Consider the following 144179-nt stretch of genomic DNA (forward strand, 5'->3'; position numbering starts at 1 on the left):
CTAAAAGATGCTTACTCCTTGGAAAGAAAGTTATGACCAACCTAGACAGCATATTAAAAAGCAGAGACATGGAGAAGGAAATGGAAACCCACTCCAATACTCTTGCCTGGAAAATCCCATGGACAGAGGAGCCTGGTGGGTTACAGTCCACGGGGTCGCAAAGAGTCGGACATAACTGAGAGACATCACTTTCTTTCTTTCACTGATGATCTATGTATGGCCAGGTATTGGAGAAATTCATTTTCATAGTATTAAAACCAACAAATATTAATAAAAAAGGACAAAAAAAAAAAAGCAGAGACATTACTTTGTCAACAAAGGTCCGTCTAGTCAAGGCTTTGATTTTTCCAGTGGTCATGTATGGATGTTAGAGTTGGACTGTGAAGAAAGCTGAGCGCCGAAGAATTGATGCTTTTTAACTGTGGTGGAGAAGACTCTTGAGAGTCCCTTGGACTGCAAGGAGATCCAACCAGTCCATCCTAAAGGAGATCAGTCCTGGGTTTCATTGGTAGGGCTGATGTTGAAGCTGAAGCTCCAATACTTTGGCCACCTGATGCGAAGAGCTGACTCGTTTGAAAAGACCCTGATGCTGGGAAAGATTGAAGGCGGGAGGAGAAGGGGACGACAGAGGATGAGATGGTTGGATGGCATCACCAACTTGACGGACATGAGTTTGGGTGGATTTCGGGAGTTGGTGGTAGACAGGGAGGCCTGGCGTGCTGTGGTTCATGGGGTCACAAAGAGTCGGACAAGACTGAGAGACTGAACTGAACTGAATTGAAAAAAGAATAGCTTTATTGCTTTGCTGGGCAAAGGGAGCCACAGCAGGCTAATGCCTTCATAACTGTGTGTCTCAGCCTGGAGAGGGTGGTGAGGAGTTCCCTGTAATGGTTCAAAGAGGGTGTGATAAGCTCGTGGACATTCTTCTGATTGGTTAGCTGTGAGTTAAGTAGGAATCAGCATCAGCAACATTCTGGTTCCAACCAGTCTGGAGTCTGTGCTTGTGGGCAGCATACCTTAATTTAACTAGTCCCACCTGGTGGGGGTTTTATTATCTGCAAATTAGCTCAAAGACCTTGTTATGTGTATCCCTTGAGGGGGAGCCAGGACTCAGCCCCAGGACTGCGCTGTGTTTCTTAACCATTCCTCCCTTTTTTCTGCATCCCCTCCCTTCACTGATTAGTATCTGTTCCAGCTTGCTCTTGGAACTCTGCGAAGGTCCTTGAGACCGAAATGAAGCCTATTTCCTGTAATCGAGAAATAGGGACACAGAAAGGCTTTTGTGCCCAGGAGACCCAGAGAGTCCTGCTCGGGTATCAGCCTCATAGTGCTTGTCTTCTGCTGGAGGAAAGTGAAAGGGTTAGTTGCTCAGTAGTGCCCAACTCTTTCTGACCCCATGGGCTGTAACCCACCAGGCTCCTCTCTCTATGGGATTCTGCAGGCAAGAATACTGGAATGGATTGCCATTCCCTTCTCCAGGGGATCTTCCTGACCCAGGAATGGAACTTTGGTTTCCTGCATTGCAGGCAGATTTACCATCTAAGCCACCAGGGAAGCCAGACAATAATTAATAAACGTGAGAATTTCAGATAGTGCCATGCTGTACAGAAAATAAAGCGAGGGTAAGAGAGGGTTTATATGGGGGAAGAAAATTTTAACTACAGGAGCTAAGGAACTGTTCCTGAGAAGGCAATATTGGAGCAGAGGCTTAATTGGTGAGATGTCAGCTGGTGGAGATGCGGGGACAAGTGAGGACTTCATAAGAGGAGAGCAGCCGATACAAAAGCCCTGAGGTAGAGAGGGCTCAGCAAAACATTAGCAAGACAAGTGTGAGTACAACTGAGTGAAGAAGTAGGGAGTTAATTTTTTAGGACTGATAAAAATCGGCTTCTACATAGTTTCTCGGGTTTAGCGAAGTTTTCTCACGGCAGACTAAAGAGAGAAAATGAGACCCTCTAGTGTTCTTTGTCCTTTGTATGGTGCACATCCATCACAGCTTAAACGAGAAATCCTCTTTCTGGGGGTTGCAATTCTTTTCATGATTATTCTAGGCAGATCATGTCTGATCTCTAACTCGTCACAGGTGTTAGGGAGTACTATCGCTCTACTAGATGAATTTAAAAGCTGTCTTTTGGGGACAGCTTTTTTAAAAAAAATGTAAGCAGAGCTAACCCTGCATCAGTTTGTAACTTATTTTAATAGCAGCCTTACTGACATATAGTTCCTATTATTGTTTGCTGTTTTTAGACGCTAAGTCGTGTCCGACTCTTCCGACCCCATGAACTGTAGCCTGCCAGGCTCTTCTGTCCGTGGGATTTCCCAGGAAAGAACACTGGAGCAGGTTGCCATTTACTCCAGGAAATCTTCCCAACACAGGAATCGAACCTGCATCTCCTGCATTGGCAGGTGGATTCTTTACCACTGAGCTACCGGGAAGCCATAGTTCCTATACCATATGATTAGTCTATTTAAAATGTACAATTCAATGATTTTTTTAGTATATTTATAGAGCCGTGCAACTCTTAACACAATCAATTTTGGAAAAATTTTATTACCCTAAAAAAAACCCTCATACCTATTAGTCCCCATGAGCAAGCAGTTACTTCCTATTTTCCCTCAACCTAACTTCCCCCCAACCATCTCTGCTGCTGGCCCTAGGCAATACTAATATACTTTTTTTCTTTATCGATTCACCAGTTCTGGGCATTTCATACAAAAAGAGTCGTACAATATATAGCCTTTTATGCCTGTCTTCTTTATGGCCAAGTAATATCCCATTGTATGCATATACCACATTTCATTTATCTATTGATCAGTGGATAGGTATCTGCCTTGTTTTTATTTTTATCAACTATGAATAAAGCTGCTATGAAAACTCATGTACTGATTTTTTCTAGGGCATACGTTTTCATTTCTCTTGGGTATACATCAATATGTGAAATTATTGCGTCAGACTGAACTGGACAGAACGGTGGTAACTCTTCCTTTAACCTTTTCAGAAACTGCCAGACTATTTTACAAAGCAGATGCCTCACAACTATAATCTTTGAGAAGTTTGTCTCCCAATCTCTAAAGGAAAGAGAACATTTTTGTCATCCTGATAATCCTCAGGATTTCAAATATTAAACAGGTAGGTTATGAAATAAAGGCTAAAGATGAAAGTATTTACTCTTTTCCTCTTCATTACAGTTTTAAAACCTTCATTGATTTTCTTTAAATCTCTATTTTATGCTGTCTACCTATCAGAACTCTTTATTTGATCTCCTTAATTACCCATTCCATATCAAAGAGTTCATTACATAAGAAATTTATCACATTTCTTTCAAGTACCGTAGGTCAGATAATAAAGACCCAAGTTAATGTGAGTTAATTTTTAATTGATGAAGATTAGATTTATTCAATTAATTTTCACTGGATACCTACTCTAAGCCAGGTATGTTTGAGGTGCTGGATATTTTCTGTGCTGTTTTCAATTCTAGGAGGTTCAACTTCATTCAGTTCAGTTCAGTCACTCAGTTGTGTCCAACTCTTTGCAACCCCGTGGACTGAAGCACGCCAGGTTTCCCTGTCCATCACCAACTCTCAGAGCTTACTCAAACTCATGTCCATCAAATCAGTGATGCCATCCAATCATCTCAACCTCTGTCATCCCCTTCTCCTCCTGCCTTCAATCTTTCCCAGCATCAGGGTCTTTTCCAGTGAGTCTGTTCTTTGCCTCATGTGGCCAAAGTATTGGAGTTTCAGCTTTAGCATAAGTCCTTCCAATGAATGTTCAGGACTTATTTCCTTTAGGATCGACTGGTTTGAGAGTCCAAGGGACTCTCAAGAACCTTCTCCAATACTACAGTTCAAAAGCATTAATTCTTTGGCACTCAGCCGAAGAATTGGACTTCTTTATAGTCCAACTCTCATATCCATACATGAATACTGGAAAAACCATAGCTTTGACTAGACCGACAGACCTTTGTTAGCAAAGCAATATCTTTGCTTTTTAGTATGCTGTCTAGGTTGGTCATAGCTTTTCTTCCAAGGAGCAAGTGTCTTTTATTGCATGGCTGCAGTCAGCCATCTGCAATGATGAAATCAACTTCATTAGTCATATGGTTATGGTGCAAATGACTCTTAAATGTCATTTTCCATAAACAGTCTTTTTGCCAGTTGAGTTTTTACCCTTTGATATCTATGCTGCAAACTTCTTATAAAATATGCTCTTTGGCCACACTCAGTGAATCAAACATGTTGTAGATTATAATTATTAGCATGACAGGAGTTTCATTCTGTATTTCTTTTTCCACCCACAGCAATATTCATTTTTTGATTTCTTTGGAGCTATACTGTAACACTGTCCGCTAAAGAATCTGTTGAAAAATAATCTTGACCAGCCAAAGAAAAGTTGAACTAAGAGTCTTGCCAAAAACGGCATCTGAGTCAAACATCTTCAGTTCATTAAGACCATAGTTGACAGAAGATGGACCCAAGTTGTACAAATATTCATGTGATGTGGAGTGAGGCTAACACTTGAGGAGCAATTAGGATCTACTTCTTAAAAAGGATCATTTTCACACTTTGTTGGTCACTGGACTTAATTGATTTCCTGGGTTGGTTATCTTACCTGCCTGTCTCTATAGGAGCTCTTCTTGAGTGAATTTTAAGAACTCAAATGTGGGTTTTGATAAGACATCCTTAAAGGATATTATATATGACAACTATCTGTAATCATTGTAAATTTGCCAGTAGGTAAAAATTTCTCCTTTTAACTATGTGTAGGAAAGGTAGGATCAGTTTCCCAGTTGAAATGGGGCTCATGAATATAAGCATTTATATGACACTTCTCATGTGTCAGGAACACTTTATGTGGTTTAATGCACTGATTCTTCTTAACTATCATATGAGATAGGTATCATGCTCCGCACAGGGAGAAGGAACCTCGTCAAGGTTACAGAGCTAGTCAGAAGTCTGGCTTCAGGTTGTGTGCTCATATCCTCTACACTTTCCACCTCTTATCATTCAACCTCTTGGGGCCTCTGTTTCTTCATCTGAAAAATTATTAGATTAAATGCTACAGCGAGTATGATGTTCTACCTGCTAATCTTCAAGACCTCTTCCAGTTCTCAGACTCTGATTCAAATTCAGCTGTCTCTAAAGAAGCATTCATGACTGTGTGTAACTAAGAGAAACAATGAAGACACAAACTATGTTGTTGAAATACCCAGAAGCAGCCTCTTTGGCTCTCCAACAGGGTCAGGAGGACCAGGTTCAATGGAAAGAAATGCCTGCAATTATTCTTGTCCGTGATATTGAGAGTTAATTCAGCTTCCACTTGGTGAGTGCTAGGGTCTGTTTGATCAATCCAAGCATTTATACTGTGGGTCATGCCACACCAGATTTAGAAATGTAGAAATTTCTTTACGTACAGACTGATGGATTTAGTTGTGGATATCTTATTTGTTGATATTAGTGTTGTTGGCCTGTCTCCAAGTCAGCTGTACATCTGGTATATTTTATCGATGTTTGCTTGTTGCTGCCAAAGGATCTGGCCCCTTCCTTCTAAGGTCTCTTTAACCTGATAATCAACCCAGATTCTTCTCAGTTAGGATAAGCCTTCTTCTGTAAAACCCTAGCATATACCTTGCAGGCACCACTACTCATTGCGTGCGTGTGTGTGTGTTAGTCACTCAGTTGTGCCTGTCTCTTTGCAACCCCATGGACTGTATAGCCCACCAGGCTCCTCTATCTATGGGGTTTCCCAGACAAGAGTACTGGAGAAGGTAGCCATTCCCTTCTCCAGGGGATCTTCCCACCCCAGGGATCAAACCCGGGTCTCCCACAGTGCAGTCCGATTCTTTACTGTCTGGGCCACCAGTGAAGCCCACTGCTCACGATACTGATACTGAATGTTTCCTCCGTTTTGTTTCTGTTGCGTATATTCACTCGTCTATGATCACATTATCCATGCCAGAAGTCAGGAGAGTCAGACCCAAGAACTTTGAACCATACCCAGCTGCAAAAGGAATGTTAGAGATGTATTTTGACTTGAGGTTTCTTTTTAAAATATTTTTAATGTTTTATTGGAACAATGAGATACAGTGTTTGAAACTTGGACTATCCTAGAGGATTATGGTTTTTCCAGTGCTCATGTATGGATGTGAGAGTTGGACTATAAAGAAGGCTGAGTGCCAAAGAATTGGTGCTTTTGAACTGTAGTGTTGGAGAGGCCTTTTGAGAGTCCCTTGGACTGCAAGGAGACACAACCATGCCATCCTAAAGGAAATCAGTCCTGAATATTCATTGGAAGGACTGATGCTGAAGCTGAAACTCCAATACTTTGGCCACCTGATGTGACGAACTGACTCATTTGAAAAGACCCTGGTGCTGGGAAAGATTGAAGGTGGAAGGAGAAGGGGATGACAGAGGATGAGATGGCTGGATGGCATCACTGACTCGAACATGAGTTTGGGTAGACTCCGGGAGTTGATGATGGACAGGGAGACCTGGTGTGCTGCGGTCCATGGGGTCGCAAAGAGTTGGACACAACTGAGCAACTGAACTGAACTAAGAGGATCCTGCAGTGTGAGGCATACTTCCCTAATTTTACAGCAATTCTTTACGAGCTCTTATGGGAAACCTGGAAGCCATTCCCAACCTTTCTTTCTACTCATCCCTGTATCCATCAGTTATATGGCACTTAATTTCATAAGTGCATTAAGAATTTCACTTTGAATTCTTAATCTCTCAAATTGGTCCCCTTATTTTGAAATTTTCTAGGTATTAAATTTTCAAAGATGTATTTCTGCCTCAGCTATTAAAGCAGACTCTGACTACTTCTCTCCCAATCCATCTTTTAACATGGTTTCTAAGAGTGATGGTTTTGAAACACAAAGCCAACCATACTATTCCAGTGTTTGGAATCTTTCAGTGTTTCCTCTTTGCTTCCTGGAGAACCCCTTGATAATAGAGACACAGGGTCTAACCCACTGAAGAGGACATTTACCGTGTTTAGGCTAGGTTGGCATTCCAATTTGCTTTTGGAGAGTCCTCTCAAAGTGCCTCCTCTTCCTCTGAGTGATGGTTATATTGCCCACACCAGGCCAGTCACACTCCTTCTTCTTTTAACAAAATCCTATAAGGCTGGAGAAAGCAGACAGAACTCATTCATTTCCTGTTGAGGCAATGTAGCTCCTGCCCTGTAGATCTCCAAGTACACCAGAGTTCTCCCCAGTTCTCTATTTATGTTTTCCTGCCAAGAGATAGGAGCTGTTGCTGATGATCAAAAGGCCTCTTCCTGTTTACCTCCCACTTCCCATAAGTACTCTGACCTTGAATCACTTGTAATTATCCATTGTATTTTCATAGTCCAGGAGCATTTTACACCATTAAGACTTTGTAAATGTTCTTCCCTCAGTCCTGGAATGTCCCCTTCCCAACTCAAGCAGTGTTTCCTCCTCTCTGCTCTCTTAACAGAGCCTAAGTACCTCGACTGAGGTACTTAGCACATTCTAGTGATTCTTCACCTGACGCTCTTCCCCCGCTAGATTCCAAGACTCTTTGTTTTCATATACTGCCTGGCACAGCTTAAATGATTAAGAATTATTTGGATGAATGAACAAAGAAGAATTGACTGTCTAGTTTGGAGTCCCTATGTAAAGATGTATGTTACAAGCAACAAGTGAGGCACATTTCCAGAATTCAAGAAATGGCTTGTAAGTTGCCGTTCATAGAATCAACATAAAATGCATGAAACTCCCGGTAATCTAAATTGCTGACAAGATTAAGGCAAACTGATCAGAGTAGCAATGATAAGGTCAGTCTTGTGGTAGGTGCAGAGCTCAGTTAAGTGCCTGGTGGTCCTGGTCATTCTCCCTCTGCCACTCTCCCCAGCCCAACCCAATGTCTACCTTCTTTGCTCTGCTCTGTGCACCAAACCCTGGGTGGGCAGCATTTTCTGGACTCCCTCAGTGCCTGGCTTCTGCCTGGCTTTGGCCAATGGTAGATGCCACCAAGAAATCTGAAAGCAAAGAGGGAGGTGGGAGTATTCTCTCCACATGCACCTGGACTCTCTGTCTCTGGCAATAAAACAAAATCTCTTCAAAATTCCAGCTCCCACCAGGTGATCCCTGCTTTGCAGGTTCTGCTCTCCTAGGTATTGGTAACACTAGATCTTCCTTTTATTACTTAAAGCCCAGAATCAATAATCACTGCCCACTGTCCAGTCTGGGTGCCTCTTGTTTATTTGTAGGATACACGATTTCATGAGTGAATTTAAATGTGGAAAAGGGTCTTAAACCGTTATGGAAACATGAGGGAATTTCTTCCTTTTCTTTGTTAATACCTTTATGGAGAGTCAACTATGTCCCAAGCACCATACTTGATCCTGGGGTACAGTAAGCTATGAACCAGCAGAGTAAGGGGCCACGGCCTAGCCTGAGAAGCATGCATCCTGGACTTATCTACCTGTGTTTACCTCCTGTCTCTGCCTCTGCTTTGGTGCCTCACTTCGGGCAGCTCAATTAATCTCAGGGGGCCTTCGTTACCCAACTATAAAAGGAGTAAAAAGTAGTTGTTGCCCTATGAGAGTCAATGAAATGATTGTAATAATTACTTAGAATAGAGCTTGGCAGAGTAAGGCAACGGAAGAATTTCAATTATCTGCTATAGCAAAAATACTGCCGATACCTTGAGCACACACTTATTCCTCTGCTTGTTCGATCCTTCCTTCCTTCAACAAAAGCTCATTAAGTGAAGTTCTGTTCTGCTGCCGCCACTGTGTTCTAGGGAACAGTGACGGACAGGACACATCTGGTACCTGCTCTCAGGAGGTTATAGTTTTGCTACGCAAACAGACAGTGAGGACATTACAGATGCTGTCAGTCCAACACCTGCAGATAAACTGAGGGTTTTGGAAATGGTATGCATAAAGTTGTAGGTTCCTTTTCGTTATGGCCTTGAAACCATGCAACACAGGGCAGAAGGATGTAAAGTGGATATATATGTACACACACAGAAGGCATGTACATTCTATATAATGTTACATTTCTGATTTCCATTTTCATGAAACAGGGTGGGGGTTCAGAACTTGGATGCCTGGATTTGAACCCCAGCCTACCCATCATTCAGCTTCCCAGTGGTAAAGGATCCACCTGCAATGCACGAGCTGCAGGAGACGTGGGTTTGATCCCTGGGCGCGAAGATCCCCTGGTGGAGGGGATGGTAACCCGCTCCAGTATTCTTGCCTGGAGAATCCCAAGGACAGAGGAGCCTGGTGGGCTACAGTCCATAGTGTCACAAAGAGTCAGACAGGACTGAAGCGACTGAGGACTCACACATGTACTACCCATCATTAACTGTGTGACTGGGGGCAAGTTATTTAACTGCTCTCTAGTTCATTTTTATCATTGACAAACTGTGTGGGTAATAATAAGAGCACTTCCTTTTTAGGTTTATTGTGAGCCTTAGATGAGTTATCACCATTGAGAAGGCAGTCCTCCATTAGCTCATCCAAGCCTTGATACATTTTTCTAAGGTAGACTGGGGAGAGCACAGGCTTAGCCATCAGCCAGACCAGGGCTTGAATCCGACTCCATCACTTACCTACTGAGTGACTCAGCAAGTAACTTAACAGCTCTGAATTCCAGTTTCCTCATCTACAAAGTGAAGATAACGATTCAAGACTACAATAGATTACTTTGAGGAGTCAATGAGATAGCATAGTTCTTGACAATTACCAGGCACTTAATTGATGCGTTTGAACTGTGGTGTTGGAGAAGACTCTTGAGAGTCCCTTGGACTGCAAGGAGATCCAACCAGTCCATTCTGAAGGAGATCAGCCCTAGGATTTCTTTGGAAGGAATGATGCTAAAGCTGAAACTCCAGTACTTTGGCCACCTCATGCGAAGAGTTGACTCATTGAAAAAGACTCTGATGCTGGGAGGGGTTGGGGGCAGGAGGAGAAGGGGACGACAGAGGATGAGATGGCTGGATGGCATCACGGACTCGATGGACGGGAGTCTGAGTGAACTCTGGGAGTTGGTGATGGACAGGGAGGCCTGGCGTGCTGCGATTCATGGGGTCGCAAAGAGTCGGCCACGACTGAGCGACTGAACTGAACTGAACTAAAGAACAGTATTCACCTCTCTTTCTTCCTTCCTCTGAGATTAAAAATTGTTTAAGCCAGATAAAATGATAAAACAAAAGGCAAGAAAAAGATGAAACAGTACTCTGGAGGATTGCAAGAGAAAAGTGATATAGTATGTTCTTCAGGTAATTTTTGACATTCGAAATGGTGTCCTTTTCAGTAAAAGCTCTATAAGCATGAGGGGAAGGATTTATCCACTTCTATCTACTCTTTTCTGATCTTTTATCAGTTAGAGCATCAGTCCTCAACCTTTTTGGCACCAGGGACCAGTTTCGTGGAAGACATTTTGTCTACAGACCCTGGGGTGTGGGGATGGTTTCAGGATCTGGCTTCCCAGATCATCAAGCATTAGATTAGATCCTGTTAGAGGGTGAGTGAGTGAAAGGGAATGAATAGAATGATCTTAGATCTCTGAGCTATAAAAACGCTAAAGTCTATTTGTGTGTGTGTGTGTTATTTTTATGTCAAAGTGTAGTGTCTGTGTAGCTGTGCTAAGTTGCTCTGTCGTGTCTGACTCTTTGTGACCCTATGGACTGTAGCCTGCCAGGCTCCTCTGTCCATGGGATTCTCCAAGCAAGGATGCTGAAGGGGGTTGCCATGCCCTCCTCCAGGGGATCTTCCCGACTCAAGTATTGAGCCCGTGTCCCTTGTGTCTCTTACGTCTCCTGCTCTGGCATGCAGGTTCTCTACTGCTAGCACCACCTGGGGAGTCCTGTGTAGCTGTGCTGTCATTCATAAACAGGGGACGAACAAGACTTACAAAAGAGAAGAAACCTGCCCTGATGTTCTAACATAAATCGGGAACGGAAGTCCGGTCAGCCAGGCAGGCGATGGACCTGCATCTCACGGGCTACGCTTGTCCCAACCCTTCCCTACCCACTGATGCCTGCCTCTGCCCTTTGTATTTCTGGCTTCCTTGCTGGGCTAATTTTAGGTTAATTTCTCTATCTTGCCCTCCAAAAGCTTAAGGTAACAGATAGTCTAAGAACTGGGGAGCTTAGAATATTACACCAACCGAATATTACACAGACTTCTTAACAAATGCTCCATAAGGACAACCCAAGACAACAAATGTCTTCCTTCAGGGTACCACCTCTGTATCATTTTTCCTTAAATGCTTTCCCTTAGGTCCCTTTCTTCCCAAGGGAGGCTCATTTAAATCCAATTTATTTCATGATCCGCCTTTTTCTCTCACTCCATCATGTTGAAAGTACATCAGCTTCTAAGCCCAAGAGAGACTCAAAGGGCAGGGGCTGCACAGAGCTGTGCAATATTGAACTTGTCTGATCCTTGCCTCTCAAGCAGATCTTGCATCTTTACTTCATGGGAATAAAAACTCTGGGTGGTCAGGAGGTCATTTTGGTCTTTACCGACTGAAAGTTTTAGCAAGTAACATCATCCGTAAAATGGAGCTAACATTCTTGACCACTTGAGATTGCTTTGAGGAGCAAAGGCAATAGCACCGTCTCTGTCTGCCAGACCTGTTCCCCACCCACTCTAACCTGGGGTTGATCAGGAACTCATCCTTGGCTTCTCTGGGTCAAATTCCATTCATAGGTAAAGCATCAGGTTTGGACTAGATTTTTGAGTTCTCCAGTATGTCTAAATGCTCTGCTGAGGTATGAATGAATAATAAACCTTCATCAGTGGCAATTTTCACATTCCAGCCAGGCAATAATCCCTTAAACCAGGTGGCTCCTCGCCACCACCCCCCACCCCTATCCCCTGGAGCCAGCTTCCATGCTCCCAGTCTGCATTCTGCCCACTTCATGCACAACATCATGAGTCTGGACCCTCAGCCATTTGAGTTTTTGACTCCTGGGATTCGGTTTTACACCAAAGTTGGAACCATGCTGCGTGTAAGAATGAGCTAATTTTTGGTTCTTAGGTGATAGGTGTGGACTGGCTGAGCAGATAGGAGAACGCTGATTACATCCTCTCTTTAAAAGAAATCTGGGAACTTGGTGAAGATGAGAACAAGGACGGCAACTTCAGAAGCCAGCTGGTGAACAAAGAAATATTTTTCAAGCGGGGTCTCCTTGTCCCCCAAATATAATTTCATACACATTGATTGGGCTTCCCTGGTAGCTTAACAACAACAAAATGCATTGATTTGTTCAACCAACTGTCAAGATGACATTTGCTCTAGTGGTTAGGGGGTATTTGAATCAAAGAAAAAACTTTCTAAAAATACCTTTTATTGAAATGTATAGAGAAAAGTACAAAAATTACCAGTGTACAGGTCAACACATTATTACAAATGAGTGCAGTTGAGTGTGGTTGCAAACCAGGTCAAAAATAGAAGAGGATGAGAAGTCCCTATTGGATCCCCTCTCCTCAGAAATAAATTTTTGATGGTGTTGACACACCACCTCTCCATTTTTCCTTCCAGAAACTTTCTGGGACCACCTTCCTATTATTCTTATTGTTACTCGCCCACTCCCCCCGCTTAATCTTTCTTCATCTTTAAAGTGAAAGTGAAAGTCGCTCAGTCATGTCTGACTCATGGTGACCCCATAGACTGTAGCCCACCAGGCTCCTCTGTCCATGGAATTCTCCAGGCAAGAATGCCGGTGTGGGTAGCTGTTCCCTTCTCCAGGGGATCTTCCCCACCCAGAAATCAAACCCAGGCCTCCCACACTGCAGGTGGCTTCTTTACCATCTGAGCCACCAGGGAAGCCCAAGAATACTAGAGTGGGTAGCCTATCCCTTTTCCAGGGGATCTTTCCGACCCAGGAATCAAACCAGAATCTGCAAGCAGATGCTTTAACAGCTGACCTACCAAGGAGGACAAAACAAAGTAATTATTAACCATTACCTAATAACTGGTCATTCTCTTCCCCACTGGGGCTTCCATTGGTAGCTCGGCTGATAAAGAATCTGCCTGCAATGAATGAGACACAGAAGACATGGATTCAATTCCTGGGTTGGGAAGATCCTCTGGAGGAGGCCATGGCAACCCACTCCAGCATTCCTGCCTGGAGAGTCCCATGGACAGAAGTACCTGGTGGCCTACCGTCTACGGGGTCACAAAGACTAGGACAGGACCGAAGCAGCTTAGCCCGCAGGCATGCACTCTTCCCCATGACCTGAATGGAAGTCAGTAAACTGCAGGGAAACGAAAGGTGTGAGGCGAACAGATGAAACACTATTTTCCTGGGGGGAGGTGGGAGGGGGGTTTGGGATTGGGAACACGCGTACACCCGTGGCGGATTCATGTTGATGTGTGGCAAACCAATACAATATTGTAAAGTAAACAAACAAACAAACAAACAAACAAATAAAAATAAATTAAAAATAAAATAAATAAAATAACCCCCCCCCCCCAAAAAAAGAAAGAAATACTATTTTCCTATCTGTAAGAACACTCACCAATGTGGCCAGGGTCCACAGGTTTTTTTGTTGGAACTTTCATCTCATATAGACTCCTTGATGCAGAAAAGATGAAACAGGGAGGCTAAGGAAGTTTATGCAGCTTCATTTGGACTTCAGAAACCATCCCTTGGCAAGGTGTAGAGTCTTTGTCTAGGTCAGAACTAGAGGAGGTTCAGTGTATAAAGGAAATTTGCATCTCAGTGGTGGATGGTCACAGCCCTCTTTGAGAAGCTAGTAGAATGTATGGTGTCCCTTCTCAGAAATACCCATATATACAGGAACACAAAAGTTGCACATCGCTTTAGGAGGTTGCCATAGCTGGTAACCTACCTGTGGACTGGCCCCAGTGGAAATCTCAGCGCCATGACTGCTACCTTTAAACTAAGGACAGGAGTGTATCTTTAGTGCAGCGCACCTGCCTTGTAGACAGAACGTGCTCAGACGCAGCCTCTGCTTCCGCACACTTTGTGCACTGCAGGGGCGCCCCCCCCCCTTTCCTTGGAACTGTCACAAAGGACAGCACTTGGCATCCTCACTCCGCACTGCCCAGGAGCACCGACTCCTCAAAGTTCTGGTGCCCGTTTCTCTGGGATCGCTGCCAGCTCCGGCTAGGAGGGCGCCCAGGAGCCTGGGAGACCCGGGGGGCACTCGCACTCATCTCCACAGTCGGGCTCGCTCCAAGTGCGCACGGTCCTGGACCGGCCGGCGCGAGCACGCGGTGGGCGGCGGGGGCGCAGCGGCGCCGGGGGACGCGCGAGTGTGCGCCCCGAGAGGGCGCCTGGCCGGCGGTGCCCAGCTCTCCCGCGGCCTCCGTGGCTCCGGGCCGGGCCGGGGCCGCGGCCCCCACCGTGCCCTCCCTCCGCCCGGCCGCACTGGCCGGGCTGGGAGCCGCGAGAGCAAGAGCAGCGCCCCTATCGCCCGCTTTTCCACCTCCATCTCTTCTGCCTCCTCCTCCTTCCCCCAGCCACCCGCTCAGTCACAACCGGTTCAGACTGGCCAGGGTGCCCCGCAAAAGAGAGAGACCGGGGGGAAAAACACGGGAAATAACTTCCCAGGGAGAAGGAGGGCGAGAAGGTGGAGCCCACCGGAGGGGCCGGCTCCCTCCCTCCATGTGGCCGCCGCCGCCGCTGCCGCGGGGCTCGGCGGGGGCAGAGGGCGGCGGCTCCCGGGGCAGCCTGTAGCGGGACGAATTGCCCAATACTGCGGCAGGGGCCGGGGCCGGGGCCGAGCCCCCGGATAAATAGCCGCCCCGCAGGCCCGAAGCTGCCGGGGAGAGCGGCGGCCGCGGTTCTCCCCGCACCACGCGCCCGGGCAGTGCGCCCTGTGCTGCGCCCCGGAGACGCCGCTCACTGCGGCCGGTACCCAGGTAAAAAGCTGGAGCTCGCGGGGAGGGTCCGGGGGTCGGCGGTCCCCCGTCTGCCTCCCGGAGCTAGGAGAAACTCCTCGGTCTCCGAGCGGCCGGAGGCGGCGGGGGCGACGCTGTCATCTGCGGCCAAGCAGTTCGGAGCCGGTTTCTTGTTTGGAGTGTGCGGGGGAGCTGAGAGCGTCTTCGGGGTGTTCGCGCCCACCGCGTGACAGCTCCCAACCCTTTGGTAGGGTGCTGCCCTGCAGCGGGCCAGTTTTCCCAGCGCTCTGAGGGCGGTATTGTGCACGGAGTTGGACGGGAGAGAGGGAGAAAGGAGGTCCTGGAGAGAGGTCTGTGCCCTCGGATTGAGCTCGGGTTAGAGATCTGCGCCGGGACGGCCGGTGGCAGAGCAGAGTGGGGGTTGGGGGGTAAGCGACTCAGGTGAGCCCCTGTTTCCCAGGAGGCGCGAGGCCTCCAAGTGCCCCGGTTGGGAGCTGGTGCACGCAGGTGACCCCGGGAGGGTCGCACTGGGGCGCCCAAGGGTTCCAGGCGCGGCGCCAGCTTCAGCACCGCGGGGTCAGCTCGGGCGAGCGCAGGAGCAGGGGCGCCTCGGCCGCCTGGACACAGAGCCGGAACTTGCGAGGACTTGGTCCCTCACGCTCCATCTGTGGCTCACTCTAGGTAACCACCTCTAGCTGCTCCTAGAGGGTTCGGAAAGAAAGAATAAACGCTTAAAAACTTGGTCATCAGAAGTAGATCAATGCTTCTTAGGTTGCCATGTCTAATCCAGCCCAAAGCAATCAATATATCCTGGAGGTTAGGTAGGATTTACACTGAATAGACATACTACTTACGCAGTAAGTTATTTAATACCTTGTGTTTTTGGATCAGTGTCTTGGGTCACAGTTAGTTTGGGTGTATTTTTTAAATCTTGAATTACCTGGATAGTAGCCCAGGTTGCAGGTGAGTTCCTCCCCTTCCCCGCCGAGTTGGATTTTCAGTCGTTCCAGCAAATCCTGTTAATTTGGTATGTCCTAACAGTTTCTCAGATTTGAGTTGGTTTCAGCTGTGAGAAATTGTTCTGGCTGGTTCAGGCAGAGGACTGAGGAAGCTAGACAAGATTCTGAAGTGAAAGCACCAATTATTCCTTTATAGGATTACACCTTCTTTTAAATACCTTGTGGATCATGACAGGGTTATCCATGTCATTGCTAGAAATAAATTTATTTCTTTTCAGGCTCGAGAAGTGGAAATTACATAATAAAATAGCTTAACCTGCAATTTTGCAATAACCCATGCTTGTAGCAGCACTGATTGCCCAAGAACACACTTCTCTGTTTCTTCCCTTTTGTGTGTAGGCAAGAGAGGGTAACACGGACCCTTTTTCTCTGTGGGATGCCTACAGGAAAAGAGAAAAGATATGCAGAGGTGGATCAGGACACTGGGAAGTCTTCTCTAATTTCTGACTGACTCTGAAAAGGTGGTGGTGATATGTGCATTGATTGGTGTCTGAATCTGTATCAAGGCAGATCTGGGTGCTTTGGGTGTGGTTCTGGTCATAAAACTAGAGCAAGAAAATGACAATTAGATGTAGTTAGCTTTTCAAGCTTTCTCACCTGATCTTTTGAGCCTGCATTTTTTTTTAGTCTTTCTCTTGAGCGAGTCATTACTTGAACTTACTTCATACAATGCAATTGAGTAAAGCCCGTGGGTAGGTACAAAAGAAACAATGTCTTGCTTGTTTAATAATTGCTTTACAAGAAAGTATCACCTAATGACTTTAATTTTAATTAAAGTTGGCAAGAAAGCATATATTTTGAGCTAGCTGGCCTTTTCTTTGAGAGGTTCTTTGTAGACCTCCGAGTATTCCCTGCAGATAATGAGATTGAAGTGTGACTTAAAACTGAGTTCAAGGAAAGAACACATGACCCCTGCCTTCAAAGCGTTTGGTCTGGTGGGAAAGATAGGCATGTTTATAAATATCTGTAATACAGGATAGTAAAAATGTAATCATACGGCAGTGACATCAATCGTGTACGACTGAATGGCAGAGAGGTTCATTCAAGGTTAAGAAATGAGAAACGTTATGTGGTGGGTGTAGCATCTGAGCTAAGACTTGAAGAAGGAAGAGGATTTCCTTGATGCAAAGGAGGGCTGCTGGAACAAGCATGTTGCATGGAGGTGTGCAAGTCTGGTGTGTTCAAGGGTAGCAGAGCAGTTTGGAGTGGCTGGAGTCTGGAATTTAAGATAGAAAAGACTGGGAGGTGGGACGGGGCTAGATTATGGAGATGATAAGCCATGGTAAGAAATTAAAGTGTGATTGAACATTATTATTGTATTTATACCAACAGTGTTAACATCCTTCACTGTAGTTTCTTCCTTGAAGTTCAATTTTGTGAGCTTCCCCTAATAAGTAAATGAATAAGATCTTAATAGCATTTGCTTTCTATAAATGTGAAAGAGTAATGTGTTTTCAAGTAGATTTCAATGCTTTATTCAAATCCAACAATTATTTCCCCTGAACTTGCAATCTTGTGATACAAACGTTTAGTTTGATTAAAACTTTGGATAGGAAAATACCCCCACTTTCCTGGGTCAATATGCAGAGTAAAGTCACTTTCTGTTCACTGTTTCAATTATTGGCAGTAATAATGATTATTATTAATCTTTATTAAACATGACATATTAAGTGAGCTACATATCTTCTTTTATCTAGGGAGGCATAATTTTAAACTTATTCTGAGAATTTCTTTTTGGCCTCATTGCGCAGCGTGTGGGATCTTAGTTCCCTGACCAGTAATCAGTCTGAAGCCCCTAGCATTGGAAGTGTAGAGTCTTAACCACTGGACCACCAGAGAAGTCACCTTGATCTCTCGATCTTGAGAATTTTAATAGGATCACTCAACTAAGTAAATGATAGAACCAGGTATTGAACCCAGGAAGTTTGTCTCGATAGCCCATTCTTTGGGCAGGGGCATAATATATGATAACTGCTACTCACAGTAATTAGAAATTGGGCCTGCTACCTGTAGGAGAAGTTTTTCTCTGTTTTTCCTTTGCATCCTCATTTCTACCATTTTAATTTTTTTTAATTTATATAATTGCCATATAAAATATTACTTTCAGGTGTACAACATGATATTCTAAATATATATATATATACTGCAAAATGGTGACACAGTAAGTTTAATTAACATGCACCATTTTTCATGTGTCGATGAGAACTTTAGGATTTCCCTGTAGCTCAAATGGTAAAGAATCTGCCTGCAAAGCAGGAGACCACGGTTTGATCCCCGGGTCAGAAACATCCTCCGGAGAAGGGAACGGCAATCCACTCCAGTCTTCTTGCCTGGAGAATCCCATGGACAGAGAAGCCTGGCGGTCTACAGCCCGTGGGGTTGCAAAGAGTCGGACATTAACACACACAACACAATGAGAACTTTTAAAATCTACTCTTTTAGCGACTTTCAAATATATATCACAGTATGTTACAGTCACTGTACTGTACATTATCTGATTATTTTTACTTTATAGGTTCCATGATGACCCGTATTTCAGTGTTGTAACACATCTTCAAATTGTTTCTTAAATTAATCAGTCTATTTTTGGCTGTGCTGGGTCTTCATTGCTGAGTGGGCTTTCTCTAGTTGCAGCAAGCAGGGGCTACTCTCTTGCAGTGTGCAGGCTTCTCATTGTCGTGGCTTTTTTTTTTTTTTTTTCCTTATTGCAGAGAAATGGGCAACAGGGGCTTTAGTAGTTTCAGCTTCCCAGGCTCTAGGGTACAGGCTCAATAGTTGTGGCCCATGGGCTTAGTTGCTCCGAAGCATGTGAGATCTTCCAGGATCAGGGATCAAACCTGTGTCTCCTGCATTGGCAGGCAGATTCTTTACCTCTGAGCCACCAAGGAAGCCTCATCTTCAAACTATTATATGATCTTGTGCTTTTATGACCCACTCAAAAGAAACTCTTAATCTCTTTGAGAAGAGATGGGATATGAGATGAGAAAAACTTTAGTGAATCTCACAGCCTTAAATACAAAGACTAGACCTCCCAGATTCCATGGAAGAGCATCAGTTTCATGTATTCTTTTCACTCTTCCCAGCAAATCCCCCACATGCACCAGATATTTTGATATTTCAGTATCCCGTATATATTACCATGTGTCTTCAGAGTTTTTACTCTGAAAACTGTATAGGAGATCTACTAGTTTGTAGATGACCTGCTGAAGTAGGTATTCATTCAGGCAAAAGACTGGATTCTACATAATCGTGTACAAGTTATACAAAGCACGTACTGAGCAAAATGACACACCATTGGAGACAGCGTCATCAGAGATTTCTTCACCAGAACTTCACTGCTGCTGTTAACACTTGGACCCAGTTTTATGGGATATGGGTTGTATGGAATCAAGATCAGCTGAAACAGAAGCCTGGCAGCACAGGGAGCATGCTAAATGCCTGTGATAAATGAAATGATGGTACCAGCTCACGTCTAAGTCTCTCCCTCACTCGGCCTATATTGACTCTGTTAAATCTCTGGATCTATCTTTTTGTTTCTTCTCAGACTCTGAATGATTTATGAACTCTGCTATTTCCTCTTCTGTTTCTGAGAGTAGGACTGGAAACAGGTGGCTTTTCGCTGGATGACGGGTCAGTAAGGGGTCTTGAGATGCATCTTTTCTGTAACAAAATATCTGTAAACCTCAGTTTCCTCGTCCTGTGCTGTGCTTAGTCGCTCAGTCGTGTCCAACTCTTTGCGACTCCATGGACAGAGGAGCCTGGCTCCTGGATGCTCCAGGCAAGAATACTGGAGTGGGTTGCCATGCCCTCCTCCAGAGGATCTCCCCAACCCAGGGGTCAGACCCAGGTCTCTTGCATTGCAGACGGATTCTTTACCTGCTGAGCTATCAGAGAAGCCCCAGTTTCCTCATACAGAGGAGGAAATTGAGGAATTGTTAAGATTGGGGGCAGTAAGTTCTCTAGGTTCACCCAGGGGTGACTGGCCTCGTAGAGCAACAGACCGGGGTGGGAGGTGGGGAGAGCACAGGTGAAACTCCAAGGCAAGTCAGCCTTGGTCCTGCGAAAGGGAGAGAAGGGAGTGGAAGGAGCTGGGGAGAGCATGCCCATTCACGAGGGCCAGAGCTCCTCAGTTCCAGCCAATTATTACGTAAGAACAAGAGCCCAGTGTTGCCAGATCTTCAAGAGAATCTGGAAATTCAGATTTTGATGGGAAAACATTGGCAGTTCATTCAACATGGCTAAAAATAAAGGAAAATAAGAATTGGGCAGGCCAAACAAAACACCTCTAGAGATCAGATTTGGCTTTTTTGCCGCTAATTTGCTAGATGACTTCCAAGCTTTCTTCTGGCTTCAGACTTCCATGATCCTGCACTCAGTCCATCTGATCTCTAACCCACTTCTTCTTTACTGACACATATTCCAGTACGCACTGGATCTAAAGCATGATAGCTTTGGAAGATCTCTTTGGTGAGTGTTGGACCATGATAGATTTATAAGGCCTTTAAGATCAAAGAATGCCCTTTTTCGATGGCCATGCTGTTGACATAATTCAGAGGCCCCGGCAGTTAATTGCTTGTGTTAATTATCCCTTTCAGGGACAGTTGGTTCGGTTTAATTCCAGGACCCAGAGCTGTTTCTCTAAATATTTTCCTTCCTGTTCTTTCTTCTCACTCAAATGTAAGAAGATAATGACAGCTGGAAAATAGATACTGGTTGTCACTTGGACAAGGTGTATTTATAAGCTTAGTTTTTTCTTTGCTTTATTTATTTTTTGCCATGCTACTCAGCATGCAGAATCTTAGTTCCCTGATTAGGGATGGAACCCAGACCCCTGGCCTTGGAAGCTTGAAGTCCAAACCACTGGATCTCCAGGGAATTCCCAATAGGCTTTTCTTACAGTGCTTAGACAAATCTTCATCATCTTTACCTGAGCAAGATTTTGCCCTGTAGTCTGTCTCTCTTCTTAATCTGGGGATTTCTTCAATTGCAACAAGGTAATAAGTTAAGAGTTTGGCTCTTATGTGTTAATATGGAAGTTTAGTTTTTTTTTTAAAGCATATTTATATGGATCCCCCCCCCCAAAAAAATGTAGCAGACTTGCACGTGATTCCAATCTTCAGTTCTTTTGAATAACTCGTTCCTGGGGGAACAGTACAGTTAAATTCTGTAATATAGTATTTTTAAAGCAGAGTTTCGTGAATGTGACGAGCTAAGATGTGTTCTTTGCTTTATGCTAATAAGCTATGTTACAAACAAGTGGGCCTGCCTCTACCCGAAAAGCTCAGGGCAGACGTTGACGACAGGAAGGAAGCATCTGAGTAAATGAAAGAAGCATGGCGTTTTCAGAGAAATCACAGACCTTACTGTGGCTGAGCTGACAGAGAGGACCAGTGAAGGCTGTCAGTGACAGTTCTGAGCCACACTTTGTCCTTGTCCCTGCTCCAGTGGTGAGTTGACCCTCCCTTGCACTTACCGGAGTTTGTCAGCCAACCCTGGATGTTTATCATTTAAAACAAACCTGAAAGAATCAGGTAATTGTGTGATCATTAAAGACACACCATCTGATCTCATACTGGTAACAACTTTGAATTTAAAAAGTCAACTCTATGTTTACCCATGTATTTGGCTAGCCTTTCAGGTTTAATGATGGAGGCAGGCTCTAAGCCCTTTGGAGGAAGGAACCACATCCACCTTTGGTCCACAGCACCTTCCAAATACATTCATTTTCTTCCAAATACATTCATTTTCTTCCAGATACACAAATACCTCCCAAATGTACTCAATTCTTTCTGTTGATGAAAGCTGTATGGTTAATCATTTTTATATACAGGAGATTTAGGTCGGTAGGCTTTCTATGCATTCATTTACTCACTCATTTCATAAAGACCTGTTGAGCCTTTACTATGTGCCAAGCACAATTCTTAGTGCTAGGGATGCAGGATAATCTTGTTGGTTACATACCTTAATGAGTAATAACATATTGTGATAAATGTTGTAAGAACAAGATTGCCCAAATTATTGTGAGAACTTCGAGAAGGAATGACTAACTGTTGAAGGGTTTGGATGGCATCAAATGAGAGGAGACATTTAGGCTAAGTCAAGAATTGATGCTTTCGAACCATGGTATTGGAGAAGACTCTCGAGAGTCCCTTGGACTGCAAGGAGATCCAACCAGTCAATAAAGGAAATCAGTCCTGAATATTCATTGGAAGGACTGATGCTGAAACTGAAGCTCCAATACTTCGGCCACCTGATGTGAAGAGCTGACTCATTGGAAAAGACCCTGATGCTGGGAAAGATTAAAGGCAGGAGGAGAAGGGGACGACAGAGGACGAGATGGTTGGATGGCATCACTGACTCAATGGACATGAGTTTGAGCAAACTCTGGGAGGTGGTGAAGGGCAGGGAAGCCTGATGTGGTGCAGTCCATGGGGTCACAAAGAGTTGGACACGCCTGAGCAACTGAACAACAACTTGAAGCAGGAGTTTCAGAAAGGATTACAGCCTCTCCAGCAGCTGGTGGGGAGTGAAGGGTCTAAGGCGTGCAGGAGGAGAGGAGCATGGCTTAAGGGATGAATTGTGGCAGTGGTCTGGAGAGCCCAGGTTTTGGTAATCCTACAGAGGTAGTTGGGGCTGAATTGTTGCAAATCTTTAGAGAAAATAGAAAGAATCAGGTAGCTAGCTGGGTATTGAAAGATCTAAATACCAAATGTCATATGAACAAAATACAGATTCGTAAAACCAGTTTTTTTTTATAATTTTTATAATTAAAAAATTTATTTATGTATTTTTGGTTGTGCTGAGTCTTTGTTGCTGCACGGGCTTTTCTCTGCAACTGTGCTTTGAGCAGGGGCTACTTTCTAGTGGAGATGTTTGGGCTTCTCGTTGTGGTGGCTTCTCTCGTTGCAGAGCGCAAGCTATAGGGCCCATGGGCTTCAGTAGCTCCGGCTCCCAGGCTCTAGAGCACAGGCTCAGTAGTTATGGCACGCAGGATTAGTTGCTCCACGGCATCTGAGATCTTCCCAGATCAGGAATTGAACCTGTGTCTCCTGCATTGGCAGGTGGCTTCTTTACCACTGAGCCACCTGGGAAACCCTATTTATAACTTTTGGATCATACTGTTCATTGATGCCCAGCTTGAATCTCCATAAGGGCAGGAATAATCATCTTAGATTTTCTTTTACACTTAAAAGTTAAACAAAAATCACAGTAAGGACATTTTTCTTGTCTGGATGCATAGAAGCCAGAAAACATTGAGTTGAGGAATGATTAGGAAATGAGAAAGTGGAGGGGGAGGGAGGTACTCATTCAGGTTTTTCTAGGAAAACCTTTAGAACATGCCACAACAATAACAGTATTGGTAAACATTTGCTCTGTGCCAGGTATCAACACCTAGTACTTCATAGAGATTATTTCGTATGTTCCTCATGAAATTCTATGACGAAGGAGTTCTTCCTATCCTATTTTCATTTTATAGATGAAGAAACTGAGGTTTTTTAACTTGCTTAAATTCACGTGGCTAATGCTCTGCTATTAATTGTGGTCTAACCTCAACGAGGTACCCAGGTTGAACACGGACCCTTCTGGACTAGGGGCTTTCATTGTTTTTGACTGTGACCTATAGTGAGATTTATTTTTCAGCCTGACCCTGCCAGCAAACACAAGCGCACATGTCAACACTGAAGCCAAGTCTCTCAAAGTAGTGCTCAACCCTTAGCAGTGTGCAGGAGGGCTTATATTTGCTACTTTAATTGATTTTATCCTAGTCTAAATTTCAGTGTTTTAAACATTGCTGCTCACAATGTGTGATTGATTTGACGACCAACGATGTACTGCACAGTTTGGACCACACCCCTCTAGCCTGCTAGCAATTTTACCTTGCTCCCTGAACTACAGCTTAATATCTTTTTCTATTAATGTCAGCAAACATTTATTCAGTGCCTACTATATGCAGAGATGTGGAAGGAACATAACATATCGTATGCCTTGACCCCAAGGAATTTTCAGTATAGTGAAGGGAAAGACAAGCTAATTATAATGCAGACCAGCAAAAAAAAAAAAAAAAAAAAGAAGAAGAAGGAGAGAGGCACAAGCCACATAGAATGGCTTGTGAAACATAGGAACATAGGAATGGAACATGGGAACAGTGATGGATACTGGTGGTGTTTAGTAGTGGTGTGTGTGTTGCAAGAATGTTAAAAGACTTTTATGAAATAAATAGAAATGTCTTTGGTAAAGACTATTAGGACTTAGGGCCAATGGAGATCTGAAGACCGCAGTATTCTGTGTATTATTCTCAAAGGTCCTTGAAATGGTCAAGCTGTCATTACGTAGACATTAGTTTGTCCACTATAAGCCCTTAGAAGGATGCTAGCATGTCCAGTTATGTTAAAAAGTATCCATTAAAAAAAAGTTTAAGATAACTTCCCAAAGTAAAAGAATGCAAACTTACGAACCATTTATGAACCTCCATTAGGTCATCAATCCTACGGTTAAATGGAGAGAGAGAGCCTTAAGTAGAATCTAGCAAAAATTCTGTGGACATTGGAGGTAGAAGGAAGGTTATTAATACTTTCCTAATTTATCTTATGTAGATTAAAAAGATAACACCTGAAAATCCTGGCACTGTGTCTGATATAGTTCAGTTCAGTTCAGTTCAGTCACTCAGTCATGTCCGACTCTTTGCGACCCCATGAATCACAGCACGCCAGGCCTCCCTATCCATCACCAACTCCCAGAGTTCACTCAGACTCACGTCCATCGAGTCAGTGATGCCATCCAGCCATCTCATCCTCTGTTGTCCCCTTCTCCTCCTGCCCCAATCCCTCCCAGCATCAGGGTCTTTTCCAATGAGTCAACTCTTCGCATGAGGTGGCCAAAGTACTGGAGTTTCAGCTTTAGCATCATTCCTTCCAATGAACACCCAGGACCGATCTCCTTTAGGATGGACTGGTTGGACCTCCTTGCAGTCCAAGGGACTCTCACGAGTCTTCTCCAACACCACAGTTCAAAAGCATCAATTCTTCGGCACTCAGCTTTCTTCACAGTCCAACTCTCACACCTGTACATGACCACTGGAAAAACCATAGCCTTGACTAGATGGACCTTTGTTGGCAAAGTAATGTCTCTGCTTTTTAATATGCTCTCTGCTACTGCTGCTGCTGCTGCTAAGTCGCTTCAGTTGTGTCCAACTCTGTGCGACCCCATAGATGGCAGCCCACCAGGCTCCCCCGTCCCTGGGATTCTCCAGGCAAGAACACTGAAGTGGGTTGCCATTTCCTTCTCCAATGCATGAAAATGAAAAGTGAAAGTGAAGTCGCTCAGTCGTGTCTGACTCGTAGCAACCCCATGGACTGCAGCCTACCAGGCTCCTCTGTCCATGGGATTTGCCAGGCAAGAGTACTGGAGTGGGGTGCCATTGCCTTCTCATAACTTTCCTTCCAAGGAGTAAGTGTCTTTTAATTTCATGGCTGCAGTCACCATCTGCAGTGATTTTGGAGCCCCCAAAATAAAGTCTGACATTGTTTCCACTGTTTCCCCATCTATTTCCCATGAAGTGATGGGACCAGATGCCATGATCTTCGTTTTCTGAATGTTGAGCTTTAAGCCAACTTTTAATTCTCCTCTTTCACTTTCATCAAGAGGTTCTTGAGTTCCTCTTCACTTTCTGCCATAAGGGTGGTGTCATCTGCATATCTGAGGTTATTGATGTTTCTCCCGGCAATCTTGATTCCAGCTTGTGCTTCTTCCAGTCCAGCGTTTCTCATGATGTCCTCTGCATAGAAGTTAAATAAGCAGGGTGACAATATATAGCCTTGACATACTCCTTTTCCTATTTGGAACCAGTCTGTTGTTCCATGTCCAGTTCTAACTGTTGCTTCCTGACCTGCATATAGGTTTCTCAAGAGGCAGGTCAGGTGGTCTGGTATTCCCATCTCTTTCAGAATTTTCCACAGTTTATTGTGATTCACACAGTCAAAGGCTTTGGCATAGTCAATAAAGTGGAAATAGATGTTAGATTGGTTTAAATAACTAAAATCAGTCAAGTCTTTCAATTTAGCCTTGTCCTGCAAGAGGAGCAATTATGTAAGCTAGTGCAATGGTCCACTCCTTTCTGTTAGAAGCTTCACACTGAGATCACCTGGAGCCCTTTAGCAATCTGGCCTCAAGCCCAGAGATCCTGTTTCCACGTGTCTAGAGAAGTCTCAGACATTGGTCATTTTTAAGCCCCTAAGGTACAGCCAGGTTTGAAATGAAAAGTGTTAGTTGCTCAGTTGTGTCCGACTCTTTGCGACCCCACGGACTGTAGCCCACTAGGCTTCTCTGTTCTTGAGATTTTCCAGGCAAGAATACTGGAGTGGGTAGCCATTCCCTTCTCCAGGGGATCCTCCCAACCCAGGAATCAAACCCTGGTCTTCTGCATTGCAAGCAGATTCTTTACTGTCTGAGCCACAGCCAGGTTTGAAATCCCCTGAAAAAGTATATGCTTTAATGATTAGAAACATGCTTCTGTGGAGGTACAACCTTAAAATTGGGTTCTTTGTTTGCTTTTTTAATGCCCACAGAGTCATCACCTTTTCTTAAGAACTAGTTTTAGAAAACAAGATCTTAGGTATCTTTATGGTCACACCTCACGGCTTTCGGGATGTTAGTTCCCTGACTAGGAACTGAACCCTCACCCTTGCAGTGAAAGTATGGAATCCTCACCACTGAACAATCAGGGTATCCTCAAGATCTTTGGTATATTTGAAGTCAGGAAGGGGTATCTTTGAACTGGGGAAGAGTAGAAAATGGGTAAGAAGACTGTCAAGGGGAACTTGACTTCCTGCGGTGCTCAGGAGACAAAGGAATTGATTTTGCCCTGTTATCTTTGAGGATTCATCTTCACCTCTATTCTACCAACAAGCACCCTGGTAACTGTGGAATATCATGTGGCAAAGAGGTGTGCATAAGTTACATAGCTCCCTGAGTTGAGAGGTAAAGGAAGGAAGGAAATGAAAGTAAGCCTCTCTTGGGCTTCAGCGCCTCTTTGTTTTGTCTTCTTTGGGCTGTGGGTGATCTGATGGCTCTTTGGGACCTAAGAGCAGACCGTCATTGTCACTGGGGTCTTTCCTCACTGAGACTTCTCTCTTCCCTTTTTTTTTAAAAAGTTTACTTTATTGAAGTATTGGTGATATAGAGTGTTCTGTTCCTTTCTGTTGTACAGCAGAGTGATTCAATTATACATACATATCTATTTTAATTTTTATTTTTGTATTGGTCCATGGGGTCACAAAGAGTTGTACATGACTGAGCAGGCGCGCGTGCACACACACACTTATTTTTGGCCGCACTGGATCTTTGTTGCGGTGCTCGAGCTTCTCACTGTCGTGGCTTCTCTTGTTGCAGAGCGTGGGCTCTAGGCACATGGGCTTCAACGGCTGGGGCACAGAGGCTCAGTAGTTACAGCTTCCAGGCTCTAGAGCACAGGCTCAATAGTTGCGACGCATGGGCTTAGTTGCTGCTTGGCACATGGGAGCTTCCCGGATCAGGGATTGAAGCCGTGTCTCCTGCATTGGCAGGTGGATTCTTTACCACTGAGCCACCAGGGAAGCCCCTGCCTGGAGATTCTTGAAGCTGCTCCTCCCAGGTCTTTACCTGCACTGCTCTGCAGCAGCAGGATGGCATTACAGGTGGTGAAGTGATGCTCTAGAGGCTGTGCACCCAGACTTGGCCATCTGGGACAGTGGGAGAGAAGGGAAAAGATTCTTCCCTCTTCCATCTGGCAGTGTGTGTGTTTGCCCTCTCTGGAGCCATCAGGGTGAAATTGCTCCTTCTCTGGCCAGAAACCAGCCAACAGATTTTGGGCACTTGCCACATCAAAGGGTGGGGTTAACAGCGTTGCCACCACCAGTGGGGACAGTGCCAGATGTCACAAGTGAAGATGGAGCAGGCAACCATCCATTCCTTTTTTTTCCTTCTTCTGTACTCCAGGAGGCTTTAGGAAAATGAAAGTCATGCTGTCCGGAGATGGTCCAATTATTTTGCTCTCTTGTTTGGTAAACTTTTGATTCTTTGGAGAGAGATGCTGACTTTTCTATAACCTTCAAGTCACTTAGGTGCATTAGCATGGTAGAGGTGTTTATTTATTTTTTGCATTGTTTGATACACTTTCTTATACCACTTTCTCCTCTTTTCGTTAAAAAAGCAGATAAATGGATGTAATCATCTTTTAAATTTTGTATTATAGACTGATCCTCTTCTGCATCTTTTCTGCAGGCATTTATAGAAAATCAAGAAACTAGCTTTTGCCATGGTTATCACTGCTGTAAGAATTTCTGCTTTTGTTTCTATTTGAAACCAACGATGACGTGATGATCAGTAGAGATTTAGGTGTGGGGCTGAGTAAGCTTTGTCTTTGACAGGGTAAATGACAGGGTAGAGTCAAAGGACAGCCAAGTGCTGGCTGCTGCACTGGGGTGGTGGGCTCCAGGCATAAGTTTGCACTTGCTCAGTTCACTGTCGCCAACTGCTTATCTTCTTCTCTGTCTTCCTCACCTGTGTCCTTCCTCCACTGGGGTGGAAGATGGGTTGGTTGGTCAGAAGGTGCTGTATCCTCTAGGGCAGTGATGCTCAGCCTAGCTACACATTAGATTGGCTGGAAATGTTAGGCTCTACCCCAGAGCAGGCTGATGGTGGGACCTGGCATCGGGGATATTTAAAAGCTTCCCAGATGATTTTAGTGCAGTCATGGTCCAGAATCACTGTGGCTGGGCAGCAGTTTTCAGAGTGTATCTGTGGATGACCTGTATCAGAATCATTGGGTGATTTTTTTTTTTTTTCGGCTGCACTGTGAGACTTGCCGGATCTTGGTTCCCTGTCCAGGAATTGAATCTGGGGCCATGGCATTGAAAGCTCTGAGTCCTAACCACTGGACTGCCTGGGAGTTCCCCATAGGGTGACTTTTTAAAAATGCAAATTTTGGAATTCCTAAATTTGAAACCAAATCAAGTTTTAACAGTAGTAAACACGGTTTTGAATCATTCCAAGTGCAACCTGCCGGTATCCAGATCTTGATTTAAATGTCCTTAGTATTAAGAAATAACTAAAGAACAAAAAATCTTAGAAGCCCTAGAGTGAGAAATGATTCAGTAACTAGTTGATCTTGAATTCTGGTGTGAGTAACTAGGAACTACTTCTGAGAAAGTGGCTATCAAGTCCCCAGAAATCCTTTATAGGTATAAAATCATAGCTAATGTTTAGTAAAATGTTTTATTGTGTGCCAGGCACTGAGATTTGAACTGAACATTTTTTTTTATTGGAGTATAGTTGATTTTCAATGTTGTGTTAGTTTCAGGTGTTCAGCAAGGTGAATCAGTTTTACATACAGCTACTCTTTTTTTAGATACTGTTCCCATATCGGCTATTACAGAGTACTGAGTGGAGTTCCCTGTGCTATATAATAGGTCCTCATTTTTTATCTATTTTATATATAATATTGTCTATATGTCAATCCCAGTTGCCTAATTCATCCCTTCCCCTCTTCTCCCCGGTAACCTTAAGTTTATTTTCTACATCTGTAGCTCTATTTCTGTTTTGTGGATAAGTTCATTTGTACTCTTTTTTGACATTCCGCATATAAATGAACTTTGTACTATAAACTCATTATTTACCATTTTCCGTTCAGTCACTCAGTCGTGTCCGACTCTTTGCGATCCCATGGACTGCAGCACGCCAGGCCTCCCTGTCCATCACCAACTCCCGGAGTCTACCCAAACTCATGTCCATTGAGTCAGTGATGCCATCCAACCATCCCATCCTCTGTCATCCCCTTTTCCTCCTGCCTTCAGTTTTTCCCACCATCAGGGTCTTTAAAAATGAGTCAGTTCTTCGCATCAGGTGGCCAAAGTATTGGAGCTTCAGCTTCAGCATTTTACAGATGGGGAAAACTGAGGCTCACAGACATTAAGGACTTAGATCGAAAACATATGGTAAGTAGTGTAGACTGGATCAGAACCAGATATACATGTGATAACAAAGCTCACGGATGGCAGCATGGATGACATCACCGATTCGAAGGACTTGAGTTTGAGCAGGCTCCAGGAGTTGGTGATGGACAGGGAAGCCTGGCGTGCTGCAGTCCATGGGGTCGCAAAGAGTTGAACACGACTGAGTGACTGAACTGAACTGAATAAAGCTCATGACCTTAACCATTCCTCAGTTCCTTCTGCTGTGCAACCAGATACTGGCAAAACCTCTCTTCCTCTCTACCCCGTCTTTATGGTGAAATCAAGAGGAAAAAAAGGAAGCTATCAAACCACTGAAAGTATTAACTTGCTCCTTACCATTTTCCGTGCATTCTTCTATACGTACAGAAAGCAGCCAGGGATCACTGACGTTTACTTTGGAAGCCCTGAACTTGCATTTTATTTTCATTGCTTAGATTCTTCTTTTATGATGTGTAGCCATTCCTGCGCTTGAATTGGAGCTTTGTTACTGCTTTATGTGAGGAGCTACAATGCAAACAGAATAAGCAAAGCATAATCTCCTGATTTTATTGCCCTTGTTTAAACCTGTTCCTAGGTTAGAAATGTGGGTGTGATCAGGAGTGAACTTGATGCTCTGACTTAGGAAGTGACTGTGTCTGTATTAGTTAAGTTACATGAAAGAATGATGAACTGGAGGGGTCATTATAGAAAAAGGAAATCTGGGTGTGTGTGTGTTGGGAGATGTGTGGGAGGGGAGGGAACCTCACATTTATGAAAGACCTTAAACAGATATTGTTGATTTTATCTCCAAATCAGGTCATAGAGCAGTCATTGGAACCATATGTGTGTTTATAGCATTAATAATTTTTCTTTATAAAGTCAACTTTACTGAGGTATACTTTATATACAACAAAATCTAACAGGTCTAAGTATACAATATGATGAATTTTGATAAATATATTCAGTTGGGGTTTGCATTAATTTTTGACAGCTTTATTAAAACATAATTCACAAACCTTATGATTCACCTATTTAAAGTGTACAATTTGATGGTTTTCAGTGTATTCACAGACATGTACAACTATCACTGTAATCAATTCTAAAATATTTTCATCGACCCCCAAAAGAAACCTTATATCTGTCAGCAGTCATTTCTTTTTTTCTCCCAATTCTTTTAGTCCCAGGCAATGACTCACCTACTTTCTGTAGACTTGCCTGTTCTGGAAGATTCATAGAAATGGGAACCATGTAATATGTAGTCTTTGGTGATTGGCTGCTTTCCCTTAGTACTTAATACAGTGTTTTTAAGGTTCATACATGTTGTAACATGTGTAGTACTTCATTCATTGCTGAATAATATCATTGTGTATGGAAATAGACTCACAGAAGTGGAGAACTTGTGTTGCCAAGGGTAAGGGTGGGGAAGGGATGGACTGGGAGTTTGGGACTATCTAATGCAAACTGTTACACGCAGGATGGTAAGCAACAAGGTCCTATTGTATAGCATAGGGGACTATATTCAATACCCTGTAATAACAATAACGGCAAAGAGTGTGAAAAAGAATTACATATATACAGAAATGCTTCATTGTAAAACACTTCATTGTACAACAGAAACACTTCATTGTAAACCAACAATACTTCAATAAAATGATTTTTTTTAAAAAAATGGAAGAATAAAACAACCTACCTCCTCAGTTAACTTGGAGACCGAAAGCTAAATACAATTTATAGTATAAAAAAAATTCCATTGTGTAGATATACCACGTTTTATTTATTATCAGTTGTTGGATATCCGGGTTGTTTCTACTTTTTTGGCTGGTAGCATTGATTTCTTTTAAGATTTTTTTTATAAGGACCATTTTTAAAGTCTGTTGAATTTGTTACGATATTCTTCTGCTTTATGTTTTGTTTTTTCGGCTGCAAAGCATGTGGAATCTTAGCTCCTGACCAGGAATTGAACTCAGATCGTCTGCATTGGAAGACGAAGTCTGAATTACTAGACCATCAGGGAAGTCCCCTAGCACTGATTTTTAAAGAGTAAACTTTTAATAGATACCTTGATTTTTAAATCCTCATTTAGGCTTTTTTTTTTTTCTTCACTAATATGCCAGGAGTATAAAGTAGCTTGGACTTCCCAGGTGGTCCTTGTGTTGGAGAACCTGTCTGCCTGTGCAGGAGACACAAGAGACCTGGGTTCGATCCCTGGGTTGGGAAAATCCCCCATGGCAACTCACTCCCGTATTCTTGTTTGGAGAATTCATGGATAGAGGAGCCCTGGGGGGCTACAGTCCATAGGGTCACAAAAAGTCAGATACAACTGAAGTGCCTGAGCATGCGTGCGTGAAGTGTCTTAGTCCTCCCCTGACTACTGGGACAGTCTGATTAAGGTCACAACAACTGGATTTACAGTTGTACTAAAATTCTTGTTTGTAGTGTATTCTCTTTTATCGCTATTTAATATTGTGGGAAATGCCTATAGAACTGTAGATATAGAAATATATGTACATATACATGTGTATGTATATGCATGTGCGTGCTCAGGCTCTCAGTTGTGTCTGACTCTGTGACCCTATGGATTGCAGCCCGCCAGACTCCTCTGTCCATGGGATTCTCCAGGCAAGAATGCTAGAGTGAGTTTCCATTTCCTCCTCCAGGGGATTTTTCTACCCAGGTATCGAACCCATGTCTCCTTCGTCTTTTGCACTGCAGGCAGATTCTTTACTGCTGGGCCATCAAGAAAGCCCTAATATATATGTGCGTGTATATGTATAAAATAAGGATAACTCATATGGTTTTACAAGGAGTTTTAAAGTTAACTTACAAAGACAACATGCAGTTTCTTTTTCTTTTTAAAAATAATATTGATATATAACAAATTATTTTACTTTAGAAATCATAAACTATGCTGATTATGAAATGTCATTGGTAAGTGTCAAAATTGACACAATAACTGTTACTTTTGAAGGACTAACATTGGTATTCAGTTCAGTTCAGTTCAGTCGCTCAGTCGTGTCCAACTCTTTGCAACCCCATGAATTGCAGCACGCCAGGCCTCCCTGTCCATCACCATCTCCTGGAGTTCACTCAGACTCACGTCCATCAAGTCCGTGATGCCATCCAGCCATCTCATCCTCTGTCATCGTCTTCTCCTCCTGCCCCCAATCCCTCCCAGCATCAGAGTCTTTTCCTTTGAGTCAACTCTTCGCATCAGGTGGCCAAAGTACTGGAGTTTCAGCTTTAGCATCATTCCTTCCAAAGAAATCCCAGGGCTGATCTCCTTCAGAATGGACTGGTTGGATCTCCTTGCAGTCCAAGGGACTCTCAAGAGTCTTCTCCAACACCACAGTTCAAAAGCATCAATTCTTCAGCACTCAGCCTTCTTCACAGTCCAACTCTGACGTCCATACATGACCACAGGAAAAACCATAGCCTTGACTAGACGGACCTTAGTCGGCAAAGTAATGTCTCTGCTTTTGAATATGCTATCTAGGTTGGTCATAACTTTTCTTCCAAGGAGTAAGCGTCTTTTAATTTCATGGCTGCAGTCACCATCTGCAGTGATTTTGGAGCCCAGAAAAATAAAGTCTGACACTGTTTCCACTGTTTCCCCATCTATTTCCCATGAAGTGATGGGACCGGATCCCATGATCTTCGTTTTCTGAATGTTGAGCTTTAAGCCAACTTTTTCACTCTCCTCTTTCACTTTCATCAAGAGGCTTTTTAGTTGCTCTTCACTTTCTGCCATAAGGGTGGTGTCATCTGCATATCTGAGGTTATTGATATTTCTCCTGGCAATCTTGATTCCAGCTTGTGTTTCTTCCAGTCCAGCGTTTCTCATGATGTACTCTGCATCTAAGTTAAATAAGCAGGGTGACAATATACAGCCTTGACATACTCCTTTTCCTATTTGGAACCAGTGGTTATTCTATTTGAAAATATATAAATCGATAGTTTACGTTTTTGACCCAGAAGAAACTTACATTATTTTAAAGCTTTATGCTACTCATAAATTATCAAAAATCAGTCATAATAGTTTTGACACTCTTGTAACTGCAGATGTTACACTTCTCACCCCTAAAACACATCATAGAACTAAAGTGCTTGAGAAATAGGAAAGTGAAAGTAGATGTGAAATGATAGGAGAAGTCAAGAACTAGGTACAGGCATCATTACTTATACATCTTTTTTTAAATTTTTAAATAATAAGACTTTTAAAAATGGAGACAGGGCAGAGATGATGAAGGACAGGGGAGCCTGGCATGCTGCGGTCCATGGGATTGCAAAGAGTCGGACACAACTGAACAACTGAACTACAACAAACAGTTGATTTACAATGTTGTATTGGTTTCTTTGTACAGAAAAGTGATTCAGTTTTATACTGTGTATATAATATATATGTATAAAATGTATATATACACACATATAGATGTATATGGAGCAGTCATAGTCAACAAGAGAGTCTGAAATGCAGTGCTTGAGTACAATCTCAAAAACAACAGAATGATCTGGGTTCCTTTCCAAGGCACACCATTCATCATCATAGTAATCCAAGTCTATGCTCCAACCAGTAACGCTGAAGAAGCTGAAGTTGAACATCCCTATGAAGACCTACAACACTTTCACGAACTAACACCAAGAAACAGATGCCCATTTCATCATAGGGGATTAGAATGCAAAAGTAGGAAGTCAAGAGATACCTGGAGTAATAGGCAAGTTTGGCCTTGGAGCACAAAGTGAAGCAAGACAAAGGCTAACAGAGTTTTGTCAAGAGAACACACTGGTCATAGCAAACACTCTCTCCCAACAACACAAGAAACGAGTCTGCACATGGACATCACCAGATGGTCAATACCGAAATCAGATTGATTATATTTTTGCATCCAAAGATGGAGAAACTCTATACAGTCAGCAAAACACAAGACCCAAAACTGACTGTAACTCTGATCTTGTGCTCCTTAGCAAAATTCAGGCTTAAACTGAAAAAAGGAGAGAAAGCCACTAGGCCATTCAGGTATGACCTAAATCAGATCCCTTATGATTATACAGTGAAAGTGGCAAATAGATTTAGGGGATTAGATCTTGTAGACAGAGTGCCTGAAGAAGTAGTCAGGAGGCAGTGACAAAAACCACCCCAAGGAAAAAGAAATGCAACAAGGCAAAGTGGTTGTGTGAGGAGGCTTTACAAATAGCTGAGGAAAGAAAATAAGTGGAAGGCAAGGGGGAAGGGGAAAGATATACCCAACTGAATGCAGAGTTCCAGAGAATAGCAAGGAGAGATAAGAAGGCCTTCTTAAAGGAACAATGAAAAGAAATAGAGGAAAATAATAGAATGGAAAGACTAGAGATCTCTTCAAGAAAATTGGCGATATCAAGGAAACATTTCATGTGAGGATGGTCATGATAAAGGACAGAAATGGTAAAGACTTAACAGAAGCCGAAGAGATTAAGAAGTGGCAGGAATACACTGAAGAACTATACAAGAAAGGTCTTAACGACCCCAATGACCATGATGGTGTGGTCACTCACCTACAGCTGGATATCCTGGAGTGTGAAGTCAGGTGGGTCTTAGGAAACATTACTATAAACAAAGCTAGTGGAAGTGATGGAATTCCAGCTCAGCTATTCAGGTCCTTAAAAATGATGTGTTGACGTGCTGCACTCAATATGCCAGCAAATTTGGAAAACTTAGCAGTGGCCATGGGACTGTAAAAGGTCAGTTTTCATTCCAGTCCTAAAGAAGGGCAATGCCAGAGAATGTTCCAACTGTTGTACAATTGTGCTCATTTCACATGCTAGCAAGATTATGCTCAAAATCCTTCAAGCTAGGCTTCAGCAGTATGTGAATTGAAAATTTCCAGAAGTACAAGCTGGGTTTAGAAAAGGCAGAGAAGCCAGAAATCAAATTGCCAACATTGATTGGATCATGGAGAAAGCAAGGGAGTTCCAGAAAAACATTTACTTCTTCTTCATTGACTATGTGAAAGCCTTTGACTGTGTAGATCATAGCAAACTGGAAAATTCTTAAAGAGACTGAAGTAAAACCAGACCACCTTACCTGTCTCCTGAGAAACCTGTATTCAGGTCAAGAAGCAGTGGTTAGAACCCCACATTGAACAATGGACTGGTTCAAAACTGGGAAAGGAGTATACATCAAGGCTGTATGTTGTCACCCTGCTTAGTTAACTTATATGCAGAGTACATCATGCGAAATGCCAGGCAGAATGAATCCCAAGCTGGAATCAAGATTGCCAGGAGAAATATCAACAACATCAGGTATGCAGACATCTCTCTGATGTCTAAAAGTGAAAAGGAACTAAAGATCCTCTTGATGAAAGTGAAAAAGGAGATTGAAAAAGCTGGCTTAAAAGTCAACATTCAAAAAATTAAGATGATGGCATCCAGTCCCATCGCTTCATGGCAAATTGATGGGGGAAAAGTGGAAGCAGTGACAAATTTTATTTTCTTGGCTCGAAAATCACTTTGGATGATGACTGCAGCCATGAAATTAAAAGACACTTGCTCTGTGGAAGGAAAACTATGACAAACCTAGATAGCATGTGACAAAGCAGAGACATCACTTTGCTGACAAATGTCCATCTAGTCAAAGCTATTTTTTTCCAGTAGTTATGCATGGATGGAAAGTTGGGCCATGAAGAAGGCTGAGCAAAAAAAAAAAAAAAAAAGGAAGGCTGAGCATGGAGGAATGGACGCTTTAGAACTGTGGTGCTGGAGAAGACTCTTGAGAATCCCTTGGACAGCAAGGCGATCAAACCTGTCAATCCTAAAGGAAATCAACCCTGAATATTCATTGGAAGGAGTGATACTGAAGCTGAAGCTCCAATAGTTTGCCCAGCTGATGGGAACAGCCAACGCATTGGAAAAGACCCTGTTGTTGGGAAAGATTGAAGACAAAAGGAGGAAGATGAGATGTTTAGATAGCTTCACTGACTCTGTGGACATGAATTTGAGCAAACTCTGAGAGAGAGTGAAGGACAGGGTATCCTGATGTACTGTGAGTCACAAAGAGTCGAACATGACTTAGTGACAACAATGAACTTTAGTATGTATTAGTATATATTTCTTTATCTATAATAAGCTTAATTCACAATAATTCACAAAGAATTATTTGCTTACCTTCTTTTTTATCACAGCACCCAAAGGCTGATTTGTTTACCTACAATTTTATTAGAATTCCCAGTTCTCAGAATCCCTTTCTCCCAAACTGTGGTAGCAGGCAATGAATGATGTATGTTTGGAGGGGCAAAGGCACCACGGGGAAAGAGCAATGCTAACCCTAGAAGAGCTCTGCTTTTTAGTTTATGAGACTTGTTACCTGTACTGGAGTCAGAACTAAAACAGAATTTCTAGGAACTTCTGAAATTTAATTCTTATTGGAGTATGGTTGCTTTACAATGTTGTGTTAATTTCTGCTGTGCAGCAAAATGAATCAGTTATACTCTAGGAGCTTTTGAATGTGTTTTCTTTTGACAGATAAGATTCACATGTGATAAAATTCACCCACCTACTGTGTACTGTTGAGTGGATCTTAGTCAAGAGTTGTGCATACTATACCAGAATCTAATTTCAAAACATTTAAAAAATAATTGTTGGACTACGCTGGTGGTTCGGTGGTTAAGACCCTGAGCCCCCACTGTAGGGGATGTGGGTTTGATCCCCGGTCAGGGAAGTTCCACATGCCAAAAGGTTCAGCCAGTGAATAAATAAAAATAGTTGTAAAATATTTTCATCACTCCAAAGAAACCTTGTCCCTTTAACAGTCATTCCCCACTTCCACTCCTCAAACTTTTCCAAAGTGGCCACTGCCTCTGCATCCCCACCAGCAACACGGGAGGCTGTCTGTGGTCTACCTCCCTGCCCATACTTTAGACCTGCCCACATGACTGTGGCATTAATGTGACTGAGGAAAGGTCATGAAACCCAGGCTAGTTCAGACTTCGGACATTCCTCACAGTTGGATGCCTAGATCAAGATAAAATCAACCTGGAATAAACTGTTTCCCCCCGAGATGTAGCCCATGATTGTAGGCTCTCAATTAAAGTAATAATTCAGCACCACATAATTTGGTAGTGATTGAGATTCAAATAAAAATTTGCTGTTTTTGCCTACTTTTGTTCAAGAAGAAAATGTGTCTAGGAATCCTTAGAGAGATATTTAATGGTAACATTCAAAAAGGAGTTAGTAGAGAAAAATGACTGAGGCAGCTGTGACTGAAAATAAGACCAAAGAGCTGTAAATCACTCTGTGTTTGACAAAAGATAGTGTAGAACATTCCTATACATTTCAGGGACAGGAAGCTTCTGTGTCAACATTAAATGTTCGTAAATGTCAAATGCGCAATTCTGACATCCCATCCTATATCCGGGAGAATAGAAATTTTCAGCCAGCGTAGAGTTGAGGAAATAACAAAGACTTGGCATCACTTGAACAGAACTGAATGCCATCTAAGATGTTAGAGCTTAAAAGTTTTCCGTGAGTGTAATGTAGTCTTTCATCAACAGTCCTTTTCATTTTCTGAAGGAAATGTCTTGAAATTTACCTAACTCTCCTTTTCCTTTAACAGAACAAATGCTAGCTTTAGGAGTACGTGCTATCTTTTATACTAATGATAATCTAATTTTGTTGAATGGTGTGATTTTATTATGGTTCGTTTTATTTATTGTTCTTCTTTCTTGTCCAAGGGAGGTTTATAATAATACGTGGGATAGATCTATTTTTAAAGGCCAACATTTTTTACTTCATCAGGCATTTTAAATTTTAAAAAAATTTCATATAATTTTAAAGGATGCTTTCCATTTACAGTTAATACAAAATATTGGTTATATTCCTGTGGTGTTCAGTACATCCTTGAGCCTATCTTACACCCAGTTGTTCGTACCTCCTCTCCCCCACCCCTGTATTGCCCTTCCTCCCCACTGGTAACCGCTATTAATAGTTGTCTATAAGTCTGCTTATTTTTGTTGTATTCACTAGGTGAATTTTTCAGATTCCACATGTAGGTGGTATCATATAGTATTTGTCTTTCTCTGTCTGACTTATTTCACTAAAACATAACACCCTCCAAGTCTATTCATGTCACTGCAAATGGTAAAATTTGGCAGTTTTTTGTGGCTGGATAGTATCTCATTGTATACGTACTCCACATCTTCTTTATCCAATTATCTGTTGATGAAATCTTCATTAGATTACTTCCATACCTTGGCAATTGTGAGTAATGCTGCTCTGAACATTGGGATGCATGTATCTTTTCAAATTAGTGTTTTTATCTTTTTTGGTATATACCCAATAGTAAAATGCTGGCTCACATGCTAATCTTATTTTTATTTTTTTGAGAAACCTCAATACTGTTTTCCACAGTGACGGCACCAATTTATGTTCCCACCAACAATGTACAAGGTTTCCTTTTCTCTACATCCTTGTCAACATTGTTATTTGTGTTCTTTTTGATGACAGCTATTCTGACTTCCCTGGTGGCTCAGATGGTAAAGCATCTGTCTACAATGCAGGAGACCCAGGTTCGATCCCTGGTTTGGGAAGATCCACTGGAGAAGGAAATGGCAATCCACTCCAGTACTGTTGCCTGGAAAATCCCACGGACAGAGGAGCCTGATAGGCTACAGTCCATGGGGTCGCAAAGAGTCGGATACGACTGAGTGACTTCATTCATTTTTTATTCTGACATAAGTGAGGTGATGTTTAATTATGATTTTGATTTGCATGTCCCTGATGATTAGCAATATTGAGCACCCCTTCATGTGTCTGTTGGCCGTCTGTATTTCCTCTTTGGAAAAATATTTATTTAGTCCTTCTGTCTATTTTTTGATTGGGTTATTGTGTATTTTTTTTTGATGTTGAATTGTATGAGCTGTTTGTATGTGTTGAATACTAATCCCCAATCTGTCATATCATTTGTAGGTATCTTCTCCCATTCAGTAGGTTGATGACTATCTTTAGTGTTATGTTTGAATTCCTTTTTCTTTTTTGTGCGTTTATCTATTACAGATTTTTGGTTTGTGGTCACCATGAAGTTTTTAATATAGAAGTCTGTATTTATATGTGCTGGTTTTAAGTTACTGATCTTTTCATTTCAAATTCATTGCTCCTGCTCCTGCCTTGATTGCCTGCATTTCCCTGTGACTCCTAAACATTTATTTTCCACCCAACCTCTGTGGCACTTCACGATATACTCTTGTGCATGCATCTTACCTTCCTAATGGGGTTATAAGCTCCTAGGTGGCAAGGGCTATGCCTTATATTTCTTCTGAGGTCCCTTGGTATCTATTGCAATATAATTTAAATTGTAAGTGATCAAAAAATTTCTGGAATGAGGATCCCATTTGTATAACACAGCATTTCTGTAAATATTAGGATAAACAGGCCTAGTGGAAATTTCAATTAGTTTTTGATTTCCTTTTATTGGGATATAGTTGCTTTACAATGTTGTGATAGTTTCTACTGTACATCAAAGTTAATCCACCATATGTATACATAGATTCCCTCCTTTTTGGATTTTTTTCTCATTTAGTTGCTCCCAGAAAGCACTGAGTAGAGTTCCCTGAGCTATACCATGGGTTCTGATTAGTAATCTATTTTGTGCATAGTAAAAATAGTGTATATATGACAATCTCAATCTCCCAATTCGTCCCACCTCCCCTTTCCCTCTCTTGGTGTCCATATGTTTGTTCTGTACATCCATGTCTCTGTTTCTGTTTTGCAAATAAAGTTCATCTATACCATTTTTCTAGGTTCCATATGTATGTGTTGATATATAATATTTCAATTCATTTAAGCTCAATCTGTTCTGAAGGAGATCAGCCCTGGGATTTCTTTGGAAGGAATGATGTTAAAGCTGAAACTCCAGTACTTTGGCCCCCTCATGCGAAGAGTTGACTCATTGGAAAAGACTCTGATGCTGGGAGGGATTGGGGGAAGGAGGAGAAGGGGACGACAGAGGATGAGATGGCTGGATGGCATCACGGACTCGATGGACGAGAGTCTGAGTGAACTCCGGGAGTTGGTGATGGACAGGGAGGCCTGACATGCTGTGATTCATGGGGTCACAAAGAGTTGGACATGACTGATTGATTGAACTGAACTGAACTGAAGCTCTTTATTCATAAGAACACCAGGAAAGACATTTTATCGTATTGGATCATAAGCTATGAAGAAGGAGAATGAGTAAGATGAACTTTTCAGAAAAAAATGGTAACTCATATCTATATTTCCTTATTTTGTGGTCATAGACTGTACACCTAAGTTTAACCTTTGACCCAAACCAGATCAAGCTGGGTGTGGATAGTTAAAATAATCAACTTGAAATTACTGTACACTCACAACATGTTTATTCTGTTGCACTTAAACAAATGCCAGCTAACTTAAAATAATTTACTAGGTTAGCTCTAAGGATGAAATGGAAGGCTGGAGGAACCAGGCCTGGATATCCCTTGGGAGCCAAGGTAGTAGGATTTGACAGAGTGTTTCTTTAATGCACTGCCACTGAGATCAATAAATCCCAAATATTTTTCTTTTATTAGAACATTGCACTCAAGTTCAGGATCCTGGGGAAGAGGTCCTACTGGCCTTGCTTGGTTCAGGTTCTATTTTATAGGTCAAGATCAAAGACCTCTTGGTTAACAGTCCCACCAACCATCTATATATGAGGAAAGACCCAAGTGCTCCAAAGAAAACTGGCTACCATTACAACAAGGAGGAAAGGCTAGTCTAGTTGTGAAGTCACCTTATGGAATATAGAAAATCAGAAAAAGCAGGTGAGAGACATCTAAAGGATAGCAGATTACAGGAGAAAGATGTTGCCCTGGCAGAAAATAAGAAATAACTAAATGGTATTTTTCACCATGTTCCGTTCAGACTACCTGTGTCTCAAATTCTGAGACAATGAAAGGTCAGAAGCTCTTAGCCAACTCTTTAAGAAACTTGTCATTCTAGTCCCAGTTGATACATATGGGAGCTTTGTATTTCAAAGATTTGCTCTCCCAAACATTTACTGTGAGAAGAATTTCTCTGGCTCCTGTCCTGTGTGTTGAAATGTCACTCAAGGCAAGACAAAGCAAAGCAAGGTGTGGCCACAGGTATCTGGTATATAAAGGCATTTCTGTCTACTTCAGTTTGAAAACTTGCAAGGGAGATACTCCTTACCTTTTCACTCCCCTTTCCTTTCCCTCCAGAAAACTCTGACTTTTTTAAAGATCATGGTGCTTTGCCTTTGTAAATGTGTACTTTTCCTGGACAGCTGTACCTTGAAGATTTAAATGAAGGGCAATCTCTTATACATTAAAAAATGTTAATTAATTAATTAATTTATGACTGTGTGGCTCAGGGGGTAAAGCGTCTGCCTGCAATGCAGGAGACTTGGGTTAGATCCCTGGGTCAGGAAGATCCCCTGGAGAAGGAAATAGCAACCCACTCCAGTACTCTTGCCTGGAAAATCCCATGGACAGAGAAGCCTGGTAGACTACAGTGCATGGGATCGCAGAGAGTCGGACACGACTGAGCGATTGCTTGCTTGCTTGTGCTGGGTCTTCGCGGCTGCACGGGCTTTTCTCTAGTTGCAGCAAGTGAGGACTGCTCTGAAGTTGTAGTGTGCTGGCTTCTCCCTGCAGCGGCTTTTCTCGTTTTGGAGCAGGGTCTCTAGGGTGCGTGGGCTTCGGTAGTTGTGGCTCCCAGGCTCAAGAGCGCAGGCTCAGTGCTTTCGGCCCACAGGTTTAGTTGCTCCTTGGCACGTGAAATCTTCCAGGATCAGGGATCAAACCTGTGCCTCCAGCATTGGCAGGCGGACTACTTACCACTAAGCCGCCAGGGAAGCCCTGCATTTGGTTTTTTATACAACCTTTTGGCCTCCTTAGGCATTTGGTTATTGAAGTCATACATTGTCTAGTTTAGGGAATTAAGACTATCTTTTCTTTAAAAGGTATTCTAAATAGGAATTGCAGAGTACCACTGTGTTGTCTCTAGAAGGAACAGAATTTATTATTTACTTTTACAATAGAGTAGGTACTGGAGAGAATAGACTTCTCAGGAAGGGTATATCTGCATACTTCAAAGGATTTTTATATTTGCAAGTATTCTGTCTGCTAACACAGTCATGCGGTCTGAGAGACTAAATTTTAGACTCTACAGTTTTGTGCACAAGTTGTAATATTTTTTGGTTTTCAGTTATGAAATATTGAAAGTTAATTTGTACAAAAAGCTGTGGCAGGTGGTGACATGATTTTTGCCCAGTACTTTGAATGTCAAAGTGAAGAAATTCACCGAGTCGCAGGTAAATTGATGGGTATAGCTATGGCTCTTTTGAAAAAGTGAAAGTGAAGTCTCTTAGTTGCGTCTGACTCTTTGTGACCCCATGGATTACAGCCTACCAGGCTCCTCTGTCCATAAGATTTTCCAGGCAAGAGTACTGGAGTGGGTTGCCATTTCCTTCTCCAGGGGATCTTCCTGACTCAGGGATCGAACCCAGTTCTCCTGCATTGTAGGCAGAGGCTTTATTGTCTGAGCCACCAGGGAAGTCTCTCCTAAGGTGGCTAAATTCCTCAGCATCTAATTAGAGACATGCATGAATGGAAGAATGGTATTCCTACTCTCTTCACCTATTTTCTGATGAAACTACAGCCAAGAGAATGGTTTGGCAAAGTCTGTGGATGAAGAGAACTCTGTTGAACCTGATGATGAAGCTGGCATGGTAAAGGGAGACAGAAAGTAAAGAAGACTGGGAGGCCCTGTCGAGGGCAGGAAGTTCAGGCCTTGGGCCTCCAAATCCATTACCATATAGACTACTTCAGGATTTATAAAGAATGAATGTTTTCAAATTCTTTTAAAGTATAATTTTGATACCAAAACCCAGTCAAAATTAAAAACAAAAGAGATAAATCTCACTTATGACTTTAACCCTCCCCCAAAGAGACTGACATAATCAAAACAGAGCCTGAACCAGGGAAGTTTTAGTCTGCTAATTCAAGGATGATTCAATAGTAGAAATTAGAGATTTTATTACAGTTAAAAGAAAAAAAATCACAATCATCTCCATATGCACTGGAAATGCATTTGAGAAAAACATAATATACATTCTTTATCATAACACTTGAAAGTAGAAACTTTGGTCCTTAAGTTTGTGGAATATATCTATCTGAGCCTCAGAAGCAATACCATGGCACGTGAAGGCTTTTCCATTAAAGTTAGAAAATAGACAAAGATATATACTCTGATTATTTAACATTATTCTGTATGCCTTGTCTCACACAAAGGCAAAAAAAAATTAGACATATGAGAATCCAAAGTAAGGGGTTTGTAGATGGCTATATGACTGTATTGTATTATCAGTTGTATATACCCAAGAAAATCATCGAAGAATCTAATTCAAATAAGAGATTTTATAATAAGGTAGTAGAATCCAAATTAACATACAGTAGTAACAGCTTTTATAGATACAAACAGAGGTAAAGAAATAAGACTAATTATAATGCTAGCAAAAAGAAAAACTATATAAAAATAAAAAGAAACTGAGGAAAACTTTAAACACTAGAACACAAAATAGACTGAACAAATGCAAAGATATGAAATGGAAAGTAGATTCAACATCATAAAAGGAATTTTCCCCCTGAAATCAATTTATAATTTAACTCAGTCATAATGAAAGCACTATCAGATTTTAGAATCAAATGGATTCATAAGTTCATATAAAAAAGTAAACAAACAAGTGAAAATCACTCAGTCGTGTCCAGCTCTTTGCAACTCCATGGACTATACAGTCCATGGAATTCTCCAGGCTGGAATACTGGAGTGGGTAGCCTTTCCCTTCTCCAGGGGATCTTCCCAACTCAGGGATCAAACCCAGGTCTCCCACATTGCAGGGAGATTCTTTACCAACTGAGCCACAAGGAAAGCCCAAGAATACTGGAGTGGGTAGCCTATCCCTTCTTTAAGAGCTCTTCCTGACCCAGGAATCAAACTGGGGTCTCTTGCATTGCAGGCGGATTCTTTACCAACCGAGCTTTCAGGGAAACACAAACAAACAAGAAGAGCCAAGAAAATATTGAAAAGGTATGCAGTGATAGAGAGGAAAGAAAGTATTTGCACTGAAACTTGAAATATATTAAAAATGCTTCAGGACTAATTCTCTGGTGGTCAAGTGGTTAATTCTTTGTACTGTCACTGCTGTGGCTGCAGGTTCAAGCCCTGGTCAGGGAACTAAGATCCCACAAGCCACAAGGATTGGCCAAAAGAAATAGAAAGACTTAATTGTTAAACAAATTTGGTAATGGTGGGTGACTAGACAGATCATTGGAACAGAAAGGAAAATCCAGAAACACCCATATATACCCAAGAATTAGATACGAATTACAAATGACTTTTCACCTATGAAACAACACATATCATTCAGAGAATGCTGAGAAATTCACGTTAAAGCCAACAAATTGGCAAAAATCCAGAAGTTTCGCAGCATACCCAAAGTTGCTGGGGCTCAGATAAATTGGTTTAATCCCTTGAAGTCAATTTGCTAATACTAGTTACAATTACAAATCTATATTTGTAGTTGACTCAGCAATTCTTTTCAGATATGTATAAAGATATATGTGAATGTGAGGTTATTCATTACAGCATTGTTTTTCACTGGGAGCAGTGGTTAAAGAATTAAGAATTACTGGGACACAACGTAGCCAAAAGAAAGGAGTGAGGATGGTTATTACGCGTTGATGTGAAAGATCTTCAAGGTATTTTTCAAGTGAGAAAAAGCAAGACACATACCAACATATATATAGCATGCTATTTTTTTGTGTCTTAAAAAAAATTAGAGGGAATCTGTATTTGAGTTTGCTTATGTATTTATAAGGTAATTCTGTGTGAGTGTGTGCTAAGTTGCTTCAGTTCTAGAAACAAGAGAAACGAGAAGTGTTGGTTACCTTTGAAGGGTATGGAAATTAGACAGGAACTAGGTAGTGGGAGACAGTGTATCTTCTGTCATTTTTTTTCCATTTTGAACCAGATGAATGTTTTGTTGAAAAAAGGATGTCTAAGACTATTTGCTCATTTTTGCTTGTGATATTCATAAAGAAACTCTTGAAGGGGACTTCCCTGGTAGTCCAGTGGTTAAGAATCCACCTGCCAATGCGGGGAACATGGATTCCATCCCTGATCTGGGAAGATCCCCCATGCCGTGGTGCAACTAAGCCCGTGTGCCGTAACTACCAAGCCTGTGCCCTAGAGCGCGGGAGCAGGAGCCACGGTTACTGCACCCCAAGTCTAGAGCCTGTACTCTGCAGCAAGAGAAGCCCTGCAGTGAGAAGCCTGCACGTAGCACAAGGAAGACCCAGTGCAAAAAAATAAATCAATATGTTCTTTTGAAAAAAAGAAACTCAGGAGGGATACTTGAGTTGGTGAACATTGTGACGTGCTGCCTACCCTCCCTCCAGACCTCCTTTAGGAATGAAAGATTTCTTGCCCCTGAAACTGAAACTGAAGGGCTGCTGACAGATGGCTTCAGGTAGCACCCCCCCAGGGGTAATGGTTGCCCCTTTTGAATAGTCACCTCACCCGAGGTCACGTCCCCTTCCCAGGTGGCCTGCAACTGGTGAGTTATCAACATGGGGCTGTGAAGGGCCAGCTCCTCTTGCCCCACTCAGGGCAACTCTGAGAGGTCAGCTGGCTTTGGAAATCTCCTTAGCCCTTAACTCTGTGTGGTGGCTTGCCTTCTCTTGCTGCTGTCTGTTCTCTTCCAATGAGAACACTTTTAGTAAACCTGCTCTTGCTAAGATCTTCTTCATGGGGAACTCAACATGCAACAAGAATCCAAAACAGTCATTTCCTGTGGTTGGCTTGGGCTGGGAACCTGGTGAATGGGGATAAATTTGGGAAGGAGGCTTTTCACTCTATGCCTTTTTAAAAAATTTTGAAGTGTAGTTGATTTACAGTGTCATGTTAGTTATAGGTGTACAGCTCCGTGGTTGAGTTGTACATATATTATGTGTGTGTGTATATATATGTATGTATATATACAACTATATATATATACACACACACACACACACACACATATATGTTTTCTTTTTAGATTCTTTCCCTTATAGGTTATTACAAAATATTGATTATAGTTCTCCATGCTATACAGTAGGTGCCTGTTGGTTATCTAGTTTATATATGCTGCGGCTAAGTCGCTTCAGTCATGTCCAACTCTGTGCGACCCCATAGATGGCAGCCCACCAGGCTCCCATGTCCCCAGGATTCTCCAGGCAAGGAAACTGGAGTGGGTTGCCATTTCCTTCTCCAATGCATGAAAGAGAAAAGTGAAAGTGAAGTCGCTCAGTTGTGTCCGACTCTTAACAACCCCATGAACTGCAGCCTACCAGGCTCCTCCGTCCATGTGATTTTCCAGGCAAGTGTACTGGAGCGGGGTGCCTATATAGTAGTGCATATATGTTTATTCCAAACTCCTAATGTATCCTTTTTATAATATAAAAACATTTTTTGGAAACATGTGGATATAGTACTTATTCAAATCAGAAATAAAGATTTTAAAGTTAACTTGATATGTCAGTTATCTCTTATCCTTTTCCTTGTGTATTTTTAGGGAACTTTTAATATTTTAATTTAGGAGGAGCTGTTTTAAATCTAGAATACCATGCCTTACCATACTCTAAATATGCTTTTTCTTTTTTTCGCTTAGGACCCACTGAGAGACGCCCGCTTGACCTCACGTCACAATGGAATTGAAAAAGTCGCCTGACGGTGGCTGGGGCTGGGTGATTGTAGCTGTCTCCTTCTTCACTCAGTTTTTGTGTTATGGATCGCCATTAGCTGTTGGTGTCTTGTACATAGAATGGCTGGACGCCTTTGGTGAAGGAAAAGGAAAAACGGCCTGGATTGGATCCCTTGCAAGTGGAGTTGGCTTGCTTGCGAGTAAGTGGATTACTTTGTGCTTCTCCTCACTCATTAATCGTTTAATTACATAATTGTTTCCTGCCTCATTAACACTGTACAAGGCATAGGAGGCTACACGTTTTTTTTTTTTTAAGTATAATACCTACTTTTCTGCCATCACTGAGATTATAAACCTCTCCTTCACTGTAATAGTGTGTCTGACACACAGTTGTGTCTGACTTTTTGCGACTCTATGGACTGTAGCCCACCAGGCTCCTCTGTCCATGGGAATTTCCAGGCCAGAATAGTACAGTGGGTTGCCATTCCCTTCTCCAGGAGATCTTCCTCACCCAGGGACCAAACCGAAGTCTCTCGCATTGCAGACAGATTCTTTACTGTCTGAGCTACCAGGGAAGCCCTCACTGTACTAAATCGTGGGAAAGTACAGAAATTCCATAAGATATTGAAGAATTCATATCTTTATTCATTTATTTGCTGCTGTGTACTAGGCCTTGATGCAGGATATGAAAGGATGAATGGCTAACACATCATTTATTTCTGCCTTAAAGAGGTTCAGTCTAGTGAGACACAAATACTTCCACAAGTAAGAAAGATACGAGGGCGTGAGGACAGTGATCCACGTATGTCAGATGAATGCTGGTGACCAAACGGCCAAGTGTTTTGCATTAAGTCCTGGAAACAGTTCCTCTGTGATTCATAGTTACTCCTCTCTGATTCAGATACACTGTGATCAAATTGCACGTCCTACATTTGTGTCACCTTCTTAAGAAAAATTTGACATGGCAGAGGGTAGTCCCATCTCACAATGATGATGCCACTAAGGATTTAAATGTAGTGTTATGTATGTGATGCATTTTGTGTGACGTTTATATAATGTATCCAGAAGTAATATTCTTAATTAGCACTTATCAAGTATGATACAATAGTGATTCTTAACATCTTTAGAGAGCATAGTGGAGGGTTTTTGTTTTTTTTTAAGGATTATATGCACTTCAATTTCTAGAGCTGTAGTTTGAACTCTGCAGTGTATTTAGTGATTGTCAGTCTAACTTACTTGGAACTGGTTAAGAACAGACATGCTAAAACGTAGCCCTGGAGTCTCTTTCTGTGCTTTGAACTTGACATGATGATTCATTGAGCAAATCACAATCTCTGTTCTTATGGGAAAATAAGGACAACGCATGTGGTGATTTATAGGATCTTTTTGCAGCTCTAAAATGATTTCCAAAGAAAATGCAATGGCTATTCCTTCTTTTAAATTTGTTGTCTTTCCTGATCACTAAAGGGGACTTCTTAGAACAAAATAAAACAAACAGTTGCTTCCAATGGATGCATTACCTTGTTAAATTAAAAACAAGACTTGAAAAACAATGCTGGATCATCTGGCCATGTCAGATAAGATAGCTAAGCATAACTAAACAAATGAAAATAACACTGTCATAAGCTTAAGAAAAACAGGAAACATTTGCCAAGATTTGTTTGCAAGAATTTTTCAAAATGTGGGCTGTTTGTAAAGCTGTCAGGGTACAAGTGAATAGTGGTTGATATGTTTGAAAGTATAATTTTTAGAGAATGATCTGGTGAGAAGAGAATTTTTAAATGTTTTCCAATTAGTCATCATTTCTATTAGCAAATTCAAAGTTAAATAGAAAGCAATTACTTGCCTTCCAGCAAGAGTCAAAGGGTAATTGAAATACTATCTCCATTAGCACATACCTGGAGAACAGAGCTCTTTTCCATGAAGTTTGTCCAGGTAGGACTTGAGGGTTTGAGGGTTCAGAGAAGCTAAGATCATCTTAGGGATGGGTAGGGTGGTCAGAGCTGACGTTGAGATTTTGAACTGTGGCTCTCCACTTTCTGCAGGTTCCCAGGTGAATGATTAGTTTGTCTCAGGGCCACGAGCAGCCCTCTTCACTTATAGGCAGGACCAGATACGTAATTTGCAAGCCCATGTGCGAAATGAAAATTCAGGACCTTCTGTTTAAAAAGTTAAGAATTTCCAGATAGCAAGAGCAGGGCAGCAGACCAAGTGCATGGCCCTTTTTAAAGTCAAGTTCTGTCCCGCTGGTTGGGCTGGAGAGAGAGCATCCCACTGAATGTCCAGGGAGTGAACAAGTACTGAGGGAAATGTTGGGCTGAAGTCAGAGTTAGTCTGAGCCCTGGCTCCACTACCCTCTAGCTGAGGGACCACACGCAAGTCACTTAGCTTCAGTGTCTACAGCTAGATGAGGAGACACTTAGGCCAGCTAACCAAAACTTTTGAAGATAAACATAGACTGTGGAGACCAGAGGGTTCCAGAATGAGGAAGCAGTGAGAAGAAAATGCTGACAGGAGACCTAAGACTTACGGGGGTGTGTGTGTGTGTGTGTGTGTGTGTGCAAACGTGCCTGTGCGCACTTTAGTTAGTGGCCACTGAATATCCGTGTTGTTGGCCTCTCTTGGCTCTTCATAGCATAAATTAGGGGACAAATCCTGAGAGCTACGGTAATATAATATTAGCGAGAGGTGTTGAGCAGTGTTTGAGCCACATCCAGCTTCTACTTGGTCTACCACTTTGTCCGATGCAGAAATAAACAGATCTGTACTACCTTGGAAACAGGAAAAGTACACCTCCCGATATTTATCAGTGATTCTTTTTCTTCTAACTCTATTAACTTACTTACTCTTGGCTGTGTCGCGTCTTTGCTGCTGCACATGAGCTTTCTCTAGTTGGTGGAGAGTGGAGACTACTTTCCGACTTCTCATTGCAGTAGCTTCTCTTGTTGCGGAGCTCGGGTTCATAGTTGTGGGGCACAGGCTTAGTTGTCCCGTGGAATGTGAGATCTTCCTGAAACAGGGATAGAACCTATGTCCCTTGCCTTGGCAGATGGATTCTGGACTAGTGGACCACCAGGGAAGTCCTATCAGTGATTCTAAAATAGGGAGATAATCAGAATCATTTGCAGAAAATTTCAGCATATAAATGCCTAGATTAGATCTTAGGTATTCTAATTCAGTTTATAAATGGGGCCCACATACATGATTTTTTTTTTCAAGAAGCTTCCAAAGTGATTTTCAAGTTGAAACTGCCACTGGCTTAAGCCCTCTCTACTTAGATTTCATTCTGGCACTTTTTGGTATTTTTCAAATGTATGATTGCTGTTGACTTATTTAGAAGGATAAACACTGTAGGTTTCTGCTTGAATGTGTCACTGTGCTCATTCTGTCTAAATCATGACAAATAAATTGTGTCCAGAGGCTCCAGTCTGGTGTTTGCATCCTTTTTGATAAAAATTAATATAATTTGTACATATATAGGTGTGTGTGTGTGTGTATGTATTTATATAAGTACATCTTTGATAGTTGTTCTTCAATTTAGGAGTATATATGAATTACTTGAGCTTTAAAAAGCCCATTTCTTACTCATCAGTGCTGTGAGGGTGGGGATGGTCCCAAGAATCTTCATTTTTTATTATTAAAAAAGTATATATATGTATTTATTTATTTATTTGGCTGCTCAGGTCTTAGCTGTGGCATGCTGGATCTCTGATCTTTGTTGCTACATATGAGATCTGGTTCCCTGACCAGGAATCAGGCCCGGGCTCCCTGCATTGGGAGTGCAGAGTCTTAGCCACTAGACCACTAGGGAAGTCCTAGGAATCTTCATTTTAACTAGCTCCCCAGACGATTCTTCTGCAGCAAGCTATATCATAGCCGAGAAACATGAGTTGTTTTCTTTACCCAGTTTTGTCCAGAGAAGGTCTGGTAGGTGTCATCCTTACCAATTTTGTGATCCAACCTCTGGAGATGATAGCTGAACAAGTATATCTACATAGGGATATCACCAGATGGCCAACACCAAAATCAGATTGATTATATTTTTTGCAGCCAAAGATGGAGAAGCTCTATACAGTCAGCAAAAACAAGACCAGGAGCTGACTGTGGCTCAGATCATGAACTCCTTATTGCCAGATTCAGACTTAAATTGAAGAAAGTGGGGAAAACCACTAGACCATTCAGGTATGGCCTAAATCAAATTCCTTATGACTACACAGTGGAAGTGAGAAAGAGATTTAAGGGACTAGATCTGATAGAGTGCCTGATGAACTATGGACGGAGGTCCGTGACATTGTACAGGAGACAGGGATCAAGACCATCCCCAAGAAAAAGAAATGCAAAAAAGCAAAATGGCTGTCTGAGGAGGCCATACAAATAGCTGTGAAAAGAAGAGAAGCGAAAAGCAAAGGAGAAAAGGAAAGATATAAGCATCTGAATGCAGAGTTACATAGAATAGCAAGATAAGACAGCCTTCCTCAGCGATCACTGCAAAAAAATAGAGGAAAACAGTAGAATGGGAAACACTAGAAATCTCTAAGAAAATTAGAGATACATTTTCATACAAAGGAACATTTCATGCAAAGATGGTCTCAATAAAGGACAGAAATGGTATGGACCTAACAGAAGCCAAGGATATTAAGAAGAGGTGGTAAGAATACACAGAAGAACTGTACAAAAAAGATCTTTATGACTCAGATAATCACGGTGGTATGATCACTCACCTAGAGCCAGACATCCTGGAATGTGAAGTCAAGTGGGCCTTAAGAAGCATCACTACAAATAAAGCTAGTGGAGGTGATGGAATTCCAGTTGAGCTATTTCAAATCCTGAAAGATGACACTGTGAAAGTGCTGCACTCAATATGCCAGCAAATTTGGAAAACTCAGCAGTGGCCACAGGACTGGAAAAGGTCAGTTTTCATTCCAATCCCAAAGAAAGGCAATGCCAAGGAATGCTCAAACTACCACACAATTGCACTCATCTCACATGCTAGTAAAGTGATGCTCAAAATTCTCCAAGCCAGGCTTCAGGAATACATGAACTGTGAAATTCCAGATATTCAAGCTGGTTTTAGAAAAGGCAGAGAAACCAGAGATTAAATTGCTAAAATCCTCTGGATCATTGAAAAAGCAAGAGAGTTCCAGAAAAACATCTATTGCTGCTTTATTGACTATGCCAAAGCCTTTGACTGTGTGGATCACAATAAACTGTGAAAAATTCTGAAAGAGATGGGAATACCAGACTGCCTGACCTGACTCTTGAGAAACCTGTATGCAGGTCAGGAAGCAACAGTTAGAACTTGACATGGACCAACAGACTGGTTCCAAATAGGAAAAGGAGTATGTTAAGGCTGTATATTGTCACACTGCTTATTTAACTTATATGCAGAGTGTGTCATGAGAAATGCTGGGGTGGAAGAAGCACAGCTGGAAACAAGATTGCCGGGAGAAATATCAATAACCTCAGATATGCAGATGACACCACCCTTATGGCAGACAGTGAAGAAGAACTAAAGAGCTTCTTAATGAAAGTGAAAGAGGAGAGTGAAAAAATTGGCTTAAAGCTCAACATTCAGAAAACGAAGATCATGGCATCTAGTCCCATCACTTCATAGCAAATAGATGGGGAAACAGTGGAAACAGTGTCAGACTTTATTTTGGGGGGCTCCAAAATTACAGCTGATGGTGATTGCAGCCATGAAATTAAAAGATGCTTACTCCTTGAAAGGGAAGTTACGACCAACCTAGACAGCGTATTAAAAAGCAAAGACGTTACTTTGTCAAGAAAGGTCTGTCTAGTCAAGGCGATGGTTTTTCCAGTAGTCATGTATGGATGTGAGAGTTGGACTGTGAAGAAGGCTGAGCACCGAAGAACTGATGCTTTTGAACTGTGGTGTTGGAGAAGGCCCTTGAGAGTCCCTTGGATTGCAAGGACCAGTCAATCCTAAAGGAGACCAGTCCTGGGTGTTCATTGGAAGAACTGATGTTGAAGCTGACACTCCAATACTTTGGCCACTTGATGCAAAGAGCTGACTCATTTGAAGAGACCCTGATGCTGGGAAAGATTGAGGGCAGGAGGAGAAGGGGATGACAGAGGGTGAGATGGTTGGATGGCATCACTGACTCAATGGACCTGGATTTGGGTGGACTCTGGGAGTTGGTGATGGACAGGGAGGCCTGGCGTGCTGCGGTTCATGGGGTCACAAAGAGTCGGACATGACTGATCGACTGGACTGAACTGAACTGAACTGAAGTATAGCAGGAGTACTTTGCCAAGCAACATACAAATTCTCCTTTTTAAAAAATATTTGTTTCACTGTATTTATCTGGCTGCACCGAGTCTTAGCTGTGGCACGTGGGATCTTTAGCTGTAGCATATGAACTCTTAGCTGTGGCATGTGGGATCTAGTTCTGTCACCAAGGATCGAACCTTGGCCCCCCTGAATTGGGAGCATGGAGTCTTGGCCACTGAACCACCAGGGAAGTCCCACAAATTCTGTTTTTCATCTGTTTGTCCCTTTAGTTTGTAAAGTACCCCTTGTGTGTCTGGCAGTCACCTTTGCTTACTTGATCCTTATAACAATACACTCTGTGTGTGTGTGTGTGTGTGTGTGTGTGTGTGTGTGTGTGTGTGTGAGAGAGAGAGAGAGAGAGAGAGAGAGAGAGAGAGAGAGGGAGAAAGTTGCTCAGTCATGTCTGACTCTTTGTGACCCCATGGACTGTACAGTCCATGGAATTCTCTAGGCCAGAATACTGGAGTGGGTAGCCTTCCCCTTCGCCAGGGGATCTTCCCAACCCAGGGATCGAACCCAGGTACAATACAGTGAAGTAGGCGTTATTGTCCTTAGGGTTTTGTGACCTGCCCAAGATGAAGTACACCGTCTAAGGGTTTTTTCTGACCTGTTAAGTCTGTTTCTTCATCTTTAAATGGGAGATAATGAAAGCACCAACTTCATAGGATTGCTTTGTAGAAAAACAGAGATGGTGCTTGGCATATGGGAAGTACTCAACAAATATTAGTAAGTAGAGAACAGCAGTTCCCCACAAATAAAATTACTCTCCCAGGTAGTTCCAACCATGCTGTAGAATCTGCAAAAGACCATTCAGTATGAAAGATGAAGACGCTTCTCGGGCGACGGGCTGGCGGGGGAGCTGCCAAGATTGTACCTGTCTGTGTGCTAAGCTGTTTCAGTTGTGTCTGACTCTTTCTGACCCCGAGGACTGTTAGCCCACCAGGCTCCTCTGTCCATGGGATTCTCCAGGCAAGAATACTGGAGTGGGTTGCCGTTTCATTCTCCAGGGAATCTTCCCGACCCAAGGATCAAACCTGTGTCTTTTATGTCTCCTGCATTAACAGGCGGGTTCTTTACCACTAGCACCACCTGGGAAGCCCGAAGATTGTGCCTAAGCATATGGAATTTAAAGCACATCAATTTTCTTGAACAAATCTAGAGTAGTGAAAAGACATGCAATTCTTATCTTTACACTCTTTATAATCTTAATGCTTTTCCTTTGAAACTTGAGTAACTGAGAAATACTAAGAAGTAGGCCTCGCATCTGAGTTGTTTTCCCAGATGATCTTTGGGATGAATAAAGCTGAATATTAAGGATTTGGTCTCCTTAGGTTATACATCGTCATTACAGACACTTAGAGAGCCTGGTCTCTATGTTAGGGATGCCCAGACAGAAGACATCTTCTCTGCTATGAGTCGTTTATAATCTCAGGAAAGAGACAGGGAAAAAGGGTCATGATCCTTTGAGACATCACCACAAATACCAAGAATAGCAAGAACAAGACAGTCTGTATGGGCTGGGCAAGGCAGATGGGCAGGGAGAGGGCGGTCCAAGGAGAGTCCATGTATGCGGAGCGCTGGTGTCCACACTGCACGTGACGTGGTCTGGTAGAGTAAATTTGGCTGGAGAAGGAGAGATTGTGTGAGGTGTGACACAGGTGTGTTAGGTATATAACACTGTGTTAGGTATAGCCAACAGGTGTGACAGTTGGTGTCAACTTGGCTAGGCTACATTCTGTGGTTGTTGAAACCCCCATGGAGGTGTGGCTGTGAAGGTGTTTTATAGATGTGCTCCAAGTCCATAGTCAGTTGACTCTAAGTCAGAGAGATTATCCTGAATAAACTAGATGGATCTGATTCAATTTGTTGAAAGACTTTACGAGCATAAGAGAGCTTTTCAGAAGAAGAAATTCTGCCTGCGGGCTGTGGGAGAGAGTTCCAACTTGCCCTTACTGATGCCTGTCCTGAGGACACCATACCTGCCTCACCAAGCCCCACAACCGCATAAGCCACTTCCTTGCAATAAATCTCCTAACGTACGTCTACTTCTGGTTCGGTTTCTCTGCTCAGAGTCTGGAGGATACAGAAGGAGTGGAAGGTCACGGAACCAAAGGGCAATCATGGCCTTATATATACGTATTTTGTTGTTATTGTTGTTGCACTGGATCTTCATTGCTGCACACAGGCTTTCTCTAGTTGCGGAGACTGGGGGCTACTCTCTAGTTGCCGCGCACGGGCTTCTCACCGCAGTGATTTCTCTTGCTGTGGAGCAAAGGCTGTAGGCGTGCAGGCTTCGATAGTTGTGGTTGGTGGGCTCTAGAGCTCAAGGGCTCCAGTAGTTGTGGCACGTGGACTTAGTTGCTGCACCGTGTCTGGAATGTTCCCGGAGCAGGGATCAACCGTGTGTCCGCTGCATTGGCAGGCTAATTCTTATCCACTGTACCACTGGGGAGGAAGCCCCTTTATTAACTTTTATTGGAGTATATTTGTGTTACAATACTGTGTTAATTTCTGCTCTACATATATACAGTGGAATATTATTCAGTCTTTTATTAAATTGAGAGAAAGCACTCTTTGGTAATTCTTCAAATTCAAGGAAAAGGGTGGGGCCATTTTTCCAACAACAGAGATGCTGATGGAACAGAGGGATCTTTTGTTCTGCAGTTTTGTACTCCAGATAGCTTGAGTAGTCCCTTCCCTCTCATTTTTTGCCCTTAGTTCTTTTAAAGGTCTTCAAATTGCTAAGGAGTCAGTACATCTATCCCTGGGTTAATATGAGTCAGTATAGCCAGCAGATTTGCTGCCTGAGTTGCAAGTGTTGGCAGAGCTGAGTCTGAGTGTATCCATACAATTTTACCCCCAAGTACTGAAGACTCCTTTGTCTAGGGCTGAATTTCTGCCTCCTGTTACACTGGCCCGCTCCCAGGGTGCTAGGCAGGTCTACGGTTGATTGGTGCGAATCGTGTAGGTTTTGCTGACTTGAAAAAAGCAAATGTGCGTAATATGCCAAACCAGCCCACAAGCAAAGGTGATCAGTATACTTGAGAGCAAGGATTTGAATGGGTGTGGCTCCGTAGTGCCTTTCTCTTCCTCAGGAAGATAAACTTAAAATTTCTGGTGTCAGCAAGAGTGAGGAATGAGGAACCAGCATTGTTGGGGTCCCTGCATTGTAAGTGGAGGGATGGGAGTCCTGAACCCAAGCAGTCTACTCTGTTAGGGAATCTTTACAGCACTGTGAGCACACAGCCTGGTTATAATTTCATTACACAGACACACAGACACACAGACACACACACACAGACACAGACACACACAGAATGTATGTTCTCAGCTGCTTCAGTCGTGTTCCACTCTTTGGGACCCCATGGACTGTAGCCTGCCAGGCTCCTTTGCCCATGGTATTTTCCTGGCAAGAATACTGGAGTGGATTGCCATGCCTTCCTCCAGGATCTTCCCAACCTAGGAATTGAATCCACACCTCCTACATTGTAGGCGGATTCTTTATTGCTGAGCCACCAAGGAAGCCCCATATATATACATATATATATATATATATGTCACATTTCAACCTGCTATAATTTCATTCTTTTTTTTAAGATTTTTTTTGATGTGGATCATTTTAAAAGACTGTGTTGAATTTGTTTCTGTTGTTTGTTGAAGCAAGAATAAAATTGCTTCTGTTGTTCATGTTCTGGATTTTCAGCCTGGAGGCCTGCGGAGCTTAGCTCTCCAACCAGGGATCAAACCTGCACCCCCTGCATTGGAAGCACAGAGCCTTAACCACTGGGCCACCAGGGAATTCCCTATAATTTATTTCTCATTCTAATATGAATAGAGTGAGATATTTCTACGCCCTGTGGCAGGCCAGGCCATCCTACCACTCTGGGGACTCTCTGAATCTTTTTGGGAGAGAGAAGTTCGTGGAAGTTGATTTATTTTTCAAAGGAGATAATTTCTTTTCCCAAAGCTTTCTTACAAAATTTATAAGCTGGAAAACTGCATTATGGTTCTGTTGCCTCCACTGAGAATATTTTTCATTCCCTTTGTCAATATAACCATACTTCACAGCCCACTTCAAGACTCAGTTCGTTGGCCTATGATGATCTCCCTTTTCTGAAATTCCCAAACACATGATCTGAACCTTTCTTTTGGGACCTGGTCCCCCATGGCCTTAGGTTTGGACCTTAGTCTGTTTTGCCTTTTGGCCTAGCTTGGAAACTGTGTGTGTTCTTCTCTGTGTCCTTTTCTACCATGATACGAGACCGGTGCCGTGAGACTGCACACAAGGGCTGTGTGGTCCAGAGCAGTAACTAGCCATATGTGGCCGCTGGGTACTTAAAATGTGGTTATTTCAAGATGAGATGTGATGTAAGTGTCACAAACACATACTGGATTTCAAAGACTTAGTACAAAATAAAGGAGTGTAAAATATCTCTAATGATATTGAAATGTTGAAGTGATAATGTTTTCGATACAGTCAGTTAGGTAAAATATATTATTGACATCAATTTTACCTCTTTTTCTTTTTCTCATGGAGCTACTAGAAACTTTAACCTTCCATGTGTGGCTTCTTATTTTTCTGTTTTGCTACAGTGCTCCTCTAACGGATGCTTGGTAAATAGTGGGGGAATGGTAATGGCCAAATATTTACTTTTTTGTTTGCTTAATGCAGACTTAAATTTATGTTACTATTCATAGCAAATTTTAAAATTTTAATCAGTGTATTCTTTCTCCTTGCTAATCTCAACCACCAGCAAAAATTTAACACTGTTTCTTCCCACATCACCCTGAAGGGCTAAAGGAAACAATTTCATCCCTTACTAGTAGTTCATTCTGACTTCCTTAAACCAACTCATCCTTCTCATTTTCTAATTCACCCTTGGTTTTAACAAAACACTTTTTCCATTGGAGTTTTCATTTTCATTTCCCTCATTGACTGAGAATAATATCAATCAGTCTGATCTTCAGATGGCAATGAACACATGGTTTTATATTTTTGTTTCATTTTGTATTTAAGAGGTTGTAGGGCTTCCCTTCAGAGAAGGCAGTGGCACCCCACTCCAGTACTCTTGTCTGGAAAATCCCATGGATGGAGGAGCCTGGTAGGCTGCAGTCTATGCAGTCACTAAGAGTCAGACACGACTGAGCGACTTCACTTTCACTTTTTACTTTCATGCATTGGAGAAGGAAATGGCAACCCACTCCAGTGTTCTTGCCTGGAGAATCCCAGGGACGGGGGAGCCTGGTGGGCTGCCGTCTGTGGGTCGCACAGGGCTGGAAACGACTGAAGCGACTTAGCAGCAGCAGCAACAGGGCTTGCCTGGTGGCTTAGATGGTAAAGAATCTGCCCACAATGCAGGAGACCTGGGTTTGATTCCTGGGTTGGGAAGATCCCCTGGAGGAGGTCATGGCAACCCACTCCAGTATTCTTGCTTGGAGAATCCCATGGACAGAGGCGCCTGGCGGGCTACAGTCCATGGGGTCACAAAGAGTTGGACATGACTGAGTGACTAAGCACAGCTGTCTTAAAACTCATCTGTATCCTCCTTTCATTCTTCATTGCTCACTTTGGTTTATAGGGTTACTCCCTAATATGCAAGTTCTTACCTCTTTTGAAAAATTTATTTATTTTTAATTAGAGGATAATCGCTTTACCATATTGTGTTGGTTTCTGCCATACATCAGCATGAATCAACCATAGGTATACATACGTCCTCTTCCTTTTGAACCTTTCCCCCACCTGCCACCCCTCTAGGTAGTCACAGAGCCCTAGTTTTGAGCTCCCTCTGTCATACAGCAAATTCTTACCTTTTTTAGAGGGAAAGTGTCAGCATTGTGCCAAAGATGTTGCCAGACCACTATGCAGAAGAGTGGAATATCTTTTAGGACCCTGCCTACCTCTTACCAAGGAGGGCATGGCAACCCACTCCAGTATTCTTGCTTGGAGAATCTCATGGACAGAGGAGCCTGGAGGGCTACAGTCCACGGGGTTGCGAAGAGTTGGCCATGACTGAACAACCGGACATGCATACACGCTACCTCTTACCGCTCCCCCGTCACCTGCTTATCTTGAAACCATTCTTCTGTGCTGACTGCCAGCCCTGCTACTGAGCATTTTCAGTTCATCTAAGCAATCAAGATTAATTACCCAAACAGAAGGTAGTAATAGTAATAATGGCTCCTAAACCCCAATACGTATAAAATTATGAGTTCAAGAAAACTTTTCATGGGGTCTTCCATAGTGGTCCAGTGGTAAGACTCTGAGCTTCCAATGCAAGAGGCATGGGTTTGATCGTTGGTAGGGAAACTAAGATCCCATATGCTGCACAGTATGGCCAAAAACGAAAAACAATACCAAAAAGAGAAAACTTTTCACAAAGGACGAAATGAATATGAAGACAGTGATACATTGTATGTGTGTCTGTTTCCCACTATGGTACTGGCTTCCAGTTTACTCTGAAATTATATCCTCCTCACTATTTCCTTACTAAAATATTCCTTCTTCTGCCTTAAGGCAATGAAGGCAATGAAAATAGATGGTTATTACATTTAAAAAATGTTTTTATTTGTCAAAGTAAAAAAGTCGGCAACCCAATGCTGATGCTCCTCCCTCTCTTTTTTTCTAAAATTTTACAGATCCCAAGCAGTGAAATCACTGGTTCACATTACAAGTTAACCGACTTTTGTTCCAAAGGTTCCTTCTGCAGAGTAAAACACCTGAAGCCTCATCAGTCTCCCCTGAGAGTAGTATTTGATTTATTTAGTCTCTTGAATAGAAACAAGTCCAATGCTGAGGAGTAATCTATGGTTTACCATCTTGGAGAACTTGCCTGTTACTGTAAAGAGCTAACCACATAAATGTGTCAGGTTTTGTGGATGTGACTTACTGGTCACTTCCAGTTGTACTTTGCCCTAATTGTTATTGATGAAACCTGGGACTGTTGTGGTTTAAAGCTGTGTAAATCAAGTCTAGAAATACCCTGGTTCTGAGGATAAGAATAAAATAATTTGTTCTAAACCTTTAAGCACCAAAATGAGCATAAATGTCATGTTTTCATCTTCCATAAATTCATTAAGCTACTTAGACTGTGAGATAATACCAAAGTATGTAGGTGTTTTTTAAACATATTTCTAGAAAAACATTAAGGTGCCAATGGAAACACTTATGAGTTGGGAAGAATGTTGGGCTGACTTTGGCCTTAGCTCTGTCATTGATTAGCTATGGATTCTTGGGTAAAATCACATGATCCTTCTAGGCTCCAGTTTCATCATTTTACCTTTAGACCCTTTCCAAGGCCTCTTTCAGCTCTAAAATTCTTTGTCTTTAACCTCTGACATCAAGATTTTTTTTCATTTCAGTTAGCAGCAGTAGATGGTGTGAAAGTAGATAATTTTTTTTCTTCTAGTTTCATTCAGGAATAATTGACATAAAGTGTTGTATAAGTTTAAGGTGCATAGCATGATTTAACATATTTATCATGAAATGATTACTACAGTAAGTTTAGTGAACATCCATCATTTCGTATATGCGCAGCATTAAAGAGATAGAAAACTTTTTTTTCCCTATCATTATGTTTTAGTTTACTGAACATCTAACATTTTATATATGGACAGCTTTAAAGAAGTAAAAAAAAAAATATTTTCCTTGCAATGAGAACTGTGAGGATTTACTCTCTTAACAACTTTCATATATAAACACACCAGTGTTAATTATATTTATTATGTTGTACATTTCAACCCTAGTGCTTATTTATCTTATAACTGAAAGTTTGGACCTTTTGACCACTGACCTCCAGTTCTTCCTCCCTCTACCCTCTACCTCTGGTAACCACATACTTGATTTTTCTTCCTATGAGCTTTTTTGTTGGCTTGTTTTTGAAGTATAACTGACTTACAGCACCATGTCAGTTCAAATACATAGCATAGTGATTTGATATTTCGATGTGTTTTTAAGTGAGCTTCCCTGGTGGCTTAGATGGTAAAGAATCAACCTGCAATGCAGGAGACCTGGGTTTGATCCCTGGGTTGGGGCGATCCCCTGGAGGAGGGCATGGCAACCTCCAGTATTCTTGCCTGGAGAATTCCCATGGACAGAGGAGCCTGGTGGGCTACAATGCATGAGGTCGCAAAGAGTCGGACACAGCTGAGCGACTAAGCACAGCATAGCACATGTTTTTAAATGATCACCATAACAAGCGTAATTACACTATGTTACCATACTAAGACACTCTATAATTATTGACTGTATTCCCCACGCTCTACATTTCAGACCTGTGACTCGTTTAGTTTGTAACTGGAAGTTTGCACCTCTTAATTTCCCTGATCTATTTTTCTCTCCCCCTAGGCCACTCCCCTCTGGCAACCACCAGTTTGTTCTCTGTATCCATGACTGTTTCTGTTTAGATTTGTTTGTTCATTTTACTTCTTTAGGTTACACATATAAGTGAAATCATACAGTATTTGTCTTTGTCTGACTTATTTCACTTAGTGTAATACTCTCTAGGTCCATCCATACTGTCACAAATAGCCAGATTTCATTCTTTTTGATGGCTGAGTAACATTCCATTGTGTGTGTGTATATATATACAATATATATACACACACACACCACATCCATTTATCTATTAATGAGCACTTAAGTTGGTTTCATATCTTGGCTATTATAAATAATGCTGCACTTAACATGGGGATGCATATATCTTTTCGAATTAGTGTTTTTGTTTTCTTTAAATAAAGACCCAGGAATGGAATTGCTGGATGTTATGGTAGTTCTATTTTTAAGTTTGTGAGGAATCTCCATATTGTTTTCCATTGTGGCTACACCAATTTACATTCTCACCAACAGTGTATGAGGGTTCCCTTTTCTACACATTGTAACCAGCACTTATTTGTTATCGTTTTGATAAAGTCAGTCAGGTGTGAAGTGAGAATTTCTTTAAAAACAGTTCCAATTTGCTTTTCATTTGTTAAAGAATCTCTGCTTGCTTCTTCCTTAAGCTTAAGTTTTTTCAAAGAATCAATTATTAGACAGCATGATAAAAGAATTTATCACAAAATTGATAATAATATCACATATTTTATAAAGTAGTGATTTTGACTGTACATGCTATGAAATTTATTACCCTTCATCCCACTCCCAGCTTCTGAAACTCTGGGTTTCCTTGTAGAATGCGCATGCATTAAGGAGAATAAATTTAAAGACCTACTCTGAGGGTGAAACTTGAAACTTTTCAAGTATGCCAGTTACAATCTCTGTTTCAATTCCATGTGACTGTTGAATTTGTAAACACTGACTCTCAATGTCAGTACATTTTGGTAAACAGCAGAAAAGGGTCATGACTTTATCCATTTATGAAATTTGACTCTTAAAATCGTTTCTATTTTTGAAGTATCTAAGTGTTTCTTTTTGGGTATTCACATAGCTCAATAGCTCAACTGTCAGATAAAAAGTATGGTCTTTCAAATGGCTTCTCCTCCTAAAACACTGGGGTATAATATTTTCCTCTGTCATGTAAATATATCAGTTTTCTTCTCTGTACTGGTTCACAGAAGAGGGCCTGAAATGACCAGGGAGGAATGTGGGATGTCTGTAGGCTTTAAAAGCTGGTAGTATCTCAGTGGAGAAGGCAATGGCAACCCACTCCAGTACTCTTGCCTGGAAACTCCCATGGACGGAGGAGCCTGGTGGGCTGCAGTCCATGGGGTCGCTGAGGGTCATACATGACTGAGCGACTTCTCTTTCACTTTTCATTTTCATGCATTGGAGAAGGAAATGGCAACCCACTCCAGTGTTCTTACCTGGAGAATCCCAGGGATGGGGGAGCCTGATGGGCTGCCATCTCTGGGGTTGCACAGAGTTGGACATGACTGAAGCGACTTAGCAGCAGCAGCAGTATCTCAGTGATCATAACCTAGTCTTAAATATGTGCTTAGCACATTGTTGACTGGGGGATTTTTGCAGAAACTAATCCCTGTGGCCATAATACACTATATGTATGTCTCCAGTTAATAACGTGTTGAATAAGAATGGGCCTGGTATTGGTAACCATGGGCCTGGGATTGTCAGATCCTGGTTCCACCACGTACAAGACTGTGGATGGATGATACCGTTTCTCCATTTGCATTTTCTTAAAAACTTTTAAGATATGTACAGAAAAGTGTACGTGTCATGAGAGGATAGCTCTGTGATTTTCTTTCTTTCTTTCTTTTTTTTTTTTTTTACAAACCAGACACACTCATGTAATGAGCACATTCACATCCAGAAACAGGATGTTAGAGCACCTAGAAGTTGGGCAGCGTTCCCTTCTGGATACAGCTCCCTAACCCCTACCAAAGATAACTGCTGTCCCGACTTCTGGCTAGATTAGTTTTGCCTCTTTTTGTACTGAGAAGGACTCAGTACTGGGACTTCCCTGGCAGGTCCAGTGGTTAAGACTTTGCCTTCTAATGTAGTGAGTGTGGATTCAATCCCTGGTTGGGGAGCTAAGATGCCACGTGCCTTGTGGCCAAAAAAACACAAAAAAACAAAAAAGGTAAAACAGAACAATATTGTAACAAATTCAATAAAGACTTTAAAAATGATTCACATCAGAAAAAATCTTAAAAAGTGCTGAAAATAATTGACATTACCCAACGTGTACTGTTTTCACGGTGGGTCTTCCACTCCGCCTTCATTTGTGAGATTACTCCTGCATTGCTGTTGTGTGTGCAGCTGTAGATCACTCATTCTCCTGGCTTTATCATAGTCCGTTGTTTGAACCTGCTCATACCTTCTGACAAACTCCTGCCTGGGTGAGTAGGGTTGAAGCATTACCACTGCACCCGCCCCCCCACCCCAAACCTCTGCCAGAATATTCTCTAGGAGAGGAGTAACCTCACTCCTCACTCCGTCCCTCTATAGGGTTGCTATTGACTGCATTGAGTCAATCATCAAGTTCATTTTTGTCATCAATTATATGACTGGTCTTGTGCTGGATAGGAGCTTAAAATCCTCAGAAGAGTGTGACGGTTAAGATGGTGGGCTCAAGGGACTTTCCTGGTGGTCCAGTGGTTAAGACTCTGTGCTCCCAGTGAGGGGGCGCAGGTTGGATCCCTGGTCAGGGAACCAAGATCTCACATGCTATATGGCATGCTACCAAAAAAAAAAAAAAAACCACCAAAACTGGTGAACTCAGAGTCAGACAGTCTGGGTTTTAATTTCTTTATTGCTACTCTGTGGCTGCTGCTGTTACCCTCATTGAGAATTTAATAAAGTCTGACTCCAGAACCCCAATTTCTTAACTATGTAACCTTACTGTTCCGCAAGTTTAATTTCCTTATCAAAAAAAAAAAAAAACGAGGATAACAAAAGCACCTAGCTCCCAGGAATGTGGTGAAGTGAGATTGCTTATGTGAAGTAGCAGGGTGTCCAACCCATAGTGAATGTGCAGTGGCTTATTGTTATTTTGTTGTTTTATGATGGAAAGAATCATTTTAAACTTCCCATGGGATGGATAATAGGATTGTGGAGAGGAGGTTGCTGTTAAATAAGTGAAGGTTTCATTTATGATTTTAGGTCCTGTCTGCAGCGTCTGTGTCTCGTCTTTTGGAGCGAGAGCCGTGACAATCTTCAGTGGCTTCCTGGTGGCAGGAGGCCTGATGTTGAGCAGTTTTGCCCCCAATATCTACTTTCTGTTTTTTTCCTATGGCATTGTTGTAGGTAAGAAATCTGGTCACTATGACACTTTTCTAAGCTTTGAGAGTTAAATGTCGTCTTAATGAATGACATTAATGTAAGGAGTGAAAATGCTCAGGAATAATTTACTTTCAACCACCACTTTGCCAAAAATTGTTGCCTTAATGAAATGCCCGCCCAGTGAATTACGGTATTCAAGGGATAAGTGTTTTAACAACGCACATTATGTTTTCTTGCAAGGCATGGGAAGGGTTTTTTTTTTTTTAATTTTAGCACTTGTCTCTCTAGCACAACAAAGGAAAAGAGAGAGGGAAGGGTGAAACTTAGATGTCACTGACACCTGCCACTTCTCACTGATGTAGGAAGTGGTCCCTTTCATATCGGTTGGTTGAACAGGGCTGTGTTGAACCATTTGTGTTCTAAACATCCTGCTGTTCCGCAGTAGCTGTCACCAGGGCCTCAATCACAAGGTCATAGCAGAAGTAAAAAGTAGATTTTAAAGTACATCGTAATAATGATTGTTTTTGTGAAATATAAGGCATGAGCAGACAAAACCGACTGGTTAATGATGATCTTGGTTATAGGAGAGGAAAGGGTACAGGACTTGGGGCCTGAGAACATTGACAGTTTTGGGGGAAATACTTTTGTGATGTATTGTACTTGTCTTCTGTGTTAAACATCACCAGACTCATGATTCCTAGGAGCTGTTGGCAGGGAAGTTTTTAAAAACACCAGCTTTCAAAGTTTCTTCTGAATGTCTGAAAGACTTAATTATTTTTCCTTCTAAATATTAAAAATGTATTTTGTAAATCAGATAGTCACTTTCAAATATACCATCTCTGTAAATCCAAATGTTCAGCTATTAGATTTTTTAAAAAACAACACACCAGTGTTATATAAATTGGAGGGGAATCAGTTGAAATAAAGTGTAGGCAGAAGTTGTTCTAGTTTTTCATATTCAGTTTGAACAAATACAAATGTGTATTAGTAACGTAGAAATATTTTATTATTCATTTATTTCGTATTTTTGGCCACGCCGCACAGCCTGTAGGTTCTTAATCGCCTGACCAGGGATGGAACCTGGGTTCTTACCAGTGAAAGCACAGTCCCAACCCCTGGACCACCAGGGAATTCCTTAAATATTATATTTAGATTGTAAAAATGTTATGCCCACTCTTATTATCTGCTGCTGCTGCTAAGTCACTTCAATCATGTCCGACTCTGTGCGACCCCAAAGACTGCAGCCCACCAGGCTCCTCCGCCCCTGGGATTCTCCAGGCAAGAACACTGGAGTGGGTTGCCATTTCCTTCTCCAATGTGTGAAAGTGAAAAGTGAAAGTAAAGTCGCTCAGTCGTGTCTGATTCTTAGTGACCCCATGGACTGCAGCCTACCAGGCTCCTCCATCCATGGGATTTTCCAGGCAAGAGTACTGGAGTGGGGTGCCATTGCCTTCTCCACTCTTATTATCTAGTAAAATGTAATTGAATATTTGTTTAAGTAATGAAAGGTTAAGAAATAATTTGAGTTATAATCAGAGGAACATAAGTTATACATCTATAGGAAGATTGACATTTTCCAAATAAAATTCCAATAAAAGGCTAAATAACCTCAAACATTTGATGTGAAGAATGGGCTATTCCTGATTAACATGTTTTTGCTTTACTGTCAGAAAAGTTACAACACATTTGATAAATGTATGTCGAGAGCCTATTTTCCAGACAGGAGTTCTGTAGTACCATCTATATGACATTGGTTCAGAAGTGGTGCCAAAATTCTTAGAACACAGCGTATTTGGGTGGAGGAAGACGTGCCTTTCAGTGCTGACACAGCTAATTAATAGGACGAGAGGCTTCAGGGGAATAGACTGGAACAGGGGGAAGATCTCATTACTACATGTGGCAGCAAAGGAAAGAGCACAGCTGGGCCGGACATGACCCAGACAGGGACTATAGTTAAGGATTTTGGTGTTTAAAGACTTCAGAGACAAATTCCAGCAAAATGGCTGGTTTGAGTCCAACTTGAAAGAACCTAATTTTGTTGACAACCAATATTCTTCTTTTTCACGTAGGAATATTTCCCTAATAATAAATGATGGAAATAATAACCTCTAATATTTGAGTTGATACTCTGTGTTCAGCTCTATGCTTTATATGCTTCCCTGGTGCCTCAGTGGTAAAGAATCTGCCTGCCAAGCAGGAGATAGGGTTAGATCCCTGGGAAAAGGAAGATGCCCTGGAAAAGGAAATGGCAACCCACTCCAGTATTCTTGCCTGGGAAATCCCATGAACAGAGGAACCTGGCAGGCTCCATGGGGTCACAGAGAGTCAGACATGACTTATTGACAAACAACAACACCAACAACTGTACGCTAAGCTCTGTGCTTTATATGATCTCATTCAGTCTTCATATGAACACATTTTACAGAGAGGGAAAGTGAAGCTCAATGAAGTGAGATTACTAACTAAAGCTGCAAAGCTGGGAGACTTGGTGTCAAATCCATTCAGTCTGACATCAGGTCCTGACCTCTTTTATGTGTTTGTAATTGTTTTTAATGCTTTTAGAACTCCTAAAATTTATTTTGAATTTAACTCCATACTCAGATTCCACTCAGATCATAATCTAAATAAGCAGGTTACTTGTTAGTTCTTTGGGAACAGGTTATATATGTGATATTTTATATTACCTATTCACTATAGTGTTTTTTACAGTTTAAACCTGTACATGCAAATAGGATCATCTCTGGTGTAAAATTTGAAAGCATTCACTGAACAGTCATCTTGAATTCTTTTCTAAAATCATGAAAATAAAAATATTGCTATTTATGCATGGACATTTGATTACTTGTAGGACAAACCCCTTTTAACATAGAAAATTAAATCATTATGTTATTGGTATGATTTGGGCATTTTCTGCAAAATTTTGGACTAAGCATTTAAAATTTCATGGGGTTTTACTGTCTCACGTGATTTCAGAGTTAAGGTATAGCCTTTGTGAGTACATATCCAAAGTTGTCACTGACTTAAAAAAATGATCTAAAGTGGGTGATACCATAGTATTTGTATTAACATAGATAAAAATGAATTTTTAAAAAGAAAAAATATGACTGTAGGTTGTCCAAGATTTTATGTGCATTTGATTGTTGGAAGCATATCTAAGGGTATATAGAAAGACAGAGACAAAATTAACTAACTCCTATAATTAAATTTCACATTTTCTGTGGCAATGGAAAGGGCTTTATCAACTAGTACTACTGATTTTGATTTGGCTAGTGGTGTTGTAACCTTTCAGTAGCTAATCCTGTTCCCTCTGGTCTGTGAATCCATGATCTTCTATTCATTAGATAGGATTTGATACTTTTCTTGATTTACTCTGGGATTCCCTGGTGGCTCAGACAGTAAAGAGTCTGCCTGTAATGCAGGAGACCTGGGTTTGATCCCTGAGTCAGGAAGATCCCCTGGAGAAGGAAATGGCAACCCAGTCCAGTATTCTTGCCTGGAAAATCCCATGGACGGAGGAGCCTGGCCAACTACAGTCCATGGGTCACAAAGAGTCAGACACGACTGAGTGACTTCACTTTCACTTTTGACTTACTCTACTGGCTGCTGCTGGTGGTGGACTTGCAGATCTTCCACGTGGCTTTCTCCACTATGGTGACTTTTACTCCCCTGGGCAAGGAGCAATGTAGAAAGAAGGTTATGCCAAATATCGTGTACATGGGCTTCTCAACGTGGCACCAGTGGTAAAGGGCCGCCTGCCAATGCAGGAAACATGAGAGACTCAGTTTCGATCCCTGGGTCAGGAAGTTCCCCCGGAGTAGGAAATGGCAACCTAGTCCAGTATTCTTGCCTGGAGAATTCCAATGACAGTGGAGCTTGGCGGGCTGCAGTTCATAGGCTTGCAGAGTCGAACATGACTGAGCACCCTCAAGTGCCCACACTGCTGTTGAACCTGTAAGCACCTTGGTGCTCCAATTAAATATTAGGAAATGGGTAAATAACTGTATGATGTGCCCATGGACTCAGTGGACACACTGTGAGCAAGACCAGGGCCATGATCCCATAATTCCCTGGCTCCCATGAGATCCCACTCTAAGGGGAGGCCGTGTAAGTGCCTCAGGCCCCTAGCTAACAGTGCCAGTTCATTTCTTGTGTCCTACCCTGCTCAACAGAGAAGGCAATGGCAACCCACTCCAGTATTCTTGCCTGGAAAATCCCATGGACGGAGGAGCCAGGAAGGCTGCAGCCCATGGGGTCGCTGAGGGTCGGACACGACTGAGCGACTTCAGTTTCACTTTTCACTTTGATGCATTGCAGAAGGAAATGGCAATCCACTCCAGTGTTCTTGCCTGGAGAATCCCAGGGGCGGGGGAGCCTGGTGGGCTGCCGTCTCTGGGGTCACACAGAGTCGGACACGACTGAAGCGACTTAGCAGCAGCAGCAGCACCCTGCTCAAAGGCATCCCACTTTCTCTAGTGTATGATATCTAAATAAGTGATTGTAGTTCTCTTCGGGGAATGATCCAGGATGCTATTATCTATATATTTGTCACAGTGTTTTTTGCAGTGTCTTTCCCTTTGGAATCCTGGCCTCTCCTTCACGTAATGGAACCTGGGGCAGAAAACAGGTCTCTGGGGACTTCTCTGGCACTCCAGGGGTTAAGACTCTGCGCTTCCATTGCAGAAGGACAGAGTTCAGTCCCTGTTCGGGGAACTAAGATCCTACATGCAGCATGGCCAAAACATAAAAACAAAAACAGTCACAAGTCTGATTAAAAAAAGAGCAAAACAAGCTGTGTCTGAAGATTGTATATGACTCTGATTTGGCAACAGATTCTGAATCTCTGTGGCTAGGAGAAAATTATAAGTTCAGGAGATACAGGTTCTGTGAGTTTGTGCAAAGCTCTTGATCTCCAATAGTGACTGTCTCCTCATCTGTGAAGGCAAACTAAGAAACCTGCATCACACAGGTCTTGTAAGGACTAGGTGAAATCAGGCAAAATAAAAATAAGATATATAAGAGTGATGAGTTGGATTTCAATGGCAAAAAATCAGTTGAATTTTTCATTTCGATAATTATTTTGTAATTTCCAATCATGTTAAATAATTAAAATTTTTTCAAGTTTTAATTTCAGTAATTAAAAAGTCACTCACTGTAGTAATAATTGGACCTCTTTGCTGGCAGATTATTAACAGTTCTTATCATGGTTGACTTCTTTGTGGTTTTATTTTGTCAGTAAGCTCAGAATATAGGGCTCATAGAATATTCATGGGATAAAGAAATGGGAATTTAATGAACAATGACACTTTCATCTGTTCCCATTGAAAGCAGAGTATCCAGTTGAAAAGGAAGTGACAGGAAATTATAACATAGTCTAAACTTATAAGTTGAGACTGCGTATTATGAATTCCTTTAAAAAAAACAAGAAAGATTCAGTCTAACGATAACATATATTGAGCACCCATTCTGTGCAGTATTCTAAGCGTTCTGCTTCACCTGGAATGAACTAGACGGTCTCTTGAGAAAGGCAGTATGGCATACTCAGGAGCAAGGACTAACAAGTAGGCTCTGGAGTTGGACCATCTGGGTTAATCTTATCTTACTCACTTGCTAGCCACACATGGACTACACACAAGCTACGTATTGTTTTCTCATTTTTTGAATGGAACATATCAATGGTATCTACCTTAGAAGGTTTTGTGGATGGATGAGTATTTTGCTGAAAGTTTTTACTTTCGTCTCAGGTTCAAGGGATTTGTTAACAAATAAGCCACTCGTTGTATACAAATAAGTAATACAAATATTTATTAGAATTATCTAGCTTACTTTCAATATACTGACATTAAAAGAGAAATAGAGCAGAGGATACATCACCAAATTAAGTTTTGACCAACATCGAGAGTTAATCAGCGCTGAGGAGTCCCTTGTCACCGCACATCTGGAGTCCCATTGGGAAGGGGTCCCAGGCAGCGCATCCACTCCGTGGGTGAGACTTCAAAGATTGCAGTTTGGGGTTCCTGCTTATAATCCCAGGATGGTAGCAAACTGATATCATCCTCAGTCTCTCACCAAATTGCAGCTCTGGTTTCCTGTTAATGCTGTTTCTTTTGTTGTGTAAAACTTGGAATGTAGGTAAGCCTGGGGCTTGGTTGGCCAGGCCCCCTCCAGGGGCTCAACAATCACAAGATTTCTCCCCCATCTTATCTATGGTCTGCGAGTCTTACAGTCCCAGTAGGCAGTCACTCATAGTCACTCCCAGGTAGGACAGTATCCAGGAAGCTTAGAAGCAAGGCCAGAGGCCTGCTCTGCTTTGTCTCTGAAACCTAAACAAGACTATTTTTTAAATTTCCCTAATAATGAGTTTTCCAAATTTGCTGGCATATTGAGTGTAGCACTTTCACAGCATCATCTTTCAGGATTTGAAATAGCTCAACTGGAATTCCATCACCTCCACTAGCTTTGTTCGTAGTGATGCTTTCTAAAGCCCACTTGAGTTCACATTCCAGGATGTCTGGCTCTAGGTGAGTGATCACACCATCATGATTATCTGGGTCGTGAAGATGTTTTTTGTACAGTTCTTCTGTGTATTCTTGCCACCTCTTCTTAATATCTTCTGCTTCTGTTAGGTCCATACCATTTCTGTCCTTTATCTAGCCCATCTTTGCATGAAATGTTCCCTTGATATCTCTAATTTTCTTGAAGAGATCTCTAGTCTTCCCCATTCTGTTGTTTTCCTCTATATCCTTGCACTGATTGCTGAGGAAGGCTTTCTTATCTCTCCTTGCTATTCTTTGGAACTCTGCATTCAAATGGGAATATCTTTCCTTTTCTCCTTTGCTTTTCGCTTCTCTTCTTTTCACAGCTCTTTGTAAGGCCTCCTCAGACAGCCATTTTGCTGCTTTGCATTTCTTTTCCATGGGGATGGTCTTGATTTCTGTCTCCTGTACAATGTCGTGAACCTCCGTCCATAGTTCATCAGGTACTCTATCAGATCTAGTCCCTTAAATCTATTTCTCACTTCCATTGTATAATCATAAGGGATTTAATTTAGGTCATACCTGAATGGTCTAGTGGTTTTCCCTACTTTCTTCAATTTCAGTCTGAATTTGGCAATAAGGAGTTCATGATCTGAGCCACAGTCAGCCACAGTCAGAAGGTCTTGTTTTTGTTGACTATATAGAGCTTCTCCATCTTTGGCTGCAAAGAATATAATCAATCTGATTTCGGTGTTGACCATCTGGTGATGTCCATGTGTAGAGTCTTCTCTTGTGTTGTTGGAAGAGGGTGTTTGCTATGACCAGTGCATTCTCTTGGCAAAACTCTCTTAGCCTTTGCCCTGCTTCATTCATTTGAGAATGCTCAAACTACCGCACAATTGCACTCATCTCACACACTAGTAAAGTAATGCTCAAAATTCTCCAAGCCAGGCTTCAGCAATACGTGAACCATGAAATTCCAGATGTTCAAGCTGGTTTTAGAAAAGGCAGAGGAACCAGAGATTAAATTGCCAACATCCGCTGGATCATCGAAAAAGCAAGAGAGTTCCAGAAAAACATCTATTTCTGCTTTATTGACTATGCCCCTTTGACTGTGTGGATCACAGTAAACTGTGGAAACTTCTGAAAGAGATGAGAATACCTGACCACCTGACCTGCCTCTTGAGAAGCCTGTATGCAGGTCAGGAAGTAACAGTTAAAACTGGACATGGAACAACAGACTGGTTCCAAATAGGAAAAGGAGTATGTCAAGGCTGTATATTGTCACCCTGCTTATTTAACTTATATGCAGAGTATGTCATGAGAAATGCTGGGCTGGAAGAAGCACAAGCTGGAACCAAGATTGCCGGGAAAAATATCAATAACCTCAGATATGCAGATGACACCACCCTTACGGCAGAAAGTGAAGAAGAATTAAAAAGCCTCTTGATGAAAGTGAAGGAGGAGAGTGAAAAAGTTGGCTTAAAGCTCAACATTCAGAAAATGAAGATCATGGCATCTGCCCATCACTTCATGGGAAAATAGATGGGGAAACAGTGGAAACAGTGTCAGACTTTATTTTGGGGGGCTCCAGAATCACTGCAGATGATAACTGCAGCCATGAAATTAAAAGATGCTTACTCCTTGGAAGGAAAGTTATGACCAACCTGGACAGCATATTCAAAAGCAGAGACATTACTTTGCCAACAAAGGTCCATCTAGTCAAGGCTATGGTTTTTCCACTGGTCATGTATGGATATGAGAGTTGGACTATGAAGAAAGCTGAATGCCAAAGAATTGATGCTTTTGGACTGTGGTGTTGGAGAAGACTCTTGAGAGTCCCTTGGACTGCAAGGAGATCCAACCAGTTCATCCTAAAGGAGACCAGTCCTGGGTGTTCATGGAAGGACTGATGCTGAGGCTGAAACTCCAATATTTTGGCCACCTCATGCAAAGAGTTGACTCATTGGAAAAGACCCTGATGCTGGGAGGCATTGGGGGCAGGAGGAGAAGGGGACGACAGAGGATGAGATGGCTGGATGGCATTACCGACTCGATGCACATGAGTTTGGGTGAGCTCTGGGAGTTGGTTAAGGACAGGGAGGCCTGGCGTGCTGTGATTCATGGGGTCGCAAAGAGTCGGACATGACTGAGTGACTGAACTGAACTGAACTATGAGTTAATGAAATGAGTATTGGTTAGCATAACCATCGTTATCAGTTTTGTGACCTTGGAAAATTATATAACCTCTCTGAGCGGTTCCGTTTGTATTTCTTAAGAAAGGAGACTAGTAAGACTTCTCAGCGATATTGTGACTATTCATGAAATAAGGTGTGTAGAGAGGCACAAAGGTGTTTAATGCATACTTGTTCCCTTCTCCTTATATTCCTTTCTAAGGAAAGACCTTTCTAAGACCTCTTAGTTTAAGACCACAGCAGTAGATTTTTGCAACTGAAGAAGCGCTATTGAATCAGAAATATTTGTATAACAGATGAAATAATATGAAGAAATGGAAGTTATATAGTATGTTTATAATGTAAAACATCAAAAATAATATTGACGTGTATTAGTTGGCATAATTCTGTTTTACCGTTTTAAAAAAATACCATTTTGAAAATAGAAGATTATCTTGTTTTTGTTTGTAGCTGGAATAAAATGACAGCTTGCTTGGTTTTCAAGTGGCTCTATGTCACACTGCCAACAAACCCAGAAATTCAGGCTCCTGTTTTCTCAAAAACTTTCCTAAAATCAGGAAAATCAGGGACCTCCCTGGAGGCACTCTATGCTTCCAGTGCGGGGGATGCAGGTTCCATCCATGGTCAGGGAGCTAAGATCCCACAGGCCGTGCAGCCAGAAAACATAAAACAGAAGCAATACTGTAAGAAATTCATTACAGACTTTAAAAATGGTCCACATAAAAAAAATTAGAAAAAACAAAGCGTAGTGGGAGATGGGGGGGGAGTGGGAGCAGGGACCACAATATTCCATTAATGAATTGCTCAAGCTTGTTCCCAATTAATTTTCTTTGCTTTTCTGAAAAGCACAACTGAAAAAATCAATTTCTTGCAGTCTCTTTTCTTCATATTATACTGATACTTGGCTACCCGGTTACTGTTTTGTTAATAATATCTTCTCTATTTTGGAAAAATTCAATTTTCTCTTCCTTCATTTTCTTGGTCATATCTTCATAGTCCATTGAGCTTGAGGAGGGCATAGCCCACATTCATAGACAATCTCATTCTCCTCTAGTGATGGCAAATTGTGTAAAGGTCATTTTCTGGATATTCACTTTAGCAGTTAGACTTTTAGAAGCCTTTTTTGGTTTGTTTGTGATGGTTATGCCTAAAGATCTCCTTTTGTCTCTTGTGGATGTTCAGTTATAATAAGGAACTCTGATTTTCTAATTAGTCTGAGGCTATATAGCTATGTAATTCCATAATACTCAGGTGAAAACTGAAAAAATATATCAGTATAATGTCTATTTCAGGATATTTTATTATAGTCTAAGCACATATACTAAAATATTTTACATTTTTTAAATGTCTCTTAATCTTTGCAATAACCTATGAGATTGTTTTAAAGATAAGGAAACTGAAAGTCACACAGCCAGTGTTAGAGTTGAGATTTGAATCCATACCTGCTTGATCCCAAACCTGTGCTTTTGACCAGCTAATGTTATGTTCAGAGTACTCATTTTAAGCATATAAAGTTTGTGCTTTAATCAAGCCAGTGTCAAACCCATATGCCTGTATAAAACCATGACAATCAGAAAGCTAGCCAGTTGCTTAAACTTTTAAACTTTTTCCATGCGGATGTTTTAGGCTAGAAGCATAACCAGTAATTGCATTTGGATGATCTAAACTTATCTTTTTTAGCATCTGAAGTTCCGTTCTCACAAATTCATTTCTAAAAGTAGATATTTCTGGAATACTATATGCAATTGCCTACCTTAACCTTTGATCAAGAGGATAAATCCTCTGGCTCAGCTATTTTAAGAGGTGCTCAAATGCTTGTTCCAGAACATGGAGAGGGGGCAATCTCCCAAATGAGACAAGAGACTTGTCTCCCAAGAGACAAGTCCTTACACACGGTGACTAGCTGTTCTAGTTTGCCCAGGATGAAGGGTTTTCCAGGATATCAGACTTCTAGTGGCCAAACCGAGAAAGTCCTAGGTGCTACCCCTGACCCCTATTTCACACGTAGAATCTGGATTCTGTAACTTGACCCTCATCACTTTTGAAGATTGCTGTATTAAAATGAACTAGTACTGAACCATTTCCTTTCTGTAAAGATAATACTGCAGGGAGAAATTTTCATAGAAAATACAGGGGCTCGATAGATGTCCGTTAAGTTAGGTATATACAAAGATATGTATATAATGAAAGGATAGTTTAAAATAATTCATAAACAATTTTCAAAATGTGTGCACAATTTCCAATATTTTGTTGCTTGTCCTCCTAAAATAAATGAAAATTCCATTCAGTTATATAGTCTTCTGATATACATATCTCTTATCAGTTTAATTGGTCTGGGTGTTTTTTAGTTGTAGATAAGGACTAAGAAAACTGAAGGGGACTTCCCTGGTGGTGCAGTGGCTAAGACTCCGTGCTCCCAATGCACGGAGACGAGGTTTGATCCCTGGTCAAAAATCTGGATCCCAAGTGCTACAACTAAGACCCAGCACACCTAAATAAATAAATACAATTTTTTAAAAAAAATTTAAGAAAAATGAGGAAATGAGGCTGTTTAGTAAGATTTGCTCAGGCCATCACCCCATAATGCATACAAGTTGTAAATCCTTTATTCAAACCAAATAATTCTAATTCTATATTTCTAATGATTCTATCCTGTTACATGAATTATTGTGAAATAAAAGAATCTTTAACATTTTTTAAGCTAAGATGTATTTTCTGGCCTAACTTAAAAAAATCAGCACAATTTAGTTGGAAAGCAGACATAAGATACTTTAAAATATCTGTATATTCACACACAAGCATGCATGTATGTAGTTTGTGTATGTTTGTTATATGAATAGAGAAAAGGAGACAAAGAGAGGAAGAGAAAAATGCAAGAAAGAGTGACAGCCAGAGTAAGAATAGACAGAAATGGTTGAAATTAGCCAATGTAACTTAAAATTGGGAATCCAAATGAAGTTGATGGGAAAAAGAAGAAGAAGAACTTTAACACTCTGTGCCAGGCTCAGACCTGGAACCAGGAGGACCAAATGAATAAGACACAGCCTGCCCTCAGGTAGTGGCTTGGCTCATTGTCTAGTTGGGGGATGAGACTTGTAAATATGTAACTCGTAACATAGCAAAATTAAGTGCAGTAATAAAATGAAAGCAACGTTCAGTGTAGGTATAGTATGTTGGGGGTGGGGGCATGGAAGAAGGCTTCATGCCGGAATTGGTGCTTGAGCTAAGTCTTCAAGGGCAGGTGGGATGTGATCAGGTGGGCACAAGTTGGAGGAGTGAGGATGGTGGGAGGACATTCCAGGAGCTCAAATGCTCAGGGGCATGAGATATAGTGGATAATAGGGGTCTTTTTTGGGATACTTATTTAAGAAACACACAGATCCTGAGTGGAATTGCAAATATGTCAAAGCTTTGCTTTATAAATAAGATCATCTATACCAATTTTTTCAGATTCCATATAGATCCAATAATATACGGTATTTGTATTTCCCTTTCTGACTTTAGTCTGTATGACAGTATCGAGGTCTATCCACATCTCTTCAAATGATAGAAATAGAGACAGACATAACGCACAAGCATAGAGATACCAAGGCGGAAAGGGGGTGTGGGGTGAATTGGGAGACTGGGAGTGAGAGACATACATTACTGTGAATAAAACAGATAACAAATGGGAACCTACTTTATAGCAGGGGAAACTCTACTCATTGCTTTGTGGTGACCTAAAATGGGAAGGAAATCCAAAAAAGAGGGGATATATGTATATGTACAGCTGATTCACTTTGCTGTACAGCAGAAACTAACACAGGCTTCCCTGGTGGCTTAAACAGTAAAAGAATCTGCCTGCAGCGCAGGAGACATTGGTTCAATCCCTGGGTCCGGAAGATCCCCTGGAGAATATTCCAATGCTAAAATATAAAATCTAAAATAAAAATATAAAAAACAAATTAAAAAAAAGCTTGATTTGCAGCAGAGACCTGATGATGAAGCGTCTTAATGCAGAAGAGTGATGTGATGAGAACTGTATGATAATTAGAAGACAGATTGGTGGACAAAGTACTGGAGGCTGAGACAGCAATGAGGAGGCCATTTGTTCAGAACAGAAAAGATCTGGAGGAGATGAATTGAGGCAGTGGCAGTCCACAGAGTGGGAAGTTGATAATTTAGGCAGTGGGTGTGATAACAAACTTGATGTCTGGGGGAGGAGATGAAGGAAAAAAGGCCTCTGAGGTTATGGTCTACCCAGAGATATGTGAAATAAACATAAGGTATGGAAAAGAAATGTAAGAACATGTAAATATGTTTCAGTTTAGTCACTCAGTTGTGTCCGACTCTTTGCAACCCCATGGACTGCAGCACACCAGGCTTCCCTGTCCATCACCAACTCCTAGAGCTTGCTCACACTCATGTCCATAGAGTTGGTGATGCCATCCAACCATCTCATCCTCTTTCATCCCCTTCTCCTCCTGCCTTCAGTCTTTCCCAGCATCAGAGTCTTCTCCAAGGAGTCAGTTCTTCACATCAGGTGGCCAAAGTATTGGAGCTTCAGCTTCAGCATCAGTCCTTCCAGTGAATATTCAGGACTGATTTCCTTTACGATTGACTGGTTGGATCTCCTTGCAGTCTAAGGGACTCTCAAGAGTCTTCTCCAACACCACAGTTCAAAAGCATCAATTCTTTGGCACTCAGCTTGCTTTATGGTCCAACTCTCACATCCATCTGTGACTACTGGAAAAACCATAGCTTTGACTAGATGGACCTTTGTTGGCAAAGTAATGTCTCTGCTTTGTAATATGCTGTCTAGGATGGTCATAACTTTTCTTCCAAGGAGCAAGCGTCTTTTAATTTCACGGCTGCAGTCACCATCTGCAGTGATTTTGGAGCCCCCCAAAATAAAGTCTCTCATTGTTTCCATTGTTTCCCCATCTATTTGCCATGAAGTGATGGGACCAGATGCCATAATCTTAGTTTTCTGAATGTTGAGTTTTAAGCCTACTTTTCCACTTTGCTCTTTCACTTTGATCAAGAGGCTCTTTAGTTCTTCTTTGCTTTCTGCCGTAAGGGTGGTGTAATCTGCATATCTGAAGTTATTGATATTTCTTCTGGCAGTCTTGATTCCAGCTTGTGCATCATCCAGCCTGCATGATGTACTCTGCATAGAAGTTAAATAAGCAGGGTGACGATATACAGCCTTGACGTACTCCTTTCCCAATTTGGAACGAGTGTGTTGTTTCATGTCTGGTTCTAACTGTGGTTTCTTGACCTGCAGACAGATTTCTCAGGAGGCAGGTAAGATGGTCTGGTATTCCCATCTCTTGAAGAATTTCCCACAGTTTTTAGTGATCTACACAGTCAAAAACTTTGGCATAGTCAATAAAGCAGAGGTAGGTGTTTTTCTAGAACTCTTCTTGCTCTTTTGATGATCCAACAAATGTTGGCATTTTGATCTCTGGTTCCTCTGCCTTTTTAAAATCCAGCGTGAACATCTAGAAGTTCATGGTTCATGGACTGTTGATACCTTGCTTGGAGAATTTTGAGCATTATTTTGCTAGCGTGTGAGATGAGTACAATTGAGCAATAGTTTCAACATTCTTTGGCATTGCCTTTCTTTGGGTTTGGAATGAAAATTGACCTTTTCCAGTCCTGTGGCCACTGCTGAGTTTTCCGAATTTGCTGGCATATTGAATGCAGGATTTTAATAGCGTCATCTTTTAGGATCTGAAATAGCTCAACTGGAATTCCATCACCTCCCCTAGCTTTGTTCGTAGTGATGCTTCCTAAGGCCCACTTGACTTCACCTTCCAGGATGTCTGGCTCTAGGTGAGTGATCATACCATCGTGGTTATCTGGGTCATGAAGATCTTTTTTATATAGTTCTTCTGTGCATTCTTGCCACCTATGTTTATGTTTAGTTTCACCTATATAAGTAAAAGATAGCAATTATATTTTACTAATGATTATGCTTTGAATTGTTGGTAGTATAGATATTTCATTTAAAAAATTATTATGCTATACTGGAGGTTGATGCTCAAAATTTTTTCACTGGTCACAGTCTAATCAGAAATTATTTGAGACCAAGAAAGGCTTTATCTTTTTGTATTTATTCTTTTCATTAGAGTATAGTTGATTTATAATGTTGTGTTAGTTTCAGATATATAGCAAAGTGAATCAGTTATACATATACATATATCCACTCTTTTTTAGATTCTGTTCTCATATAGGCCATTACAGAATACCGAGCAGTGTTCCCTGTGCATACAGGAGATCATTATAAGTTACCTATTTTATATATAGTAGTGTATATATGTCAGTATTGATTTCCCAATTTATCCTTCACTCCCCAAGGAAGGCTTTAAGGCAGTGGTTCCAAATTTACTATTCTTCAGACTCTTTACACTCTTTTATTTAGAACCCCAGTTCAGTTCAGTTCAGTTCAGTTGCTCAGTTGTGTCTGACTCTTTGCAATCCCATGAACCACAGCACACTAGGCCTCCCTGTCCATCACCAGCTGCAGAGACTACCCAAACCCAAGGAACCTTTAATTATGTGGATTATTCTTGTTTAGACTTACTTTGTTACTGTATTAACAGTTGAGAAATTTTAAAGTATTTGTTTAGTAATTCATTTAGATATAATAATAACAAATCCAGCATAAATAACATGTGCTATGTTATATTCAGTCGCTTCAGTCATGTCTGACTCTTTGTGACCTTTTAGACTATGGCTTGCCAGGTTCCCTTGTCCATGGAATTCTCCAGGCAACCCATGGATTGGGTTGCCATGCCCTCTTCCAGGGGATCTTTCCTACCCGGGGACTGAACCCACATCTCCTATGTCTCCTGCATTGTAAATGGATTCTTTACCCACTGGGAATTCTTTACCTGGGAAAAGTCAGGTTCTTTACCTGGGAAAGGCAGATTCTTTACCTGGGAAGGGCATTAATAACATACTTATTACAAAAACCAATTCTGTTTTCCAAAACAAAACAAAGTTTAATGAGAAGAATGGCATTGTTTTACATTTTTGGAAATCTCTCTAACATCTAGTTTCATGGGAGGAATCTAGATTCTCTGATCTGTTCAGTACTCAAATCTGTGGTAATATGTTGTTTTTGGTTTTTGATTGAAATGTGTCAAGAAAATCTCACACAAAGGTGTAACTGGAAAAGGGAGAGGTTTATAATACTCTCCTCACGTCACTGTAGATACTTTTCTTTGCTCCTTCAGAAACTTGATATATGATAGTTTTCAAGGGTTAATTGCAATATGGAAATTGAAACCACATCAGTATACTTTTCATGCTGTGTAATATTAAATCAATTTATTTAGATCTGTAACTTTGACTAGGTCAACATTCAAGTCTGATTTTGTAACATTGTGAATTGGATATGTGAAAAATATTGGTTCTCTGAGTTAGGCAGGAACTTTAAAATGTTGACACATTTTCTTAAACAACAGCTAAAAATATCACTTCTGTTAGTATCACCAATAGGCTTGTCAGGCGAGTGTATGCTCCTCGGTTCTGTCTCGTCACAACAAAGATTTGGAGTGACGGACATTAAAGCCCTCGATGTGTCACAGCTCTCGGGTCTTAGACAGACCGTGTTATAGCTCTCAGGTCTCAAATGGGCCGTGTTATAGCTCTTAGGCAAATTGGTGTTACAGCTCCGTGTTACAGCTCTATTTTATTTAGATAATATCAGGAAAATCCATCCTTGAGGTGTGAGGGCATGTTGACCCAAAGATGCGAAGAGAAGAGTTCCCCAGCATGCAGGAGAGAGAGAGAAACCCCTGCCCTTTGGCTCCTCTTTTTATATGTTTTTCCTCCCCCTGGGCCTGCCCTGTGTAAATTGGGCTAGCCAGGAGTGTTGTTTGGTCTACCTGAGGTCCTCACTCCGGTCCTCAGACCTTCCTTTGTTCAATTTTCACGGGCTTTTCTCTTCCTTGTCTTTCAGCCACCGCCATTCTGGACTCCTGTTGCCTATTCTAAGTACCTAACAGGCTCTTCAGAAAATATTTACGTTTTGAGAAACTGTCAAATCATGGTGTTAGATACTCGTTTCAAAAAATTCTAATTTTTACTGGAAAATTCTAATTTTATCATTGGTAACCATTATTGTCAGTTATTTTCCTTGCTTGTTTTCAAGAAAATCTATGCCCAACATATAGGTCTGAGTAACCATAGTCTGTCTATCAGACATTCTTTCAAATACATGCAGGGTTACGTGGAAAATTTGGCTACTTTAGCTGGCTACTAAAACAGTTGAGTAATTACTTTTTCTGCCTCAATTGTTGCAATTCAGATGAAGCATTTAAAAAATTTTTCTTTGTTTGTTTTTACTGTGAATGAGTGGTGATGAAGCATATAAGATAAGAAGCTGGGTACCAATACCTTGATTTGTACTAAGGCTCTTCCTGTTTTACTCACCATCTCTTTTGTACCAATAGCATAAATGTGAACAGAGTGGAAAAAAAGCTGAAAATATGATAGTATCATTATGAAAATAGTTCTGACTTCATGCACTCTGAGAAAGACCTTGAGATCTATCTCCTTAATAAGTGTGGTTTCAGTTCATTTCAGTTTAGTCGCTCAGTCATGTCCGACTCTTTGCGACCCCATGAATCGCAGCACGCCAGGCCTCCCTGTCCATCACCAACTCCCGGAGTTCACTCAGACTCACGTCCATCGAGTCAGTGATGCCATCCAGTCATCTCATCCTGGGTTGTCCCCTTCTCCTTCTGCCCCTAATCCCTCCCAGCATCAGAGTCTTTTCCAATGAGTCAACTCTTCGCATGAGGTGGCCAAAGTACTGGAGTTTCAGCTTTAGCACCATTCCTTCCAAAGAAATCCCAGGGCTGATCTTGTTCAGAATAGACTGGTTGGATCTCCTTGCAGTCCAAGGGATTCTCAAGAGTCTTCTCCAACACCACAGTTCAAAAGCATCAATTCTTCGGTGCTCAGCGTTCTTCACAGTCCAACTCTCACATCCATACCGGACCACTGGAAAAACCATAGCCTTGACTAGGCTGGACCTTAGTCGGCAAAGTAATGTCTCTGCTTTTTAACATGCTATCTAGGTTGATCGTAACTTTTCTTCCAAGGAGTAAGCGTCTTTTAATTTCATGGCTGCAGTCACCATCTGCAGTGATTTTGGAGCCCCCCAAAATAAAGTCTGACACTGTTTCCACTGTTTCCCCATCTATTTCTATCCTAATCCTGATCTGGGAAAGTGTCCTGTCACCTTCTGTGTTTTGAAAAGTTTAGAGAAAAGGCATTTAAAATTTCTGCTACATTAAAAAAAAGTAAAGTGATCTTATCTGAAACCCATGACCTTGAAATAACTTTTAAAAATTTCTTTCTTTTTAGTCTAAGGGAAAACATTTAAAAGTTACTGTTTTAACTTTTCTGGCATTGGCAAACAGAAATGTCCTTTTTATGGAGCCCTGACAACCAAATTACCCAAAAGTAAATTCATTCCCTCTCCAAAACTTTTTGAATTACAATTTTAATTAAGGGTGGCATTTTTTTGGTTTCACAAAATTGATTGTTCCGGAACAGGTCTTATTTTATTGAAGTATATTATATGTGATAGTGATAAGTATATAAGTCAATCCAACTCATGTTTTAATTTATGAGATATAGTATCTCTTCCCTTAAATCATACAAAAGGGTGCTGTATTTGAAAAATTCAATAATATTTAAAGTGTAATTATTTTAGTCTACCTTGTTTCTTTAAGAGTACTTTTTAATACAGTCACAGATGATCATCTGAGTCTTGAGTTGTCTTAAGTGCTAATTTCATAAAATGTTTATGCAGCATATTTGTTAAACCCATGTATTCTTTCTAATCATAGTCCAGGTGACAATCGAAAGTAATGAAAATGACTTTAATAACTCACCTAATGAGTCATGGTTAAAATTAGTTTTTAGACAATGGCTTTTATGTTGTTTATAGAGTGACCCTCAAGAACAGATGATATTGCAGAAAGAGGGCACATGTTATAAGTTAGAAGTCAGAGGAATGCTTTATGGAAACCAAAACTGGGGTTATTAGATCCTTAATAGGGAGAAAAAGATTAAGCTAACAGACAAGAGCCTTAAATATTGCCCTAGGGTCTAAAGAAAGGGATATTGGGTTGTAAGGTATTTTTTTCCTAACCATAAAAGAATTTCAAATTCACAGAGAAATAAAGAATAGTATAGCAAGGAACCATATGATCACCTCTTAAATGTAACTGTTGTTAATATATTATTATATTTTCTTCCTCTTTTTTTCAAAGAGATTTTAAACTAAAGACATGACGTTTTATTCCTATATGAAACAATTTGCATCTGTAAAAGATTAAAACTTACGGATACACATTTTACAGTGATGGGATGATCTGAGAGCCCCAGAAGGCCTTTGTTTTGTAGACTGGATGTGCCAAGCTGTGAAGTCTAGTGAAAGAGCTTGGAATGATGAAGGGGATTTTATAAAATTGTTTAGAGGACTTAGAGGAGGAAGAACACTGAATTGAGGGTAAATATGTGGAAGAGAGCCAGAGAGAGATAATTAATGGAGAATTTTGGTTAAATTTTGCTATTTGGTGTGTGATTTAACCATTTTCTTTATCTCTCCATACGTCTTAAATTAAATTTACATTACTCCTTTGTGCTTTAGAAATTGGATTTTTTTGACCCTGACCTTAAGGGTGGGTGGGAGTGAAAATCGAGGCTGGCCAAAATGTGTTCATTGGAGCTGCACCACTAACATCAGAGGGATCTAGGAACACACACTTTGAAGAGTTTTAGCCAATCAGTAGCAGAATGTCCTATTAGAGTTATTTATTTATTTTACAAATTAATTTTTTTATTGGAGTATAATTGCTTTACAATGTTGTATAATTGCTATACAACAGTGTGAGTCAGCCATATGTATACATCCCCCTCACTTAAGATATATAGATATATAGAATTCTATATAAGATATATAGAATTACATATATATCCCCTCCTCTTAATCCTCCCTCCCACACCCCCCATCCCACCCATCCAGATCACCGCAGAGCGTTGAGCTGAGCTCCTGTGCTATATAACAGCGTCCCATTAGCTATCTATTGGTAGTGTATATACATCAATACTAATCTATCCATTCGTCCCACCCTCCCCACCCCTTGTGGGTGTTCAAACACAGGTTACATCTCCATCTCTTTTCCCTCCCTGCATATTGGTTCATCAGTACCAATTCTCTAGATTCCATATACATGCGTTAATGTACAACGCTTATTTCTCTCAGAGTTATTTAATTACCCCTCTTTGTTTCTTGCATTGAAATAATATAGTCTGCCTTAATTTATGCAATGTCTTCTTGTGTGTAGGTCTCGGATGTGGTTTATTATACACTGCAACGGTGACCATCACGTGCCAGTATTTTGACAGCCGTCGTGGCCTTGCCCTTGGCCTGATTTCAACAGGTACATTTCCAATACAAGTACAGCACTGCCGCTCTTCAGCCTTGTAATCAAAGTTGAAAGTTACCAAGCACAGATAGGTTTAACCAACCACCCCACAGCTACCACTCCGGAGCACAACTTTTTTATTTTATTTTTTACTCTAATCCTAGAAGGAAATTATTTTCCACTGTAAATATGGGTGTAGCTTTCAAAACACCCTAAAGATACATATATTAAAAAAAAGCTGGGGCATTAGATGTCCAATATAACATAAGAAAAGAAAACTTATGGGTCCAATAATTTGAGAATCACATCCTGGTGAGAGCCTTGCTAAAAGAAGCAGAGAGCACTTAAGTAAAGCACCTGAACCCTGAGAAAGACAGGAGAAATGAAAGGAAAATGGAGATCCTTTAGGCCACTGTCAAGAAGACCAATGCTGATACCTCTCTGACTCCGTTTATTGTGGAACTTAGTTTTTCTAAAGTACTGATTTGTGAATACATCCACCTAGTCTATGTGCATATCCAAATGGCAGACTGTTTATCCTTGTTATTCCTTTAATAATCAAGACCATCACTGGGTGTGGGGGCAGAGTGTAAGTGTAAAACCTTCTGGACTTCAAGTCTCTGATATTTTTGAGTGGTGTTTTATTTTTCAGATGTATTTTTTTCCTAAGCCATTTAGAGAACTTATCAAAATTTCTGTGGCCAATATTTTATGAGTTTGTTTAGGAGATAAAATGTCCAGGCTTACTGAAACTTGTACATTTACATTGCTACTTGCTAATGGGTGGCTATTCCTGAGAGGTCAGACGTTCCGATAAGCTGAATTACTTCAGTAGTGTATCTGGCAGCAGGATCCAAACTAATGTTTTGTTCCTGAGGCCAGTGCAGCAAAGTGACTCCAGATCAGATTAAATTAAGCTGGATATTTACCCGAGGTGGTTTAAGAAAGCTTTACCAGGTACGAAATGTGAATCATGGCCCAGGAGGAGAGAGGACCAGGGTCTGAGGGCATGGTTAAAGTAGAACTGAGAGAAGAAAGAGAAAAAACAAAAAGATGGAGAATCCAGAGCAGTTCATTAGCAGTCTAAAGAACTGACAGCATCTTCCACGAGTGTGGGGAGGACTGTGAGATAGGCATGGTACCTTAAAGGACAATAGGTCTTACCTATACTGTATTTTTTTTTGGCCATGCAGCATGCGGGATCTTCCCTAACTAGGGATCAAACCTGTGCCCCCCAGCATTGGGAGTTTGGACTCTTAACCACTGGGCAACCAGGGAAGTCCCACCTATACTGTATTTTTTTTTTTTTTTTTTGGTAAAGTCACTGTAATATAGTGACAAACCCAGACCCTGAGGCCAAATCACTTGGTTTTAAATCCTCTATCACTCAGTAGCTGCCTGGTGACAGACAAGTTACCTAACTGTTCTGTGAAATTAACTGTTAAGCCTCAGTTTTCTGAACTATAAAATGAGGATAATAATAGTTTCCATCTTTTGGACTCCACCCTGTACTGCCTGTACTGGCCCAGCTTCACGACTGAAGAAAGAACCCAGTGACGTGTGAGTAGGTATAAGTGAAGCAGGCACTGGTCAAGCAGGGGATGTACAGAGAGCAAGAGAGCAGCCACTTACAGTGGCCTGAGCATACACCATCCCACTGGGGTATTAGGAATATGAAAGGAACATATGCATAAGGCACATGGCAAGGGCTGTAAAAGTGTTAGCTATTAAAACTATCACCTAGGTTTCCCTTAACATCCAGAGTTATCTGGGATGAAGGTGTTAGAAATTGTGTGCTGAGAGAATTGCTCTTGCTTTCCATTCCGTCTAAAGAGGAAACCATAAGGGCCTGGACCTTAGCACACTGAACCAAACTGGACTGACTGTGGACAATCCAGATTTGGCAGAATTAGGGAGTTTTCAATTGCAGCACATAGGAAGCCAGGTGAGGCAGAAATCAGGGAGCAGTATGAATCCACTGTCTTAGTCTGTTCAGGCTGCTCTAAAGTATCTTAGGCTGAGTGGTTTATAAACAACAGAAATGTATGTCTCAGAGTTCTGAGACTGGAAGTCGAGATCAGGGTGTCAAGGTTAGCTGGGTTGGCTTCTGGTGAGAGCCTTCTCCTAGGTTGCAGACTGTCATCTTCTTCCTTTGTCCTCATATTACAGAAGAGGGAGCTCTCTGGGGTTCTCTTTAATAAGTGCATTCATTCCATTCACGGGGGCTTCACCCTTTGACCTAATCACCTCCCAAAGGCCGTACCTACTAATTCCATCATGTTGGGGGTTAAGATTTCAACTTACAAATTTTGGAGAGACACAAACATTCAGTTTATAGTATCTACCATCAGTGAAAGAGGTGACAAGAAAAATAAAACTCACAGTAGAAATTTTTAACAATTGAAAAAGAACCCCAAATCAAAATAACTGAATTAATGTGACTTAGTTTAAATATTGTGACCTAGATGAAATAAAGAATCATGGGCATAAAACAGACGTTTTGGGAATAGTCTTACTCCCTGGTGAACAGGGATTGATAAACTAGTGTCTGATCTACTAAGTGTTTTTTGGACAGGTCCTGCATAAAGAATGGTTTTTACACTTTTGATTGGTTGAAAAAAAATCAAAAGAATATTTCATGGCACATGAAAATTATGTAAAATTAAAATTTCAGTGTCTATAAATAAAGCTTTATTGAAACACAGTCATACTCATTCCTTCATGATTCTTCTCTGGCCGTTTCATGTTCCAAGGGCAGAGTTGAGCATTTGTGACAGAGCCCTTTTATAGAAAAAGTCTATTGACCCCTGGTCTTGAAGAAGAGTTCATCAAGATGTAGGTGTATATCTTACCATTTCAGGTTCCCTGAACATCAAATTCATATTTTGCCTCTTTGTGATCATGTATTCTATAGACATGCAGAGAAGCATAATTAGTGCTTTATTTGACTTTTTCCTTTACATTGATGATTTTAAAATTGGGATTTTCTTTTTAAAGATTAAAAATTATAGTTTTACAGTTTACACAGTTCCACAAGAGAGCTCTAGTTATTCTTATTGCCCTGAAAGAATTTCTGCATTTTGTTTTTTTGGCTGTGCCGCATGGCTTGTGAGATCTTAGTTCCCCGACGAAGCATTGATCCCAGGCCCTTGACAGTGGGATCATGGAGTCCTAACCACTGGTCCACCAGAGTATTCCCTGCCGTATCTTCCTAAGCCATGACTACATTTTCATGGCATGTGGGCTGAAAACACTGGTGTCCAAAGTGGAATTTTATTTTGGTGCCCTATCATACACTTAGCATATCATAGGTTTTTGATAAACCACCTATTGAAGTGATTTGATATGTTTCCCTTAATATTTCAAAATGTTGATAGATAAACTTAGTTGGTGAGCAGTGGGGAATTGTTTACTTTCTCAAGATCAAAATATTTAACTTTCAAAACATCAAGAATATTTTAAAGTAATTATATGACACTTTGTTAGAACTTCTACAAAGAAATGATGTTAGAGAAAACATGAATTAATAGTAAGTGGATGCTAATGCACTATGGAAGTGCATGAAGTGTAGTCCTCTTTTCAGTTCTTTCCATTTGTTTTCTGAAGTGCTTTTAACCTTTGAAGTATGTGCCACTTTTAAAAAGATAAGGAAGGATTCAACTTGTCTGCTTTTATTGCTTAATAGTCAGCACAGGGAGACGTCCTAAGTAGCCACAAAAGGACACTGTATTAACTGTCCTTACACTAATGTGAACTACTGATTAATGTTTGTAAGCAAAGTTTTTTTCTTTGGGGATAAAGGAGTTAATTTTAAATATGTTAGGAATGGACAACTGTGGTATCAAATTTTTTTAAAAAATAATTCTAAGAGTCATTTGGTTATTTGTAATTTTTACAATAAGCTTGGCATCCTGTTGGGATTATGATGTAATTTGGTGTAGATTAACGTCTTTAGACTATTTTTTTTTTAAATTACAGATCACTTTCTTTCTTTTAAATTACAGATCACTTTCTTTCCTATTTTTTTTTTGAGTTGACATTTCTCAGTGATATTTAAATTTTAAAATAGTCAATCAACAGCTGAAATCAGAACCAGATAAGAACACTGCAAATTAATTGGGCTGATGTAATTTGCCATTCCAGTGTGGTTTGTGTGATCTACTAAAAAATAGTGTATTTACAGTGTTGCACAAGTGTGCAAGCAGGCATACTTTGTAATTTTAATATCCTATCGAAGTTCACTTTACTTTCTCATAGTTTATTAATATCAATCATTCATTCTGATGGTTAGCAATGGATTTGAGCTTTCCTTGTGTCTCAAATGGTAAAGAACTAGTCTGCAATGCAGGAGACCCAGGTTCGATCCCTGGGTTGGGAAGATCCCCTGGAGAAGGAAATTGCAACCCACTCCAGTATTCTTGCCTCAAGAATGCCATGGACAGAGGAACCTGGCAGGCTACAGTCCATGGGTTTGCAAAGAGTTGGACACGACTGAGTGACTAACACACTTGAGTTATCAAACCACTATAAATATCCTACAACTTAAAAATTAATATATTCTTTATCTCAAAAAATAAAATATGAAAACTTTTTTTTTCCAAAAGGAATACATATAAAGCATGGAGCCTGTAAGTACTAAAAAGGTAGTTGTATAACGTATTTGTTAAGAACATAGGTTCCTGGGGTCAGACTGAATGCAAATGCTTCTTATGCCACTTGTAGCTTTCTGAGCTGTGGCAAATTTCTCAACCTTTCTAGCCTGAGGTCACTTCAAGTGTACACTGGGAATAATAATAGGACATACCCAATAGGAGGGGCTTCCCAAGTGGCGCTAGAGGTGAAGAACCCACCTGACAATGCAGGAGACACAAGAGATGTGGGTTTGATCCCTGAGTGGGAAGATACCCTGGAGAAGGAGATGACAACCCACTCCAGTATTCTTGTCTGAAAACTTCCATGGACAGAGGAGCCTGGCAGGCTACAGTTTATAGTCACAGAGAGTCAGATATGACTGAGCAAACACAAGCACTCACATGCACCCAATAGGATTATTGTAAGGAAACATTATTGTGCCATGTAAAGTATTTAACACAGTGTCTGAACTGCAAATGCTAATTTTAAAAATAGATCTATCGGTGTTACTATTGTTGAGGTCATCATCGTCATCATCTTCAGTTTTCTTGTTGTGATTTTAATATGAAGGCACACTCATGAATGCCAGTGTGACAAAGAAATTGAACTGTAGTACTAATAATGCTTGTTCTGAGAGTCCCGATGATAAGAGGTTAAGATTAAACAGTTCCCATTTCCTTTTTAGGTTCAAGTGTTGGACTTTTTATATATGCTGCTTTGCAGAGACTGCTGATTGAGTTCTATGGACTGGATGGGTGCCTGCTGATTGTGGGTGCTTTAGCTTTAAATATATTAGCCTGTGGCAGTCTGATGAGACCCCTCCAGTCCTCTGATTTCCCTTTACCTGAGAAAACAGCTCTGGAAAATGTACCAGATAGGTACTCGATTTACAAAGAAAAAGAAAAGGACCCAGAAGAAAACATAAACATGCTTGAAAAGAGCTACAGTGGGGAGGAAACATGCAAGAGCATCTTAGCCAATGGCGACTGCAAATCAGAGAGTCTGCTGCACAAAAACCCAGCAACAGTGGCACACACAAAAGAGACTGAAACGTACAAGAAGAAAGTTGCAGAACGGACATATTTCTGCAAACAGCTTGCCAAGAGGAAATGGCAGTTATATAAAAACTATTGTGGAGAAACTGTGGCTCTTTTTAAAAACAAAGTATTTTCAGCACTCTTCATCGCCATCTTTCTCTTTGACATCGGAGGGTTTCCACCTTCGTTACTTATGGAAGATGTGGCAAGAAGTTCAAATGTGAAAGAAGAGGAGTTTATTATGCCTCTTATTTCTATTATTGGCATTATGACAGCAGTTGGTAAACTCATTTTAGGGATACTGGCTGACTTCAAGTGGATTAATACCTTATATCTTTATGTAGCTACCTTAATAATCATGAGCCTGGCCTTGTGTGCAATTCCATTTGCCAAAAGTTATGTTACGTTGGCACTACTTTCTGGGATCCTAGGGTTTCTTACTGGTAATTGGTCCATCTTTCCTTATGTGACCACTAAGACAGTGGGAATTGAAAAATTAGCCCACGCCTATGGGATATTAATGTTCTTTGCTGGACTTGGAAATAGCCTTGGACCACCAATTGTTGGTAAGATATTTATCTTATAGTAAGCCCATATTCAGAGAAGGCGATAGCGCCCCACTCGAGTACTCTTGCCTGGAAAATCCCATGGACAGAGGAGCCTGGAAGGCTGCAGTACATGGGATCGCTAAGAGTCGGACACGACTGAGCTACTTCACTTTCACTTTTCACTTTCATGCATTGGAGAAGGAAATGGCAACCCACTCCAGTGTTCTTGCCTGGAGAATCCCAGGGACGGGGGAGCCTGGTGGGCTGCTGTCTATGGGGTCGCACAGAGTCGGACACAACTGAAGTGACTTAGCAGCAGCAGCAGCAAGCCCATTTTACTGTTCTTCTTTGCAATGTCTCTGAATACAGGGATTGCTTTTGTAATAATAGCACATATTTATACAAAATAAATCTGCTTGGAATGCCTCTTGATCATGATTTATTCAGAATCACTTTGCTATAGTTGGAAAAGCCAATACACTTGCTCAGGAATTTGTGTTTATTCTTCATTTGGGAGAAACCCAAAATGCCTGCTTAGTCTTGTCCAATTATTTAAGAAATTCTCCTCTAACTCCCATTAGGCCACTTTGGGAGTAGAACTGGGTAATTTATATCCTAATCCAAACTGTATATAAATTTTTAAATTAACTTTTTTATTAGGTTATAGTTGACTTACAATGTTGTGTTAGTTTCTGCTGTACAGCAAAGTGAGTCAGTTATACATATACATATATCTACTTATTTCTTAGATTCTTTTCCCATGTAAGTCGTTACAGAGTATTGAATAGAGTTCCCTGTGCTATTAAGTAGGTTCTTATTAGTTATCTATTCTATATAGATAGTAGTGTGTATATGTCAGTCCCATGAACTGTATATAAACTGATGAGATTAGAGTATTCCTATATATACTATGTCTACCAAACTCACTTTTTTCTTACTCTCTTTTCAGGTTGGTTTTATGACTGGACCCAGACCTATGACATTGCATTTTATTTTAGTGGCCTCTGCGTCCTGCTGGGAGGTTTTATTCTGCTGCTGGCAGCCTTGCCTTCCTGGGATACATGCAAAAAGCAACTCCCCAAGCCAGCTCCGACAACCTTTTTATACAAAGTCGCCTCTAATTCCTCTAACGTTTAGAGGAATATTGGAAGGCGCTAAAGACTGTTTTCACACAGCAGAATTTCACTGTGTCTGATCTGAATGATTTTTTTTTTTACATATCCTTTATGTACTGTATATGTAGACTCGATCTCCTATATTTTTTCTTTTTTCCTCCCTTTTTCCAAAAAGTTGGACAACTCTGTTTTACTATTATTCATGAGTTCTGGACATTGTGAACATTTTGGCCAGCCTCAGAAGGCTTTCTCTGTGTGAAGAAATATAATTTCTCTGCCGACTCCATTAGTTCCTTTGCAGGGCAGCCAGAGGAGACTCTGGCTATTTTAAAACTGATGCAAGCAGTGTGATGAGTTATGTGTGAAGGCCGCCAGGGACTAAAACACTCTCTTCTCTCTGTTAGACTCACTAGTACATAGAAGACTTCGAGCCAGTCAGGAAATGAAAGTGGTTCCTAAAACAGCGTTAAGAATTGCCATGGCACAAACTGGTCATTTTTTAAAAACATGATTTTTAAATTACCATCCCCCATTTTCATGATTCTGTTTACCTTGATGAAGCGCCCGCATGTTTGGTGCCCACCAAGGACATGTCCTTTCCATTCCTAAGGTGTTTGCTGAGATCCAGGCAGTCTCCAAACAAAGGGGTAGTCACCATACCCTTTCTTCCTGGTTGGTCGCTGGAACCTCGCTCACTTTTGTCAGCAGCCACTCAGTGACGTTTCCCAAGAAGTGCTGACTTTACCTGTTTCCAAATTGGAAATGCATATTTAAAGCATTCCATTCCAGCAAATGGGAAACATCCATTTGCTTTGGGCACAGTGGGGATGAATTGCCAGTCTTTGCATATCTTCTCAGTGAGGCGTTTATTTGCAGCTATCAGATTTTACTGCTATCCAATTTTAATTCAAGGGCATAAATAAAAAGTGTGTGGTGTGTGTGCACGCATGCATGTGAGCATTGTGCTGTGTCTGTGTGCTCTATGGAAAGGGAAAGGGGCAACAAGATATTGATACCCTCACCCAACTTTATTCAATTGTAAGAAAAATATTCTAGGAAGAAAATCAACATTTAATAAATTGACGTTTTTCTAAAGAAATGTTTTTTTAAACTTTGCTATGCAACAGAGGTTTCTATAGATCCTTTTTAAAATGTACTTGTTTGAGTACCACTGGTAGAGATTTTAATTATGTACATCTAGGCTGTGGGCTAAGCATCTATATTTTTAATGAACTCTTCAGGTGATTCTGAGAGCACACCCTGACTTGAGAATGACTGTTATCAGACTGGCAATAGAGAAACATTTTTTTCTCTTAAAAAAATAAAACCAGTAAACCATTGAGGTTAGGATTTTTTAATAAACAGCCAAGTTTAGTTCTTTAAATAGGAAGCACTCTGCCCATTGTGCCAAAATTGTCTTTTCATTTCTTTTGAAATAGGTAAGGTTATTTTATACGTCTATGTTGCCTTTCTTCGAAGGCACCTGAAGCACTTTATAAGCTTGAATCCCCACAAAACCTCAGTGAGGTCAGTAAATAGTGCTTTTCTAGGCAGGAAACCTGGAGTTGTGGGGAACTTCATACCTGAGTGAATCCTACTCAATAACCCAATCATGGGGCTCCAAAGCGCCTTGGACTTCTGCTCCATATTCTGACTTCTGGAAAGTTTTCTGTACCTCATTCTTTAGTCACTATCAGGGTAGTAAGTAAAATAAGCAACATTCAAAAAAAAATTAACTGAAATGTTTTTGTGATAAAAGTTCTTTTTTGCCAATATCATGTTCAGGAAATCCTATAACCTTTTTTTATTTTTTTAAACTTTTATGCCATCCCCACATTCATCAATGTTGATACCTGTCCAAATGCATCTTCACCATGTCTGCTAATATCATCCAATGTGTGGATTATCCATTGTCTTGGGAATAAATTTTAAGTTACAATAAATTTTTTTTGTTTGTTTTTCATCAGTGTGGTTGCTTTTTCTCTTCTTAGCCGCCATACCTCCAGCACTGAATTACAGTCACACTTGAATGTAAAAATAAGAATTCTCTGATTTCACTTCAGATCCAGAATCTGGTGATTTAGACATTATTAGCATATTCAAAATCACTTCATGGCTAATAGATGGGGAAAAAGTTGAAACAGCAGCAGACTTTATTTTCGTGAGCTCCAAAATCACTGTGGACAGTGACTGCAGCCATGATATTAAAAGATGCTTGCTCCTTGGCAGAAAAGCTATGACAAACCTAGACAGTATATTAAAAAGCAGAGAGGTCACTTTGCCAAAATTGGTGACTTTGACCCTCACTTTGACTTCCATATAGTCAAAGCATGATTTTTCCAGTAGTCATGTACAGATGTGAGAGTTGGACCATAAAGAAGGGTGAGTGCTGAAGAATTGATGCTTTTGAACTATGGTTCTGGAGAAAACTCTTGAGAGTCTCTTGGACTGCATGGAGATCAAACTAGTCAATCCTAAAGGACATCAACCCTGAATACTCATTGGAAGGACTGATGCTGAAGCTGAAGCTCCAATACTTTGGCCACTTGATGGGAAGAGCTGACTCACTGGAAAAGATCCTGATGCTGGGGAAGACTGAGGGCAGGAGGAGAAGGGGATCCAGAGGATGAGATGGTTGGATGGCATCACTGACTCAGTGGATGTGAGTTTGAGCAAACTCCAGGAGGAGTAAAGGACAAGGAAGCCTGGCATGCTGCAGTCCCTGGGGTTGCAAAGAGCTGGATATGGACTTAGCAACTGAACAACAAAATTATTTTGACCATTAGTTTCCAAAAAAGCTAAAATGTCATTCCTACAGAATCCTTTTGAGGAAAGGGGGATGGACTCCCCTTTGGAATTCTTAATATTGATCTTGCTAATCCTTAATGGAATTCTTGGTATGTTCCAAGCACATTATGTTATTCATCCCTCATAATAGCCCTGTGACATGGGGATTCTGACCCTCTTTGTATGGTATAAAACATAGCTGTCATGGTACAAACGATGTACAGAAGTCATTTCCAAAAGCAAAATGAGAAATATTTCTAGTAAGCCCTTTGATTTCTAACATGGCTAGGATAATAGGGCCTAGTTGGGAAGATTGCTGCAAAGCCAGTCCTGTAGTGAATAGATGAATCATGTTTATGAAGACAATTATTCATGACTTGCTTATTTCCCAAGTATTTAAAAACACCATTTAATAAAATTTTATTGATTAGAATATGATCTTTCTTTTGTGACTCGGAAGATATTTCCTGACATTTCAAGTGCCTAGGGTTGATTTTGGGAAATGTATGAAATAAGAAAGTTTGTTAGGGACCCTCTTCCCTGACTTAAGCAGCTCCTCATTCTCCTTTCTGCTTCCTGCCTCTCTCTCTCTCTCTCTCATGAGCCTCCTAGGAGCCAGTTGATGATCTAAATTTCTCTAGGGTGACTAGGTCTTCAGAGGAGAAGTTTCAGCCACCAACTTTTAAAGGCCTCGTGAGGAACAAGCCCAAGAATCAGGAGTTCCGGAGGTCATGATTGAGCAGGATAGTTTTCCTGTGCTGGCTGGAAAGTCCTGTGACCTGAGATAGCCTCAACTTCTAGCAATCATCGTAGGATTATCTCAACCCAGGATGTTACGGGAAGTGAAGAACTTTGTTTTGAATGAAAGAATGGCTCCTTTTTTCTTTGACTTGGACAGAGTATTATATTGAACACGTAAAATACACAATTTACATGGACAGTTCTGTACAATTTCTCTTTTGTTAGTAAGAATCTTGGGACCTTTTGTGCTACCGTCAATTGTGTCTGAAGAATGTCAGTAAGATGCCTCTTTGAGTAAAGAGTTTAACCACAATCAGTTAAATATCCAAGATCTATAAATCATACATGGATAATTGGAAAGATGGTGTACATACGTATTAAGGTTGTGATTCCAGTTCCTGCGGCTGGGTGATTGTGAGCAAATTATTTAACCTCTGAAAGCCCATCCCCCTATATGTATAACTGGCCGATGTTCATAAGTATTAGCTATTATTATTTTTGTTATAGTCCTTACTCTTGAGTGTGTGGCTTCTAAGTACTGGGGCAAGTATCGAGTATTCCTGGGCATAGGAGTGGGGTAAATGTTTGTATTGAAGGGTCTCATTTAGGAGAATAAGCCTTCTGTTACCTACAACTTGTACAACTGTCACAGTTTTTGCCCTCCCCCAAGCATGTTCTTCTGAAAATCTTTCATCCTTAGGGATTCATGACTCAGCACATTTTTCTGAAATTGCCATTCAGAAGCTTTGACACAGAACAGAACAAAACACACGCTGTTCTTGCACAAATCACATAGAATCCACTTTGTAAACTGGGAATTTGAACTTTTTTTTTTCCCTTAAGAACTCATCACCCAAGCTGCTTGGAAGGCGGGACTGAAATTGGGCAGAAAGCAAAAGGCTCCCGTTTGTTTATTGAGCACTAATTGGCTTCAGCTCAGGCCCTTTACCTCACTGCCTGCCCAGTATGCCTTTGAGATTTACCCTTGAGGGAGTGTAATTCCTTGCCAGGTCCTCTGGGATTCTGTTCCTAGCAAGTCTCAGTCACACTAGTAGCTTGTTGCTACATATATTGTTTCATAAAATTATTTACTTTTGTCTCCCTTCAAACATAAAAAAACGTATTTAAAAAAATGTTGTCAGTTTTCTCTAAGTGATAGTCTAAAACTTTTGGTAAACAGTTTTCAAAACGAATAATGAACTGTGGTTAAGGTGTTGAACTGCCATAGGTCACCTTAAAACTACATAGCCACAGAGCTATGCCTGTTTTTTCCTTCCTGGGAATCATTCCCAATGTGATAAGACAAATTATTATTTTGGATCTGGACTCCCGAACATCTACAGTTTGCAGAGGCAGTTTCTACGACTAGTCCAGATAACTCTAACACCTAAGGGGACCAGGTGGGACTGGTTAGATCAATCTCCAAGGAAGGATGGAACAGGGTCAGCAACTTATTTGCAAATAGCCACTAAGGCTGCTGGGAAGCTGCCATTTTGAAGAGTCCTGAGAAAGGTTAAGCGAGAATAAGAACCAGGTAGAGGAATCATTTGAAGCCAGTGAGAGGGCCATACAGAGCCACACAGAGCCAGGATGAGCTCAGGTCCCTGGACAGAACTGTAAGTAGAGTATAGGTTTGTTCCATGAAATGGGAACGTTCACTGTCCAAGACTGAAAACAACTGTAACTTCCGAGGGGCATTTTAGCAGTCACTAGCTGAGGAAAAGAGCTCTGTCCCTGCCTTGTTCTCAAAGCCCTGGGAAGCGGTGTGAACCAAGGAAAGGTAAACAGAAGCAGCAAAGAACCTGAGCAGTCAGCTTTGATGCGACTAGGTAGGGATGTGCCTAAGAAATGTGAGAGAAAGCGTGTGTGTTTGTACCCACGCAGGCACGCGTGCGCACGTGGATGTATGTGCTTGCGCGCATGCGTGCCTGCGTGTGGTGCGTGCGTGCGTGCGTGCGAGGTTGAGAGAGACAGGGAGGGACGGGTGTTCATTACCTCAGCCCACAGCCCACCATGAAATTTCTCAGGAAGATCTTATCTCTGGACCTGGAGCCTCCCAGTCTTTCCAGAAAGACCTGAACATTGAAGACCTCTGCGTTGTTTCTAGGCAAGAGGAAGATTCTTTTTAGCTGGGCTTCTTCGGGAAGTTCAAGATATTGATAGATTTTCTCTGTGGGTCATTGACTTTGCCTTGGGAGGAGTTTCCTAACCCCACCTTCAGGGGATCTTCAGGAAGGGCGTGGGCTCTGGGTAACAGCAGAGACAGTGGCTCAGCGCCTAGTGAGCTGGGACTGGTCTGTGAGTAGGCGCATCTTCCCAGGGCACCTGCTGAAACGCGGATGGCAGTGGTAACTCCAGGGTCCTGGTAAGCTAACCATTGGAGATACGTGGTTGTAAGAAAATAGCTTGGCATGGGGGACGAAGCATGGGATCTGGAGTCCAGCAGAACAGGCTTTTACTTCCGAGCTCCTCCAGTTACCACCTCTCTAGATGGGTACTCTTTGGTTTGTTAAGCTTTCTGAGTTCAGCTTTTGTTACTGGTGAACTGTACTGTCGGAACGTTTAGAAATAATAGATGCAAAATGTCCAGTGTGTAATTGTTTCTAAAAAAGACATTGTTTTTAATCCCTGCTCCCACTTTACTCTTAAAGGAAACCTCAGTATCATAAAAATAAGTATATGGTAAAATAGTAGATACATAATATACAGTAGATTGAATTCTTGTCTCACTGGGTATATTATCAAGCGATTGTTCTGCAAAACAGTTTTGTGTGTGATGGTGGGGCCATCGTTTTTATAGCAGTAGAGGACAGTGTATTACTATTAGGTTTTGCCCTAACTGCTAGAAATTCAGGAATAATTAAGAAAGCCTCTTGCCCTGAGGAGTTAATGGTTTAATAGGAACAACTGATATCCAATTAAGTATAAATGCAGAAGCCACTTTTAAAAACTTGTTAATTTATGTATCCATTCAACAAATTTTTATTTAGTACTCACTGTGTGCTGAGTATTCAGGGCTTCCCAGGTGGCGCTAGTGGTAAAGAACCTGCCTGCCAATGCCAGTTAGACGTAAGAGACGTAAGAGAGGTGGATCGATCCCTGAGTCGGGAACATTCCCTGGAGAAAGGACTGGCAATCCACTCCAGTATTCTTCCCTGGAGAATCTCAAGGACAGAGGAACCTGGCGGGCTACAGTCCATAGGGTCGCACGACTGTTGGACACGACTGAAGCGACAGCACAGCACAGTGTGCTGAGTATGCAGGCGTTGAGATAATGGTGAGGAGCAAGACAGACGTAGCCTTGTGTTCACAAGTATTTCTTAGAACACAAAGCAGATCTCATGCCAACTCAGTATTGTAAAGCAGTTACCCTTCAATTAAAAATAAATTGTAAGAAAAGTGGATTCCATGGTATCAATATTCTAACCAGTACTTGTGCTGAAAGGTCAGTTCTCTCTCTGATATGTGTCTAGGGGAAGAAAAAGGTATCTGTGTTTGTTGTCTGTGTCATTTCAGTATCTCTGCAGGACCTTGGCACTCATTCCCTTGGGGGCCAGGATTGGTTGCTAAGGGCCCACAACTGAGTCGTGCTCTGGGCACTGCCTTCAGCTGAAGGAATTACCTCCCTCCTTAGGGGAAGCTGACTTCCCTGATGGCTCAGACAGTAAAGCGTCTGCCTACAATGCAGGAGACCCGGGTTTGATCACTGGGTCAGGCAGATCCCTTGGAGAAGGAAATGACAATCCACTCCAGTACTCTTGCCTGGAAAATCCCCTGGACGGAGGAGCCTGGTAGGCTACAGTCGTCCATGGGGTCGCAAAAGAGTCAGACGAGATTGAGTGTCTTCATTTTCACTTTAGGGGAAGCTGAACTTCAGTAACCCTGGCCTCAATGACTAATGAATGGCTTCGTTGGCTCTGTTGGGATAACTCTGAAGTGCTGTCCTCTTTCTAGGGTTTTCTGTAAGAACCGACTTTTCCTACTGCCCAATCCTGTTTTCCCTGTTCTCTGGAAGGTGCTTTTCTACATGCCAGTCAACATCCTGCATACAAACTCCATTGCATAGTCAGCTTTTCACCAGGAAACCTGACTGAAGACACCCGTGATCCCAGTACAGTGAGATAATGCCCTGCTCACAGGGTCATCAGAGCAGAGGGAGAAGGGAGACATCCTTCTTGGGGGCCTATATGTGCCTAGTATTGTTGCAGATACTTCACAACCAAATCTTGGCCTGTTCAAGTTCCTAGGTCTTTGGCAAAGATCAAGTATTAGCAGGCAAAGCCTGCTGCGATGCCACAAAGATGCTTCTTGTTTTTCCTAATTTATGTATTTGGCTGCACCGGGTCTTAGTTTTGGCACACGTGATCTTCATTTGCAGCATGTGAGCTCCTAGTTGGGGCATGTGGGATCTGGTTCCTTGACCAGGGATTGAACCTGGGTCCTCTGTGTTGGGAGCACAGAGTCAGCCACTAGACCACCAGGGAAATCCCAGCACAAACATGCCTTTTAACTTGGTACATTGAGGACCCATCTTTCTTGTGGCAGATTCAGATTCTTCATTTCTTATTCACCCAACCCACATTAACTGAGCACCTACTATGTGTCAGATACTCTCCCAGAGACCAAGGATGTAACTGTGAGCAAGGTAGACAAGGTTCCCAACCTCTTTGAGCTTGTCAGAGCCCTGGAGCTAGTTGAAGCAGAAGACCCAGGTGTTATGGGAAGCTCTAGGTGGGATGGCTCTTTAGCATTGTTTCATTTTAGTCAAGTCACCTCTGAGTCGCTAAGATTCCCAAAAGAATGGATATCAGGGCCCAAATGCCAATTTATTAATTTGTATGAGAACTTTCCAGTTCACTTACTAGTCACCCTTTCCCGGTAGGTAAGTCCAGTGGGAAGCAAAGTACCGATCAGAAGGTGTTTGAGGTTCCTGGGATCAGGGCCATGGTGGCTCATTGAGTGACAGGTGTGTTTTTAGCAGCATCATGAGAGGACAGCCTGATTCTGCTTTCACCTCTCTAAGCACTGTCTCTGGACAGTGCTTGTTGGGCACAGATACTATTTGCCTCCATGGCAACAGCACCATGGCTGACCAATCAGTGTTCTCTCCTCTGATGTGTTAATACCTTTAGTCAGGTTACAGCCGAGTGCTGCTGGTCAGAGCCACTGCGCAAATGTCTGCTCAGAGGCATGATGTTTGATTCATATTGCTCAGAGGACAGTCTACTTGGGCAATACACAACTTTTGCTGAGGGAGCCACTGTTACCAAGGACAGTTGCAGAAACCGAGGAATCAAGGAAATCAAGCCGTGTGCTTCAGGCAGAGGCCCAGCTCCTATCTATTGATGAAGGTGGGGAGGTGAGGGTACATTCAGAAATGATCTGACCCACCCCTCTGACCTCATGAAAGAAAACACCATGGGCCAGAAAGAGACAGGGTCCCGAATGGAACTCTCCTTCCTCACTCTTTATACCTAGAAATTCATGACATCACTCCTTCCCCTTGAAAATAAACATGGATTTAATGTGTAGGAAGAATGTCATGATTAGTAAGAACCTTTTTTGTTGTCCAATATGGTAGCCACTGGCGAAAGTAGCTAGTCAGCTCTTGAGATGTGTGAAAGTAAGGCACCAGTTAATAATTTAAAATATTGAGTATATATTTGATGATTATTTGATAATTAGATACTATTTTGGCTATATTAGGTTAAATGCATTATGAAATTAATTGCATCTGTTTCTTTTTACTTTTTTAATGTGGCTGTGAGAAATTTTAAGATTACACATATGGCTCATATTATATATTTATTGGGCAGTACTATTGGTCCGCCGTCTTGTCAAGGCTGTGGTTTTTCCAGTGGTCATGTATGGATGTGAGAGTTGGACTGTGAAGAAAGTTGAGCGCCGAAGTATCAATGCTTTTGAACTGTGGTGTTGGAGAAGACTCTTGAGAGTCCCTTGGACTGCAAGGAGATCCAACCAGTCCATTCTGAAGGAGATCAGCCCTGGGATTTCTTTGGAAGGAATGATGCTAAAGCTGAAACTCCAATACTTTGGCCACCTCATGTGAAGAGTTGACTCATTGGAAAAGACTGTGATGCTGGGAGGGATTGGGGGCAGGAGGAGAAGGGGATGACAGAGGATGAGATGGCTGGATGGCATCACTGACTGGATGGGCGTGAGTCTGAGTGAACTCCGGGAGTTGGTGATGGACAGGGAGGCCTGGCGCGCTGCGATGCATGGGGTCGCAAAGATTCGGACACGACTGAGCGACTGAACTGAACTAACTGAACTGAAGCTGCATTCAGGGCTTCTCTGAAAGCTCAGTTGGTAAAGAATCCGCCTGCAATGCAGGAGACCCTGGTTTGATTCCTGGGTTGGGAAGATCCCCTGGAGAAGGGAATAACAACCTCCTTCAGTATTATTGACTGGAGAATTCCATGGACAGAGGAGGCTAGCAGGCTACAATCCATGGAGTCACAAAGAGTTGGGCACAACTGGGTGACTAACACTTTCACTTTTTTTCATCACATTATATTAGGTTGATATACATCTTCAGTCTCTCTTAAGATTTTTCTTTAATTTATATATTTTGTTGCTATGAACCTTAAGATTTTTCTTCAATTATTTGGTAAACAAATCAGATTTATTTGGCCTGTAGAGTTTCCCATATTCTTGATCTTGTTGATTGCACCCTCCTTGTTTCATTTAATATATTCTTTTGTAGCTTGATACCTGGAAACTGGGAGTTATATCTAGAGGCTTGGTCACATTGAGATTTGATTTTTCAGGGAAGAAAAATTCATTGGTGGTGTGTACTTCTGTCTAAATATCTATCTGGTTGCCTCAGTTTTTTGGTGTTAAGATTGAGCAGTGGATTCAGCATGATTATCCAGTGTACATTTCCCCATAATATTTTCTTCATATAATGGTTTTTGTACTTTTTTATGATCATTGCTTATGCTCATTATTTCACTAGAGGTTGCGAAGTGGTGAATATTCTTTCATTCCTTCATTTGTTAGCTGACATCCCTCTATAAAGAGATGATTCCCCTTGTCAAATTATCAGCTTCCTCAAGGAGCAGCAGATGCAAGAAAGGTAAGATACATACTTGATTCTTTGTCTTTATTTATCAGTTGCAGAAAAATAGGTTGGCTTTCTGGAATCCTCCAAATGTCCCCAGTAAGTTCCCCTGCCCTGTCTTGAGAGAAGACTGCATTATGAACTCATAGATTTAAAATTTCGGGGGCAGTAGATTTCCAGCAATTGCAGAGTTTTCTTTTTTGATGCTCAAATTTTCTTATCAAGTTGCCTCCTGAGTCCCACTGATAAAAATCCAGTAGTCTTTTATCAGTTTCTTTACTTTTTGAAATGCCACAATATTTTAGGTTGGTCTTTCACATTTTCTGCCCCAGATCTGGAGTTAGTCATTCCTCCAAAGAGTCATGTGGGATGGTTTTCAGACCATATTCTTGGCAGTAGGAATGTTTATCAATAGTGGGTTGAAAATTGTTTCTACAAAATAATATATTTATTTTTCAATAGAAAGTGCATCATGAGTTAATAATAATTCTTATTTAAATTGAGGATCACATATTTTTGTCTGATTTCATTGATTTTATTTTTTTATTGAATTATAGTTAATTTCCAATGTTTAATTTCTGCTGTACAGCAAAGTGATTCAGTTATATACATATCTACATTCTTTTTAAAATACTTTTCCATTATGGTTTATCGTAGGATATTGAATATAGTTTTCTGTACTGTACAGTAGGACCTTGTTTATCCATTCTGTGTATAAAAGCTTACCTCTGCTAATCCCAACCTCCAATCCACTCCTCCCCCAACTCCTTACCCCTTGACCACAAGTCTGTTCTCTGTGTCCGTGCTTCTGTTTCTGCTTCTGCTTCACAGAGAGGTTCATTTGTGTTTTAGATTTCACATATAAGTGACATCATATGATATTTATCTTTCTCACTTCACTTAGTATGATAATCTCTAGTTGTGTCCATGTTGCTCAAATGGCATTATTTTATTCCTTTTTATGGCTGAGTAGTGAAAATTCTGACATTATAATGATAGTATTTATTATATCTTAGCATGTATATATTCTTTTAAAAATAATGATAAAACTATCATTGTGAGTTACATGATTACTAAAAATACTTTAAGATTGCTTTGTAGTTCTTTTTGTCCTTAGAAATCAGATTGCTGTGTTTTAGTCCCTTGAGATAATTAAGGGATTATTAATTAATAATTAAGTGATTGACAACTAGTTACTAGGTTTGTGCGGTGACAACTAGTTACTAGGTTTGTGCAGTAATATTAAAAATGGGTGTTTCTCCTATTGTGAGTGAAGTTGAACATCTTTTCATATGTGTAGGAGACATTTGAATTTCTTTGTAAACTCTGTTTTCCCATAGAGTTACTGGCCTTTTTATTCTTTATTTTTTGAAACTTTTTATATTTGAGGGCTATTTGCACTTTGTACTATAAGTTGAAAGTGATATTTCCCCAGTTTGATATTTGTCTCTTTACTTTTTTCATGACACCTTTGTTATGTTGAAGCTTTTAAATGTTTGTCTTTGATTCATTTTTATTGGATATTTTCAAATTGATTTTAATTAAGAATTTGTATGTTTTAGATATTAGCTATATGCATGTTTTAGATTTTTATTTACTTATTTTTATAATTATAAAGTTTACGTGTCATGGTGTGAATATTATGAATGTTTCTGTTTATGCCTTATGAGTTTTGTGTCATGCTTAGGAAGGCCTTCTCAACTTCAAGATGGTTTTTAAAAATGTATCAGAATATTTTTGACTATAGGCTGTAGAATGTCAAATTAAAGGTTGTGCATATATGAAGAATATTTATTTTGCATAGCAAAATAAAGATCTGGCACTGGGAAAGTCAAAGCATTAATTTTGTAGCCCAACAGTATCATCTGGGACTCAGTCTCTTTACATCTTTTTGTTTTGCAATCTTGAACGCAATAGTTTATCCTTGTAAGCTGAATCTTCTGGCCTCAGAGAGCCACCACTGTTCCAGCTATCACATGCAAACAATTATAGACATAGGGAAAGGAGGTACCTCCTCAGATTTCAGGTTTTGAGAATATGAAAATCATTCTCAAGAAGCCCTTTGGCAAGTCTTAAGTCTGAATTGTGGCCTATGCACATTTCCAGTGTAATCACTGGCATTGGAATTTAAACTGGCAAAATAACTTAATGAAGATTTAACTCTGGGACTTGAGAAAAGCCTGAGGCAAATGATCACGAGCAAGAAAAAAGGAAGGAATCACTTGTGTGGTTTTGCAGATTTACTTCTAGCATATGAATCTTTGATCCACCTAAAATATATGTTGGTATAAATGAGCTAGGGTTAAGCTTATTATTTTTTCCTTGAACAACTAGTTAAGTGTCTGACTTGTTAAATAATTTATGTTTTTAATCAGCTATCTTATGACAGTTTCTAAGAGGAAACATTGAGGATAACTGCTGACACTATGAGAATTTGGGGTCAAGGATTTTCAGTCCAGGATCTCATATAAAACTTTGTGAGACAGCACTTTCAAATCACTTTCTCACACGTACCAAATCCATGGTGTAGGAACCCGATTTATGATATTCTCTCTCCATCTAAAATCTAGATAGATAATATGGAATACAACTTTAAAATCTGAAATCATCTGTTAAGAAGTCACATGATATGCTAGCTTCAAAATAATCGAATGCTTAAATGTATGTGTGTTAAGTTGCTTCAGTCGTGTCTGACTCTGCGATCCTATGGACTGTAGCCTGCTAGGCTCCTCTGTCCAAGGGATTCTCTTATTTGTTATAAAACAAACTAAATGGCCACTATGTGTCTGCCATATGCCATATTGTACACATACAGTGGAAAAAAGAGTAAGAGGGATGAGAGTGTTTTTAAATACAGCTGTTAGGGAAGATTCCACTAGGAGGTGACATTTGAGTAGAGGCATGAGGCAGAACAAACTGTATGGCTATCTAGGGAGAAATCAGCCTGGGTGAAGGAACAAAGTGCAGAGGCCGTTAGGCAGGACTCTTCTTAGGACTGATGGGCGGAATAGGTGAATTGAAGAGGTATAGAAAGAAAGTGGAGTTGCTCAGTTGTGTCCGACTCTTTGTGACTCCATGGACTGTAGGCTCCTCCATCCATGGGATTTTCCAGGCAATAGTACTGGAGTAGGCTGCCATTTCCTTCTCCAGGGGATCTTCCTGACCCAGGGATCGAACCCAGGTCTCCTGCATTGTAGACAGACTCTTTACTGTCTGAGCCACCAGGGAAGTCGAATTGAAGAGGAGATGAGATCAAAGAAGTGAAGGAGCTTACCGGCTTTCTTCTAGGGCCTTATAGACTGTTGTAAGGATGTTGGCTTCTCGTATTGTGTTCTAGTCTGTGACATGCCTTTTCATTCTCTTAGCAGTGTGTTCCAAGAACAGAAGATTTAATTCTAATAAAAATCACTTTTTTCTCTTAAAAAAGGGATATTGGCTTCTTCTCTCAATGAGGTTAAGACAACTCTGGTGATGAGGGAGAGGGAGGGAGAAAGGAAAGAAAGGGAGGGAGGAAGGTAGGGAAAAAGGAAGGGATAAATCTGAATCATGTTTTCAGAGGATCATCCTGGTTCCTGCATTGAGAATGGACTGGGGAGTCAAGGGCGGGAAACCAAGAGATGAGGTAGGAAGCTGTTGTAGTGATACAGTTGAGAAGTGATGTGGAACAGATGAGAGGTGCTGCAGAGGAACCAGATTCTGATTTTACTCTGAAGGTAGAGCTAAGAAGATCTGTTGATGGATTTGGTATGAGGTATAATAGAGAGGAAGAGAGAGGCAAGGATGATGTCAAGGCTTTTGGCTTCAGTAGCCAAAAGGACGGAGTTACTGTTTGCAGAGGTGTTTCGTAGGCTGTGAAATAAGCATTCTGCTCTGGACGTGTCAGGCTTGAGAAAGCTACTCTGCACTCATGTGGAGCTGCTGAGCAGGCAGTTGGACGGAAAGGCACAAAGTTTAGAGTCATGTTTGTGCATTTGGAGTAAAGCCATGAGTCACGAGGAGATTTTTAGGGGATGAGTGTAGATAGAGCAAGGAGTGGGTCTGGATATTCCATGATTTAAAAATTTGGAAGATAAGATGGAGCCAACATCTTAAGGAGCAATTTCTGTAAAACAGGTTTTGCAGAAGAGAGAATAATGTCCCCTAAACTAGGATGTGATTAAAGGAGGAGGGAGTAATCAACTGTGTTAAATGATGCTGATGCATTCTTTGCTTGAGTGGTGTGGAGATCCTTTGGTGGTCTTTAAAAAAATTTTTATTTTATTGAAGTATAGTTGATTTGTGACATTGTGTTAGTTTTTGCTGCACAGCAGAGCGATTCAGTTATACGCATGTATTCTTTTTCACATTTTTTCCATTATGGTTTATCATAGGATATTGAATATAGTTCCCTGTGCTGTACAGTAGGACTTGGTTGTTTATCCATCCTATATATGATAGTTTGCATCTGCTAATCCCAAACTCCCAACCTACCCCTCTCCCCCTGCCTCTACCTTGGCAATCACAAGTCTGTATGTCTGTGAGTGTATTTCTGTTTTGTGGATAAGTTCATTTATGTCATATTTTAGATTCCACATGTAAGTGATATCATAGGGTATTTGTATTTCTCTTTTTGACTTGTTTCGCTTAGTATGATAATCTCTGGGTCCATCTATGTTGCTGCAAGTGGCATTATTTATTCTTTTTTATGACCAAGTAGTACTCTTGCCTGGAAAATCCCATGGGCGGAGGAGCCTGGTAGGCTGCAGTCCATGGGGTTGCGAAGAGTCGGACATGACTAAGCGACTTCACTTTCACTTTTCACTTTCCTGCATTGGAGAAGGAAATGGCAACCCACTCCAGTGTTCTTGCCTGGAGACTCCCAGGAATGGGGGAGCCTGGTGGGCTGCCTTCTATGGGGTGGCGCAGAGTCGGACACGCCTGAAGTGACTTAGCAGCAGCTGCAGCATTCCATTGTATGTATGTACCACATCTCCTTTTCCATTCATGGATGTTTAGGTTGTTTCCATGTCCTGGCTATAAGTAGTGCTGCAGTGAACATAGGGGTGTATGTATCTTTTCAAATTATAATTTTGTCCAGATACATGCCCAGGAGTGGGATTGCTAGACCATATGGCAGTTCTATTTTTAGTGTTTTGAGGAACCTCCATACTGTTTTCCATAGTGGCTGCACCAATTTGCATTCCCAGTTTATATTCCTTTGGTGGTCTTGATAACTCATCTGGAGAAGCAGTCAGTACAGAAGGGTCTTATTAGAGCAGGTTCAAAAGAGAATGGGTGATGGGAGATCATGAGTATAAATGACTCTTAAGGAGATTTATTCTCATGTATGATGAATAATCTTTGTGACCCCGTGGACTATAGCCCACCAGGCTCCTCTGTCCCTGGAATTCTCCAGGCAGGAATACTAGAGTGGGTTGCCATTCCCTTCTTCAAGGCATCTTCCCAACCCTGGGTCTTCTGCATTGCAGGCAGATTCTTTCCCAACTGAGCCAGCAAGGAAGCCTGAAGTGACTTGGGCCCTGGTGTTAATTAGCCCCAAATTACTATGTTTGTCCCTCTGTGAGCCTTCAAGACAGGGCCAATTAGTTTTGCTTTGTTTTGTGGCCAAAAACAAATTCCTGACTTTGATCATGCATGTTAATCACCTCTGGGGATAACATGAGAGAGCTGTATATAAACCATTACAAAGTCATCCATAGTTCTAGAGAACCAGCTTGAAGTGCTTGTCTGATTAACGAGTGGCTGCTGGCCTTGTCTGCTCTGAAAGTTCTCTCTGCAATGTGAAGTAAACTGGGGCAAATCATTCTGACTGGCCCTGCTGAACAGCAGGTGCCCTGGATGAGGGTAGAAAATAGTAGCCCCCTTTGATTGTACAGCACTGCCTGGCTTACAGACTGCTTTCCTATCTAGTATCTCATTGGATCCTCATAAAAGCCATGTGATGTCAACCAGGCAGATGATGCTCTCAGCATCTTACAGAGGAGGAAACAGAGGACTCTACTTCAGTGACTGAGGTGTTGCTTTAGAGTGCAGAGCTGGGAGTAGCACCTAGGACTTGTGACTGTTTTATTCAGTCAGATTCCACTGGCCAAATCAGCACTATTGTACTTAGTTGGAGTGATCAGAACCTAGATCTGCTTCCCTGTGTCACGTGTTCCTGGTAAGATGAAGGGAAAGAAGGGCAGCACTTAGCTCTTATTGTGGTCCTTGAACAGCCTGAGGCTTCCTTGCCCTGGTTTCTGAAAGTCATCAACTCTAAGCTCTGCTCTCTTCTCTTGGGCTCTTCTAGGTTAGACTGTCTGTTTTTCACTGGTTGTATCTCAGCATTTGATGGGCTTTGATAAGCCTCTCAGATTGTGCTGGATGATTCCATTCCTGTTAAAATCAAACGTAGCTCCTTTTAAAACCAAGAGATTAAAGCATTAGATAAAATGACAGGAGGCCCTTCATTTTATGTTCCTGAAATTAGGTAACTTTTCTTCCATTTTCCAAGAATGTTCCAGAACTAATTTTAGAGAGTGTAATTTACATACCAGTGTCCCCAGTCAAAACAAATGAAATGCAGCTACATGTTATGCTTGGATAGGAGGGCATTAAAGGGGAAATTGGAGCTGAGGTGGTGGAATTGATGAAGCTGAATTTTTTCTGCCATGGATCATGCCTCCTTTAAGATGTTGTTATTTAAAAAGGCATCGTTGTGAGATTGCTCATATCCTCAAGTGGCAAACCCATATAGAGTATGTGAGAATATGTAGAATGTGGGATACTGGTCTGATTACCAATTACACAGTATGATGCATTTACGCATGCCAAGTTTCATTATTCCAGGTGAACTTCTGGTTTTCTGTCTCTAGACACTTGATGGAATTACTAAGTGGATCTGAACTCTGAGAGGAGAGAGAACAGATGGATATTCCCTCCCTCACTCATCACACTCGACACGTGGCCTTGAGGCCACAGTCAGCATCACAGGTCAGTCTACATGAAGGAAAGACAAAAAGATGCTGGGAGAAATGGCTGGCAAATCCGTGCTTGTCTTAGTGGGTTCTCCCTGCAGGCCAGTAATAAGGATATATCCAAAAAAGTCATGTGGGCAGGTGAGGAACGAGAAGTGTAAGAGGTAGATGTACTTGGGAGATCTCAGATCCAACCGGCTGCCTTGAAAGTGGTGAACACATGGTAGTACTGATATAACCACTCTCATATGCTCACGATAACAGACAATGAAGTAAACTACTCATGGAGGCAGTATCTATCACAATTAAAAGGTACATACTCTTTGATCCAGTAGTTTCACTCTGAGGTATTTATCCTTTTCTTGTTGGTGTGTACAAAAGCTCATTGCAGAATTGTTTGCAAGAGCAAAGCTGGAATTAGCCTCAGTGTCTAAGCAGTTGGTAATTGCATTATATTCTGTTGAAGCAGTGAATCACAGTGCAGCCATTTGATAATTATAGACTGAGATGGAATGTGTTTCAAGGCATATTACATGAAAGTGTGAGTCTGCGTGTGTGAGTAGAGGCAGGGGTTTCATGTATTGTAGGTGTGTTGGTCAGGATCCCATCGGGAAACAAAAATTTCCCCAGCTGGTTCAGATGTTGAGACTGTAATGAATGGACTGTGTATAGCGGTATGGGCAGAGGCATTTAGACACCAGCATCAGTGGGAGAAGCCACTGCCTCCTTATAATGGAAACGGAGGCTCTCCACCCAGGTCTCCTTTCTAGGGCTGATGCACCTGTTCCCAGGGGCTGGGAATATCAACCCCAGCTGGCTTGCAGCTGTCTGCTCACTTGGTTGCCTTCAGCCATCACAAGGGACAGCTTCTTTCAGGTTGCACTTTCTCCCGGGGACGGCCATGGCCAGTGACTATCTGATGCAGGCCTACAAAAGCCCAACGTCCTTTTCTCAATTTGGGGCATTTCTGAAGGACCACCACAGGTCCAGAGCTCCCTGTAGCATCATCGGAGGTCTCATTGAACTGTATTTCGTGTTAACTTCTTCTGGCCAGTCCTGCTTTCTTCCTTTCCTAACAGTTATGTCTCCGAAGATGCTCCTCATTAAGCTATGTGCATGTACCTCCCCATCTCAATCTGTTTCCAGGAAACCTAGATTAAGGTACATCCTTGGAGCTAAAGGGGCTGAATGCCGGAGCCTGAAGTGTGGGTTGCATGTTGGAGCTTTAGGTGTGGAGGTGTGCAGCTACCATCAGGGACAGGGGGCCAGAACAGGGAAAGGAGTGATACCCAAACTTCTCTCTCCATCCTCCAGCTTCCTTCCTTCTGTGCCAGTCATTGGAGATTCAACTGGAAACCAGCCAGCAAGGGAGACTGGGTAATGAAGTACGCAGGGGCCACCTCTTGGGGGCCGTAAAATAGGACGTAAAATGGCTTAAGAATGGGAGTGGCAAATGGTGAATAAGCAGCTCAGTTGTGTAGTCACCAAGCAGTGTCCGAGTTTTGCGACCCCATGGACTGTAGCCCACCAGGCTCCTCTGTCCATAGGATTTCCCAGGCGAGGATACTGGAGTGGGTTTCCATTTCCTTCTCCAGGGGATCTTCCCAACCCAAGGATTGAACCCATGTCTCCTGCATTGTAAAGCGGATTCTTAAATGCTGAGACACCTGGGAATCCCAAGTAGCACAGTATCTTCCATTTATATAAATGGGAGGAATATGTAGATATATACATATATGCAGGAATATATGTATTCATAATATATATGCATATAATTCATGTATATACATAAGATGTGCTTGCTTATGCATACATTTCTGGAATGATCTAGAATAAGATGTAGTGACTGTTTCTGAAGGTTAAGGCAACTGTGCAACTAGGATGTGAAGGAACCTTCTCCTTCATTCTTTTCTGACCATTTGAAAATCTTTTATGTGTATGCACATGTATTTAATACTGTATTTGAAAGAAGTTTTAAGTATTGAACTTCTTATAGGGAATTAAGAGATTGGAGTTGGTTCCTTCTTCTGTGGGTGGTTATAATGGTTACTAGGTGCTTTATATTTATTGCATGCGTTAATTCAAAGCGGAGAGGTCTTTGCCCTCCAGGAATTTACAGCCTAGGGTAGTGTAGATGATGAGCGGACCCCTTCTAGGGACTAAGAGTGGGCTCTTGTCTAACACTGGAAAATGAGTTGTCTGAGGAGACACATACTGACAAAGCAAAAGACTTTATTGGCAAGGGGTGTAGGATCATACGGTTTGAGAAAGGTCTCTAGAGCAGCCACCTGGTACTTGGGATATTGTGTCCTGAGTTGGATCCTTTCTGTGCTTCTTACCAACTATGTGAATAATTCCAAAGTCAGCCTCTCTTGGCCTCTGTGCTGTGAAGGTTAGATTGAAGTGGTGTGTATATGTACCCTGATAAGCTTGCTTTTTCTTCCCTTCTTCTGTACCTTTCACCAGTGGGTGACCATAATTGTCTTTCTCATTCACAGTTGATTGGCAGGTATCATGCTCATCAAACAGCCCCCCCAGTCAGCCACATGAATTCAAAAAAGAGTCGTCAGGTGTTAACTTGACCCCACACCTGCAAGGTGGTACCCTTCCCCTCCTTCAGTGCAGAGTCTCATCCCCTCCACATCACTTGTGTAGAGAGATGCTGCTGAGACTTACCTTTCTGCCAGGCATAGTTGTGTGTAGTCCCTTCTTGGCTAATCTATACCTCCCATGTATGAGGAGTAACATTTTGTAGTAATTAAGAACATGGACTTTGAATTTTGATACACCTCAGCACTGATTTGCTGCATGATATTAAGCAAGTTGCTTAACCCCTCCGAGCGTCTGTTTCCTCCTTTGTAAAGTAGGGATAAATGAAAGTACTCATCTCTTTGGAATGATGATTGAGGTAAGGTTTGGAAATACCTTAGCAGGGATCTTGGGGCCTCATGAGCACTCGATAAAGGGTAATAACTGTGAGGCTGGCCACGGCTGGGGTCCTATCTGGAAGGCACGATGTTCCTCTTTAGTCACAGCCACCCTGCTTTTGTTACTGTGGGCTCACATCTGCTGCTTCTGCCTCATCCAGTGGAAGCCCTGGGAGTCTGGGGGATCACTTCAAATGCTGTGCACTTAGATGGGCAAGCCATTTCCTCCATACCTTCTGTCAGCTCCACGGCAGCTATGACTGGAGGGCTGAGAGAGAGAGCCCTGGGGGAGTTCTTCCTCTCCACAGTACTGAACGCCTCACTGTGCTTGCCAGGTGTGGGGCCTCTGAGTCTCTTCCATCTCCCCCAGGGGGCACAGTAATCCAGTCTTTTTAAGCTGCAAGGGATTCATCACTGGGGAGCAAGGGCAGAATCTCTGTTCTTTCAAAGATCAAGGTTAACATGGCTTCATTTCTAAGACCTTTTGCTGCAAGGATTATTTCAAATTTACAGTCTGAGAAGTGAAAACTTAACTGTCCTGTGTCCTGGAAATTTTGAGTCCAGTGACAGCTTGGAGGTATTACCAAACTAGACTTGGGTCCATTGGCTGACATGCAGCAAAGCCAGTCTGCTGACAGCAGGTGTGGGGATGGAAAGTACTGTGTTTATCGCATGTGCCAAGTGAAGGGGTGGGAGATGAGCCTCACGTCTACTCCACTTGGTCTTGGAGTGAGGAGGGTTTTTTTTTTTTTTTCTTTTTTTCCGAGAGAGGAATATGGAGGCTGGGATTAATCATGGTGACATTTCTGTGACATTTCTTAATCGTGGTTTCAGGAGTCAGGATGTCTCTGGTTTAGGATACTCTGGCTAGGTGGTCCATCACTTGTGGGCCTGTTAGCTCATCTTGCCCTGTAGAAGGGACCTGAGTTTGTTTGTTAATGATGATGTCTGTAATAGCAACTTCAGTACATTAATGATGTTATCGGCAACCAACAATTTCAGTCATCTAACTCTTGATTAGTGCTCAGCGCAGGATTGAGGATAAGAATGGGAATAAACTTTTGGATAGAGACATTAATCATGAGCTGGGTTTTAGGGGGACTTGGTTTCAGAGAGACAACTATAGGTGAGAAACTGAACAGGGATTTGAAGAATCAGATTGAGACCTTGAAGTACAGACTAAAAGTGACTCTGTCATCTTAGTCTATGAGGATTTTCAGCAAAACAAACTGGTAGATTCTTTCCTCACCTTGCAAACCCTTCAGAGATTTCCTGCTCCTTGTTTTTCCCAAGTAGCATAACCCCAAGAGGGAAACTGACCTTGAAATCTCTTAGGGAGAAGTCAGCCTCCTTTCTGCATGTGGAGACTGATCTGAGGACCACCGTGTGGCCTCCTGACGCTGCTCAAGAGTCTTCCCATTTCTTACTTTCACCAATGTATATGCAAAGAACATACATGTAACGTGTATCTAAGCATTTACTCCCGGTACTGCGAACATGGAAAAGAAGTCTGGTTAAGATTTGCCCTGCCACCCATGAGCTCACGTTCTACTTAGGTAAATCAGCATATAAACAGAGCGCAAATTGAGAAAAATCACGATGGAGCCAAGTGCAAGCTTTATAGGTGTGGGTGAGATGCAAAATATTTGACAGGCAGAGTCACTGTGAAGTCTGCATTTCTCACCAACAACCAAGGCAGGATGACTAGGTGGAGGCCAGATGGACACGGGGCATTTGTCTGCAAGGGGCTAGCACCACCCCCAGGACTGTCAACTCTCTTGTGGATCCAGGGTCAATCTGGGATTGCTGGGATGGACACAAGGAAATGAGGGGCTTACCACAAGCTGGCTGGGTGGCAGACACTGCAAGACTGAGGGACTTGAGCAGCCAAGGCAGTGAGAACTCAAGGAGGAATTGGGGGACAAGGGCAGGGTTACCTTTCCACTGGTATTTCAGTATTTTACAAACAATACGGTTGTACCAGTGTCTTGCTCCTAGTGTGTGTTAATTGCTTGCTGGTATCTGACCCTTTGCAACCTCATGGACTGTAGCCCGCCAGGCTCCTCTGTCCATGGAATTCTCCAGGCAAGAATACTGGAGCAAGTTGCCATTTCCTTCTCCAGGGGATTTTCCCGACCCAGGTATTGAGAACCTGGGTCTCCTGCATTGCAGGCAGATTGTTTACCATCTGAGCCACTAGGGAAGCTCTTGCTTCTAGAGCAGCAATATGCAGTAGAAATACAATGAGAGGCACATATGTAATTTACAGTTTTTTAGGAACTAAATGGGAAATTAATTTTAATATTTGATTTCACTCAATTGATCCAAAATGCTATCATTTCAACGTGTAACTAATACACAGTGTGCTTAATGAGATAGTTTGCTTTTTTTTAAAATCTAGTGTATATTTGGAAATTACAGCCCTTCTCAGTTCAGAAAGTACCCAGTGGGCACATGTGGATACTGTATGACAGCACAGGTCTAGAAAGACTGTGGGGAAAGCTGTTTTCTTTCTCTCTCTCTGCTTCCTGGATTTTGGGGGAGGTGACCTCCCAGTTGTCTGTGATTTTCTGCAGGGTCTTCCCAGGGTTTTTTCCCTACCGTTCAGCTCACCTATATGTGCACACATCCTTTAACAGGTGTAGTATTTATGACAAGAGGCTTGGTGGCTTTTTCAGTTCGGAGCTCAATTACATTAATTACCTGCCCCATTGCTTAGTGCTGGCTTCATTAACAAACCAGAGCATGACTTAATTGCTCTTTAAGCTTTGCATTTTCAGATGTAATTTACCTGCAGCCTGAAACTTGGGCACCTGTGGATTTAGACGTCCAACTGGGAATTTGCTGCATGCTGAGACCTTCTTTGCTAGGCCTCCTGAGCTGGTGTCCTTTTCAGTTCAGCGACCTCAGTTGAGTTGTTTGCTTTCCTTTTTCTCCACTGCTCCTGGCAGGTGACGCCCAAAACTTCAGAAGCATTTCCTGTGTTTCAGTGCCACCTTGTGGTTTAGAGGAAAAAGTCCTGAAGTAGGCCGCATCCATCTTGGGATCCTTGAGCATAATTAACAGCCTTGAAGGGCCATCTGGCTTTTGTTGTCTCCTTGAGTCTGAGAGGAAATGAGATTTGTTATTGGATACGGAACATCTCCTATAGGCTAACTGCCCACTGAGAAATCAGGCAGTGTAGTGGGTCCAATTTGAACTAAGCAGAGAGTCACACAGAAACATAAATCCAGGCTGCTACTGTTCTATTATTTAAATTGAATTGTGTCCACATTTCACAGATGACTTGGCTTAGCCAGGGAACTTGGCATCTCTGGCTGCTGTTACTGTAAAATGTTGAGCTCATGTTTTCAGTTGCTCCAAGTCAGGAATTAGCCCCTGGCCGTTGATGATACACCCTGGAAACTGCATTCACTCGACCTGCAGATGAATTTTACTAAGACTTGTGGGTTTGGCCAGGACTGGTTGAAAATAAATGGCATTAGAAAACAGAAAGATGGGGCAGAAGCCTAACCTCCATAACCTCACTTATTCCCTATTATCTGGCACCCATACTCCTTTATCCCTGTATCGTTTACTTCTGGCAGAAAGGTATGACCATTCGCAATTTCCTTACTGGTTCAGAGAGAGACAGTGGATTGCCTGTGGTCACACCATTAGTCTCTGGCAGATTCTTCCTGAGCAACTTACCACTCTTAATGATTGACTGCTTCATCCCACAGATTTCTGTTAAAAATAAGTCCTCAGATTTTTTTTTTTTTTTTTTTGCAGAGATATGCTCATACTAAAGAGCAATAAATAGAGTCAGTATCCAGAGGCCGCAGTGTCCAAACACCAAAGCCTTAGGGGACACATTTAACTGTTGTCACCCATTCAAATCCACACTCTATTCTTCATTAGCTGTGTAACTTGGGCAGAATGTTTACTGGTGAGATTTCTGTGGCTCAATTTCCTCTTCCCATTAAATGAATTTGTGAACATGTAAAGGCCTTTACTTGAACCTGCTAGGAATTCACTGATGTTGATAACTAGGGCTAGGACTGAGATGAGATAAGTGAGGTGCAAAATGACTCTGAAAGTGGGTGCCTGATGATGATGAAGCCCATACTGACATGGTGTTTGCCTTACACGGTGTAGTCTGTCTGGGCCGCTGTATCTAAGGACCATAGACTGGGTGGTTTATAAACAAGAAAAATGTATTTTTTGTGGTTCTGGAGACTGGAAGTCTGAGATCGGGGTCTGTCTGGTTTGTGGATGTCTTGTTGGATCCTTTCATGGCAGGGAGGAGAGATGGCTCTCCCTCTTTATATGGACATTAATCCCAACATGGAGGTTCCACCCTCACGACCCAGTCACCTCCCAAAGGCCCCACCTCCTCTTCCCACCACATTGGGGGTTAGGGTTTCAGCATATGGATTTGGGGGAGACATCCTCAGAGGAAGGCACAAACTGCACAGCGCAGTGTGAGGCAGAATGTCAGTGCGCTAATCGAGGATCAGACGTGGCGCCATTCATGTCATGCCAAGATAGTTCCAGCCTCCTGATGCACCTTGAATCCTTTCAGCCCTTCAGACTGAGCCTCTATTGTTCAGGGACAGTTAAATAGCACTGTAAGACAGCAACAAAGACAGATCCAAATCCAGAAGCGGGGGCATTTCTCAGGATATTTGGGGCCATCTATTTCATGTCAGCCAAGTTAAACGAGACTGAAGGGAAAAAGGAAAAGATGGAGTGAATCATCCTGGATTAGATACTGGTTTGAACAAAACCAGCTAAAGGAAATTTTGGGGTCAGTTCAGAAAATTTGAATGTTATCTGGATTTTAGCTGATATAATAAAAATTATTCATTAAAAAAACAGACAATAGTGTATAGTCTCATGTCGGCTAAAACATGCATACAAATATATGTAGAAAATGACCCCAGATGACTTGCCCTGAGGTGTAATAGGGGTGATCTCTGCATGGTAAAAGTGTGATTATTTTTAAGTTTTTCTTGTTTGCTTTTTATTATTTTCCACTATGCATAGGTCATATTTCTGTAAATAACAAGTTGTTTTAAAAAATTATTAAACCAAATTGTTACAAGAAGAATTTTTAAAATTCTTTAAGGCAAAACCAGAATTAAAAAAAAAATCTTTAAATAATAAGTCCTTTAAAATAAGAGAATGAAAAAGTCTTGCCTGTTTAATTCTTGATTTTGCTGAAATCTGGCTTAATCTGGAAAAATAGCTATGAAAACTAGCTGCATTGTTTATTCTCACTCCCCTTTTCCCTTTAGGAGCAATCGTTGAAGCTGCTGGAAGTGGCCGCCCTAAATAATTTCTGTGACTGTCACGCAGTTGTAATCAATCTGGCTACTTCCATCCAGCAAAGGCATTTTCTCAGTAGGGTTCTTGGAACATATTTTAAAGCTTAAGAACATCCAGGGCAAGATATGTGGAATGCTTTTGCTTTTAACAGCTGGAAAGAACTGCTTCTCCATATCCCTGCCTGAGATCCTGATTAAGGAAATGATTACTCCAGGACAGACAACTGGTTAGAGGACGGGCACACAGGCTTCCTGATGCCTGAGCCTCGGTTTCTTTCTACCAGTAATTTGTTTGTCGTATATTTACTTATCATCTCTTCTTTGTGGGTGCGAGGGGTACGGTGAAGCAAGGTGCCACTCCTGCCCACAGTCCTGACCCCCTCCTACTGCTATGTTTCTTGGGGAATGCCCTCCTCTGGTTCAAAAGATCCTTGTCTTTTGGGTAATGAACTGAAAATCCAAATGTGCTTATATGAATTTTCACATGAAAAATAAGAGATTCTTAGTTCAACAGCAAAATTCAATGGCAGGGGCAAGAATTTTGCCCCTTCCTCCATTTGCTGGGAAAGTGTACAATCTGATGGTTATAGGTGAGAGAATAGATGAGAACGAGTTCTCTGCAAAATCAGGGCCTCTGTCGGAACCACAGTGTATCTGCCAGAAAACGTTCTCTACCGCCTTCTCTGATACTCAGATGGTGCTCTTAAGAGATTTAGGGACTCATTCTTCTGTTGACTGGTCATTTTGCAAGTATTTTTTAAATGACTCCTGCAGGCAGAAGCCACAAGTCAGGTGTGGCTGGAATGAGAAAGGTTGGACTCAGCATTTAAATTTGGATCTTTTCTACTTTTCATAATGAGAGAACCATCCCCAGAGGGATGAAACTGGTCATGGAAACAGATTGTACCAAAAGCAACATCCATTGTTTCAGCATCAGAGGCAGGACCTGAATTCTCACTCCTATTTTCCTTGGGAAGACTGCATTTTATCGCTTTGTTAAAGTGCATTCCCTTGTTTATTTACAATAAATATCCATGAGTTCATACTGATCTGAGTGAAGGATTGCATAAATTAAGATATGAGGGCAAAGAGGCAAATCTCCTCTGCAGAAGGATTCCAAATAATCTATAGAGACTGTTGTTGATGTTGTTTAGTGGCTAAGTAGTGTCTGACTTTTTTGTGACCCCATGGACCATAGCCCTCCAGGCTCCTCTGTCCATGGAATTTGCCAGGCAAGAATATTGGAGTGGATAGCCATTTCCTTCTCCAGGGACTCTTCCTGACCCAGGGATCAAACCCTCATCTCCTGTATTGGCAGGTGGATTCTTTACCATCGAGCCACTTGGGAAGCCGATTTATGGAGATACTCCCCTCTCAATGAGGTGAAGTCTAGCATCCCCCTCTTTAACTGCAGACTGTGCATGATAACTTCCTTGCAAAGTGAACAGTATGGAAAGAGAGAGGGAAAGAAAAGAGTAATTGTACAGTGGAGAAACCTAACAAATACTACTAATTTATCCAGATCATCAAGTCAATATCAGTAGTTTTATGTCATGCTAGTACTTTGTCAAATTGCCAGCATCTGTTGGATCATTGAAAAAGCAAGACAGTTCTAGAAAAACATCTATTTCTGCTTTATTGACTATGCTGAAGCCTTTGACTATGTGGATCACAATAAACTGTGGAAAATTCTGAAAGAGATGGGAATACCAGACCACCTGACCTGCCTCTTGAGAAACCTGTATGCAGGTCAGGAAGCAACAGTTAGAACTGGACATGGAACAACAGACTGGTTCCAAATAGGAAAAGGAGTACGTCAAGGCTGTATATTGTCACCCTGCTTATTTAACTTCTATGCAGAGTACATCATGAGAAACGCTGGGCTGGGAGAAGCACAAGCTGGAATCAAGATTGCGGGGAGAAACATCAATAACCTCAGATATGCAGATGACACCACCCTTATGGCAGAAAGTGAAGAGGAGCTAAAAAGCCTCTTGATGAAAGTGAAAGAGGAGAGTGAAAAAGTTTGCTTAAAGCTCAACATTCAGAAAACGAAGATCATGGCATCTAGTCCCATCACTTCATGGGAAATAGATGGGGAAACAGTGGAAACAGTGTCAGACTTTATTTTTCTGGGCTCCAAAATCACTGCAGATGGTGATTGAAGCCATGAAATTAAAAGACGCTTACTCCTTGGAAGGAAAGTTATGACCAACCTAGACAGCATATCCAAAAGCAGAGACGTTACTTTGCCAACAAAGGTCCATCTAGTCAAGGCTATGGTTTTTCCTGTGGTCATGTATGGATGTGAGAGTTGGACTGTGAAGAAAGCTGAGTGCCGAAGAATTGATGCTTTTGAACTGTGATGTTGGAGAAGACTCTTGAGAGTCCCTTGGACTGCAAGGAGATCCAACCAGTCCATTCTGAAGGAGATCAGTCCTGGGTGTTCTTTGGAAGAAATGATGCTAAAGCTGAAACTCCAGGACTTTGGCCACCTCATGCGAAGAGTTGACTCATTGGAAAAGACTCTGACGCTGGGAGGGATTGGGGGCAGGAGGAAAAGGGGACGACAGAGGATGAGATGGCTGGATGGCATCACGGACTTAATGGACGTGAGTTTGGGTTAACACCGGGAGTTGTTAATGGACAGGGAGGCCTGGTGTGCTGCAATTCATGGGGTTGCAAAGAATTGGACAGGACTGAGCAACTGAACTGAATACTTTGTACCCTTGATACAATGTAATGAAAATGTTACTTTACTTCTGAGATCCTCCTCAGCCAAACCTCATAACCCTAGTTGAATCATGAGAAAAACATTATACAAATTCTGAAAGTGGGACATCCTACGACATAACCTGACCATTACTCCTCAAAACTGACAAGGTCATCAAAACTAAGGAAATTCTAAAAAATTTTCACAACCTAGAGGAGCCTAAGGATGTACAATGTAATTTGGTATCTTGGATATGATCCTGGAATAGAAAAAGAGCATTAGATAAAAAGTCTGAATATACTATATCCTAAAGGAAATCAACCTTGAATATTCATTCGAAGGATGATGGTAAAGTTGAAGCTCCAATGCTTTGCCCATCTGATGTGAAGAGCCAGCTTATTGGAAAAGACCCTGATGCTGGGAAGGATTGAGAGCAAGAGGAGAAGGGGGCAACAGGGGATTAGATGGTTGAGTGGCATCCCCGACTCAGTGAACATGAATTTGGACAAGCTCCGGAAGATAGTGAAGGACAGGGAAGCCTGGAATGCTGCAGTCCATGGGGTCACAAAGAGACATGACTTAGCAACTGAACAACAGCAACAATAATGTCTTGGTATTGGTTTATCAATTATAACAAACGTAACTACCCTAATGTTAAGTGTTTATAGAGGAAGCTGGGTCTGGGGTGGGTGTGTGAGAACTCTCTGTATTATTATTGTTTCAATCTTTTTTTTTTTTGGTAAATTTAAAACTACTAAAAAAAACTAAAACAAAACAAAACATTCTCTACCAAGTAGGTTTGGGGAGATCTTGTATTAAACCTTATAGGTGAACAGGTGTTCTGGGATGGACACTAAATACTTTGGTGGTCCCAGAACACTGTGTGTGCAGCACTGTGACTTTTTAATGGTTCTTTCTTTAGAAGATTAGCTTTATGGATGAAATACACATAATCTAAGTAGTGCATATGAAAACAGTGTGCTTCTGTGTAATTTGTTTTTAAATAGTTTTTTTTTCTAATTGCAAAGGTAATATATATTTATCTTAGAAAATATGAAAAATATAAACAAGCTCAAACTGCATTAAAGATATTTGCTATCTTCAAGAGCTGCAGCTCTTTCCATGGGTGATCGCCCACTGAAGTAGCTGCTCCATGAGTCTTTTCTCAAAGGTTGGGGCTGATAGGCCCTCCAGCAGAGAAGGTCCCAGTGCCCTCTGTCCTCTTACCTTGCTCTCATTGTCACACCGCCAGAACAGGGGGAAATTGCTCATTAAATTGTCTGCAGTTAATTTCACTCCAGAGCTGAGAAGGTCAGGAATTAACAACATGATTGGCATTTGCCCTGTCTAGCAAGTAGAGTGTGTGAAAATTATAGTAAATCAATTATTATCACACATTGTGCTAGAGCCCTATGCTTATTTGGCTACTTGTTTAAAAAGGTAGTCTTTCTCATTCAGAGTTCTTATAGGAAAATCAGAGAGTATATTGAGAGATTCAAATAGGGTTATGGATAGGAAAGGAGCTTTAAAAAAATTCAATGTGAGGGATGCGTTCCTTTCTATTTTCTTGTTTTTACTACCTCTCTCAGGGATCTTGTGATAAGAATCAGATAGTATATAGTTTAGGCTTTGAGAGTCCTGTGGTTTTTGTTATAACTATTTAGTTTTGTGGCATGAGATCACTCATAGACAGTACAAATGAACATGGCAGGTTTCCAGTTAAACTTTATTGATAAAAACAGATGGGCCGGATTTGGACAGAGGAGCATAGTTTGCCTGGTCCTGATGGGCACACTTAGGGCCTAATCTATATCCAGCTTTGTGTGCTCTTCTGGACAAATCGGGTTTGGTGGCTGTAACCCATGGGGTGATGCCTGATGTGGTGAATGGGCTCAGATATTGTATGGACATGGAGATGGGGAATGTCATTATCACTCAAGTGACTGGGGAAACAAACCCAGAGCCTCAAGACCGCTCTGTAAGAGGATGTCTTTGTGAGGTCGCTGTCAGGAGCACAAGACTCCAGCTCTTCCCAAAGCCTGACTTTCCTCTTGGGATCTCTTCCAACTCCCACTGCTGTCACCATGCTCTCCATCTTCTTTCCCTTCTGTTTGTTTTCTCACAATACCTGCAAGATATAGCTGGGACAGTCAGAAGACTTCTGTAGAGGCTGGGGGGTAACAAGGGAGAAACATGCTTCAGAGAGTACTTTGGGATCTGGACCCTACAGCGTGCCTAATTGGTGCTTAGCCATGGGCATTTCTGCACAGTTCTAACCTGGGGGCTCCAGAGAAAGAAATCCAGGAAATGATTTTATTTCATTTCTTCACTCAATTCTTCCTCTGCTTTTATTTGTTTTGAAATTGTCATTTTGACATAATGGTAAGGGGACTGTTGGCTGCAGTGATGAGGGAGATTAGGCAAGAATCATCAGATGTGTATATATACACCCAGACCTCCTCAGTTAACCCCATCATGTCTGCTTTTCACCCCATGAGGTCCTAGCACTGAGGCCCTCAGGAAGCGGATGCCAAGGTAGGAATAATCTGAAACAGGCCTTGACTTATTATTGCTTGGGAGGGGGTGAGTGGCATAGAAACATGTGTATGTATTTATTTGCTGATTTATTTTTAGGGATGAATAACCTTTTAAAATGATGGTAAGTATTTGCTACTTACTATTTGACAAAGATATCTGAAGTTCTTTTCTTTTTTCTTCTGTTCCATCTGCTTCAAAATTTTAGACCCATTACAGGCATTATCAAAAAAAAAAAAATAAATAAGAAAAAAGGAAAAAAAAATTCTAGATCTCTAGAGACCCTGTATGGTGACTTACAGGTTTGATTCCCTTTGTGATAGTTGTTTTAAATGTTGCCTGTATATATGATCATGCAAATCTTTGTCCAGTTTTGAACTTTAGAATTTATTTTAAAGATCATGTTATATGTATCATCTCTTGCCTTGTAAGTTTCTAAGCTTTTCTTACCCTAAAATACTTGCTAAAAACTATTTTAATCAAAACCTTCTCTTGAAAGAATAAAAGCATTTCTACCAGATTCTCTTTTCATTGCCTGTATAGCCTTCCCCTTTTCCAAAGTTCCTTTGAAACCTACCTGTTTTAAAGGTATAAGCAAGAGGTACTGGGAATCGAGGTCCCCATGTTATAAGGTGTCCCCCAAGATTCGAAATATTGTGATTCAGGGTTCAAGAAAGAAGAAATTAGTGTCAGCCAGCCATGGCTCAGAATGTGAACACAGCAACATTAATTGCAAGATAAAGCGGTGGTTTGTCATTTTTAAAGCTCATAACCTTTTTGTCCAGATAAAAACCAAAGATGAAGAAAAACACTGAGACCATGTCAGCATGTGCTTCCTCTGCTTTATAATTCATGCTGTGCTCTTGTTGAAAGTAGAGTTAAATCAATGCAACACATCCAGCAAGCAAACGTTCCTCTAATGATACAGTCATTGGGAATGAATTCAAGTTTTATTTTGACTGAAGAGGGAGGGAGTTCCTGGGAAAAGTCTGCTCTCCTAGGATGTCAGCGTTGTGTGTGAGTGATGAAATCTGCTAGGAGATCTGAGAGGCTCTGGCATTGGGACATTTTGCTATTTAAACAGATGTCTAAAGCTTCATAAGTATGATTGAGGTCCTCCATCTATTTGTTAAAAAGAAAGGTTGGATCATGGCATATGATTCAGTAGGAGAAATATGAGAAAATTTTTTCTTGCCTGCTGTAAAGTTAAAAAAGATATTTGACTTTAAGGATATTCAGTAAGGAGGGGCATTCTAAATACTGATGTTTTAAAGGAGATTATGTTTGTGTTGTCTTATTACTAGAGGTGAAATCTAGCCTAGACTAGAAAGAGGTGAAACCAGACATAGAATGTAGGGCTCCTAACTGCCATGTAAGGTCATTTGCACTATTCTCTGTGGACTCTTGAACCGAGAGTTTCATGTGGACATGAAAAACTATAAGTTCTTGTTGGAGATCCAAATATGTTTTAATTCACTGCTGGGTCTCATTGCTTTATTTACATAAAAGAAAGAAATGATCAACTTTGGCATCAAAATGTAAATAAGCTTCCCATCCATCATTTTGTGAAGGTAAAACTACATTTTAAGCAATATGAGTAAACATAAAATTTGCTATATTACATACATAATCCAATTCCACTGTATTAAAAAAATTTTAACTTTTTATTTTGAGGTAATTGTAGATACATGTGTACTTGTAGAGAGAATGCCAGAAAAAAAAGAGAATTCCAGAAAAACTTCTACTTCTGCTTTATTGATTATGCCTGAGCCGTTGACTATGTGGATCACAACAAACTGTGGAAAATTACATGCCTCCTGAGAAATCTGTATGCAGGTCAAGAAGCAACAGTTAGAACTGGACATGGAACAATAGACTGGTTCCAAATCGGGAAAGATATGCAGATGACACCACCCTTATGGTGGAAAGTGAAGAGGAACTAAAGAGCTTCTTGATCAAAATGAAAGAGGGAAGTGAAAAAGCTGGCTTAAAGCTCAACATTCAGAAAACTAAGATCATGGCATCTGGTCCCATCACTTCATGGTGAATAGGTGGGGAAACAGTGACAGACTTTATTTTCTTGGGCTCCAAAGTCACTGCAGATGGTGACTGCAGCCATGAAATAAAAGATGCTTGCTCCTTGGAAGAAAAAGTATGCTCAACCTAGACACCATATTAAAAAGCAGAGACATTACTTTTGCTGACAAAGGTCCATCTAGTCAAAGCTAATTTTTCCAGTAGCCATGTATGGATGTGAGAGTTAGACTATAAAGAAAGCTGAGTGCCGAAGAATTGATGCTTTTGAACTGTGGTGTTGAACAAGACTCTTGAGAGTCCCTTGGACTGCAGGGAGATCTAACCAATCAATGGTAAAGGAAATCAGTCCTGAATATTCATTGGAAGGACTGATGCTGAAGCTGAAGCTCCAATACTTTTGCCACCTGATGCGAAGAACTGACTCCTTGGAGAAGACCTTGATGCTGGGAAAGATTGAAGGCAGGAGGAGAAGGGGGTGACAGAGGATTAGATGGTTGGTTGGCATCACTGACTTGATGGACATGAGTTTGATCAAGCTCTGGGAGTTGGTGATGGACAGAGAAGCCTGGCATGCTGCAGTCCATGGGGTTGCAAAGAGTCAGACACAGCTGAGCAACTGAACTGAACTGAACTGATGTACTCATAGGAAATATCACAGAGAGGCCATATACCCATCACTCAGCTTCTCCCCATGGTAACATCTTGCATAATTTTTTGTATAATATCATAACCAGGAAATGAGCAGTGATATGCACTATTGACCTTATTCAGATTTCAGGAGTGTTACATGTACTCGTGTGTGTGTGTGTGTGTGTGTGTGTGTGTGTGTGTGTGTCTTCAAGTCCCTGCAGTTTATCACATGTGTATAATGGTGGCACTGCCACCACATCTAGCATAGAGAACAGGTCCATCACGAGGAGCCCTTGTGCTACTCTTTTTCGACCGCAGCCACTCTGCTTCCTGCCTTACTCCATAACTCAGGTTACCACTGATCTGTTCTTTATAATTTTATTATTTATAGAGATAGACTCCTGCAGTATATAAGTTTTTGAGATTTTTTTTTTTTCAGTTATCATAAGTCTCTTGAGATCCTTTCAGGTTTTTACCGGTATCAGTATCAGATGGATATACCACCACTTGTTTATTTTCTGGTTGAAAAGCATTTGGATTGCTTCCACTTTGACAATATTATGAGTAAAGTTTTTATGGATAATTGTGTACACATTTTTGTGTGACTATAACTTTTTATTACTCTGAGATAAATGCCTAATAATAACTGCTGGATCACATGGTAAGTGCCCAAGGATAGCTGCTGGATCACATGGTAAGCACATGCTACTTTTTGTAAAAAATTACCCTCCTCTTCTCCAGAGAGGCTGTACTATTTTACGTTCCTACCAGCAGTGTATGAGTGATCCACACCCTCCACATTCTCGTCAGCATGTGGGGTTATCACTATTTTTTACTTTAGCTATTTTGGGAGGTGTGTAATGATAGCTCATTGGGGTTTTAATTTGCATTTTCCTAGTGGCTAATGGGACTGAACATTGTTTCGTGTGCTTATTTGCCATCTGTCTATCCTCTTCAGTGAAATGTCTGTTCATGTCTTTTGTCCATTTTCTAGATGTTTATTTCTGTTTTTTTTTAAACCAAGTTTTAAGTGTTCTTTATGTATTCTAGATACAAGTCCTTCAAGTCCTTTGTCAAATATGTGGTTTGCAGATATTTTCTTCCAGCTTATAGCTTATCTTTTCCTCCTCTTCATAGGATATTTCACAGAAGTTTTTTTTTCTTTGCTTTTGATGAAGTTTTTTTTTTTCCATTTTTAAATCAATTTTTCCTCTTATGGATATGTTTTGATATTACACTTTATTTTTATCCCTGTCTTTTTTCTTGAGTTACATGTATTTGCAGCTAAAAGGAAAACTTTTGCTGACAAAGGTCCATCTAGTCAAAGCTGATTTTTCCAGTAGCCATGTATGGATGTGAGAGTTAGACTATAAAGAAAGCTGAGTGCCGAAGAATTGATGCTTTTGAACTGTGGTGTTGAACAAGGCATTATTGTGAGTTTCCTGTGTTTCCATACTTTCAGCAATTTACGCATGTTGGGTAGATTTAGATTATTTGCTTTATAGCAGCTGAGCAGTGCAGGTAATGAGTGGATTCTGGAAAGTAAAAACTACATTTATTAAGACATTTTCCTCCTTGTTCTCACAACTGATATTCTTTCTCAGGCTTTTTAGCAGTCCTGATTTGGGGGATTGCACTAGTTGGTCTGTGCTCCAAGGTACAAACCTAGGAGATGTACAAAGACTGTTTTATTTTGTCGTAAGGAGTCTCTGTAGCTTAGGGGAAAGTGCATGCATAGAATTACATGCCCAAAGGCAGTCATGCCCAAACTTGAATCTTCCAAGCTGTGTGGTTTCTCCATGCTTTCTTTTTCTCACCAGGAAAGTGGGGATAAAAATCTTCACTACTTCATAAAATTGCTGTGAGAAGAAAAGGAAGTAGTAATGTATTCAAGGCATATTACAGAGGATCTGATATGCAGATGTGCTGAATAAATTACTTGTTATGATATAACCTTTCCTTTCTGCATGCATTCATGTTCAGGTTATTTCCACCTAAAGTGAAAAATTTTGAAGTTCCATAGCTGCTACCAGTCGTTTATCAAGGAGAACATGGAGATCTAAAGGAAAAAGCTCCACCTGTATTTGGTCCCTTAAGGAGGAGATGAACAAATGAATTTACACATGGGAGAGGAGTGAATCTCCTTCGCTTATTTACAGAAGAGATGTTACCCAGTAACTACCTTTTCCGTTGCAATTGTTTAGCAGAATATACATCCCTAACAAGTGTGTACCCCTCAAAAACAAATCTGAGATAAGAATTGAAGTTTATTGGAATATGATAAAAGAAAACACTTTGGAGGATTAGGCAAATGAAAGAAGAAGGAAGGGTAGTCTAAAAAGGATGTGTTATCAACAGGATACCACCCGAGGCAGTAGGAGTTTAATTCCTCGGAGAAGTCGGTGAACTAGTGGAGAAGTTATCTCACTGGAGGAAGGAGGATGGGTATCTGTTTGCCAGTTCCCCTTGGTTTTGGAGGATAGGTGCTCCAGGGTGGGTTGGTTAATTCCCTGGCATGTCCCACATCTCTGCAGAGTAGAAAAAGCCCTTAGGCAGGGTGCTGACAGTTGAGTGAAAGAAATGGCTGATTCATGTCAATATATGGCAAAACCTACCACAATGCTGTAATTAGCCTCCAATTATAATAAATAAATTTTAACAAAAGAAAGGATGTCAAGGGGGTGCAGCAAGGCCTTGATGGTTTCTGCTACAGTCAGTTCTTTGCCTCTCAGGTATCCCATTTTAACTTTATCTCATACTGTTTCTTCAAGTTTGAGGCCGGTCACTAGGAGTCAGTGGACAAGCTATGGTCCCTGCTGTTGCCCTTGGTTTCCAGGACATAACTGCTGTTTATCATCTCCTCCCTTCATCGTGCACTCTAGATCTCCCTTAGCCAGCGCTTGAGAACATGGAGGTTGCTTAGAGAGCTGAGGAACCCACACCTTCATTTCCTAGAGTCGGGGCCCTTGGTTAGAGTCTTAGTGATTCAGTAGTTAAAACAGCTTGTTTACACTTCCTGGACAGCATGGACATAGCAAGAGGGACTCTGATGAATTCTCTGGGTTCTAGACCTATTCTTTCATGCACCATTATGTAGCAGCAACCCCAGCTACTTATAATTATCAGAGACAGTGAGCTCTGGCGGTGTAGACACTCTTTTCTTGACCTGCTCAGGAAAAGAGAGTTTGGTGGAACCTTTACTGTTTCTTCTGGTAGAAGCCTTCCTGTCGCCACTGGCCCATCCACATTCTTACTCTCAGACCTAAACTAATGTGGGAGTTTGATCTAGGATAAGGCTATCATCTTAATTACACATTTGGGAATGGAGACGACAATCCACTGAGACAGACTCGAGCCCATTCTCTATTTGTCACCTAGTTTCCTCTTCGCTCCCTCCTCCCTACTAGAGGCTCATTTGGCGATTCACTCGGACCCTGTACCAAACAGTCTTTGAATGATCTGGTCACTCTCTTCTCGGTGTACAGTTATGTGGGTAAATGGCTATAGGTCCTTTTGGGATAGGATTAGGGGAGCTCTTCTCGTGTACTTGCTCTGGTTTTGCAGGTCAGATGCCTTTAGTGGCTTCGATTGGTTGGCTCTGGATCTGAGAGCTGATTGGTCTAAAAATGAGGCCAGAGTTGGAGTGTCTGTTCATCAGCTCCTGTCAGTCATTGGTTAAAGACTGTCCTGGGGGAGCATCAATTCCCTGGTATTCCTGGTTGGCCCAGCAGGAGCAGAGAAGGCTCCTGTGGTCAGAGGAAGCCCTCAGGCAAAGAGCTGTGGTGTTGGCGGTGGCAATCTGAGCAGACAGGCAAGGAAATGGTTAGCAAGGAGGATCCACCGGGTATGGGGCACCAACCACACTGTTGACAAACTTATTCCTGCCAGTTTGGAATAATTTGCACATAGTATTACTTACTGCTAAGTCACTTCAGTTGTGTCCGACTCTGTGCGACCCCATAGACGGCGGCCCACCAGGCTCCCCTATCCCTGGAATTCTCCAGGCAAGAACACTGGAGTGGGTTGCCATTTCCTTCTCCAATGCATGAAAGTGATGTCGCTCAGTTGTGTCCAACCCTCAGCGACCCCATGGACTGCAGCCTTCCAGGTTCCTCCATCCATGGGATTTTCCAGGCAAGAGTACTGGAGTGGGGTGCCATTGCCTTCTCCAAGTATTACTAGTATCAGAGAATTCAGTGGATTAATCTTTCAGCTAACTTCAGGATTTATCTTTCCCTACAATCCCAGTTTGTAAATACCTGTGGCTTAGAATTATTTTTTCCTCTCTAAATTAAAAAAAACTCACTAATAAAAATCATTATAAAAAACAACTAAATTAGAAAACAACAACAACAAAAAAGACAAAAGTAAATCAAATATACTTCAGTAAAATTTAAAAAAGTACATAAAGCCACACGTAAGATCATTGAGAAAATACTGTAATGCAGGCATGGAATAAGAGGCATAAATGCACTGGAGATAATTTATTATGATGATGAACAAGTTAAAGGAAGGAAATAGGCAGATACCTTGAGTACCTCTGCTGATTCCCTGGTCTCTATCCTCATGTCCTCCAGCATTAGAACATCCCCAGGAGAGAGAGAAGACGTGGAATATCATTCTCACTTTATCAAAAAGGAAGATGAATAATAAAAAGTTAATATGTTTGAAGTTACATCGTGAATTTTGGGAATACAACTGTGCCTCTTGATTCCCAGTTTAGTATTCTGATGCCCGCTGAACGGTTCTTTATCTCACTGCAATTGCGATCTCAAATTACATTGGTAAGCTCATACACCACAGTCTGTTTTCTCTGGGGGAATGGAGAATGACAGCCTGTCTGTCATCCATCTTTGCTTTAGAATGAAATGTGGCTTTTATGTAACTACAGTAATATATGTACACTATAAAAATGCCTTGCAGTCTGAAAATGATACAAATAAATTGGGAAATGAAGACAAATGTGCTACTGAAAGGTTATAATTTTCAACTCTCTTAGCATGAGTCAGACTCCATGTGCCAATGTTCTCTTGAAATGGGGTTGACAGTTCTTCAGTGTTAAGCAGAAACATGATAGAATTAATCTCACACATCATAAGTGTCTCGTACCCATCACCACAAATGACACATGGAACTTGGGACCTTTTGTTGGAAAAGTGAACCCAAAAGCCATGTAGCTGGATAGCAATGTCTTTCTGTTAATTTTGTTTATACACAATTTGTTCTTACTGAAATTTCCCTTTCAGGAGTATTTTACATCAGATGGCCCTGGGATGTACTTTCAAGTATATTCCCATGTAGAATGCTGGGAGACTTGTGTACTGGGAGTGTCAGACCTTAATTCCCAATATTTAAAGTAGTTTTAGCAAAAGCTGCCATGTATATATATATATGTATACATATATAAATGTGTGTGTGTGTGTATCAGAATTAACTTTTCAAGTGCTTCATCTACTGTGTAATTATAGAAGAGGACTTGGGGCTGAATTCTTATAATCATTCAATGCCCAGAGAGTTTCAACTGTTCAACAGCGATGGTTTTATGATCTTTGCTCCAAATCCTTGCTTTCTGTGTGGACATGGAGTGAACATCCACTTCCCTTCCTCTCTAGCCCCCTGAAGCACAAACGTGAAGTTAGGGAAGGAACGGGTTTGATTTCATCTGTCACCTCCTGGCCAGCCACGCAGCCACGGCAGCACTAGTGGACTGCACTAGGCCTTCTATTTCTCTTTGGGTATTTAAGCCACTTAAACCTTGTGGCTCAGACAGTGAAGAATCAACCTGCAACACAGGAGACCCAGGTTCAATCCCTGGGTTGGGAAGACCCCCTGGAGAAGGAAATGGTAACCCACTCCAGTATTCTTGCCTGGAAAATTCTATGGACAGAGGAGCCTGGCGGGCTGCAGTCCGTGTGGTCTCAAAGAGTCAGACACGACTGAGCAACTTAACGCAAACACTGGAGCTCGTAGAATCCACTTCTTTATTTTGTGAGAAAGGGGATTATAATTATACTTTTTCTTCTCTGATTCCTCAGGGGTTACCAGCAGCAGTTCCCTGTTCTTTGCACTGTTCTTTGTCTGCTTAAAACTCCTTTAGAACACCTGGGTCCTCATTTACAACCACCTGATCCATCTGTGATTTCAATTTCCTCCTAACAGTGTTAGTTTCACCTTTCCCAGTGTGACAACAGTGCTTTTAGATGGAGTAGATGGAAGTAAAGCAGAAGCTGAATGAATGCATTTCTTTTCGTGGTTTGCTAGTATTAAATCTTTGTCCCTAAAGCAGATTTAATACAACTTATTTAATAACCTAAAACAAAGTGAGCAACAGAAAATTGAAAAATAAAAAAGCTATTACCAACATTTTCTCCCCTCTACCCCCGCACCACAATTTGAAAAGAATCATCGTTAGCTAATCAAAATATTCATTTCACTTTGGCTCTTACCTGTTCTTATTTATTAGTTACAGATCTTAGTAAACCATTCCCCAATTATACATTTTTTAGTTTTCCCATTCTACTGAAGAATATTATGCCATCTTTCTTTTCAAATATTTTCAAAGCCTGCCACTGACCCATTTATTTATTTTTTGATCCATTTATTTTGAATAATGATTAGTAATTGAAGCTGCTGAATGATTAGGACTTTATTATTCCAAGCGTGTGCTTTGGAATCTAAAAGACTATCTTCTCTGTTTTAAATGCTTGCATAACCTTTAGTAGACAGAGCAACATCTTTGAACTTTGGTTTCCTCCTGTATAAATAAGCTGTGAGGATTCAGTGAAACAACACGTGTCAAAGTCCTGCTCCATGTGCCTTAACACAGGATAGAAAATCTGTGAAGTATCATCTTTCCTCTGCTTTGAATAAACTGTGATGAGATTGAAGCAATCAATTTTTATTATTTTTTATGGGAATATAGTTGATTTGAAAGTGAATGTGTTCATTGCTCAGTCGTGTCCCACTCTTTGCAAGCGCATACACCAGGGAAGCCCAAAGCCAGCCATTTCCCCAGCAAGCAGGGTTTGAACCTGCATAGGGAGACTTCATTGGATTTCAAGTCTAATGCTTTAACCACTGAACCATCGCTGCCGCCAAGGGGCTTCCCTGGTGGCTCAGCTGGGAAAGAATCCACAGTGCAGGATAACTGGGTTCAATACCTGGATCAGGAAGAGCCCCTGGAGAAGGGAATGGCTACCCAGTCCAGTATTCTTGCCTGGAGAATCCCATGGACAGAGGAGCCTGATGGGCTTCAGTCCATGGGGTTGCAAAGAGTCAGACATGACTGAGCAACTGAGCATGCACACATAGATGGTTGATTTACAGTGTTGTGTTAGTTTCAGGTGTATGGCAAAGTGGTTAGTTATGCATGTATTTGTTTTGTTTTGTTTTTTTTCCCATAAGGTACTTCAGAGCATTGAGTATTGAGTAGAGTTCCCTGTGCTATACAAAGGTCCCTGTTGATAATCTGTTTTATATATAGCAGTGTATATATGTTAATCCCAATCTCATTTATTCCTCCCCCAACCTTGCCCCTTTGATAGCCATAGTTTGTTTTATAAGTCTATGAGTCTGTTTCTGTTTTGTAAATAAATTCATTTGTACCATTTAAAAAATTCCACATATAAGTGATATTATATGGTATTTGTCTTCTCTGCTGACTTACTTCGGTTGGTATGATAATTTCTAGGTCCATCCATGTTGCTGCAAATGGTATTATTTCATTCTTTTTCATGACTGAGCAATATTGCATTGTCTGTCTGTGTATGCCACATCTTTATCCGTTCCTCTGTCAGTGGACATTTAGGTTGCTTCCATGTCTTGGCTATTGTAAATAGTGCTGCAGTGAACATTGGGATGCATGTATCTTTTTGAATTGTGTTTTTTCCAGATACATGCTCAGGAGTGGGATTGCTGGATTATATGGTAGTTCTATTTTTAGTTGTTTAAGAAGCCTTCATATTGTCTTCCACAGTGGCTGCACCAATTTACATTGCCACCAAAAGTGTGGGAGGGCTCCCTTTTTCCCACACCCTCTCCAGAGTTTATTGTTTGTAGACTTTTTGATGATGACCATTCTCACTGCTGTGAGGTGATACCTCATTATAGTTTTGATTTGCGTTTCTCTAATAATTAGCAATATAGAGCATTTTTTTTCACATGAAGCAATCAATTTTGATCATTATGGAGAATTAATTGTTTTTATAGATCTTTATCTATAAAATAAAGGCAAGAAAAGTAAGGCAGCTTCATGGATCATTATTCTGAATATTTTGAATTCTAAAAAAGTGTCAGGACTTCAAGCTCTCAAGATGTATTACCCAATTTTTTCCTAACAAGACTCATTTTTTCCGAGTTTATAATTTATAATGACTGATAGCAATAGTGAATAGTTTGTCGGAGAGCCTTTTCATCAGTCTGCACTCTTTCTCATAACCAGTTCATACATCAAAGACTCGGATAGTTAAGGAAATAGTTTTAATTGCCAGATCTACCAAACTAACATACTTCACCCTAGGAAATTTTCTCAGAGGATGTAGAATGGAGATTGGTTCTGATCTCCTGTTATTGTTATAAATCAGGCTTGTGGGAAAATTCCTTCTTTTGTCTATTATGTTATTTTCATTACTGAACAAGAGGTATCCTAACACAAACATCTTGTGAATTTAACACAAAATGAGACTTCTTTTGAATAGAGAATGAGTGAAAAAAGTAAACTTAAAAATATTTGAATTGATACTTTAGTTCTTTGAAAAAAATTGCTGATTAAAAATCCAGTTCATACCAGGCGAAGTAAAAAGAAATTTATTGAAAGGGTACTGGGGTGCTCATGGGAAAAGCAAGCCATGTAGATGGTAGAAGTGCCATTAAGGAAGTAGCAGCTAGAAATAAGAACTGAAACACAGTCAAGACCCAACTGCTGTCTTTAATTCCTGATTGTCTGAGTCTCATCCTTTTCTCTTGCATTGACTCACTTTCTCCACATGGCATAAACCATGAGCTGGTAACTCCTGAATTTATATCTTACTGCTCCATCCAGCAAAGGAAGAATAACACTGCCTTCATCACCTTGAAGACCTATAGTCCTAGGGAACGTGGTCATTGGTGCAGCTTGGGTCAGTGTCTGCTTCAGGACTAATCGACTGCAGAGAGGGAGTGGGATCTGGTGAACGCACGGCAGGTACTATAAGAATCATTTAGGTAGAGTGAGAGGCAGGTTGGTGGTTACTGGGTAGAAAAAAGCAATAGGTATCTTTATGACTTGGCCCTGCTCTTTTCCCACAGCTATCTCTCGTAGCCTTCTTATACGTTCAGCACTGTGAATACTGCCCTTGTGTCTTTCATTCATGGGCTTTTGCTCATAATCATCTTTCTGCTTGAAGTACTATTTTCTCTTCTCCTAGTGACTCCTACTTCCCCTTTTATTTGCCACTTAAGTACACTGACCACAGAAAGCTTTCTGTGACCCTGAAGTTCAGGTTTCAGCCTAACCTGTGCTAGGGGATGCAACTATAGCCTGAATTTCTCACAGCAAGGCAAATATCATACTGTATGGTCTTCGGTCTTCAACGCTAAATAGGCTATAAAATCATAAGGGTGGAGAACCCATCTATCATGTTTATAGCTATGTCTTTAGCCTTTGGCCCAACATCTGGCAAGAATAATTGTTCCATAAACAATTGTTAGGTAAATGAAGGCATAAACAAAGGAATAGGGAATGAGCACAATTTGAGAGCTGTGGTAGCCTGGAGAAAGGGACAGTCAAGGTAAACTACACGGAGAGTTTGAGGGTTTCTCGGATAATCCTTTTAGCCAGTTTAGAATATGGTGTGTCTGGCACTGGGCCCAAAACTTAACACACATTATTTTATTTAATCTCTACGGGTTGGTTTTAGAATTCTTATTTTACATTTGAGGGAGCTTAAATAATATGCCAGTGGTTCCACTCAGAACACACAGTAGTGGGGTTTAAAACTCAGTATCTGACTCCGATTCCTATGTTCTTAACCATTACTCTGCCTTGATTCCTTTGTTGGCAGTTCCAGGTGAGAAAATGGATTCCTAGGTCTTCTAGCCCTTGAAGTCTGTATGTCACCCTTTTTTTAAGAAGGAAGTAAGTCTTCCCAATACCATTAATATATTGACCTGTAGGTTCTTTGGCAGTTGAACAGATTGTTAAATTCTTATTCTTCCTGGTTGTGATTGAGACTGTGAAAAACACAAATTAGCAATCATAGTTTAACCATGAGAGAGAGCAAGAAAAGTTATTAACTGATTAGTCATTTGCTGAAGCTTGCTGAGTTTCCATAGGTATAAATTATGTAGAATAAAAAATCTGCTAAATTTGATAATTATTTTCATTCTTTGATTTTATTATGGTCAGAAGTAAAACTTTCCAGAATCTCATAAATTACTGGTATGGAATGATTCAATTTAGAAACAATGCCATAATTATCTAGGTTTTGAAATTTTCTCTACTTTCAGAGTACATGTTTACATATAACAATCTTGTTTTAGGTAAAGTGACTCAAGTGACTCCTAAGAATCTGAAATTCTTCCAGTTCTATTCTTGGTTCAATCTGATGGAAAATTTGTCTTGAGTAGCTTCCCTAGGAGGAAAGTTTCTTCTGTGTCCCTCTGTTTTGTCCATATGACAGAATTTAAAACACAGGTGGGACAAGTGAAAATGTAGCCCATTATTCAGATGCCTTTTTTTTTTGGGGTGCTGGGTAAATTCAGCTCTAGAATAAAACAGACTGATGAGCCTGTCATTCAGAGTGACATGCCATTATATAACTATGAAGGATAAAGATGGGCATGTGAATCGACTTTCCTCTGTGCATTAATATTTTTAACTGTGATCATTTCCTGATCTTGTAATTATAAACCACTGAGTTGGCTATTTGAGTGTAATTTACTAGAGGTATAATTCTTGCTGAAACCACAACAAGCACAACAGCCTCTTTTATTTATCAGAGTATGCGTTCATGTTAGCAATCAAGCATATGAAGTCACATTTATATATATCTTTGTTTTCGTCCCATCTCAGCTATAAGTTCATAAACTTCAAGGGAAAAAGATTCATCCCATCCATTTCTTTTATACTCTGTTTCACAGCATTCCCTCTGGTAGTGCCTTAGCTCTCAAAGGATACTTGATAACGTGAGTAACCAACACTTCTCTCTTTGGGGTGTAGCTGTCTTTGGAGAAGTAATGTGGGAGTCCCAGTGTCACGTTCTAAGTGTGACACTAATCCAGAAGCTTCCATATGACTTGACAGTAATTTCCTTTATTTCTTTCTCTTTTTTTTTTCTTCAGCTGCCACCACCAGTTCATTAGCAAGTCTTGTTAGCTCTGCCTTTAACATAGATCCAGAATCTTTGCACTTCTTTCCTTCTCTACTGTTATTAACCCAGACCAAGTCATCTTCTTAGGTTTATGTATTAGCTTTTACCCCCGCCCCCCCACCGCAATGCCCAGAGGCTTGCAGGATCTTAGTTTCTTGACCAGAGATTGAACCTGGGCCCTCAGTAGTGAGTGTGTGGAGTCCTAACCACTGGACAACCAGGGAATTCCTATGTTAGCCTTTTTAAAAAAAAAAAATTATTTATGGTTGTGCTGGGTCTTCATTTATGCATAGGCTTTTCTCTAGCTGTGGAGAAGGAAATGGCAACCCACTCCAGTATTCTTGCCTGGAGAATCCCATGGACGGAGGAGCTTGGTGGGCTACAGTCCACGGGTCGCAAAGAATCGGACACGACTGAGCGACTTCACTTTTCTCTAGTTGCGGCAAGTGGGAGCCACTCTCTAGTTGTGTGTGGGCTTCTCATGGTGGTGGCTTCTCTTGTTACGGAGCATGGACTCCAGGGCATGCAGGACTTCCATAGTTGTAGCTCCTGGGCTCAAGAGCACGGGCTCAGTAGCTGTGGTGCACGAGCTTAGCTCTTCACAGCATCTTAGTCTTCCCAGATCAGGGATTGAAACTGTGTCTTCTGCATTGGCAAGCAGATTCTTTACCACTGAGCCGGAGGGAAGCTCTGTATTAGCCTTTTTGACTGCTTTCCATGGCAGTACTATTGCTTCCTTCCACCCCTCAACGCACCCCACCCAAACCCCCCCTTTTTTCTTTTTTGCACAGCAGGAAGAGAATGTAAATCAGATTCTCACTGTGCATCAAATATTTCAAGTTCATTGCATCCTGGAACCTTTTCACCTATTCTTTCTGCCTGGACAGTTGGAAAGTTCTCCTCTTCTGTGGCTGGCTCATACTGTTATTTACATTGAGCTCAAAAGTAATTTCTGGGAGAGATTCTGAAATCTTTTTTCTCTTGCAACTCTTCTCTCATCTTTGCCTACTTATAAATATATGTCATTCACTTAATAGTCCTATTTCAAACAGAGAATAGTGAATTTCAGAGGAACTTCCTTTCAGTACTTTAAAACTGAAAACAACTTAAAATTTTTTTTCTAGTTGTAATATTAATCCATGCTTATTAAGGAAATTTGAAAATAGAAAGTAAATGAAAATAATTAAATTACCCAAAACTCTACCTTCTAGTTGTTGTTTAATCACTAAATTGTGTCTGACTCTTTGTGACCCTGTGTACTGCAGCACATCAGGCTTCACTGTCCTTCATTATCTCCTGGAGTTTGCTAAAACTCAGTTCCATTGAGGCAGTGATGCCATCCAACCATCTCATCCTCTGTTGCCCTTTTTCCTCTTGCCTTCAATTTTCTCAGCAACAAGCTCTTTTCCAGTAGGTTTGCTCTTTGCATCAGTTCAGTCTCTTGGTTGTATCTGACTCTTTGCAACACCATGGACTGCAACACGCCAGGCTTCCCTGTCCAGCACCAACTCCCAGAGCTTGCTCAAACTCATGCCCATTGAGTCATGATGCCATCCATCCATCTCATCCTCTGTCATCCCCTTTTCCTGCCTTCGATCTTTCCCAGCATCAGGGTCTTTTCTAATGAGTCAGTTCTTCGCATCAGATAGCCAAAGGCTTTTGGTACTTCAGCATCAGTCCTTCCAATGAATATTCAGGACTGATCTCCTTTAGGATGGACTGGTTTGATCTCCTTACAGTCCAAGGGACTCTCAAGAGTCTTCTCCAATACCACAGTTCGAAAGCAGCAGTTCTTTGGTGCTCAGCCTACTCTGTGCTCCTACTCTCACATCCATACATGACCACTGGAAAAATAATAGCTTTGACCATATGGGCCTTTGTTGGCAAAGTAATGTCTCTGCTTTTTAATATGCTATCTATGTTGGTCATAGCTTTCCTTCCAAAGAGCAAGCATCTTTTAATTTCATGACTGCAGTCACCATCTGCAGTGATTTTGGAGCCCAAGAAAATAAAGCCTGTCACTGTTTCCACTTTTTCCCCATCTATTTGCCATGAAGTGATGGGACTGGATGCCATGATCTTGGGTTTTTGAATGTTGACTTTTAAGCTAGCTTTTACACTCTCCTCTATCACCCACATCAAGAGTCTTTTTAGTTCTTTTTTGCTTTATGCCTTTAGGGTAGTGTCATCTGCATAACTGCGTTGTTGATGTTTCTCCCTGCAATCTTGATTCCAACTTGCGATTCATCCAGCCCAGCATTTCCCATGATGCACGCTGCATATAAGTTAAATCAGCAGGTTGATGATGTACACCCTTATAGCTGGAAGAAGCACAAGCTGGAATCAAGATTGCCGGGAGAAATATCAATAACCTCAGACATGCAGATGACACCACCCTTATGGCAGAAAGTGAAGAGGAACTCAAAAGCTTCTTGATGAAAATGAAAGAGGAGAGTGAAAAAGTTGGCTTAAGGCTCAACATTCAGAAAACGAAGATCATGGCATCTGGTCCCATCACTTCATGGGAAATAGATGGGGAAATAGTGGAAACAGTGTCAGACTTTATTTTTTTGGGCTCCAAAATCACTGCAGATGGTGATTGCAGCCGTGAAATTAAAAGACGCTTACTCCTTGGAAGGAAAGTTATGACCAACCTAGATAGCATACTGAAAAGCAGAGACATTACTTTGCCAACAAAGGGTCCGTCTAGTCAAGGCTATGGTTTTCCCAGTGGTCATGTATGGACGTGAGAGTTGGACTGTGAAGAAGGCTGAACGCCGAAGAATTGATGCTTTTGAACTGTGGTGTTGGAGAAGACTCTTGAGAGTCCCTTGGACTGCAAGGAGATCCAACCAGTCCATTCTGAAGGAAATCAGTCCTGGGTGTTCTTTGGAAGGAATGATGCTAAAGCTGAAACTCCAGTACTATGGCCACCTCATGCGAAGAGTTGACTCATTGGAAAAGACTGTGATGCTGGGAAGGATTGAGGGCAGGAGGAGAAAGGGATGACAGAGGATGAGATGGCTGGATGGCATCACTGACTGGATGGATGTAAGTCTGAGTGAACTCCGGGTGTTTGTGATGGACAGGGAGGCCTGGGTGTGCTGCAATTCATGGGGTTGCAAAGAGTCAGACACGACTGAGTGACTGGACTGAACTGAACTGAACTGATGTACTTCTTTCCCAATTCTGAACCTATCCGTTGTTCTGTGTCCATTTCTAATTGTTGCTCCTTGATCTGCATGCCGGTTTCTTAGCAGACAGGCAGGGTGTTCTTGTGTTCCCATTTCTTTAAGTTTTTCACAGTTTGTTGTGATCCATATGGTCAGAGGCCTTAGCATAGTCAGTGAAGCAGAAATTTTTCTGGAATTCTCTTTTTCTATGACACCGTGGATATTGGCAATGATCTCTGGTTCCTCTTCCTTTTCTCAATCCTGCTTGTGTATTGGGAAGTTCTTGGTTCACGTACTACTGAAGCCTAGCTTGAAGGATTTTGAGCATTACCTTGCTAGCATGTGCAGTGAGCACAACTGTGCAGTAGTCTGAGCATTCTTTGGCATTGCCTCTCTTTGGCATTGCCTCTCTTTGGGATTGGAATGAAAACTGACCTTTTCCAGTCCTGTGGCCACTGCTTTTTCCAAATGTGCTGACATATTGAGTACAGCACTTTAACAACATCATCGTTTAAGATTTGAAATATTTCAGCTGAAATTCCATCGCCTCCACTAGCTTTGTTCATAGTACACTTCCTTAGGCCCACTTGACTGCAGACTCTAGGATGTCTGGCTCTAGGTGAGTGACCACACCATGGTCCTGGTTATCCAGGTCATTAAGACATTTTTGTATAATTCTTCTGTGTATTCTTGCCACCTCATCTTAATCTTCTCTGCTTCTGTTAGGCCCTTGCTGTTTCTGCCCTTTATTGTGCCCATCTTTACTCAGGTTTCTTAGGAGACAGGTAAGGTAGCCTGGTATTCCCATCTCTTTAATCTTATCCACAGTTTGTTGTGATCCACACAATCAAAGGCTTTAGCATAGTCAGTGAAGCAGAAGTAGATGTTTTTCTGGAATTGTCTTGCTTTTTTGTGATCGAGCAGATGTTGGTGATTGATCCTCTGCCTTTTCTAGGTCCATCTATAGTCTATACATAGAGCATATGCTCTTTGCACAGAGCATGTAGTGATATGGCATTTCATCCATCCATCACGTGCTCAGTCATGTCTGACTCTTCGCAACCCTATGGCCTATGGCCTGTCAGGCTCTTCTGTCCATGATATTCTCCAGGCAAGAATACTGGAATGGGTTGCCAATTCCTCCTCAAAGGGATCTTCCCGACGCAGGGATTGAACCCACGTCTCCTGTGTCTCCTGCATTGCAGGCAGATTCTTTACCACTTGAGCCATTGAGGAAGCCCAATACAGTATTATTGATTACTAAATATTAAGTCCATGTTCTCTCCTTCTTCTTTCTTGATATTTTCTCAGTCATGTTAACTCTGAAGAATGAAAAGAGTTAAACAGTGATAAATACACCATTCCTTTGATTGCTCAAATAGCTGTTTTAAAAATATATAAATATGTTTTGAAATTTCATCTGAATATTGCATATGTAATCAGTGCGTAGCATGTGTTTTGTTGTAATGACAAGTGGCATCTGTTAAAAATGATTCTCCATAATGCCATTCCAGCTTGCCTAAATCTTAATGTATTCAGCATATTTCTCTATTCAGATAGTACTGTGCTTCACTATGGAAGCACTGACCTGGTTATTCACTCCTACCCCAAAAGCAGCCCGTCCTTGATTTCTTGTCCCCCGGCTCTCCCTGTCTGTTCTACTGCCGAGGAGCTGTGTTCTCAAGCCTACCTTCCCTCTTCCCATTCCCAGTCCAAATCTTGGCTGTCCACCTCAGGTGAGTAGCCAGGCAGAGGGTCAAAGCGAGCTACAGGGGAGAGAGTAACAAAGACCATTCCAAGTCTGTGTGTGTGTGTAGTTACTCAATCATGATGGACTCTGTGCGACCCCACGGACTGTAGCCCGCCAGGCTCCTCTGCCCATGGAATTTTCCAGGTAAGAATACTGGAGTGGGTTGCTATTTCCTCCTTCAGGGGTTCTTCCTGACCCAGGGGTTGAACTCAAATCTCTTGCGTCTCCTGCTTAGCAATTCCTAATTTCTGGGAGTGGGGTTTAGGAATCTGAATTTAACCAGGAGCACCACGGGATTCTGATGCAAATTAATGTTTGAGAGCCATCAATTAATTTGCCAAGATGGTTATACAGGATGGCTCAGGCTGGCCAAGCACTGTGGTGTGAAAATTATGTTAGGTGAGCTTCGCAGTGGCTACATAGACTTCTTGGGCTGGCTGAATGAGTTTTTGTTTTTGTAGCCCCTTCAGTTTAGTGCCCCCCAGGGAGTCCCTCACTTGCTTCACCCTAGTCCTGGCCTGACTTGGAATCTGTACTTCCAGGGAAGGCATGATCAAACACTGCTAAAGAGCATGGAACCCGTGGCACTGCTGCTTAGCCATATTATCTTAGGCAAGTTATTTATATCCTCTGTACGCCAGTTTTTCCCTTGGGAAAACGGGAGTAATAATCACACCAGCTTTACAGAATTTGCTCTGAGGAATAAATGGAATAATCCATGTGAAGAGTTTAGTACAGTGCCCATCAGAGAACAGGGTACAGGCCCCGTTGGCTGTCATACTGCTTGTCCTATGGGCCAGTTTTGTTTTCCTCTATGGGAAAGCTCGGCCTGACTTTCACAGGAGAAATTCATATGTTTCCAGAACACAACCCATTCATAACTTGGGGATGTCCAATTTAAATGGTTTTGGCTTTGTCACTGTTTGGAGGAGTTAATCAGAGGCCATATTATTCTCATGCTAATTAAAAGAATAAAGCCCCAGGCAGCAAACCAACCCCAGCTGCCTGTGGTTGCTTTTATATCATCCAGCATCTTTCTTCAGAGGAGCCCTAAAAACTTAACTGATATTGTCAGCTTAGTAAACAACCTCATAAAGCCTCTTTGAGGAAGATGTATTATAAAAATCGAGATTGTTTAAAACAAAGCCTCTTTCCAAATAGGATAAAATGTAAAAACTCCAAAAAATATACTAAAAAATGAAAGCCAAATCAAAGAAAATTT

At 41.4% G+C, this 144179-nt stretch overlaps 1 protein-coding gene, 1 long non-coding RNA gene and 1 other non-coding gene across 3 annotated transcripts; 2 read left to right on the forward strand and 1 right to left on the reverse strand.

Annotated features, from left to right (window-relative positions):
* On the reverse strand, positions 571–13021 carry LOC108634136. The gene is made up of 4 exons (XR_001917387.1): positions 12951–13021; positions 11635–11746; positions 6992–7128; positions 571–589 (listed from the first exon to the last, which is right to left on the reverse strand). It is a non-coding gene; the product is annotated as an uncharacterized LOC108634136 (long non-coding RNA).
* On the forward strand, positions 14768–94928 carry SLC16A9 (solute carrier family 16 member 9). The gene is made up of 6 exons (XM_018042601.1): positions 14768–14873; positions 47534–47766; positions 65413–65556; positions 85555–85650; positions 90953–91870; positions 92802–94928. Exons 2-6 carry the CDS (start codon positions 47571–47573, stop codon positions 92987–92989), a joined length of 1542 nt encoding a protein of 513 aa, XP_017898090.1. The 5' UTR covers positions 14768–14873; positions 47534–47570; the 3' UTR covers positions 92990–94928.
* On the forward strand, positions 39324–39395 carry TRNAC-ACA. The gene has a single exon. It is a non-coding gene; the product is annotated as a tRNA-Cys (tRNA).

The sequence above is a fragment of the Capra hircus genome, chromosome 28, assembly GCF_001704415.2.
Source record: "Capra hircus breed San Clemente chromosome 28, ASM170441v1, whole genome shotgun sequence".
NCBI lineage: Eukaryota > Metazoa > Chordata > Mammalia > Artiodactyla > Bovidae > Capra > Capra hircus.

Excerpts from the sequence above, each read along its gene's own strand:
- SLC16A9 (XM_018042601.1), top strand. The coding sequence starts at position 47,571 with ATGGAATTGAAAAAGTCGCCTGACGGTGGCTGGGGCTGGGTGATTGTA. Across the intron at positions 85,651-90,952 it reads CCTTGGCCTGATTTCAACAG|GTTCAAGTGTTGGACTTTTT; the intron begins GTACATTTCCAA and ends TTTCCTTTTTAG. Across the intron at positions 91,871-92,801 it reads CCTTGGACCACCAATTGTTG|GTTGGTTTTATGACTGGACC; the intron begins GTAAGATATTTA and ends CTCTCTTTTCAG.